Source organism: Cibotium barometz, chromosome 5 (assembly GCF_041138505.1).
Source record: "Cibotium barometz isolate CiBa-2024 chromosome 5, ASM4113850v1, whole genome shotgun sequence".
Lineage (NCBI taxonomy): Eukaryota > Viridiplantae > Streptophyta > Polypodiopsida > Cyatheales > Cibotiaceae > Cibotium > Cibotium barometz.
The window spans coordinates 63,220,726-63,342,621 of record NC_141050.1 but is presented as its reverse complement, the minus strand read 5'-3'; the positions used below and the strand labels follow the sequence as shown (position 1 = coordinate 63,342,621).

The 121,896-nt window shown below is 45.6% G+C and overlaps 1 protein-coding gene and 2 pseudogenes across 6 annotated transcripts; 1 reads left to right on the top strand and 2 right to left on the bottom strand.

The window, feature by feature from the left end:
• Positions 1 to 6,807: 6,807 nt before the first annotated feature.
• On the bottom strand, positions 6,808 to 100,565 carry LOC147638747 (auxin response factor 12-like). 6 transcript variants are annotated; one of them, XM_086798718.1, is made up of 15 exons: positions 100,186 to 100,543; positions 99,938 to 99,974; positions 59,835 to 59,944; positions 59,594 to 59,692; positions 11,257 to 11,313; positions 10,995 to 11,147; positions 10,727 to 10,811; positions 10,494 to 10,584; positions 10,166 to 10,330; positions 9,875 to 10,073; positions 9,613 to 9,742; positions 8,203 to 9,492; positions 7,857 to 8,089; positions 7,238 to 7,428; positions 6,808 to 7,126 (listed from the first exon to the last, which is right to left on the bottom strand). In XM_086798718.1, exons 5-15 carry the CDS (start codon positions 11,278 to 11,280, stop codon positions 6,973 to 6,975), a joined length of 2,715 nt encoding a protein of 904 aa, XP_086654844.1. In that variant the 5' UTR covers positions 11,281 to 11,313; positions 59,594 to 59,692; positions 59,835 to 59,944; positions 99,938 to 99,974; positions 100,186 to 100,543; the 3' UTR covers positions 6,808 to 6,972. The 6 variants fall into 6 exon arrangements, with proteins under 6 accessions (XP_086654844.1, XP_086654841.1, XP_086654839.1 ...); XM_086798715.1 differs by lacking the exon at positions 99,938 to 99,974 and having other exon boundaries at positions 9,604 to 9,742; positions 11,257 to 11,326; positions 100,186 to 100,565; XM_086798713.1 differs by lacking the exon at positions 99,938 to 99,974 and having other exon boundaries at positions 9,604 to 9,742; positions 100,186 to 100,561.
• On the top strand, positions 15,723 to 16,853 carry LOC147638749 (uncharacterized; annotated as a pseudogene).
• Positions 42,755 to 53,099, bottom strand: LOC147638748 (uncharacterized; annotated as a pseudogene).
• Positions 100,566 to 121,896: the final 21,331 nt, after the last annotated feature.

Below are 121,896 nucleotides of genomic sequence, written 5' to 3'. Positions count from 1 at the left end.
CATTTCCGCTAAGGTATTACTTTTAGCTATAGGTTTTGTAGTGGTGGTGGTGCTATGACCGCTGGCTACTGTTGGCATAACAGACTTAGAATCTGAAGCTCTAACTCTCCTTATCATTAGGTTATCCTCCTCAAGTTGGATGGCATTAGCTATGACATCCTCCCAAGTGGTGACACCTCTAATGACCAAACCATTATGGATATCTTCATGTTTAAGCTGGTGGATAAATCGATCAAGCATTTGATTATTGGAGAAGTGCTCATGTAGAGCACAATGAGAGTTCAAATGCTTGAGACGACTATAAAATCTCTTAATAACGCATCTTCTTCTCTCTCAGCTTTGTGTAACTATGAAGCCACACTCCACAAAGTTCCCTTATGCACAAAGTGATTTAGGAATAACTGCCGTTAAATCTCGGTAAAGTTTAGACATTCAACTCTCAAGGTCAGATACCAATCACCAGCCTTGCCATCCGGTGTAAGGCTAAAGGCGTTGGTCTTTGCAAGCTCATCCCTCTCATCCGAGACCTCACACACTTGATCAAAGAACTCAATATATCTTCTAGGATCACCCTCTCCATTGAACTTATGTGTGAGCTTCACGATTTGTGCAAGTCTATTGGATCAGTTGGGAGGGCTGCTGTGCTAATGGCAGTAGTGGTACAACAAGGGCAACATGTGGTACGAAGGGCACTGCCTACAAGCATAATGGCATGAATACTAGAGAAGTAACATGAGTCCAATACGTGGGGGATCATACATTAATTTCCATAGGTACCGATGATATATGAGCCAAGGGCGCCGTTCGTCTAGTCATTTGTGAGGATGTTTCCCTTGCTCAAGGTTGCATTGCCAAAATAGAGGAAGACGCAAGGAATTGAGCATTTTGGGTGAAGGTTCCTCCTTCTATGACCCTAGCAGATGATATGTACGAGTTAACTAGGCCTTGAGCCATTGTTGTAGGGACTGCTGCAACCATGATTGCCATAGTTGTGACCGAGAGCATGAAACTAACAGGCAATGTTGCATGGTTGGTCACAAGTGGTGCCGTTATGAGTGGTGTAATACTCCATACCACAGTTTGGAATTGTGCTAATAGCATCTTGAGTGTGGAATCTAGTGTAAACTTGAGGAACAATAGTAGTAGTAGTCGGCGGGGCTTGGTCCATCGTGTAGCCAGGCATCACCACATATGTGGGATCAGTAGGGCTTATTGATGGCGTGTCCATCTCACTTAAGGTAGGGCCTCGCACATTGCTTGTCCCAATTTGTGTCACATGAAGTCCATGGGCACTGTGATTCCCTATCTAAGCCTCTCTTACTCTACAATAGCATGAATACATTCCACGACCATCCAATGTCGCTCTTCCTCGTCTGTGTGTAAGTCAGCTTGCTTAATTTCTAACAACATAAATAAGGCCCGTAGCTAGGTCTGTCAAGGTTTCTTGGGTCGCATCGAATTCCCAGCTCCTCTCGGTTTGTAGTAATGTGTTTGAGAAGATTACACTTAGATCCACCTTGGATATGAATTCGTGTAGTCTGGCACTCTCTAGGCTATCACTCACCTAGGCAATTGGTGAAGCTTGGGTGGCTTGCCCAATTGGTGTGGTTTGGGTTGCTAATCGTTGTTAGGCTTAGCGAAGGTCACTTCCTCTTTTGCCCTAGCAGCTTGGATTAGGGCTTGTACTTCTTGCATCTCCTCTTTAGTCTTGCCATCTGGCAGTAAGGTTTGGGCGAGGTTTTGTTCTATAAGCATCGGGTTGGCGATTAAGATTTCTCCCATGTGGACAGGGATTTCCACATGCATGGGTCTCGTGTGTAAGGCGACACTAGGTCTAACCCCAACTCCTTCACGACAGAGGTTTTAGTCGAAGTCGAACCCATGAAGTAATTAGTCATGCGGCCTATCAAGCTAGTGGTGGTAGGTCTAGCATTTATTGTTTGAGTGGGGCTTTCTCTCCCATGGTCCGGTATTCCTTCCATCGATTCCAGAATGGAAGAAGTGTCGCTGCTTGTTGAGAGTCTCAGGCCATGTACCGCATTGAATCTCGTTCGTGAAGAGGGTCATAAGACGAAGGTGGGTTGATAAGAGCCTAATTGGGTCGACATGGTTTCCTCTAGATTTATCTCTAAAATAAGCCTAGATCACAACTGCATGTCATTGCAGGCTCTTTTAGACTAGGGGGTAGTTTTAGAAAGTTTGGTTTTTTAAAATTAATTTTATAACATTTTTTGGGTGGTGTTAGAGAAACTTATCTAAAATGGATTTGAGATACTTTTGAGCACTTTGGGAAGGGTTGTGCATGAACTTTTTTTCAGGCCAAAGCCAGAGGGTTTTCTAGGTCTGAGAAATTAAAATTTTTTTGGGTCTTATCTAGGTTATGCCAAAATGATCGTAACGGCCTAAAGCCTATATAATAGGCAAGTTTGTGTATGCACTTTTCAAAAAAAAAAACTTGTTCCCTTTTTGTCCTTTTACCTTTTACCTTTTCTTTTCTCTTTTTTAAACTTTTTATTTTTTACTTTTATGCTTTAAGATTTTCGGTTTGTGGTTTATAGTTTTTGGTTTCACCATAATTATGCGAAAAGGGGTGGTCTGTGTTTTTGGATTTTTCCAAGATTCCCTTTGACTTGGGATCTAACGCTTGCATGTATTAGATGCGGCCAACCAAAAGACTTTCAAATTATAGCCTAAATTAAAGGTAGATTAAGATAATTTAATTTGCATAATTAGCACTACTGCATAAATGTAAAAAACCTACAAAACACTAGAATTAATCTTGTTTACAAATCCTATCCCAAATCGTTGTTTCTAACCCAATTTCTTCGTGTAAGGAATCAAAACTGGGGAAAAACCTATGTTTGGAAACCAATTTTAAGCTCTATTTCATCTAATTCATTCAATTTAAAGCCCAATTTACTATTTTTATGTACGAAATTAAAAAATAGAAAATAAAAAATGTAAAAATTGATCAAAAACATGAATTGTAGAAATCAAAGGACATAGTTTTAGGGCAACATAAAAACTGAACACAATTTCTAAGATAACAAAAGAATGCAACGAAAGTAAGAATATGCAGTAAAATTAAAGTTATTTTGAGACTTTCTATCTACTCTTTTCTTACAAAAACCAAAATATGTCATTGTAACCATTCACAAGCTTTTGAAATGCATTGTTGCTATGCGGCGGGGCTATTTTCCTAATAGTGGTGCCACTTATGGGAAGCCCTGGTGGTACTATGGAAAGAATGCAAGGAATAACCCAATGTCGTGGGGCTTTGTCCAACCACACTAAGGAGCACAAATAGCTCAATCAAGAAACCAGTTTATTGTGGCCTAGCACACAAATGCATAGTCGAGGTGTGTCACTTATCTCATAAAAGCTAGTTGCCTAGGATTCTCGTAGGAGGCAATGTTACTATGTAGCCACACCTGAAAGTTCCACTTTGTTGCACCCCAATGGAAGCTCGACCCTCCTCACCACTCAATCTTACACACTCAGTCTCTCACACACATGTAAGCAAGCACCTATAAGAGCTCAAACAAGTAAAGAAGAGCACTCTATCCTTATGCATAAAAGAAAGAGTGGTGTGTAATAGAAGAGTAGAGAAGAAAAGCAAGTAAGTAATAGGAGAGTAGAGAAGAAGAGCACTCTATCATTATGCATAAAAGAATGAGTGGTGAGAGCTACATTTTGCCTTTTATGTGTGGCTGCTAGGATTTATATCCTTGGGCGATCAAAGTTAAAAATTAGGTCCTAAGGTTTATTCGGCCACTCTAGCTTGTGCAAACACCTAATCCACAAATAGTACTATTCCCCCAAGGTCCCATGGTATGCCTTTAATAGAGAAGCGGCGATCACACACACCAAATAATACACTATAAATGCATTCCAATCAAATCCGATGTTTCCAGTGACTTTGGCCAAAATTATTCAAGATGGTCATGTATATAGTTCCACGTGTCCAAGTTCACGTTTGCAACCTCATGTATGTAGGTTCACATGTCCAAGTTCACGTCTCTAGACTCATATCAATAAACTCATACCTTTTTTGTATGACCTCAGCTCACATACTTCTCTTCTATGAAATGAGCCTACATGGGACATAGAATTCTACAAGTGGACCTATGATAGGGTTGGTGTACAATATTGAGAAATGACCCTACATTGGACACACAATTCTAGGAATTGGACCTATGATAGGGTTGGTATGCAATATAAACTCGACTTACGTACTTCCCTTTTATGAAATGAGTCTATATGGGACACATAATTCTAGAAACTAGAACTATGATAGAGTTTGTGTGCAATATTGGATAATAAGTATACTTAATTCTCCAATAATTGTAAAAGATGTGATTTTTTCCTTGAAATTTGTATCCACTACAGATTATATGATAAGGAAATCTCCCAAAGGATAGGGTAGGTGTGTTCGTAGTATGAGTCTTTATGGTAGTAATAATTAGTCTGTATAATATTAGGTATACCTACCTCTATGCTCACATGTCTAAGCTCACGTCTCAGGGTTCATGTGTCAAGGCTCAAGTCTTTTTATGTGGACTATGGGTTCACATTCCATGTCCGAGAGAGCTTGTTTGGCCTAGTTTTTAATCATTTTGGAGATTTTTTGGACTTGACGGGTTGCGATTAATGATACTAATAGTAATTAATAGTTGTGATGTAACTAATTAAGTATTTTTTGATGGTATACTTCTAATCTACCAATTCCAACAACGCATGAATATTTTTAAAAAATATATAAAATGCATGAACAAAAGTTGACTATCCAACTCTAATTCAATCTAATAGAGCTCAACGCTCATATTTTTGAAGTGGATTGCACTCCTAATCACAATTACTAAGCTAATTCTTAGATCAAAGCAATAAAATCTAAGCCGTTGGACATCAATTTCATGTAAATCACAAAAGAACTAGGATTTTGTCTTACCAATAGATAAAAATAGAATGTCCTAATGTAAAATAAATCAAAAGCAAGCAACAAACACATCCAAGGCTCCAAAATCGTATGTTTTTCGGAGTATGGCCTCTTTATGAACACCGGGCAATATTGGGTGATCTGAATAGCATGGAATGGATGAAAATAGAGCCAAGCCCTAGGCTAGGTAACGACGACAAATGTGTTCAAGTCAAAAGTTTATCTTAGCCTTGTCGAAGTATGTGTCGTTGGATCTTGTCTTCGAGCCATAAATGTAACTTTACATTGTGGATCCACTAGCTCGTTTGTCACATCCTCACTCCATTGTCACACTAGAATGCTCCTTGTCAAAGCAATGAAGGGAGAGCTTTCAATGCCTAGATGGAGGTAAGAAGAGATCTGTCTTTGCGATGGTTCTCTCACACAAAATGTGGGAGAAGGAGAAACTATTGCAAGAAAAAAAAAACTACAATCAAATCTATCTAGTATGCATCCATTGACTAAGTGAGATTACTTAGCATGCCAATAAGCAAGACGAGGAAAGGAGAGCCTACGAGGAAACTATTGCAAAGGAATGATCGTCTCTTGCTTATCGTAAAAAATGACTTACATACAAATGACTAGTTTTCATTATAGACTAGCCAAACTTAAAAGTAGTCTGACCTCTACTATTAGTCTTAAACAACTATGTACATAAAGTCCGTAGACTTTTCCTATTTGATAATAAATGCATAGTAAGACTGCTTTACATGTTTCAATACCGTCCTACAAAAATTAAACGTCAGTTCACAAGAGTAAGATGGTGAAGCGTCTTACGATAAGTCGAATGGACAAAACTATGCTAACCAATGGAGTGGTTAACATATATGTATGTCTCTCTCTCTATATATATAAATATAAATATATGTGTGTTTATTGTACATGATATTAAGTTGGAGCAAATTATGATTAGAGAGTGTATGTGTAAATGTTGCATAGAAAAATATAATCCTGTAAGGTGCCCCTTTAATATCTTACTTCCAAGGTGGGTTTACAAAAGATGACAAGAGTGGTGTTTGTAGTGGATACAATAGAAAATCTTCTATAGAAAAATGTACACACATATTATTAGTGCGGCATACTTCTAGAAAATCCTTAAGCTTTGTAAGATTTTATTTCGCGTTTATGTTCTTTTGCTATAGCTTACATTTGTTCTTTTGTAGCGAAACATATTTGGGGGCAATGCATGGGACACCCTTCTGGGGCCGAGACCTTGGGGAGGATAATAAGAGGACACAGAGAGACTGCCAACTGATGATATTTTTCTATGCATGATTCGGAGTAAGCCATATCATTCTTGCAAAGTTTGACGTAGCACGATGCAATTCTTAAGGCAATGACAGAGCTCACAATAAGCGTCTAATAACACAGAGCACAGATATGATGAAGTCAGGATTACACAGTGGTTCCTTTTACATGGATTGCCTACCACCGTCCCATTACACGTGGGGATGCACCTTGTTAGCTTGGGACATTACCTGGCTACTCTGCTTAGACCTTCTCTGACTACAGATTTGCACCACATGGCTAGACCCACTGCAACTTCCCACAAAGCTCCTGTCTTACTAGGATTCTTTTTGGGTTTTGCTGATAATGGCTTCTGTTAGTGGAGACCGGAAGAGCTAAGGCCATTGGGATGGAGCACGCACGGGATTTGTTGACTTTGCTCCACTCTAGACCGAGGTCGAGACAAAGGAACACTACCTCTTCAGATGACCAATGTAATACAAGATTCGAGGGAGGTTTTGTTGCCTCTCAAATATGGTTCATGATAAAACTTCATGGATGCACTGTTACAGCTCTGGTCTCATGGAACATTACAAAACCATGAATTGTAGTACAACAGAAGTCAAATTGCAAGGAGCAACTTGTCTGTCTAAATGCTATTCAGGTTGAAGATGTACAATCTATGAATACACATCCAGCTCACCCCACATCCTTCTGGACCCAGTTCTTGGTTGAGTGGGTGAAAACTGGATTCATTTCAAATGTCTTCATCATTGATCCTTCCAAATGTAGCAATCTTCAGAGCTGCTTCTTGTCTGCTGCGGTATAGGAAGAGACGCCAGTTGCACTAGGCCTTCCTCGTTCAGTTGAACCACCTGTGCAGCTGAGAGGATTTTGATTGCCCGAACACAGCTTACAAACTCACTGCCCATGCAAACATCATATAGCTAGTTAAGAGAAAAACGTCTTTCCTTTTCACACTCTTCTTCAAGTCTTAGGTATAGTCATCAGACAGCACTTAGTTAGGTGGCTTACTCCCAAGGATCATCCCCGATGAGAAGAATATCGCCATCGTTATCGACAAAGACCAATTGCCAACATGACCTTGACGGATCCTCTAGCTGCCCTTCTAGGTTGAACATGCAAGCAAGTTCCTGTCGTAACTCATCGTAGCCTTTCAATCTGGAAAGATCGATGGATCTTCCAACAGATCCCGCTTTATAGACCTGCAAGATCTCATTATTATTGAAACACTGAAAGATGAAGGTAAGCATGTGAAAGAACCCAATATAACAGAAAGTCAAGCAAAAACGTGTGCATCAATGTGTCTGTACATGCTTCCGCACAAAAAAAAAAAAAAAAACCAGAAGGCACAGCAATAGCTCTTAACAGACCCCTCAATTTACGCTCTTTTGGTTAAGCTATGGAAAGTTCAAATGCTTCATAGTTGGGTTATTGAAAACCAGGGAGGCATAAAGGGATGCATGTCAGTAGTTATTTTGAAAGACTTCCAAGGTGTTCACCCCAATGCTTATGGCTTCTTATATTGAAAACAGTGTAAATGCTCTTGAAACAAAAGGACCCTTCACATAAACATGTTTCATGTGACTTCCTATATATAATCCACAAGTAACTATTGCTGGTTGCTTGGTACCTTGGTATATGTTCGAAAGTGTGTAGGCATCTGCGGCCAGCTGCTATTCCGTTGCAACAGAGCCTCATCTAATCCTCCATTTGCCATTGTCCCAGGTGTTGTACCAACATCAGCTGCTGCAGATAAAAAATTTCCAGATGGTGACAAGAATGATCCCAACGCGTTTTCCTTGATTGCCTGGCACTGCATCACCTTGTTCACATTGCCAAAAGAGCTGGTGGTAGGTGGCACAACTGATGCATTAAAAGCAGAGCAAGAAGATAAGTACAAGTGTTTGTCTACACACCCTCAACCTGAGAAGAGTTCTTAAAAACACCAAGACACAAGGACAAGAGCCTGTGCTGACCTGAAGATTCGGGAGGAATTGAGAATAAGCACGAAGTGACTGTTGATGATGTATCAGATTGTCCTACTTGTATGTTTGATAGCATTGGTGATTCACACTGGTTGATTTCCCTTGTGAAAGGAAGCCAGCTTCCAGTGCTTTGGGTATCTAGTGGTGCCAAGCTGGATAGCCCAGGCAATGCTTCTTGTGCCTGCTGCTGTTGCTGCTGCCACACTATACTTAACTGTTGATGTTGATGTTGATGCTGTTGCTGATGCTGATGCTGATGCTGTTGCTGTTGCTGTTGCTGTTGCTGTTGCTGTTGTGCTTGCCCCATGACAACTTGATTTGATCGAGTCAGGCTGGGAATTTGCCTATTGTCATCCACAGTTAAAGATCCTGAGTGAAATCTTCCAAGAGGGCCCTGCGTTGAAAATGAATTTATAATTCCTGATGTAGACCCAAAGGCAGATTCAGATTTGAAAACAGAAGTACTCGGCCTTATCACAGGCACGTTGAGATATTCTTGAGGCTGACTGAATGAGAGTTGCGGAACTTGTGCGGGCACATTGGACATCTTCACAGCTTGTTCATGAGTTTGTGACTGCACTTGTAAAAATGGCTGCATTAGCAGCTGATATGGAGGATGAGTGGGATGAAGATGCTGAGCAGATGTACGGGGCTGCAGGTGTGGTGTTGTCAACATCACAGGAGGTACTGTTGTTGGGGTTGTTTGTGGCAATTGTGATGCTGATTGTGATTGTGAATGTGAATATGACCGAGATTGTGACTGGGGGTGTGACTGTATTTGTGTTGCCACTTGTGTTAGTGGTTGTTCTTGCATTTGTGGTTTTGTTGGTATAATTGTTGGTGTCTGTTTGTGTGTCTGTGTTTCTGTTTCTGTTCCTGTTCCTGTTGATGTTTGTGTTTGAGGCGGTCCTAGTGATGGCCGATGCTCCTGCTGATTGTTTTGAAAGACATGTTCATGCATGCTAGGTTGTGGCCACATGATGTAGTGTTGCTGCTTTTCTAATTGCTGTAGGGGATGTTGCCCCCACTGTTCCAGTGATTTGAACTGCACCTGCAGTGGCTCCTGTTGCAGCACCTTGGATGCATCTTCTACATGCCTGAAATCCTGGAGAGCGGCATCTCCTACAGCATTGTATATATCTGATTGTGCTGCTTGCTGCAATTGTGATGTGTCTCTACCTAGACTTTGAAAAGTAGTGCTTGTCAGGTCCCTCCAGCCATTCTCTCCGTGAAGCCATGTCAAGCACCTCTTCATGCTTTCCTCCCTTTCGCTGTCATCTCCTAAGGTGTCAATAGAAGATACGCAGTGTGTTATATGGGTGCTTGACAGTAGCTTTGCCCTTATATTCCAACCTTCACATTAAAAGAGCAGCTTTGATATTGTTAACTCACCAAACAGACCTGTGTGTTGTGTGCGTTTAGGTCTTAGAGAAAATGGAGGACACATCAGAAATGGTGTGGACACAGGTTCAATCTCCCAAATGGACACTCGGCGAGGCCTTTCTCCGGCACTCGATTCATCCCAGCCTACCTGCTCATGTTCAGCCCCGGTAATTTCTTCAATTAATTCCTTCAAGAAGGCAAACCAACAGTAAAGCTTAAGAGTTTGGCAGTACTACTTCCCTGAATAGTCCCAACGTTACAGAACCCTTCCTATGCATACCTCAAGATTGCGCCACTTGGAACCTGGCCAATGATCAGGATCAAGATCTCCAAGTCCAGTTACAGTACCCATATACCTTCGTAAGGTTGTGTCTTCAGTTTCAAAGACCATTCTAAAACGCATCCCTACTGAAACTTGAGTGCAAGACATAGCTTTCTTGTATTTTGCCAAAGGAACTACAAACTCTGATGGGCTTGTCCTGTTTTTGAAAAATCCACACAATGGCATTCAGATGACAGCACAAAAAGCAAACCCCCCAAAAATCAAGCTTTGAAAATATATGGTTTAAACCTTGGATTGTAGAACACTTGGAAGCAACTGCTGGTGGCGGCAGCGTGTGCAGCGGCTGCCAGCACTCCAATGTGCATGCTGTCACTTGAGAGTACAGAGGATGGCATGGCGGTTTGCTGCCTGTTGGCCCGCCGAATACCTAGCAGCAGTTGCCCTTTCTCGTCTCTGTAAAACAGTTCATAACAAGGGTGTACACAAGGGATTGGTGCCTGAGGAAGGATCAAAAAGCCTTCTATCAGCGAGAAGTCAAAATCTTGATGAAGTGCTCAGGTACAGCCCCATTGCCTGAGCTTTTATGTACCTTCTAATTCAGGATAGACCATATCACCTGATAAATAGCACCGAATCACCTGCTACCAGACGTTTGGCACTCACAAACACACTCCACCCTGTTGTAAGAAGATGCCTCTTCGGTTGACCTGCCAAGTTAGGGTCATTGTTTTCAAGATCAAGGTCTTCGCGGGAACAGCTTACATGCACCTTCTTTCTAAAACATTGGTGACAATGCAATGTTACTGAATCACAATCATAGTTGAGATGCTAGCAGATAAAACCTTAAACCTCGAAATATGTGCCGAAAAGTCCATATATGGTCATGTAAATCCTTAGCACTAAGTTCTTGTGTTGGTGGCTGCTTTGTGAAGTCCTGGATGTGGCCATTTACACATTCAAAGAGCTGCAATCTAAGGGGGCACACTTCACCACATATGTTACATTATAAAAGACAATACTAGTTGTTGAATGTGACTATCAATTGATGTGCAAGGCAATGGTAAAAGTGCATTCAAGAGGTCTAAGTCCCAATTTTTGAGATGGTTTAAGTGCATACAAGAGGAGGAAAGACTTTCTCTGCTGCTCGCCTTGGAACAGAGAAACCTCCATGAGTGCTCGTGTCGCTTGCAGTCAAAATCTTACAAAAGAAATCTGTTGGTTGCCGGTTTGGTGTGCTGACATCAGGGGGCAGAAACAGATCTTTTTCTTGCTGCAAAGAAGTTCAGTTGAAGTGAGTCTAATTAGAATTACAACCATCTTGCTTCATCAATGCATGGCAAAATTTATGATCTTGGTCCAACCGACAGACTTCCACTCACTTTGTTTAAAGGGTGTAATGTCATTTGTGCAAAGACCTCATCAGTCTCGAGATCTGCCTGGAAAAAAACACTGCAGAATCACAATCTAAAAGATACGTGAAATGTCTCCCTGATAACTTCCACCTTGATAGTAGGAAAAAGGTGAGAGAGCAGCGATGACAAGCTAAAGAACTATATATTGAATCAGCAAACATCATTTCCAGTGTACAATATCATGCATATGTTACGTAGATGATGATGCTGCTGCTGCCCTATCTCTCTCTCTTGCTCTCGCCTACAAATCCTTGGGGTTCCATCAAACATGATTTGGGGCATTATTGCTTTATATGAGTCAGTGATTGGGAGGATGAGATGTCACGACCTTGTGTTTTTCTCTTGACAGTATGTAGGTGTGCACGGGGACAAGGTGGACAGTGTGAATGGCACCAGTTTGGGGCAAAGTGATTAAAGTCCTTTCTCATAACCCATGGGGACAAAGGGTGTTTTAGGGGACAAAGGTTTAAAAGCCTTTAAAAATAAAAGAACCCCTTTTAGGGGATAATAGTGGCCCTTATGCTATTATTGGGGCCTATGCTTCTTTTGGAGGGAGTCGAGCTGCAGCTTGAGGCGTGTGTGCTTTTTGGCGACAGGGGGCTGCAAGCGCAAGGTGGGACTGCTCTCTCTCGCTCCCACGCAGGGAAGGCTGGCGCGTGTATACAATAGTGGATGGTTTATTATATTATCAGGACCGTATTTGTGTACCTCATGATACTCATGTTCGAAGAGTATTGCTGAAAGAACATCACGAGGTCACTTATGATGCACACCCAGGCATCAACAAGACATATCGTCTTTTGACAGGTACATACTATTGGCCTCAAATGAAGTAAGATGTTATTAAGTTTGTTACAGCATGTCTCTCGTGCCAACGTATGAAAGCTAGCAGACAAGTTCCAGTTGGTCTTCTTCAACCACTTCCAGTTCGCAATGAACACTGGGAAAGTATTAGTTTGGATTTTATCACTTCATTGCCACGTTCTTCTAAAGGCAATACATAGATTCTTGTGGTGGTTGACAGATTTTCTAAAATGGCACATTTCATTCCGTGCAAGAAAGCAGCCCAAGCTTCGAATATTGCAGTATTGTTCATACAGTATATCTTCAAACTTCATGGATTGCCAAAATCTATAGTTTCTGATCGAGATCCAAAGTTTACAAGACATTTTTGGACTTCGATATTCAAGTCTCTTGGTATAAATTTACTCTTTAGCTCTGCTTATCATCCACAGACAGATGGACAAACAGAACGAGTTAATCACATTATGTAAGAGATGCTGCGTCATTATGTTCAGTCTCGATTAGCCTCATGGGAAGAATATTTACCTTTGGTGGAATTTGCTTATAATAATTCTTATCATTCAACTATTGCAATGACACCTTTTCAAGCAGCTTATGGCCATACTCTCCTTGTTCCTGCCAACTTTGTTCTTCAACATAAAGTGGCTTTAGCAGACCAACTCATTCAGGAAATGCAAGATATTTTATTACAGATTAAGGATAAGATGGTCAGCGTCCAAGAGCAATATCAACGCACAGCTAATAAGCGTCGTCGTCACATTGAATTTCGAGAAGGAGACTTGGTATTATTATATATTGCCCCTCACCGATACAAGACAGTGACATCAGTCTGCCCAAAGCTTCGCCCAAGATATTATGGACCCTTTCGTATTATTAAGAAGAACTCATCTCTCAATTATAAGTTAGAGTTACCGCGCCTTCTTGGGGTCGAATTCATCCAACTTTTCATATTTCTTGGCTCAATAAGTTTGTGGACGGTGATTCTCCAGTTTTACATGTTTTAGATTATGTTCTAGAAATCGAAGATGAACACATACTCTTAATTCCAGAGACAATTCTTGATGTCAGACAGAAAGAAACACGACATAAGCTTACTATAGAATTTTTAGTTAAATGGAGAGATCTTGATGACTCTAATTCTACTTAGCAAAGTGATGAAGACTTACAGGAATATCCAGAACTTCTTCGGGAATTCTTTCAAAGACAACCATCTCTTCTTAGCCGGAGTCTTATTTTAAGTGGGAGAGAATATTGTGACTAACTCTCTTAATCTCTCCTTAATTACTCCTTAATCCCTTATTAATTGAAAGGACACATGTGAAGAGTCACTCTTACACATGGGTCACTATCAAAGAACATGTCTATTGTAACTAACTCTCTTAATCTCTCCTTAATTACTCCTTAATCCCTTATTAACTGAAAGGATACATGTGAAGAGTCACCCTTACACATGGGTCACTATCAAAGGACATGCTTATTCATTAAAAGACACACCCCTAAGTCCAAAGGACAAAACCATTGATTCAAGAGCCACACCCCTTCCCAAGGATGTGCCTCTTCATTTGTACCCTTTCGGCCTCTATTTAAGAAAGGCCCCTGTCTCAATGCAAACAACTCAATCTTTTCCTGCAATATTTGTCTTATGTTCATTAATGAAGTCTTAATCATGTTAATAAAGCTATAAAAGCTTTACACGCCCAGTCTCCCCGCATCTCGTCCTAAGGACCATCATATCGATTTAGTCCCTGAATCAAAACCTCCTAGCAGGTTCCCCTATCGTCTTTCCCCAAGAGATTGTGGATACGTGGTACATAAGTGGCAGGTGTCACCAGGTGGTGAACTTTTGCAGCTGCTTTCCTTGTATTTACCTAAGTAAATACATGTATTTTCTTTTTCTTTTTGTTCTTTAGTTGCTATTGATTTCTACTCTCAGATATCTCTTGGATCAAGCTTTGACATTGCATGACCAGAGAAGGTGGACCATTGGGACTTCGTGCGACTGATGGTTTACTTGAGCCTTGGGACCCTGAAATCCCAGAAGATTGGGCACTGAAGACTTGACGAACAGTGGACCAGGACAGTGTACTTGGCCACTGAGAATGGTGCAGGACAGTGTGCCTGGCCATAAATGTAGATACACATTTGTGAATGTCCATGAAATGAAAAGTCACTGTATCATGACCACATTACGTTTTCTGATGTGGTCACGAACGAGAATGTTGGTCAGATGACCTAAAGGAATGCTTTGGGCATATCTCCTAAATTTTAGGGGAAACTGCTGTTTTTGGCCAGTTGTCCCGATCTGGAATCTGTTCACGTCATTACGTCAAGATTGATGAGAGGAATAATAAGTGCTGAAGAAGTGATGTCAAATTGTGAACGAGCCGAGGTATTTTTAGCTGAGAAGGTTCGATGCGGGAAAACAAGGCATGAGCGCCAAGTGTCAAATTTTGACGAAATTTCATTCTACAGAGAAGCTGGTGCCCAATTTCCACAAAAAGGGAGTTGTGCTCTCATTTTTCAGCTATGGTGGATCACAGGTTGGCCAAGGAATGCAAGCTTTTCCCCTGTTTTATGTAGAGTGGTGCTTTGTCTTGCATAATCACTCTCTTTCTCCCTCTTTTATGATATGGTTATGCCTGCAGAAAGGCTATTTCATTTGACATGTACAGCCTATGTGGTCAGATGCTCGGTTGCTGAGGCAAGAGCCTCAACTGAACAGGGACAGGTGTAGCTAACTCCTACACCCAAGTAGGAACAGAAGAGGATCATAACCTCTTCAAGCAGGTGTCCGATTCAGCCCTGTTTAGGGGCTGTTTTTGGACTGTTTTGCAAGGGACTTGACGCCAAGATTTAGGGCAACTGTGCCCAAATTCTAGAGGATGGTACCGAAAGTGAACAGGAGCTGGAACAGGACCCAAACCAGTGCTGTGTAATTGACTGTTTTGGGCTTATTTGAGTGGTAGAAGGCCAAGGAAGAGGACCATGGACTTGGGATTTTGTTCAGGGAAGGTTTATGTACCGAAATGCTGCTGAAATTTCCTTAGAACAGGGGTTTCTTGGCTGTGAATTGCTCTTGTAACTACAGATACCATACCCTTGTAACTTCCCTTGAATTAATTGATAAATAAATACCGAAAGGGGCGCCGGACTTCGGGCCAAATCTGGTGTTGAGCGAGGGAGCGAGGATTCTGTTTGTGTGTGTCATAAAGACCAAGTATTTAATTGAAAGAATTACTGCGTTATGTGTCCATAACCCGGTTTCATGGTTCCATTGCCGGGATAGGGTCCTCTTTTCTGCAAGAGCCCGGACACGGATTGCATTGGGTGAACAAGACACACACACACAGAGGTACAGCTGATTACAGGTGAGAAAGATTACGAGATCTTTCTTTGGATACAGGATTCCTTTGAGGGCTCAGTAGACAGCATGGCAGATAAGGGAAAAGGAAAGCTCCCGGCAGAAGAGAGTTCCTCTTCTACCCGCCGACACCGTAGAGAGATGACAGGTGCCAGGGTGTCAGCATCTGAGCGGACACAGCCATTGTCACAGCCAGCCATGTCAGTAGAAGAACAGGAACAAGAGGATTTATTTCATGCGCAGCTCCTGAGCATGGTTGGTACCTTTGAACAGCTGGTGAAGAATCCCAGGATGAAGAGAGATTTGCATTCAAGGACGGGGATTCCCAGGCTGAATCATCTCCGCATGCAGTTGAGAGGGCACAGGAACAAGTGCCAAGGATGCCACAGCATGTTGAGCAGACACTAGCAGTGGCAGCTGATCCAGTGCAGTATGTTACACAGGCACAGGATCAGGCAGTTAATGGTCAGGGCAGTAATGCACAAATGGTTCTGCCGACCATTCCTCCTTTGGTTGCTGCCCAACCTGGTTATTTTGGTGGTGGCTCTATTTTCCAGGCCATGGCTAGACCACCCACAGCTTTGCCAGGTTTGATGCCAAGAGGGTCACCAGGACTGATGCCTACAGAATCTATGAACCCTCTTTATGACATCATAGGTGTGTATCCTGGACTTCAGACACATTTCAGCCCAGTTTTGATGCCTGCAGCACCTGTTAGTGTGGCTGAATTTTCTCAGCCAAATCGACAAAGGGCAACAAGGACTGGTGAAGAGAAAGTGCAGAAGGATTTACCATTCTTACAGCCGCCAGTCTATAATTACTTGACCCCCAAGAGCAGTAAGCAAAAGGATTACAAAGAAGGTGGTCAAGCAGTGAAGTTTGAGACTTTCAGTGGGATGCAGGACAAATTGAAAGCGCTGACTTTCATTCAGCAGTTTGATGTAGCATTCACTGGAGGCAACTTCACAGAGTCTTCTAAGGTGCAGAAGGCTGCTACTTTCTTGAAAGCTAACGCATTGCAATGGTGGACCTCACTGTTGATGCAAGGACAGGCACCTGCTACATGGGTCCAATTCAAGCAGCAGTTCTCTTTTGCATGGCTGACAAACACTTTTGAAGTGGATGTGATGACAGCATGGCACAAACTGGATGCAGCTAATTGTACAAATCTGGAAGAGTACAATAAGAAGTTTTGGGATGCACTCTTGCCAGTAACTTCTTACAGGACAGTGCCATTGTCAGAGCAAATAGAGAAGTACTGCTGTGGTTTGCCCAAAGAGATCAGGGATTACTGTATTAAGACCAATGTTTCCAACATGACTCAACTAATTGAGAATGCAAACATGGCTAATGCACTGCTTCAGGGAGGTTCAGGTTGTTTCAAGAGCACAGTGAAGAAGGAACCTCAAGGCAAAGGACAGAAGAGGCCACTGTATGGCAAGTCATTTGAAGAGAGAAAGGCATTGATGCAAGCTGGGAAATGTTTCATCTATGAACAGAAAGGGCATATGGCTGCAAAATGTCCACAACAGCCAGCAAAAGATGCGGAGGATAAAGAAGGGCCACCCAAGAAGAAGACAATGCCGAGTGCAGGATTGGTACCTGACATGGTTGGTGACCAGCCATGTGATGATGCGACAGAATTGTGCAGAGCATGGGGTAAAATCAGAGATGCTACAGTGCTGATTTTCTTCGACCCTGGTGCTCGAGCTAACTTTATTTCACCGGCATTGGCAGCCAAGTTGGGAATTCGTACTGAAGAGATGGGACCAGTTGGACAGGCTGATTTGGCATGCCCTGGGCATTCAGTTCCTGTCACTCCTATACTTCACAAACTTCGCATGCATATACAGAGTTATGTGGATACAGAGGAGTTTCATATCATGCCCTTGGAAGGATGTGATGTCCTCTTGGGAATTCCATGGTCTCATCGGAAACATGCAGTGTTGGATGCTTTCAACAGGAAAATCACAATTGTACATAGGGACAAGACTCATGTTCTGGATGTGAAGCTGAAAAGAGAGTCTGTCCCAGTTATTTCTGCTTCTGCCATAACTTCAGTAATGAAAAATCATCTTTCTCCGTACTTGGTTTTTGCAAAGCAAGTGAATGAAGTTGAAACTGATTTGTCTGCACTAGACGAAGGTAGAAAAGCTTTCCTGTTAGACACTACAGTGACATGATCTGCTTTTTGAACCTAAATTTTGAATGACCTGTACACTTGTATCATATGTTTGGCAATGTACAGTTTTGACATTTGTTGTCAATAAATGAATGAATGGACTTTCAGTGCTTTGAAGTTGTATCTGTTACACTTCAATGAATGATTATATGTGTTGTGACACTAATAGTGCGGGGACACGTGCTATCGCCCTGTGTTGCATCCGGAAACATGTATATTGAAAGGCTCGACTTGCGATGGCACTAATGGTAGTGGGGAATTCCTATCATCGCCCCGTGTCATCCGTTAGCAAGTGATACATGCGATGGCATTAATAACATGGGGAATCTTGTTATCATCCTATGTCATCCGTTAGCATGTGTGGTATGCAATCGAGGTCGCTTGCTTCTTTCAAGAGAGAGGTATGTCACCAGGTGGTGAACTTTTGCAGCTGCTTTCCTTGTCTTTACCTAAGTAAATACATATATTTTCTCTTTCTTTTTGTTCTTTAGTTGCTGTTGATTTCTACCCTCAGATATCTCTTGGATCAAGCTTCGACATTGCATGACCAGAGAAGGTGGACCATTGGGACTTCGTGCGACTGATGGTTTACTTGAGCCTTGGGGCCCTAAAATCCCAGAAGATTGGGCACTGAAGACTTGACGAACAATGGACCAGGACAGTGTACTTGGCCACTGAGAATGGTGCAGGACAGTGTGCCTGGCCATAAATGTAGATACACATTTGTGAATGTCCATGAAATGAAAAGTCACTGTATCATGACCACATTACGTTTTCTGATGTGGTCACGAAAGAGAATGTTGGTCAGATGACCTGAAGGAATGCTTTGGGCATATCTCCTAAATTTTAGGGGAAACTGCTGTTTTTGGCCAGTTGTCCCGATCTGGAATCTGTTCGCGTCATTACATCGAGATTGATGAGAGGAATAATAAGTGTTGAAGAAGTGATGTCAAATTGTGAACAAGCCGAGGTATTTTTAGCTGAGAAGGTTCGATGCGGGAAAACAAGGCATGAGCGCCAAGTGTCAAATTTTGATGAAATTTCCTTCTACAGAGAAGCTGGTGCCCAATTTCCACAAAAAGGGAGTTGTGCTCTCATTTTTCAGCTATGGTGGATCACAGGTTGGCCAAGGAATGCAAGCTTTTCCCTTGTTTTATGTAGAGTGGTGCTTTGTCTTGCATAATCACTCTCTTTATCCCTCTTTTATGATATGGTTATGCCTGCAGAAAGGCTATTTCATTTGACATGTACAGCCTATGTGGTCAGATGCTCGGTTGCTGAGGCAAGAGCCTCAACTGAACAGGGACAGGTGTAGCTAACTGCTACACTCAAGCAGGAACAGAAGAGGGTCATAACCTCTTCAAGCAGGTGTCCGATTCAGCCCTGTTTAGGGGCTGTTTTTGGACTGTTTTGCAAGGGACTTGACGCCAGGATTTAGGGCAACTGTGCCCAAATGTTAGAGGATGGTACCGAAAGTGAACAGGAGCTGGAAGAGGACCCAAACCAGTGCTGTGCAGAAAATTACAGTCCGCTGTAATTGACTGTTTTGGGCTTATTTGAGTGGTAGAAGGCCAAGGAAGAGGACCATGGACTTGGGATTTTGTTCAGGGAAGGTTTATGTACCGAAATGCTGCCGAAATTTCCTTAGAACAGGGGTTTCTTGGCTGTGAATTGCTCTTGTAACTACAGATACCATACCCTTGTAACTTCCCTTGAATTAATTGATAAATAAATACCAAAAGGGACGCCAAACTTCGGGGCCAATCTGGTGTTGAGCGAGGGAGCGAGGATTCTGTTTGTGTGTGTGTCATAAAGTCCAGGTATTTAATTGAAAGAATTACTGCGTTATGTGTCCATAACCCGGTTTCAGCAAGTCCACTTTCAGTTTCATCCATATGGTATTGACAAAAAGATTCAGTTAGCAACAGGTTTCCTCTCAAGCAAGGCTTTGCTCAGGTGGAAAGAACTCAAAACCTAAACCAACAACCTGGGTGCAGTTTGGAAAAGTCTTCAAGAAAGAGTTCCTCAAGAAGGAGGATGACTACGACATAGTTGCCTAGTTTGCCAATTTGACCATGACCTCGCAAAACCTCACTTATGAGGTCTACCTCTTGAAATTTAGAGACTTGCAGATAAAAGCTACGAAGATGGATTCTACTACTCTATTGGGTTTCTTCGTAGTAGGATTACGCGACTCGTACAGTTTACAGGTCAAGAATAACAAGTGCAAAACTTTGGACGAGGCCATTCACTCTCCGCGTATTTATGATGATACAATGGTCTCTTCCAAAACCAAGCTCGTAACCGAGCCGGGGAACAAGCACAAAAGGAAGTTCTCCGTCCCAATGACTAGCACAACGGAAGGAAAGTCTTCGGACCAACCATCCAAGAATTCTAACTCGACTCCAGCGAACAAAAACCATCTCCTCAACGCTTTGAAGCTCAAGGAGGAGGGACGTTGCTTCATCTGCGAAGAAAAAGAACACATGCGTAACGAGTGCCCAAAAAAGAAGGGTGCTAAGACAAATGCGAGACCCGAGACGAAGACAACCAACCTGTTGTCTTTGACAAGTACTTCAGTCAATGTGCTTTCTCGCCCTAGTTCATATTCTGATTGTCTGTTCAACTCTAAGGTTTTTGGCTTGCATGATCTTCCATAGAATCCACATTCTTCTAGATCCCAGAAGCTCACACGACTTTGTCAATTACAAACTTGTGCAAAAATTGGGTCTGGACATGACACCTAGCGATCATACCTACCTACGGGTTGGCAAGTGTGGAATTGAAATGTGGAGAAGCTACCAATCCGGATTCAGGACTACACAGATATTCTGGAGTGCTATGTTATGCACCTAGAGCATGTAGACTTGCTATTAGGGATTGACTGGTTTAAGACCTTTACAGTCCAGATAGATTGGTCTAGTCATTCTTTTTCTTTTGAACATAGGAACACCCAGTTTTGCATTCAAGGCGATTGTATACATCCCTCTCAAGGACCTCTTGTAAATACAGTTGATTTTGGAAATATAATGTATTCTTCTTTGTATACTGCTTTCACTGTGTCTTGATTCCACTTTCTTCATTTCTCGTACCTACTATGGATGTTAATGAATTAAGTGTGTTTGAAAGCAAAGAATCAAAGAAGTTACTTAACTCGTTTCAAGATGTATTTCCTAAGAAGCTGCCATCCGGTTTACCACCCGAAAGAACAGTTGATCATCATATTGATCTAGTCCCTAGTGCTCAACGTGTTAGCATTCCACCATATAGGATGAGCCAGGCTGAGGAAGATGAGTTGACTAAACAACTCACATAATATTTGAGGATGGGCCAGATCCGTTCAGGTAAATAACCTTGGGATGCGCTTGTGTTACTTACAAGAAAGAAGGATAACACCTGGCGAATGTGTGTAGAGTACAAGAGACTGAACAAAGTGACAATCAAGAACTGCTATCCTCTCCCTAGATTAGATCACCTGATTGACCGTTTAGTGGGACCGAAGTATTTCACCAAGATAGATTTACGTACTAGCTACCACCAGATTCATGAAAGACACGTCGAAAGAACCGCCTTTCGGACTAGGTATGGCCATTATGAGTTTCTCATATTACCTTTTGGATTGACCAATCCTCCAGCCACTTTCCAGCAAATGATGAACGATCTTTTTTGTGAACATTTAGGGAAGTTTGTGGTGGTGTTCATGGACGATATTTTAGTATACAGTCGCACTCTTGAGAATCATGTTAGACACCTCACGATTGTCTTGATTATTTTAAGACAAAATCGACTAAATGCTAAATTTAGTAAATGAGAGTTTTTTATGACAGAAATCATTTACTTGGGACACAAGATCACACAAGACGGGTTGAGCATTGATTATGACCGAGTGCAGAAGGTTTTGGCTTGGCCGATACCGCAGACGGTGGGACAACTTCGTTCTTTTCTGGGTTTGTTGTTTTTCTTTGAAAATTTGTGCAGGAATACTCTCAGCTCACACTACTGATGAGACTGACTTGTTGAAAATTGTTGAAAGGTCGTGGACGTAAGTCCAATAAGCCTATCCCTTGGAATAATGATTTGGATATGGCGACAAAGTCAAGGAAGCACCTATCTTAGCACTACCCGATCCTAGTCAGCCTTATGTTCTTGAGACTGATGCGAGTGACTATGCGATCGGGACTGCTCTATTCCAAGATGGTAGACCTGTCGCTTTCGAGAGTAGAAAGCTGGATGACACTCAATCTCGTAGGCCAACCCTTGAGAAGGAGCTTTACGTTGTTATCTACACTCTCAAGGTTTGGCGGCAATATTTATATGGCTCCAAGTTTGTGGTATTGACTGATCATTAGTCAATCAAATATGTATGATGCGGATGATTTGAGAGGACAAAAAGCTAGATGGACAAAGTTAATGCAAGATTTTGATTTTGAAATATATTATCGCAAGGGATCCATGAATAGTGTAGCAGATGCGCTTAGTCAGATAAGAGAGGTGAATACTTTGTCGTTCATTCAGATTTCCACTTATTTCAGTCATTGAGAGGGCTTTACAAGACTGATAGTTATTTTGGTCCATATTGGCAGAGGACCCAAGACGGGAGCTCATTAATTGACCAAGACTCGGTGACTCAGCACCCTACAATTCAAGCTGTGGGGACCAGTGGATGATTCCGAATGGCTTACTGTTCCGTAATGACAAAATTTGTGTACCGCAGGTCCTGGACGTTAGGTCCAAGATTCTTAAGGAGTGTCACGACGCCCCTTCTGCTAGACATCCCAGGGTACACAGGACATTAGCTTTAGTGAGGCACACTTTCTATTGGCCAAAGATGAAAGGGTATGTAGAAGATTATGTCCTCAAGTGTCAAATTTGTCAAGCGAATAAAGCTGAACTCTTTAGACAGGCTGGGATGTTGCATCCTTTGCAAATCCCAAGTAATAAGTGGAAAAGTATTTCCATGGATTTTATTACCAGACTGCCAAGAACGCGTCAAGGCCACGATTCTATTTGGGTTGTGGTAGACCGCCTCACAAAGATGGCTAGATTTTTACCTATACGGAAGTTTGTTACAGCTACACAATTAGCAAGACAATTTATCGGGTAATTGTTTAGATTGTACGGTTTACCGCAAGACATAGTCAATGATAGGGACTCTAAGTTTACAAGTGACTTTTGGAGACTTGTTTTTTAGAAGTTGGAAATAACTTTGAATCTGAGTTCCTCATATCATTCTCAATATGATGGCCAGACTGAAAGGGTGAATCAAACTTTGGAGGCATAGTAGCAAGGGAACGCCTTTTCCACTCCTTGGGAACTTTGGAACACGTTCCCCCAAGGCTGAGATGCCTAAACTGGATGGAACGTGCATGGGGGAACGATTTGGCATGGGAACGGCCAGGGAAACGTGGGGGAACGTGGGGGAACGGTTACATGGAACGTATGGCTGCCGTTCCCCATTTGGGAAACGTTTTTTATGTTTGGCTAAGAAAAACAAAAAGAGAAAAAGTGTACTTGCTATCGCGAGCCGCCTGTGGATATCCTTGAAAGACGTACACTATTGTCACCTGCCCGTGAAACCGGCCTCTGATAGAAAACCAGAGTGCGGTAGATTAGCAATCACCTGTCCACTTGTAGTCTAGATGTGAAAAGAACACAGATTGGAGCTAGAGTGCCCAAATCTGAAAACACAGCGACACCTGTTGGCCCCAAAGCTTGGCGCCCCTCGCGGTATTTCTTTATTCAATTATAATAAAATGAATGGCTGAGTACAACACAAAGATCAGCCAAGAGTTTACACCTGTAAGTCCAATCTGACGGCCCACAAATCCTTCTCAGCACAGAGGATCTATGCACACAGATCTGTGTCTTCAAACAACACACTGTGCCTCCCTCTGATCAGCCAAGATCACTAAGCAGGCCAGCCATGGGCATACATCTGGCATAACTCAAGTGCATGATACATCTTCTCAGCTCAAACATACATGTGCTGTCCAAACTGTCTCAACCCTTGTCAATCTGCCATACCCCTCCTCTCACAAGGGGCCAGATAACACATATCTGCAACACACATCAAGCAGTAGAAAGAGAGATAGATGAACAGAAACAGAGCTTACCAAGTTCAGCTCGTGAAACAGCACTGGAGGAAGCAACAGCACCAATTTGTACTTGCAGGCACTTGTATCCACAACCCTGCTTCACACATGTGCTTGTTCTTGCCTGTATCCTCCTCCTGATGTTCACTCTTATGCTGTCCTTGAAAATACAGATCTGAAAATCAGCACTGTATCCGTCTGTACCACCTCGGGATACGTGCCAGGAGTTGTTCTTGCACAAACAGTCGGCTGTCCTGATTCTGGTCGCCTGAATTTGAGTAACCAGGCCTGTCCAGCACCTGTCCAGCACCTGTCTGCACCCCTGCAGCAACTGTACTTGCTGTACCTTGCTGCCCGTACACTGTACGGCAGCCGAACAGTATGGTACTTGCTGAAAAACTGACTGTACAGCCTGTACAGGTCCTCTGCGCAGCCAGTCCAGCAGTGAAGAAGTTCCACAGCCCTGCGCTCCTCTGTCCACAGCAAAACCAGCAGTCGTACAGCACTGTACGGCTGCTGTACGGCCTGTTACAGCTCACAGCCCACAGAAAACAGCAACAAAACTAGTCTTCAGCAGCCGCCTGGAGCTTCTATGCTTTTCCACGCTTGAATTCTCTCTTTTGCTCCACGACTCCCAAAAAGGGAAGAGAGAGAGAGAGAGAAGAGAGAGAAAATTCCAAAAGTGGAGTGACTCTCCCCCAAATTAATCCCTAGGGCCCCAAACTTTAATAAGTTCCTAGGGCCACTAAGGCCTAGGGGCAAACTTTAATAAACATTAAAGTTTAATGTTTCTAGTTCCCCCCTTCACACCTAGGGATGTCCACACATCATAAACTCTGTCCAGGCACCCCCCATGTGAATCATAAAATATTCTGACTCTGCAACCACCATGCCCACACTTGTACTGTTCCATTTTCACAGGGCCATGACATACCCCCCTCTTGAAAAATGGCAAGCGTCCTCGATTGCATTCTGGTGATGCATCAAAATATCCAAAGTGAAATATACAATATGGCAAGATCAGCGTCCCAATCTCTCTAAGCCATACACATGTATCATCATTCACTGCAAACCAATGGCATAGTAATAGTCCAACTTGTATACCACTGTGAACCATACATATCCACAAAAATCTCATGTGACTAGTACACATATATCATAGAAGTCCCATAAACAGATGTACTGTCAACCTCAGTACCTTCGGGTGAGATAAAATCTGCACCAAGCGACCTCTAGATGTCATCTGAGCCTATCTGTATCAAGGGAGTGGAGGTGCTACCCCCCTCTTGAGCATCAGGTAATGCTCCAGACCCATGCTCTGCTGAACCTGAATGAGCCACAATAAGAGTCGGCTCTAACTCAAAGGCATCGAGATAAAGCTGCAAAACCTGAGGTGAATCTGTTAAGTCACCTTCCTCCATCCACTTCGCATCCATCGGTGAATAGTTCTTGAACTTCACAAGATAGCGACGGGAAACTTTACCTCGTACCTTCCTTTCTTTATGTGCCATTATCTGCTCTGGAATCAGAACCTCATCAAGTTCCTCAACTTCCGGCTGAGCCTCATCTGATACATCCTCAGGCACATCCCCACGGAAAGGTCTAAGAAGACTCACGTGAAAAGCATTGTGAATCCTCCAGTGATCTGGTAACTTCAATCGATAGGTTACCTCACCAATCTTTTCCAAAACCTGAAAAGGCCCATAATATCGCATGCTCAATTTAGGGAATAAGCGCTCTTTACCCTTCATCTTCTTGAGTCTAGCCTTTTCAAAGCGCAAAAGAACCCAATCACCCAATGCAAACTGTAAATCACGTCTGTGACGGTCTGCGGCTTTCTTTTGCTTTTGCTGAGTTTTCCGGAGGGCCAACTTAACTCTCCGATAAGCTTCATCCAAGCTCTCCACATACTGATCAGCCTCAAAGATCTTATCCTTTGTATGCAAAATGGGTGGAACCTTCTTCCCTCCTTCTACAATCTCAAAAGGCGCCTTGCTTGTCGAGCTATGTACAGTGTTGTTATATGCAAACTCCACCAAAGGAAGATACTTTTCCCATCGTTGCTTGTGCTCTGACACATAACACTTGAGAAGATCCAACACTGTAGAGTTAGCCTCTTCTGACTGACCATCTGTCTGTGGATGAAATGACGATGAAAACTTGAGAGTTGTACCCATGTTGTCAAACAACCCTCTCCAAAACAAACTCGTCATCCGAGGGTCACGGTCACTAATGATAGACGTAGGCAAGCCATGATACTTGAAGATGTTCGCCATGAACAACTTAACCATATGATCCACTTTAATTGTCTTCCTCACGGGAATGAAATGTGCCTGCTTACTGAACCTGCATATGATCTGGAATAGGTAAAGGCTGTAATAACCCTGGTGTCTTCTGACGGTCAAACTTTACCTTCTGACATATGATGCATTGCCTCACAAAGGCATCAACATCTCTTCTCAAGGTTGGCCAATAAAAGAAAGTCTCCACTGCTTTTACCGTGGCGTCAATACCTCTATGACCCGCATACGGTGGAGCATGACTTTCAATCATAACCTTGAGTCGCAATGGCCTGGTAACACACAGTCTGCCATGTATCAATAAAAACCCATCTCTGAGAGTGTAATGCTCATGCCGCTGACCCTCAGACATCTGATCATACAACCGTTCAAAATCCTCATCATGGGCATACTGCTCTTTCATTTCATCAAGCTCATGATGATAAGCAAGTGAAACTGCAGAGACCTGTGGCTTGCGTGACAAAGCATCTGCCACTACATTCTTTTTGCCTTCCACATGCACAATCTGAAAGTGAAACATTGACAAAAAGTTTGCCCAACGCATATGCTTCTCTGAAAGCTTAGTCTGCGTGAGGAAATAACGCAAGGTCTGATGATCTGTATGTACAGTGAAATCAGCCCCAAGCAAGTAGTGTTTCCAAGTAGAAAGAGCGTGAATTACAGCCAACATCTCTTTCTCATACACCTGTAAATGCTTCTCAACATCTTGCAAAACTCTACTCTCATAGGCTATAACATGGCCCTCTTGCATGAGAACTGCACCAATGCTACTTCCACATGCATCACACTGGACAACAAAAGCCTTTCGGAGGTCCGGTAACACCAATACTGGGTCCGAAGTAAGCTTTTCTTTGAGCTTTTTGAATGCTGTAATTTCTCGATCAACCCATCTAAACGGAGTTGCTTTCTTCGTCAAAGCATGAAGAGGCGAAGCAATTTCAGCAAAGTGCCGTATGTAACGCCTGTAATAGGAACACAATCCTAGAAAGCTGCGTACATCATGCACGGTCCTCAAAGCTGGCCAGTTAAGTATTGCTTCCACCTTTGCTGGATCCATACGGACTCCATGACCAGACACAATATGCCCCAAGAAATGTATCTCCTGCAAAAAGAACTCACTCTTCTTGCCATTAACCACCAACCTATGGTTTCTGAGTTCTGCAAACACAATGGCCAAATGCCTTCTATGCTCTTCCTCAGTTCGTGAATGCACAATAATATCATCAAAGAATGTGCCCACAAACTCTCTATGAGGCCTGGAAATCCTGTCCATCATTCTGTTAAATGTGACAGGCGCATTTGTCAAACCAAAGGGCATAACCAAGAACTCATACAACCCAAATGTGGTTCGGAATGCTGTCTTATGCACATCCTCGGGTCTAATGCATATCTGATGATACCCGCTTTTCAAGTCAATACGACTAAAAACTGTGGAGCCCTGTAAGCGATCCAAGATGTCATCGATCCTCGGTATGGGGAATCGATTCTTGATGGTATTCTTATTCAGCGCCCTGTAATCTATACACATGCGCCAAGAACCATCCTTCTTCTGCACTAAGAGCACAGGTGAGCAAAAGGGTGATGAGCTAGGCTGAATCAACCCCTTATTTAGAAGCTCCTGCACCTGACTCATAATCTCTTCCTGTTGGGCTGCACTAACACGATACGGCGGTCTATTCGGTGGAGTACTACTAGGAATCAGATCTATGGCATGATCTTCTGGCCTCTCAGGAGGTAATTCTCCTGGCAATGACTTGGAAAAACAGTCTTGAAACCCACTTAAGAAATCAGCCCTGTCCTTATCTAACATTGACAAATTAGACTTAGACTCATCATCCTGTGCATCCTTTACATAAATCAAGTACGCGGAAAGATGCTTTTTCATTACTGATGAAATCGCCGAAGCGGATACAATAGGAACAGATTCCCCTTTGAGTTTTACATCCAATACATGCTCTTTCCCTCTATGAGTCAAAGTAATTTTCCTATTGTAAGTATCCACCACCGCATGTACCCTGTGGCACCATGGCATCCCCAACAAAACATCACAGCCATCCAAAGGCATGATGAAGAACTCTTCGCTGTCCACATAACCCTGTAAATGAAGCCGAAGCTTCCCAATGATAGGAGTAACGGGTTCTGCATACCCTGGACAAGCCATATTAGCCTCATGTAACGGCCCCATCTCCTCTGCGCGAATCCCCAATCGGCCAGCCAAATCTGGTGAAATGAAGTTGGCTCTAGCACCTGTGTCAAAGAAGATCAAAGCATTCTGATCTCTCACTTTGCCCCATGCCCTGCACAACTCTGTAGCTTCACCACCTAGCTGCTCCCCCACAAGATCAGGAACTAAGCCTGCAGAAGGCTTTGGTTTCTTTGGCTTGGGCTCTCCTTTATTGTCAGGGTCCTTTTTGGACGTTCTTTTGGGACAATTGAATGACATATGCCCCTCTTCAGTACAGTAAAAACACTTTTGAGCATCTCTCAAAGCCTGTCTTTCCTCAGAAGTCCTCTTGGGCATTGGCAACTTCTTATACTTTATCTCTGAAGACCCTTTAGTATCACGAGAAGCATGCCCAAATTTTTCAGCTTTCTTGCCCAATTTCTTACTGCCTTTAAACCCAGATGAACCACCTGTGAGTAACGCATTAGCTGTCATAGCATTTTCAATCATCTGTGACATGTTCGTTACTCGTCTTTATACAATAATCTCGTACCTCCTTGGGCAGCCCACAACAATACTTCTCTACCTGCTCAGATAATGGCACGGCACGGTAAGAAGTCACTGGGAGTAGAGCTTCCCAAAACTTCTTGTTATAATCCTCCGAACTATCACACTTTGAAGCATCCAGCTTGTGCCATGCGGTCATAACATCCACCTCAAATGTAGATGTGAGCCATATGGAAGAGAAAACCTGTTTGAATTGAACCCATGTGGTGGGTGCTATGCCCTGCAAAAGAAGAGTAGACCACCACTGCAAAGCATTGCCCTTGAGAAAAGTGGCAGCTTTCCTCACCTTACAGGACTCTGTGTAATTCCCACCAGAAAAAGCAGCATCAAACTGCTGTAAAAAGGTAAGTGCCTTCAATTTATCCTTGGCCCCACTGAAAGTGTCAAACTTCACTGCAGCTCCCCCTTCCTTGTAATCCTTCGCCTTTCCCATAGGCGTTAGATTATCATATGGAAGTGGTTTCGTAAGATTGCTGCCCCCAACATTCATACCCATCATTGGGTCAACATTTCCCATTCCCATGCCAGGCATACCATACATTCCAGCCATGTTTCCATACATTCCATTATGCATACCTGGCTGCATGCCACCAAACATATTGCCTTGCATCCCAGGTTGCATGCCTGCAAACATATTTCCAGCCATACCGGACTGCATACCACCATACATATTCCCTTGCATGCCAGGCTGAAAATTGGCTCCAAAAGGCCCATACATACCCATGCCTTCCTGAGGATAACCCCCAGTCATGGATTGAAACACCGACCCACCACCAAAATAACCTGGATGCATGTTCTGCTGAGGAATAGGTGGCTGTCCATAGAAGGAACTCTGAGAGTTTGCACCATAAGCGTGCTGCATATTCGGAAACTGGCCAAAAGATGGTTCCTGTGGGATGGCACCACTATGACCCTGAGGAAGATTCTTCGAACGAACCTTCTTCTTCTTTTTCTGGGGCTCTGTGCGGGGCTCTGTGCGAGATCTCAAAAATTCAGCAAATCTCTCGCTCTGTGTGAGCTGCATAAAAGTATCCATAACACTAGCCAAGCGATCTTTGAACCGAGCATCATCATCCTCTTTACCATGCACATCTTTTGGCTGTGTTACATCCTCATAAGGCTCAACATCTGCAGCCTGTTCTCTTGCAAAAATATCCTCAGATACATCTCTTTCAGGAGAAGTCTCTTGCTCTTCTTCTTCATGATAGAAGTACTCATCCTCTGTATCAGACATGTTTGCTGAATTTTCAGCGATGGCTTTCTTCAAAGCAACCACGAGCTCACCCCCTTCAGAAAGTTGATGATTGGTCCCGGCAACGGAACCTTGAAACCGGCCTCTGATAGAAAACCAGAGTGCGGTAGATTAGCAATCACCTGTCCACTTGTAGTCTAGATGTGAAAAGAACACAGATTGGAGCTAGAGTGCCCAAATCTGAAAACACAGCGACACCTGTTGGTCCCAAAGCTTGGCGCCCCTTGCGGTATTTCTTTATTCAATTATAATAAAATGAATGGCTGAGTACAACACAAAGATCAGCCAAGAGTTTACACCTGTAAGTCCAATCTGACGGCCCACAAATCCTTCTCAGCACAGAGGATCTATGCACACAGATCTGTGTCTTCAAACAACACAATGTGCCTCCCTCTGATCAGCCAAGATCACTAAGCAGGCCAGCCATGGGCATACATCTGGCATAACTCAAGTGCATGATACATCTTCTCAGCTCAAACATACATGTGCTGTCCAAACTCTGTCTCAACCCTTGTCAATCTGCCATACCCCTCCTCTCACAAGGGGCCAGATAACACATATCTGCAACACACATCAAGCAGTAGAAAGAGAGATAGATGAACAGAAACAGAGCTTACCAAGTTCAGCTCGTGAAACAGCACTGGAGGAAGCAACAGCACCAATTTGTACTTGCAGGCACTTGTATCCACAACCCTGCTTCACACATGTGCTTGTTCTTGCCTGTATCCTCCTCCTGATGTTCACTCTTATGCTGTCCTTGAAAATACAGATCTGAAAATCAGCACTGTACCCGTCTGTACCACCTCGGGATACGTGCCAGGAGTTGTTCTTGCACAAACAGTCGGCTGTCCTGATTCTGGTCGCCTGAATTTGAGTAACCAGGCCTGTCCAGCACCTGTCCAGCACCTGTCTGCACCCCTGCAGCAACTGTACTTGCTGTACCTTGCTGCCCGTACACTGTACGGCAGCCGAACAGTATGGTACTTGCTGAAAAACTGACTGTACAGCTTGTACAGGTCCTCTGCGCAGCCAGTCCAGCAGTGCAGAAGTTCCACAGCCCTGCGCTCCTCTGTCCACAGCAAAACCAGCAGTCGTACAGCACTGTACGGCTGCTGTACGGCCTGTTACAGCTCACAGCCCACAGAAAACAGCAACAAAACTAGTCTTCAGCAGCCGCCTGGAGCTTCTATGCTTTTCCACGCTTGAATTCTCTCTTTTGCTCCACGACTCCCAAAAAGGGAAGAGAGAGAGAGAGAAGAGAGAGAAAACTCCAAAAGTGGAGTGACTCTCCCCCAAATTAATCCCTAGGGCCCCAAACTTTAATAAGTTCCTAGGGCCACTAAGGCCTAGGGGCAAACTTTAATAAACATTAAAGTTTAATGTTTCTAGTTCCCCCCTTCACACCTAGGGATGTCCACACATCATAAACTCTGTCCGGGCACCCCCCATGTGAATCATAAAATATTCTGACTCTGCAACCACCATGCCCACACTTGTACTGTTCCATTTTCACAGGGCCATGAGAGCCCGCATACTTCCTAGGCCCGGGCGTGCGTGTTGACAGCTCTGAGTCATGAGTGGACTCCTCTCTCAAGTCTCTTTAGACTTCGACTCCAACTTTCCAAGGCAGGGCAGCAAGGCTACTTACCTTACTTTTCCCTCTCTCTCTCTCTCTCTCTCGTTTCCCCTTACTGTTCCCCCTTGTTCCCGTTCCCCCTGTGGCCCGTTCCCATTCCCCCGATGGGGCTTTCGTCCCGTTCTGTTGCTACTATGTTTGGAGGACATGCTTTGTGTATATGTCTCCAAAAGACAGGGTTGATGGGCGGATTATCTTCCTATGTTAGAATTTGCATACAAAAGTACTAAGCATACAGGTACAAGTTTTAGCCCTTTTATGCTTATGTACGGATTTCAACCTAGATCACCCGCTGTTGTGAGATTTTAAGGACTTTAGCATGATGCAACACACACTTTTTTGCAAGACATGCAAGAAATGTTACAAGTTGCAAAGGAATCTATTAGAAGCACTCAAGACAGAGACATATTTTATTCTAATAGACATCAGTCACCGAGAGAGTTCTCTGAAGGAACGATGGTGTATTTGCGAGTTCCGAAAGATTCCGAGACTTTACGGACAGGTCAATCTCCGAAATTATCTCCTAGATATTGCGGACTATTTCGGGTTAAACGCGGCATTGGTTCAGTTGCATATGAATTGGACTTGCCTTCTCATGTGAAAGTTTATCCCGTATTTCATGTCAGTAGACATGGGTGGAACAGACCAGTTACTTACCCCTCAAGAAATCATAGATATCGAAGATATGACATTTGTGCCACACGAACTGGAAAAGATTCTTGGATTTCGTGAAAGACGATTGCGGCATACGCTACTCACAGAATACAAGAGCAAGTGGAAGCATCATGTGGAGGAAGACACTACGTATGTCATCTGCACAAAGTCAATCTACCGTGTGTAGCACGCACACAAGACTGGCCTCGAGGCTTGGAGTAGCTTGGAGGTAGGTGGGCTGACTGGTGAGCTCAGAGGGATGGACTGACGGGGTGCCTAAGTGTGGAGGCCCGGTTACCGGCCAAGAGCCTATAAAAGGGTGGCCAAGGTCAATCAGTTAGTCAGAGTCTCGCGAGTCCATGCAAGAGTTCTGCGGTCAGGAGCCTAAATCTAGTGCAGACGTGCACCTACATCATGCAGCCGAGGCCGGCAACAGTCTCGAGGCCCGCGAGGGTAGCTCCGTGGCGGTATGAGACGTCAGAGGGTAGAGATTGGTCGGTGCGTCTTGCTAGTTAGCTCAGCTCGTGGCTCGGTTGGGACAGGTAGGTCTTGTGGATTTTACCCACGGCTGTCATGGTTGGGTGGTGAGTCAGGCCTGCACCCCCTTCACGATTTATGGCTTTGTTTTGCAAGTTTCGGGTCTTGTTTCAGGATTGCTCTATGAGGAGACCCTTTGGTTTTTGACAACAGGTGATAATGTTGTCACGCATGATCAGGAGTAAGCCATCTGTACCACATGACATTCTACATGCAAAGTTTGGGGTGGCCCACTAGTTACAGATGCCCTTTTTCTGACTGTGACTTATATTCAGTATGTATACACGCTTGACAGAGATCGCCTCCCATGACTAGCACTAGAGTCCTCTATGCAATTGCTCTATGAGAGGGAGAGGGAGCAATTGAGACGAGTTGGACTACCCTCCTCAGTGACACAACCACCACTATTACCGACACATGCATGGTACTCTGAGGTAGTCGAGTGGTTTCATGCACATGGCATACAGATGGACCGTCTTGCTCTTTTTCAGTAAAGCTTGGATTCCCCTAGCTTGATCTTTCACGACAGAAGATCAACCGGATCATCCGGTTAGATCCACTCGGGCTACACATACACCAGACATGGGTGTCTCCGTCAAAGATTGGTAAGAGGGATGTACTGTTGAGGCAGCATGCTGAGAGAGAGCCCCAACTCCAACAGGAAACCTCACAAAGAGCCATCACAAATTTCTTTGTGGTAAACACATCCACATTGGAATCCACTGTCCACAACAGTTCCTCTACTATGACATGAGAGCCCACCACCTGTACCCACACTCTAGCTCCATGCCCCAGAGGAGTTCTTAGCAAGAGAGCTCGACCCATTCTACAAGCCAAACGTCCCCGGCCAGAGCATCACGACCCTCCACCACACACAGACACATTGGTGAGGTTCTCCGTCGACATGACACGCTCCCATCACAGAGGCCTAACACTCACTCCACCATCAGATCGGTTCTGGCCGAGGCGGGTATCGTCATTAGCTGATCACAACATATCTCACTCTACACAGGATCATTTGTTGATCACATGTACTGTCAAATGTTTTCATTTTACTTTTTCTTTCAATTTTCCATGGCTCAGTATATCCATGGTACCATTGTATTACTTTTGTTCTCATAGACCCTTGGGCTCTTCCGTAGACGTTAATACCTCTCTCTCTCTCTGTCTCCTTGAGGCGGGCAGATCATATGGCAGGAGGATTTATTGTTGCTTTGTGGATTTCCGCAAAGCTTTTGACATAGTACCGAGAGCCAGACTGATGCGCAGACTACAAGAGATGGGAGTGCCCACAAAGCTGATTTGAGGAATCATGGCTTAGTTGTGGGGCAGGTACGTACTACTCAAGGTATATCTGAGATGGTTCACTCCACTATTGGGGTGAAACAGGGCTGCCCCCTTTCTCCCACCTTATTTGGGATGTATGTGGATGAGGTTTGGGACTATGTAGAGCGGGAGGGTGACAGAGGAGCACAGCTAGCAAGGACATGGATTCCGCTGTTATTGTATGCTGATGATATTGTGTTGATCTCAGATTCTCAAAAGGGGATGCAGTGTCATTTGGATGCATTGCACACGTTTGCACAGGACAGTGGATTGTCTTTTAACCTTGGTAAAACCAAGGTGATGGTGTTTAACACCACAGCACAGTGGGTTAGGAGGTCAGCACCCACCTTTACATATGGTCAGGAGAAAGTGGAGTATACAGATGCATATACTTACCTTGGTGTGGTTTTTAGTGGCCCACTATTTTCCTTGAGGAGAGCAGCAGAGACCAGATTGACCAGAGCTTATGCAGCATTGGGGAGACTAGAGAGGATGTGTTCGCGGGTTCAGTTTCAGGAACCTCGAACAAAGCTCTGGCTCTTTGACACTTCGGTCACTTCAGCCATGCTGTATGGAGTGGAGATATGGGGACCCTCCGTGGATCACCACAGCAGAGCTGGTAGCACTGTGGAGATGTATGGAGAGGCCCTTGGTTTCTATGATATCCCGGATGATTAGGGCCAAGGCCTCCGTACCACATGATATTATCCATGCAGAGATGGCTGCCCCCCCATTGGTAGTAGAGGCACTCACTCGATCAGTCTCCTTTACACATAGCACTTGGGCTCTCCCTAGAGACAGATATACTCGCTTAGCCCTGGAGTCTTCACGACAGTTGGCATCACAGGGAGACGAATCATGTTGGTATGCACAGATGACAGCTTGGTTCCAACTGCATGGCTTTAGTATGGACAGGCTACCTTCATTTCAATACTCCCTGGATGCACCCTCCCTCTCTCTCACACGGGCAGAGATTACCAGACTTATCAGGCAGGACTTGACTCAGCTGGACACTAGGAGGCCATGGATACAGCCGACACACGAGCTTGGTATGAAGATGACTTTCTATAGAGATCATCTTCTCCAGCTCACGGAGGATGGGTTTGTGATTAGACCCAGCTACATGGATACTCATCTTTCTCATGGGGTACAGTGTGCTATTGGTCAGATGCGCACATCCTCACACCAGCTAGAGATTGAGACTGGCAAATTCAGAGGAGTACCAGCTGAGGCCAGGATTTGTCAGTTGTGCCAGATGGAGCCATAGACAAAAGTTACATTACATATGTCACTGTCCAGTATATTATGAGATACGAGGCCGTTTTCACTGCCTGTTCAGAGAGGGTTTCGGACCACTTTCCAGAGTCATGAGATACCAGGATCAGAGATGCCTCGGATTATACTTGCTCGAGCAGCGTAGACATAGAGAGGGTCTCTTGAGAGGGAGGGGATCAGAGAGGGAGAGACACCTACAGAGGCAAATTACAGACTTCTTTCGACCAGAGATTGAGCAGTCAGGCCAACAGGCATTGCAGCTAGCCCCAGAGTATAGCCGCACCAGAGGTACACTAATTGATCGGGCTATAGAGCTGCGGCGGTCCAGGCGCCCCAAGATGAGAGGCCCATCTCGACACGGGCGGAGACTACAACAGAGGATCAGGACCATACTAGCACGGCATGGGAGACGTCCAGTCAGAGTACTCACCATGGAGGACATTGAGGATATCCGCCATCGACCGATGAGAGACATCTTTGGATAGTGATGTATATGATGCTTACCTTTGTTGCTGGAGTTTTCCTCCCAGATGTTATCCATTAAGAGCTCCTAGCACCTTACTTTTCCTCATAGTTGTTGTTTCAGTTTCAGTTAGTTGTTTAGTTGTTTTAGCTTTTCTTACACAGACATTGTATCAGATCCACCAATTGTTGTAACCTTTTTGGTCTCATAGGTCATTTTGGCCTTTTGAAGACGTTAATATATATTTTTATTTCTCACTCTCTCTCTCTCTCTGCCTGCCCGCCAGTTCGCCATCTCACCAGTTCGCATCTCTGCCCGCCATCTCACCAGTTCGCCTTAGGTCTGGCTTCCCTTTGCCCACCGACCCTTGCTCAGGCCCCCAAGGCAGCAACATAACTCTCTCTCTCTCTCTCTCCTCCCTGCCTGTGGGAAGGACTGCAGAGTGATTTGGAGGAATGGCCCCGAGTCTCCAAGAGAAACTCGAGGCCCTCGAGATGGCAATGAAGGCACTAATCAAGGAGAACAAGAAGACATCCGATTCCAACCTCAATGAGGTGGAAAACAAACTACACAGGCACATCATAGCTCTCAAAGCACGGGTCACGAACCTCGAACAAGAGAACACGGCACTCAAGGAGGAGGTGAGTGCATTGAAAGTGGAAATGGTAGCCATCAAGAATGCTGAGAAGAAAGAAGGGGAGATCAATGACAACACTCTCACGGCCATCAAAGAAGAGATCTCCAAGGAGATCACAAAGGACATGGAGGGAAAGCTCGAAGCCAAGCAATCAGGATGGGTCGAGGTGGTGAAGAAGAACATCCGTAAAGAAGTGAGGGAGGAGACTCAAAGGGAAGAAAACCAAATCATTCACACAACCATTGAGGAGGAGAAGATGAGGCATGCCCGCCGCCTCAACATTCGAGTCACAGGTATAGCCGAGACACCCGACTCCACTCCCGAGAAGATGGACAGCTTCTATGCATGAAGCTCGGCTACAAGGAAGAGCACCCTCTCCCCTTCACCAAAGCATGGAGAGCCGGGAAAGACTCAACACGCAAGCGAGCCCTCATCCTACAGTTTGCAGGAGAGACAGAGAGGGTCACCTTCATGAGGAAGAGGGTCATACTACGGGGTTTAGAGGGAGCTCCCATTTTCTTGGATGATGACCTCACGAGGATGCAGCTTGAGCATAGGAGAACTTGCATGCCACGAGTCTTACACGCGAGGAGAGAAGGCAAGAAGGCCTTCTATCGAGATGGTCGGGTCATCATTGATGGCCGGCCCATGGATTAGCGGTTTGGGGCCTATGGGACACAAACCAGGCCACTGACAGAGATACACATAGCAGTGTGGAACTGTAATGGTTCACTATGGGTGCAGCCTGGACGACTGGAGCATGTTATGGTGGGGAGAGACATCATACTTTTGACAGAGACACATCAGAGCCCAGAGAGAGGGCTACCTCGAGTAGAGGGATTCCAGTGGGAGTCAGCATACAGGAGGACCACACGCCAGGGTACCTCGAGAGGGTCGGGGGGAGTAGCAGTCCTATTCAGACGGGAGCTACAGGGGAGACTGAGAGTGGTAGCACAGGATCCAGAGGCCAGATACATGTGGATCAGCTTACAGCTCTCACAGGACAGGGTTATATACATAGCTCTATGTTACTTTTCTCCATCAGGATCCTACTATGTCATTACAGAGGACATGCCACAGGAGGAGGAGACAGGAGCCTCGCCATACACTTGTCTGTCAGAGGAGATTATGCATTATTCTACACTAGGGGAAGTATTTCTTACGGGCGACTTCAATGCCCACACACAGAGCAGACAGTGTGAGGTGTATGACTATGATGACATGGAGATCCTCCACCCTGTGGATCCAGAGGAGATAGGGGCTAGTCGGGCATCAGAGGACACTGGACCAGACAGAGGACATTATGGGGACCACTTACTAGAGTTGGGAGCCAGGCATCGTCTCGTTATTTATAACGGGATGCTACAGTGGCCGGGATCAGGAGGGCTGACATGCTTCCCACATGGGGGTCATACACGGACCGGAGGCACGGTGGTAGACTACATTATGGGGTCTTTGGAGGCATCACAGCTTGTCACCTCATTCTCCATTCCACCTCGTCCTATTGGGGCAGATCATACATACTTGGCATTTTCACTAGCCGGATCACCAGTATCACCAGCCCCCCACATACCGACGCCACACACTACCATCTACTTCACACATGACATGGCAGACATATACACTGGCAGAGTAGAGGATGGGCTCCTACTCATGGATCCCCTGGCATCTATGGATACCATTACAGCCCAGCTCGCATCACTCCTACACACGGCTGCATTACAGAGCTTCCCACATCGTGTACACTCAGGAGAGCCTGCGAGACCTGGGACTATGCCCCAGAACAGATGGTATGATGACGAGTGCAGAGCCCTATACTCGCGGCTCCGCATACAGAGAGCCTTGGGGGCCATCACAGAGCAGGAGTCGAGGAGAGAGATGAGGAGACTTACTCGCCGCAAAAGGCGGGCCTTCGCAGAGACACAGGAGCTAGAGATCTTTCATTTCTTCATGAGCAGAGATAGCCCTGTCTCATGGCGGCACTTCAGAGAGCCCCGTACCCCGACACCTATTGCAGACCCACAGACATGGCACACATATGCAGAGGGTCTATACCATGCCCCACAGCAGCCACCTATACCTCAGCCACAGGAGCCTCGACCTACCACAGCTAGCTTCTTTACCCACTCGATGGTACAGGAAGCTATCCGCCGCCTACAGCATGGACGGGCCGCCGACCATATGGGCCTGCAGGGTGAGCATCTCATATATGCAGTAGATTCTTTAGCTCCTTTTCTTGCACACCTGTTTAACAGGGCACTAGCAGAGGGTTTGCCTGCGGAGTGGACGATGCACACCATTGTGCCGATTCACAAAACAGGGGATATGCTCGATCCGAGCAACTACAGGACGGTTATGGTAGGCCACATGCTGGCCAAACTCTATGGTGCAGTGCTGGAGCAAGAGCTTAGCTTATATGCTGAGCGAGCAGGTTTACGCTCATCAGGGCAGGCAGGCTTCAGGAGAGCTTTCTCTACCACTGACCATGTATTCACTTTGAGATGTATGATTGATCAGGCCAGAGTGAGGAAGAGAAAGCTCTATTGCTGCTTTGTGGATTTCCGCAAGGCATTTGACACAGTACCACGAGAGAGGCTCTTTCAGCGCCTGCAGTCTCTTGGCATACCAGCAGATATGACATGGGGCATCTATGCATTATATGAGCAGGTTTTTGGGCGAGTCAGATGTCCAGGAGGTATGTCCGAGACTATTGCTAGCACCATTGGTGTGAAGCAAGGATGCCCACTTTCCCCCACGCTATTTGGGTTATACATTGATGAGGTGGCTGACTTCATTACACGGGGAGGCGGAGATGGAGTTGATTTAGCAGGTACCTCAGTACATATTATGCTCTATGCTGATGATATTGTATTAGTGTCTGAGTCCCCAGGTGGTCTACAGCAGCATCTACATGCACTCGATGATTTCTGCACACAGAGGGGTCTTACTGTGAACCTTGGGAAAACCAAGGTTATGGTCTTTCATACATCGAGACAGGGCAGGAGTCAGCTGACATTCAGTCTCGCAGGATGCCCGGTGGAGGTGGTGACATCATACGTGTACCTAGGGGTTACCTTCTCTGCAGCAGCCACACGCTTTACCATGGGTTCAGCAGCCAGAGCTAGATTGACACGGGGATATGCAGCATTGGCTATGCTAGAGAGACAGTGCCACCAGGCGCATTTTCAGGAGCCCCGGACGAAGGGGTGGCTATTTGACACATTAGTCACACCGGCATTGATGTATGGAGCAGCAGTATGGGCGCCAGGCCTTGCTACCCATTGGTGGACACAGATAGAGAGACCACAGGCCCTCATGATGGCACGCATGATACGCAGCAAACCGTCAGTACCTCATGACATTATCCGAGCAGAGTTTGCTGCGCCTCCTATGATGGTAGAGGCCATATTTCAGACTATATGCCTGCTAGACAGATTCAGAGAGATGCCACAGGACAGATTATCATACAGAGCTTTTCAGGCATCTAGACAGTTGGCTGAGGCAGGAGACAGAGGATCATGGTATGCACAGGTCACGCATTGGTTCTCACAGCATGGCCTAGACATGGATCATCTACCACCATTCCAGTATGACAGGGATGCACCACATATCCGTCTCTCTCATAGTGAGAGGAACAGAGTATTGAGACAGGATCTATGGCAGCTCTATACACGAGAGACATGGATATCGCCTGCACAGCCTCTTCTACCGAAGATGCTATACTACAGAGATCACTTCATGAGTATCACTGATGATGGATTCATAGAGAGGCCTAGATACATGGAGGGCTTTTTACCACACGGCTCCCGAGTGGCTATTGGTCAGCTCAGAGTTTCATCACACCGATTGGAGATTGAGACTGGTAGAGCAGCACGGATCCCCCGAGAGGAGAGGGTATGCAGATTGTGCAGAGAGGAGGTGGAGAGTGAGGAGCATTATGTATGCAGATGCAGAGCATATACAGCCATCAGAGAGAGATATCCCATTTTATTCAGAGAGCCACATTCCCTACGCCAGATCTTTGAGGCAGCAGACCAGCGCATACTGGGGAGATACATTCTAGACATACAGCGCCACAGAGAGACATTATTACAGGCTCAGACAGCTCCAGAGGGGGGGCGACAGACACAGATTACTACATTTTTTCAGAGATCCACACCCCTCCCAGCCCCTACACGGCAGGGAATTACTCTCCAGAGAGCCGAGACACTTAGAGCCCACAGGAGACAGAGGACACCTGGCTTTCGGACACCACGCCTATACCAGAGAGAGATGACAGAGATCAGAGCTCAGTTTCACAGAGAGGGTGCGGAGCGACTGGCTCGCTTCAGAGCACACCCAGGCATGTTCTTCAGGGAGCTGTGGACACCCCCTTCACTGATGTATACCATTTTATATCCCCAGTATGGTACAGGATGGAGCTAGCTAGGTTGCATATCATGATTGTATACTCCATGCATATAGCTTTGCATTCTCCTAGTAGTAGAGCTCCATCCCCTGCACACCCAGATTCAGCTTTTTTATTCAGTACTTTTTCATTTTGTTGGGATGACAGAGGATACCCCACACAGGTACTCCGATTTGTCTCATAGGCCGAGTTCGGTCTCTTGGAAGACGTTAATAAAATCTTTCTTTCTTTCTTTCTCTCATTCTTGTATACCCTACGCATATAGGTTGCATGCTGAGCCTCTAGCAGTAGTGCTCCATCCATCACACCCCCCCACTAGCTCAGTACTTTCATAGTTTATTTCATGTTCATTTTGTCCTTTTTTTCGTGGACATCCAGAAGACATTGACAGTTGTACATTGATTTGTCTCATAGGTCGAGTTCAGCCTCTAGTAGACGTTAATACAACTTTCTTTCTTTCTTCCTTTCTTTCTCTCTCCCTTTTTCATAATAGAAGATCTATTGCCAAAATTACTTTACAAATGGCCACATGGCCGCCATGTGATATTCTAGCATTCCCTCACTAATTACTCCGCACCACAGGTGTAGCTCAGAATACCCTCATCCAATATATAGCCATGTCATTCTTCACCAAATGAGCTAACCGCAAGGAAGAGACTTGCCACAATAGTAGCCCTTTTATACGATCTATGTGAGCTATAATACCAACTTTTGCATCAAATATGAAGGCATTCCTAGTTAACCAGATATGCCACAAACCTATCCACCTGAAAAAATGAAAGAAAATTGAATGTTATGGGTTATCTGGCCCATTAGGAAGCTTGCCAAAAAGAAGGTGTTCAACAGAGTCCATTATGGCCTATCTATCAACAGAGTCCATACGTGAGAAGGAAAATCCCACACCTTCTTTGCCACTGGACATGAAATGAAAAGATGCGGACATGTTTCCAAGCATGTAGTACAAAACACACAATTACCAAAAGCAATCCGCCGCTTCTGCAACAACTGGTCCCCCAATGGTAGGCCTCCAACTAGCATGCGCCATAGCAACACCTTACCTTGATATGGAATCTTAGACCGCCAACCCTGCAAGATTAGTTCCTTCCACCAGGCCCTACTCATCCTGATGTTCCATACCCTATTAACCTTCTCAGTGATCCAGCCCTTATCTTCCACCATCATATGGTACACTCCATAGTCACAAGGGACGGAAGGGACGAGTGCTTGGAACGGAGGGACGCCGAAACGGGACGGACCGGTGTCGGGAGGCTGGAAAAAGGAGAAATGCCTCTACAGCTACCTACCCAGCAGCCTTGGAAGATACAACAAACTCAAGGGGCACCACCAGCACGATGCTGGAAACAGAAATCTCTCACTCTTCACCACCCACCCACGCCAGACAGACAACACAAAACAAAACCTATATTTCAATAGAAATCCTCATCTTTACATAGCTGGACATCTAAAATGTCCTCAGAACCGTCCTCATCCAATATCCATTCACAATCTGCCCATTTCCCCTCTTTTATATAAATTACCACTGACCAATAACCAGAAGAACTATTGGAAAATACAACTTCAAAGAGTGAGGAATCTTCAAAGTACAACTCATCAACATCTGGACCTCATTCTAGGACTAGATACATGACGGTAAAACTGCACTCTAGCAAAATATATATGTATATCCCAGTAATCACCTTTGCCCTGTAGCCTTCTCTTCAGCAGCATCCAGTTATCAAAGACTGCCACACAACCTCAAAAGCGGCAGCTCCTCTCTTTGGCGGCTTCCCTGTCCAGCTGGAACCAATCAGTCACCACAGCAGCCTACCAAAACCAAGGCAACTCCTTCCTCTGAAGCTGCAGTGACAGTCTCCTTCGCTACCAGCTCCTCTTCGCTGCAAACCCACCACTTGTACCAGCCCCTGCCGGCTTCACAGCAACCTAATTCTCTGTCACCAGCACAACAGCCAGCCCGTAACACAACACCAAGGCGGCTCCTCTGCACGCCTTCGCCCGCTCAACACCAAGAAAAAAAACGGCCACCTTCCCTAAAGCTTACCAGCCCGTCCTCTCTTGACGCCAGTACCTGCAGCAGCTTCCACGTTGCTGCTCTTCACAAGGGAGGCCCCCGGCTCCACTCTGCCCAGCGCCCAGCCAGCTCTACCTGCGCATGGTACTCACACGCCTTGCGACCTCAACTCCTCGCGCCAGCCCACACGTCGGCGTTGCCAAGGCCACCGCACTCACCAGCTAGCTTCTATGCCTGCAGTACAACTCATCAGCTGACAAAGGAAGTTCCCAGCTCTAGGTGACGGCCACACCACCTCTGCAGCTCTCTCTTACCAACTCGGCGTTGGCTCTGTCCACTCACAAGAGCGCTTCCGGCTCTCTACAAGGTCACCTCAGCAGCTCTGCACCGGCTTGAGTTCCCTTCGCCTTCGCTGCTGATTGACCCCCAAGGTGACCTCCACTGCATATGTGCTTTCGGCTGCACCAGAGCTGCTCTGCGCCAGCCTTCCACCTGTGTTTCTGAGGCCACCAAAAAGGCGTCCTTCTTCTCTTCTACTCGGCGCACCCACTTCCCCGTCTTCTCACATCTTCTGGAGCTCCTCGCTGGCGGCTACTTGGCAATCAAACAAGCAACCATGTGGCCTTTCACATTGGCGGCCACGTGGATCATTATTTATTATTTTTTGTAAGGCCTAGAAAATGGCCATATCACTCTTTCGCTTTCCATTTCACACCAAATGCCCAAGGCAACACTAATCCTTTCTTTCCTAATTGCCCATGTCTCTACATACTCTTCAAATACAGCTTCGAGTGCCCATGGATACTTGGACACGCGTACACATATCAAGGCGGCCGAACAGCTAATATCATCTCCAGCCGACCACATTCCAGACAAGCCTATGATTGCTCAAGAATTGCACATGCAACCGAGGGATGCAACATGTGCATACTTGGCTCGTACCGAGGATGCCTATGCAGAAAAGGCAACCATCCCACATGTCTTGGAATCCTCACAGGTGCCCGAACAAGAACTTATGTCTAAGAGGATGAATCTCCATGCTATGAGAGAGGAACAATCAGTGACTTCACGCCATGCAAGAATACCTTATGTAGCCCATGAAGAATACAATGTTTATTCCCCTCCTACTCTCTATAGATGACATTGTGCTCATATCAGTTTCAATCAAGGGACTTCAGAGATACCTAGATGCTCTACAGGTTTTCTATACACAGCGAGATCTCACTGTTAACCTTGGTAAAACCAACATCATGGTTTCCAACACCTCCCGCCGCTACACATCCACTGGGACGAGACCCATGATGGACATCTAGACCATTAGAGATTGCCTAGTGACTTTCTGGGCAGAACCCGTGGGATTTGTATGATGTTGCATGTACTCCAAGGGCAGCGTAAGATTTGTGCACTCTAGCGTAAGATTTGTGCACTCTGGTTATGTACATAGTATGTACTCCATGGAGGGTAAGGTTTATGGAAGTACCTTTTGGGCAAGTTGGCCATTCAAGGCCTTTAGCTAGGGGGTGAACACTAGAAGACCTTCCTCTGCGCTCAGATATTGGCCCGCACCCCATCTCTTTGTGGACCTTGGACCCTAGTGTGAGGTGGGATTTAATGGAGGCCCATGCTCGAGGCCTCGAGGATTGTTTTGCCGCCAATTTGATAAGAGCTTGGGGACACCTCAAGCTAGCCCTAGTTGCTAATGATGAGGAGAGACTCTACCAACTGTTGATTTGGTACCCCTCTTTAGGATGCCAATGGCCACCCTTGGGCACTCACTCTCACATTGTGGTGGGGGCCCCTCAGCACAAGACCCGCTCAATCTTTGGGAGAGTCGGCCACTTTCAAGAGGCTCTCCCCGAAGGCACAAGACACACGCCTCACAACGGATGCCTCTTCCCTGACATCCGGGGCCAAGAATACTCGCCATCCACTCAGCCATCCTCCCCAATTGGCAAACACCTTTACAAGAACCCCCCCCCCCCCCCCCACGGGCGGCGGCGCCGCGGGCCAGCTAGGGACACTTGTTAGAAAGTGGATCAAAGTGAGCACTTCAACTATTTTGTGGCTCTCCGCTTGTCATTATAGCCTTCTTTTGCCATTTTAACAGACCCAAATCTATAAGTTGGAGTCCTCTCTCTTCGAGGCTCTACTGCCATAGTTGTCAGGTACGATACCGTACGGTTCGTACAATACAATACCTTACGGAAAAATATAGTATGATATTAAAAAAATTCTTATCGTACGATAAAATACGGTGTTTCAAAAAAATACTTATAAACTTAGGTATTCCAATTTCGAGATATGGAGTATTTTTAAAAGGAGGGAAGCATCATAGTACAGAGAAAGCTCAAACAACCATAAACAAGAAAAAACAAGACCATTACTCCCAGGGTTGTTTCTCGTACCACTACGAACCTATTCGCACCGTACGGTTCGTATGGTAAGGTACCGTAGAATATCGTACGATTTCGTACGGTATGAATTTTTTTTTAACCCCTCCCCACCTTGAGAAAAAAATTCCAAATGCTCAAAAAAAATAGGAATCGTACTCGACGAAGATCCCAAATGCCCGCAATACTTCGCAACTTTCGTGTCCACTCAGTATTCCATATGGGGTTGTTGAGAGACCTAAAAAATCTGGCAAGGTGGACTGGTAGTGTACACTTGATTGGTAGGATGAGAGAATCTTGCTACATCACTTGGAGATCCCTGGTATAAGTAGGCTAGATAGTCATATCCTCAAGTTATGTATGAGGGAGAAGATTTGGACAGGGCCATTTTGATCTACAAAGGAGTCCCTAAACCTATCACCCTAGATGCACTGCCCGTGTTTGTGCAAGGACGGTTCCTTAGTCATAAACGCTACACTGGGAGACCTTTGGTATCGCATTACCCATGCAGGCTCTTTTTTGGAGACAATTGGGAGATCCAACTGGGAGAGACACATCTCCATGTTCTTGTTCCTCAAGCACTGTAGACTCCTCCCTCCCCAACCTTCCCTCACATTCAAGCTTGAAGCCCATAGTTTGTTAAGTGTTTTTTAAAAAACCATATTTTATCGTACGGTATTCCAAAATTTCATATCGTACCAAAAATTCCTCTACGGTATTGTATCGTACAGTATCGTATTTTCGTATTGTGACAACTATGATTACTCCCAAAAAAAAATTTAAAAAGGGAAAAAAACATTGAAAAAAAAAGGTTTATTTTCTTCTAAAAATTTTGTACGAGTCCGTACGATATAGCATCATACACCGTAAAGAAACAACTATGTCTACTGCTGCAAACTAGCCTCTATGATGTTAGCAAGCTCTTTATTCTTGGTGGTTCTCTACTCGAAGGTTATGACTCTCTACCACCGTTAGAGGCTGCCCTAATGTTGGCTGCATACTGAAGCCACTTTTCTTGCTGTACTAGCCCATGTACTTGCTATACTTACTGAATGGAGGGCTGTACCTACTGTTTTAGATTTTGTACCTATTGTACCAGCCCATGTTATTGCTGTACCGACTGAATGGAGAGTTGTACCTCTTTGTACCAGCTCTATTGCATGAAGACCCATGGTTTTTGGGGAAGAATCAGTACCCACACGGAGGTATATGGACTATATTGTTGACTTGGCATTTCTACAGCTTGTGTACCAGCTGAATTTTCTGGTTGCCTCATTTTTGGGCTGTGTTATGGCATTTGTACATGGATAATTTGGCATCTCCCGAGTGGAGAGTAAGTTGTACATGATACTTTCTCCTTGGGTAATAAAATACGGGGGGGGGGGGGGGGGGGGGGGGGGTTTGTCCGGCCCCTATACAGTGTCAGGTGTGCACATCTCTCTTTTATAGTTTTGTGGATTAAGTGGCATATGTTTAAGGCTGTGGCCCATTTCAGTGCTTAATTGCATTAATGGTCAAAGTGTTTTGCGAAACCTCTGCGCACCGCGCCTAGGAAGTTACAGCAGATATCTTCAACGGGTCAAGATTATTGGCTTTCACGACCACCACTAGGACATTGACCCTTTTCCAACCAAAGTGGCCCACATCAGATCTTGGTAACTTTGGCTCTGGGAAAGCCGACCTCTGACACACATCCAACGGGACCCAGGCAAGTAGGAGTGGCAAGACCCCTTCAACCCGGAGAGCTTGACCACCCCCTTTTTTTATTACATGGCAAGTATGGGTCCAAGATCCAAATGCATGAGGTCGATGGTACTCTGGACACTAGGCCTCCCAAGGCATTTCCTAGGAGATTTTTGGAAGCGCCTATGACACAACTATCCACCAAGGAAGATCACACTCTTCTTCTAGCAATTAGCCCACCGCCACAACCTCGCCGTTGAAACTTGGTTGGCCATCGGAGAACAACCAACAAAATGTGTACATTGTAGCCATCCCACGATGGCACAGCAGTACTGCCTCCCAAAGCGTAACATGTTTGGCATATTGGAGAATGCTCAGGCGGAAGCATAAACAAGACAAGAGAGAGAGTAGAGAGAGCTTGTGGACAAGATCACCTTTTATATTAGCTTGAAGCTTTACAATGGCAATTGGCCAGCAATAGAATGTTGAACTTGTGCAAGGGATTGGATGAAAAAGTGAGAAATGGGGGAACTCCTTATATAGTGCATGAATGACCTGGCCGACTACACTAAAGCAGGCCGACCAGCTCACAACCTACTACACAGGGAGAAAATATATAAAATACCAAATAAATGGTACAACCCAAATACACTGAGATACATAAATTCTAACACCCCCTCTGCAGCTCATAGTGTGCAAGAGTCGGAAGAAGATAAGTCGATGAAGATGCAACCATGGACCCTCCAGCACCGCGAATACTGGAATCACCTGAGAGAGAGCATCCACCAACCGGTTTCCTCGAAACAAAATGCTGCCACGAACAACAAGGAACTTTGCTTGGTCACGAATTCTCACACAAGTGTGCAGTGAACTCCAAGAATAGATGATGAGCTGCTGCGTCCATAATCCCCAAAAGTCGGATATCCTCAATGTCCTCCATGGTGAGTACTCTGACTGGACATCTCCCATGCCGTGCTAGTATGGTCCTGATCCTCTGTTGTAGTCTCCGCCGGTGTCGAGATGGGCCTCTCATCTTGGGGCGCCTGGACCGCCTCTCTATAGCCTGGAGAGAGAGAGAGAGAAAGAGAGAAAGAAAGAAAGATTTTATTAACGTCTTCCAAAAGACCGAACTCGGCCTATGAGACAAATCAGTGTACCTGTGTGGGGTATCCTCTGTCATCCCAACAAAATGAAAGAGTACTGAACTAAAAAGCTGAATCTGGGTGTGCAATAAGTACAATGAGTGGGGGAGGTGATGGAGCTCTACTACTAGGAGAATGCAAAGCTATATGCATGGAGTATACAATCATGATATGCAACCTAGCTAGCTCCATCCTGTACCATACTGGGGATATAGAATGGTATACATCAATGAAGGGGGTGTCCACAGCTCCTTGAAGAACATACCTGGGTCTGCTCTGAAGCGAGCCAGTCGCTCCGCACTCTCTCTGTGAAACTGAGCTCTGATCTCTGTCATCTCTCTCTGGTATAGGCGTGGTGTCCGAAAGCCAGGTGTCCTCTGTCTCCTGCGAGCTCTGAGTGTCTCTGCTCTCTGGAGAGTAATTCCCTGCTGTGTAGGGGCTGGGAGTGGGGTGGATCTCTGAAAAAATGTAGTAATCTGTGTCTGTCGTCCTCCCTCTGGAGCTGTCTGAGCTTGTAATGATGTCTCTCTGTGACGCTGTATGTCTAGAATGAATCTCCCCAGTATGCGCTAGTTTGCTGCCTCAAAGATCTGGCGTAGGGAATGTGGCTCTCTGAATAAAATGGGATATCTCTCTCTAATGGTTGTATATGCTCTGCATCTGCATACATAATGCTCCTCACTCTCCACCTTCTCTCTGCACAATCTGCATACCCTCTCCTCTCGGGGGATCCATGCTGCTCTGCCAGTCTCGATCTCCAATCGATGTGATGAGACTCTAAGCTGACCAATAGCTACTCGGGAGTCGTGTGGTAAAAAGCCCTCCACGTATCTAGGCCTCTCTATAAATCCATCATTAGTGATACTCATGGAGTGATCTCTGTAGTATAGCATCTTCGGTGGAAGAGGCTGTGTAGGTGATATCCATGTCTCTCGTGTATAGAGCTGCCATAGGTCCTTTCTCAATACTCTGTTCCTCTCACTATGAGAGAGACGGATATGTGGTGCATCCCTGTCATACTGGAATGGTGGTAGATGATCCATGTCTAGGCCATGCTGTGAGAACCAATGTGTGACCTGTGCATACCACGATTCTCTGTCTCCTGCCTCAGCCAGCTGTCTAGATGCCTCAAAAGCTCTATATGACAATCTGTCCTATGGCATCTCTCTGAATCTGTCTAGCAGGCATAGAGAGAAAGAAAGAAAGAAAGATATATTAACGTCTGCAAAAGGCCAAAATTGGCCTATGAGACAAGCAAGTAGTACAATGATGTTTCTCCAGTCATCAAGAGGAAAATGTGGAGTGAGACTAAAATGTACAAGTATGACAACACGACCATAGGGGACTCAATGGTGGTGTACAAACGAGAGGGTGTGGATGGAGTACTAGGGCTACTAATGCATCTCTATATGCTGAAGGGGTGATACAAGTATGATATGTTATCTACTCCTAACTCCATCCAGTCCCATAGTCTGGGTACAATATGTCATACATCCGATCTGAGGATGCCGTAAATGTCTGGAACATGCGTCCTGGATCAGAGAGAAAATGTGCCAGCTGCTCCTCGACCTCCTGCTGGTGTCGAGACCGGATGGCCGCGATCTCTCTGTGGTGTAGCCGTGGTGTCTGGTAGCCGGCTAGTCTGGGTCATCGCCTAGCTCGAATCTCCTCCGCTCACTGAGATATCACTCCCAATGTATGTGGCTGGGCTGCTGGTGCCAATCTCTGGAAGAAGTCAGTCAACTGGGACTGTCTTCCTCCGCTATGATGTGCGGGTGTCTGAAGTAAGATCTCCCTGTGTCTCTGTAGTGTTAGTAGTAGTCTGCCTAGCTGTCTCTGGTCCGATCTCTCCCAGATCTGTCTAAGTGATGTGGTTCCTCTAAAAACCTCAGGATAGCATGCCCTGATCTCCTGCAAAGCACCACACTAGCAAACAAAATGCTCCTCTGTCTCTACCCCCGTCTGGCATAATCTGCAAATGCGCTCTACTCGAGGGATGCGTGCTACTCTCCTAGTCTCGATCTCTAGTTGGTGTGATGAGACCCTTAGTCGCCCAATGGCTACTCTGGCTCCATGTGATAAGTGGACCTCCAAGTATCGTGGTCGCTGGATGAAGCCGTCTGTGGAGGTGCTCAAGAAGTGGTCTCTGTAGTAGAGCATCTTCGTCGGGAGTGCTTGACAGGGAGATAGCCAAGTCTCCTGTATGTGGCCCTGCCAAATGTCATGTCTCATGACTCTGTTCCTCTCTGTCTGAGAGAGGCGTCTGTGTGGTACAGCTAGGTCATACTATAAGGGTGGTAATTTGTCAATATCAATCCTTTGTGATGATATCCACTGTACCACCTGGGAGTACCATGACCAGGTATGTCCCTCCTCAGCAAGCTGTCTGGATGCCTCAAAAGCAGCCCGAGATACCCGATATAGTCTGGAACATGGCCTCTACTAACATAGGTGGTACAGCAAACTCCGCTCGAAGGATATCATGTGGTACTGAAGGTTTGCTGCGGATCATCCGTGAGAGCATCAAAATCTAAGGGCGCTCTATCTGTGTCCATGAGGATGTAGCCAAACCTGGTGCCCATACTGTTGCTGCATACATCAATGCTGGAGTAACTAGTGTATCAAATAGCCACCCCTTAGTACGGGGCTCCTGGAAGTGTGCCTGGTGACATTGGCGTTCCAAAATTGCTAATGCTGCGTACCCGCGTGTCACTCTGTCTCTGGCTGCCTATGCCATAGAGAATCTCCCTGATGAGCTAGTAAATGTGACCCCAAGGTATACATATGAGCCCACCACCTCTACTTGTCCCCAGGCTAGTGTAAGGATAGTCTAGCATCTGACTGCTACTGATGTATGAAAGACCATAACCTTGGTTTTCCCAAGGTTCACTGTGAGTCCTCGCTCCGCACAGAAAGTATCCAGAGCCTGTAGATGCCTTTGTAGCCCTGTCCGAGTATCCGACACAAGAATGATATCATCAGCATATAATAGAATGTGTACAGTCGTACCTAAGATGTCAATCCGAGAGCCTCCTCCATGTATGATGTAGTCTGCTACCTCGTCGATGTATAAGCCAAAGAGTGTCGGGGAGAGATGGCAGCCCTGCTTCACACCAATGGTGCTGGCAATCATATCTGATAGCCCCCCTGGGCATCTAACTCGTCCAAACACTTGCTCATATAATCTGTAAATCCCCCACATCATGTCGGGGGGTATGCCCAGTGTCTGTAAGCGGTGGAAGAGGTGCTCTCTCGGGACTGTGTCGAAGGCTTTGCGGAAGTCCACAAAACAGCAATAGAGTCTCTGTCTCCGTGCCCGAGTTTGGTCAATCAGGCATCTCAGGGTGAAAATGTGATCAATAGTAGAGAAGGCTCGCCGAAAACCTGCCTGACCAAGGGCACGAAGCCCCTCCCTCTCAGCGTGTGTGCTCAATTCTGCCTTCAGGATAGCCCCATAGAGTTTGGCCAAGGTATGACCAATCATGATAGTCCTGTAATTACCGGGGTCCAACATATCCCCAGCTTTGTGGATCGGTACAATAGTGTGCATCGTCCACTCAGCCGGGAAACCTTCTACCAGAGCCCTGTTAAAGAGGTAAGCAATAAAAGGAGAGAGTGTGTCAGTTGCATAAATGAAATGCTCACCCTGTAAGCCGGTGTGATCCTCAGCTCTCCCATGTTGGAATCTATGTATAGCTCGAGATACCATATCGGTAGTAAAGAAAACCGATGAGGTCGGTGGAGTCTCGGTGGGGCGAGGGATGAGTGGCTGGTGCGGAACATCATAAAGCCCTTCTGCATAACTCTGCCAGCGTTGAGGATCAGTAATCGGGGTGGGGGGGCGTGGCTCTCTGAGTCGTCGCCGCCAAGCAATGGCTGCATCTTTGCTCATGAGCATATGGTAGATGTCCCAGTATTGAGCCTCCTCATATGTGCGTCGCTTACGGCATGTAAGAGACCGCATCTATCTACTGGCCTGCTGCTGTGTTATTTCCCCTTTTGCTATCTTGGCTCGGAGATGTCGATGAAGCTCTCTGCACTCATTATCATACCATCTATTCTGGGGCATGTCTCCGGATCTAGGTGGCTTCCCTGTATGGAGATGGTGTGGAAAGCTGTGGCTAGCTGCTGTGTGCAGTATGTGTGAAAGCTGGGCCGTCAGTACATCGATGGGTTCTATAGGGTCCATACCAAAGAGGCCATCATGTACTTTTGAATCATAAACGTCTGCAAGCTCCCGGGTAAAAGTGGAAGATGGTACGAGATGCCTGAGTGGTCGGGGGTGGCAGATCAAGAGAGCTCCTAAGAGAAAAAACCAAATAAGTATGGTCCGCACCAATGGGGCATGTAGGGATAGTGAAAGAGTCTATCAGGTCTGTGCTCTCCCGCGAGCCCAATATGTAGTCCACAGTGCTGCTGCCTCCTGATGATGGGAAACATGTGAGTCTTCCCGATTCTGGCCATTGTGACATCCCGTTATAAATAACGAGATGGTGTCTAGCTCCCAGGTCCAGAAGGTGTTGCCCATAACCTGTACTGTCTGGCCCACTGTCCTCTGACATCCTCGTGGTCCCTGCATCTACATCGTCTAGTGCCTGTAGGATGAGGGGATCTGTGAAGTCGAATGATTCACACTGTCGATTCTGTGTGCGTGCATTGAAGTCCCCCATCAGGAGAACCTCCCCCATGGTCAAATAGTGTAGGATATCTGCAGATAGAGTGGCGTATGGACTCACTAGGAAGGGCCCCTCTCTCCTCTCCTCCTCCAATCTGGTCCTCCATGTGACCTGTGTTGAATCTCGACCCCTTCGGCGGGAAGTAGCATATTGCCAAGTAAACTGTTCTCACCTTTGAGAGCTGTAGGCTAACCCACATGTAGCGTGCCTCTGGGTCTCTCAACACCACCATGATACGCTAGTGTAGTGCTCATCTGAATATTGTAGCGATCCCACCTGAGCCTCTAGAAGTGCCCTGTCGCATCCCTTGTCTATACACTGGTACCCTGCTACCCGTGGTAGGCCTCTCTCTGGACTTTCATGTGTCTCTGTCAGAAACATGATGTCCCGGTTCTCCATAACCTCCTCTAGTCTGCCTGGATGTGTCCATAGAGCCCCATTGCAGTTCCAAACTGCTGCATATATCTCCTTGTGCTTCTTGATAATTTCCCGTGTCCCATAGGCCATATGGCGCTATGCCACCATCTTGCCCTCTATGTATACATGGCCGTCTCTGTAATGTGCCTTTTTCCCTTCAGCACGTGCTGCTTTAATTTGTGGGATGCATGATTTCCTATGTTGTCTCTGCATCCAAGTTAGGTCATCATCAAAGTAGATGGGGTCCCCTGGTAGGTTTCTCAGAATAACTCTCTGTCTCATGAAGGTTTGCCTGCTCACTTCGTCTGCGAACTATAGCACTAAGGCTTTACTTTGGGTGGGGTCCTTGGGTGGGACTGTCCTCCATATCTTGGTGAATGGAAGTGGTGCATCCTCCGCATGGCCTAATTTTATGCATAAGTTTCGGCCGTCCGCCTCAGGGGTGCACCCCTCTGTCTCTGGAATACCTGTCACGCGTATGTTCAGGCGACGGATTCTCCTCATCTTCTCTTCATCTAGTGTGGATTGGACCATGTGCGTGTCCTCTTGTACTTCTTTCTTAATGTTTTTTTTGACCACTTCCACCTATCCTTCTCTTACTGCTTCCATCTTGCCCTCCAGGGTTTTGGTAATCGTCTGGGTGAGCTCCTCCTTCATGGCTTCTTTGTCTGCCTCGAGGATTTCCCCTTCTTCTGGGCGTTCACGTAGTGAAGCTACTTCGCCTTTAAGTTGGCAATCTCCTCCTGCATTGTTTCCTTTTCTTTCTTCCATGTTTCTGCCTCGGTCTCCAGCTTAGCAATGCGATCAAGGAGGCTCTTCTGGACAGTGTTGAGGTTGTTGTCCGTGGTTTTCTTCAAATCCTTCAATATCTTTTCGAGCTTTTCCATACGTGCCTCCATGATGTTTCTTCTGTCATTAATCCTTGTGGGCTATGACTGTTACTTCAGCAGACCAGGGTTGGTCTCAACATGGTGCTGACCTTCAGGAGAGAGAGAGAGAGAGATGGAGGGGACAAAGGGCGGGGTGCAGGCGGGCAAGAGGGCGCACAGGTGGGAGGGAGGGGAGGGAGAGATGCACAGGAGAGAGAGAGAGAGACGGGGGGAGGGCAGAGAGAGAGCTAAGGGCAGGCAACGTGAGGGGGGAGGCGCAGGTAGGCAACAGGAGGGGGGCGAAGGGCAAGCAGCGCAAGAGAGCGCAGGCAGGCAGGCAGGCAGGCAGGCGAGGCAAGAGTGCTTGGCGGGTGGGTGGGTGGGTGGGTGGGTGGGAGGGGACGGGCGGAGAGTAGGCAAGGGCAAGGGAGGGGCTGGGCGAGAGTGGAGGGTGGGCGAGAGGGGAGTGCGAGGAGGCGAGGGCGAGGGCGAGGGCGAGGGGCGGAAGGGTGGGCGAGGGGCGAGGGCGAGGAGGGTGGGCGAGGTGGGTGGGCGAGAGGGGAGGGCGAGGGCGAAGGGGTGGGCGAGAAACAAGCAACAGCACGAACAACGAACAGTGAACCAGCGAACCAGCCTGAGAGAGAGAGAGAGAGAGAGAGAGAGAGAGAGAGTGAAATGAAATGATTTTTTTTTATTTTTTTTTCGGGGGGAGAGATCCTACTAATAGTTAACATTACAACTCGCTCAACGTCCTAGCCACGCTGGTGCGTGAGCTACAAGATCATCTACGCGGCCCTCTGAAGAGAGCGACGAGCACACTCGACCACAGAGAGCGGAGGGGCTACACTGGAGTCCTCCTGGGAAAGGCGGCCAGAACACAATCGACGCCGAAAGGGAAGCTTATGGAGAGCGCGGATGAGAGGTGCCGCCGAGGGGTCCAAGCAGGGTTTGAACCCAAGACCTTTCGGTCCTAGGCAAACACTTTACCACTTGGACTATCACCTCTTTGGCAATGAAATGATATATTAACGTCTTCAAAAGGCCAAAATGACCTATGAGACCAAAAAGGTTACAACAATTGGTGGATCTGATACAATGTCTGTGTAAGCAAAGCTAAAAACAACTAAACAACTAACTGAAACTGAAACAACTATGAGGAAAAGTACGGTACTAGGAGCTCCTAATGGATAACATCTAGGAGGAAAACTCCAGCAACAAAGGTAAGCATCATACACATCACTATCCAAAGATGTCTCTCATCAGTCGATGGCGGATATCCTCAATGTCCTCCATGGTGAGTACTCTGGCCGGACGTCTCCCATGCCGTGCTAGTATGGTCCTGATCCTCTGTTGTAGTCTCCGCCGGTGTCGAGACGGGCCTCTCATCTTGGGGCGCCTGGACCGCCCCAACTCTAGAGCCCGATCAATGAGTGTACCTCTGGTGCGGCTGTACTCTGAGGCTAGCTGCAATGCCTGCTGACCTGACTGCTCAATCTCTTGTCGAAAGAAGTCTGTAATCTGCCTCTGTAGGTCTCCCTCCCTCTCTGATCCCCTCCCTCTCAGGAGACCCTCTCTATGTCTACGCAGCTCCAACAAGTAAAATCCGAGGCATCTCTGATCCTGGTATCTCATGACTCTAGAAAGTGGTCCAAAGCCCTCTCTGAACAGGCAGTGAAAACGGCCTCGTATCTCATAATATACTCGACAGTGACATATGCAATGTAACTCTGTCTCTGGCTCCATCTGGCACAGCTGACAAATCCTGGCCTCAGCTGGTACTCCTCTGAATCTGCCAGTCTCAATCTCTAGCTAGTGTGAGGATGTGCGCATCTGACCAATAGCACACCGTACCCCATGAGAAAGATGAGTATCCATGTAGCTGGGTCTAATCACAAACCCATCCTCCGTGAGCTGGAGAAGATGATCTCTATAGAAAGCCATCTTCGTACCAAGCTCGTATGTCGGCTGTATCCATGTCCTCCTAGTGTCCAGCTGAGTCAAGTCTTGCCTGATAAGTCTGGTAATCTCTGCCCGTGTGAGAGAGAGGGAGGGTGCATCCAGGGAGTACTGAAATGGAGGTAGCCTGTCCATACTAAAGCCATGCAGTTGGAACCAAGCTGTCATCTGTGCATACCAACATGATCCGTCTCCCTGTGATGCCAACTGTCGTGAAGACTCCAGGGCTAAGCGAGCATATCTGTCTCTACGGAGAGCCCAAGTGCTATGTATAAAGGAGACTAATCGAGTGAGTGCCTCTACTACCAATGGGGGGGCAGCCATCTCTGCACGGATAATATCATGTGGTACGGAGGCCTTGGCCCTAATCATCCGGGAAATCATAGAAACCAAGGACCTCTCCATACGTCTCCATCCATCAGTGCTACCAGCTCGGCTGTGGTGATCCACTGAGGGTCCCCATATCTCCACTCCATAAAGCATGGCTGAAGTGACCAAAGTGTCAAAGAGCCAGAGTTTTGTTCGAGGTTCCTGAAACTGAACCTGCGAACACATCCTCTCTAGTCTCCCCAATGCTGCATAAGCTCGGGTCAATCTGGTCTCCGCTGCTCTCCTCAAGGAAAATAGTGGGCCACTAAAAACCACACCAAGGTAAGTATATGCATCTGTATACTCCACTGTCTCCTGACCATATGTAAAGGTGGGCATTGACCTCCTAACCCACTGTGCTGTGGTGTTAAACACCATCACCTTGGTTTTACCAAGGTTAACAGACAATCCACTGTCCTCTGCAAACATGTGCAATGCATCCAAATGACGCTGCATCCCCTCTGGAGAATCTGAGATCAGCACAATATCATCAGCATACAATAACAACGGAATCCATGTCCCTGCTAGCTGTGCTAGAGAGAGAGAGAGAGAGAGAGAGAGAGAAATGAAATGAAGTAGAGAGGTCTACTGTTTCGGCTCATCAGTGGATATTTGGGATTTTTCCTCAAGTCATTACTTCGGACAGTCACCTTGTGATATTCCATTTCCTTAGATGGACAGGACTTTGGCATTTTTGGACTACACGGAATGGGTTCATCTTTGATTCCTTGTCTGGAATACATGGGCACATTCTACGTATCCGCGGTTTGCTGCTTTGGCAGTTTTCTTCTCTTCTCTCAGCTCAGCTACTGGATGCAGATGTTATTTCGTTATGGTCTACGGCGGCTCGGCTGGCTCATCTTTGATGCTTTTATCTAGGATGCTTATTTGGCTGGGAGGCTTTCTTATTAGTGTACAGGTTTGCATGGTCATGATCCTTTAGAGGATCTTTTGTGGGGGTTTTTTTGGGGCCATAGGTTCTGTCTGAGCCATGTGGCTGATGTACATTTTTACATATAATATAAAACACCATTTCACGCAAAAAAAAATGAAATGAAAATGAAAATGAAATGAAATGATATATTAACGTCCTCAAAAGGCCAAAATGACCTATGAGACCAAAAAGGTTACAACAATTGGTGGATCTGATACAATGTCTGTGTAAGAAAAGCTAAAACAACTAAACAACTAACTGAAACTGAAACAACAACTATGAGGAAAACTAAGGTACTGGGAGCTCCTAATGGATAACATCTGGGAAGGAAAACTCCAGCAGCAAAGGTAAGCATCATATACATCACTATCCAAAGATGTCTCTCATCAGTCGATGGCGGATATCCTCAATGTCCTCCATGGTGAGTACTCTGACTGGACGTCTCCCATGCCGTGCTATTATGGTCCTGATCCTCTGTTGTACTCTCCGCCCGTGTCGAGATGGGCCTCTCATCTTGGGGCGCCTGGACCGTCCCAGCTCTATAGCCCGATCAATCAGTGTACCTCTGGTGCCGCTATACTCTGGGGCTAGCTACAATGCCTGCTGGCCTGACTGCTCAATCTCTGGTCGAAAGAAGTCTGTAATCTGCCTCTGTAGGTGTCTCTCCCTCTCTGATTTCCTCCCTCTCAAGAGACCCTCTCTATGTCTACGCAGCTCCAGCAAGTATAATCCGAGGCATCTCTGATCCTGGTATCTCATGACTCTGGAAAGTGGTCCGAAACCCTCTCTGAACAGGCAGTAGCCATCATTAGGGCAGCCCGTAACGGTGGTAGAGGCTAATGTGCAGCAAGAGAGCCTCCATTAATGAAGAGAGAGGGCTCCAATTTATAGATTTGGGGCTCCCATGAGTGAAAATGGAAAGAGAAGGCTATGATGACAAGTGGAGAGCCACACAAAAGCTAAAGTGACAAGTGTGAGGCCACTTGTCTCACTTTGGTCCACTTTCTTGCCACATGTCCCAATCTAAGAGATGGGTCCTTCCATAGACTTTATCTCTAAAAATATCCCAACATTGGTAGACATTCTGTCATAGGCACTTTGCCAACTCTTGGTATCTGCTCAATTCTAGATGTAATGACACGAACAGAATTTCCATCAGAGTCAGGCCAAAAATAGCAACTCTCCTATATTTTAGGAGTGTGGTCCCTTGTATTCCAAGATAATCCCCCATTCCCAAAGCTTGTACTTTCCAAATACTTAGACGTCCTGGAGTCCACCAGACCCCTTTCATACTAGACCCCTTTCATACTGGGAAATGCCCTGGCTGGTGACACCTCTCCCGCCCACAAGCCTCCTATGGCTGGAAGCACATGGGGGAGAACTGCATGTGTACTAGAGAAGTACACCATCTGGGTCCTCCTAAGCCGGAAGCGCCCTGGGAGCCCTAGAAGTGGTACTAGAATTTGTATCACTATAAAGTGTCGTGTCGTTGCCCTTTCTCTGAGATGAAGCCTTGCCCTTGGTTTTGTCCTTCTTCTTGGACAAACAATCCTTAGACAGACGTCCTGTTTTCCATTGAGGGCACCCCCCCCCAACAGCTGAGTCCATCCGTTCCATTTGAACTGACATCATTCATACCCTCCGTGGCAGAGCGGCTCGGATCGCATGCGTGGACAGCGCGAGGCTTTTTTGTGCACCGAGCGCTAGGGCCCCTTTCTCTCTGATTGGACCGGTGAGATCACTTGGCATTACAAGCTGCCAGTGTGCACCCCCCCCCCCCTCAACCCGTATGAGGTAGGTTCCCTCCAAGAGAGAACCGGCCGCAGAGGGAACCACCCTCCCCTTTTCTCTCTTTCCTCTTATGGGGTTTTGAGCATATACATTTAGCCTTTGGATGCTATTTTAACTAATAGAAGGATCGCTTTCTCGGGAAAAAAAATGTATATACATATGTCTTTTTTTATCTACCTGTCCATCTACACACACATGCACATACATATGAGGAAAAGATCTTTCAGCTAGGTATGCTTTCTCTAGATCCTTCAGTACACATGCACATGTATAAATGAGTGTGCTGAAAGAAATTTCAAAAATAAAGAGACAGCTTCCATACATCTCTTCAATTAACACCTTGCAAAAACAAATTCACAAATCATTGAGCATGAACAACAGGGATCATACATGAAGAGCAACATTATGAAGCTGGCAAACAAGCTGTGAATCAAGGTTTGGGTAGTTTGGGATGTGCCCATCCACGTTCTTTTGGGTTGTAGCTGCCAGCTGAGAAAGACATGAACAGCAACAAAACTTAGCTTAGAAACTTACTCTTAGACATCCATATAGAAAGCTAGACTATTTAGAATCTACTTGCTCTTCTTCAGTCTCTCATCAAATGAACCCTTTCGTGCAAATGGCCACCAACCTGCTCGCTATGACCCTGTGGAAAGTAGACTACAAGACTACCAATGGATGGCAGTGAAACACGCGGTCCGGCACATGCATGCCACAGCTCTGAATCAACGCTCCTTTCCCCTGCTTAAAACAAAATTTGACTGATATTTTATACTGAATTGCTCTCTCGTCTTTGAAAAGGAACCCAGAAAAAACAAAAAGACAAACTCAGAATCCTCACGCACCACTCACACAGGGAAAACATGCTCACAACTACATGAAAAATGGTCTTTGACATTATTTCCATGTTCCATAACCTAGAAAATTGACAAAGGCATGAAGGATCAAATATCATGGTACTTTGCATAGATATGCATTCGTTTATGACATGTTAGTACTGCAAGCATCTAGGCTGTAGCCATAAGCTTCTATTTTGCATCACCATTGGGTGGAAAGGATGGACCATTTTCTAAGGTTCTAGGATCCTGGGACAACGCTTTAGCCTACATAAGAGCCTTACAGTCGATGGCCAGCTGTGCAATGTTAAATGTCACATGCGTTGAGTCCTTACCACTCATTCAGATGCTAGTGTCATACTTGGGCTAGGGTTTGGGTTGAGTAGCAAGATGAGCCTGTGTTGTGAGCCTTAATTTATGATGTAACAAAGAAGACCAGGAGGATGTGAGTGTGAATACACAGTGTGAGGGCAAAAGGACGAAAGGACCAGATGTACGAGAGATCAGGGCAAATCAACACAGCATGAAATATGTGAGTGAGTCTATATATGATGGTGAGTGAGCATATGTACAAGAGCCCTTTGATGATGTGAGGTGACTCTAAGTAGAAAGACCAGTGCAAAAGCAAAGATGATGTCGGAGCTGAAGCACGTTCGGTGACGAAGGCTCACGTCAATGTGAGGCAAAGCACTCCAAGAGGTGGTCGGTGTCAAAGGCTCGAGTCAGTGGATGCAGAGGCACTCCGAGGTGGTAGTGGCAACGGAAGATGAGGTGATGCAGACTCTAGTGACAAGGGTGCTGTTGTACCTGAGGTGGTAGATGAAGAGCAGAGAGGGTTGCCGTCCCAAGTGGTGTAGTGGTGCAAGCTTTGGTGACAAGGGTGCTGCAAGCCCTGAAGGGTGCAGGCTGTGGTGACAAGGGTGATCGGTACCTGAAGGGTGCAAGTCTGGTGACAAGGGTGCTACGTACCTTAAGGGTGGTGATTCACTGGTGAAGAGCACAGAGGGCTGCCGTCCTGAGTGGTGCAAGCTCTGGTGACAAGGGTGCTGCGTACCTGAAGGGTGTCAATGGTGAAGATAAGCAGAGAGTGGGCTGCCATCCCAATGGTGTGATGCAGCAGAGAGTGGGCTGCTGTCCCGATGGTGAGAGCTGAGGAAAAATGCTGAAGTGCTCTATGTAGCAGAGAGGGCAGCTGTCGCATAAGCTGTGGTAAAACGCTGATGATGTGCTGATGTAAGTGCTGATGTAAACACTGATGTAACGCTGATGTAAGCGCTGATGATATGAATGTAGCAGAGAGGGCTGTTGTCCCACGGTGTGGCCTATAGCAGAGAGTGGACTGCTGTCCCAAGATGAGGCCAGATGATAAAACACTGAGGTGTTGTCCTGTCAGGCGATGATGATGAAGCAATGTGGTGTAGAGCCCGGCAGAAGCAGCGGTAGCAGTAGATGGTACCGGATATGGTCAAGAAGTGGTCACCATGGTGAATGATGAGGCAAAGCTATATATACTGTGTGGGATTGCTGGTTTGCCAGCCTAAAGGCTGTCGACCAGCAGAAAAGACACAAAAATACCCAAATAAAACCAATAAATTCCCTTTCTAGGGCTGGACAAAAAGCTATTTTCACACAACCCCTCTCATGCCAAAAAGGGAACCATGAGAGAAGACGAGAGAAGATGATGGATGCCAAGGTCCCACACTGACACACTGGCAAAAAGGAATGTATCCCCCTCTGGAAACAAAATCTGATAAAGTCAAAGAGGGTGATCGTGATGGCAAAGGTGGTGAAGGTGAGGTGATGTAGTTGGGTTGATCTGTTAGAAGTCATCTCCTGTCTATTTTTATACACCAAGGCCTTTGTTGTGGGTTTGCCCGCCCTTATGAGGTGTTTCTCATTTTTCCCCACTCTCCGTATTTTTCCCCATTTTTTCCCTATTTTTCTGTGGCATCGGAGGCAGTCTAGTAGTGGCAGGAGAACCCTGAACTTGGCCGACTGCATCTGTGGAGATTCTGGAAGTGGCCGACTGCACTGCATGAGTCGTGGGACTTTTCTAATGCTGGCCGACCCACTTTGCTGCTGGCCAACTATGATTATTCAGTCGTGGAGGTTTCTTGTGTCCAGTCGGCTGCCCTACAGCAGGCCGACTGCTGATGGGGGAGGAATATAAATAGGCCCCTAGCCCCCATACCATTTTGTATCATACTCCGGGATCTTCTTGTGTATATAGAGCAGAGTTACACGCCTCTATCTCTCTCTCTCTTGTGCTGTGATTTTCTGCATGCGTTTTGCTCTCGTGTTCCCAGATCTGGTCATCATCTCTGCTGCGTATTCTGACATGGTATCAGAGCCTAGGCTCTAGATAGTTCTCGGGATTTGTGTGAGCAAGAGGAGGACTGTTGTGTTGCTGATTGGTAGACCGTACAGGACTGTTCGGGAAGAGGAGAAGCAAGAGGACGGCGGGCTGATTTGCTGGACAGCCACCTGCAAGTATTAGTTCTTCTTTGTTCCCACCCACCTACCCTTTTCAGAGTACATCGCCGCAATGGCAGATCTGTTTGAGATGGCCGAGAGACATGTAAAGATCCCGACACTCCCCACGTTCCCGGTTTGGACGGGAACAACTACGGCATATGGAAGGTTATGATGGAATCTGTTCTAGAGTCTTACGACCTCGCCGATTTCGTCGTTGTTGGTGTTCCACGGCCGGAGGTAGAGGAAGGGGAGTTACCGTCGATCCGAAAGGACCGGGAGGCTCAGACACAGATGTGGGATCGTGTCAACGCCAGGGTCTGTTCGTTTATCTTTCTCAACTGCACACCGCAGGTAATCAATCATGTAAAGCATATGACGCTGGCCAGAGGTATATGGCAACATTTGGCCTCTCTTTACAACAGCGTATCGCCCATGAAGAGGATTTCCTTGGAAGTACAGATGTGGGTTATGAACCCTGCAAAGTCGTCGACGATGCGGGAGCATATTAACAAGCTGCAGGCTCTTCAACAGGAAGTTCTTCTGGCTGGGAAGGAGATATCGTCAGAGGACATGGCCATAACGTTGCTGTCGCACTTGCTCTCTCCGTACTCAGCATTTTACTCGTCTTTGATTACCAGTGGCAGGCTCAGCACCATCACGTGGGAGGAGCTTGTGCCCATGGTCCTGGACCAGGAGGAACGATTCACGAACCCTTCTCAGAGTGGAGGTTCGGAGGCCTTAACTGGCCAACGGTCGAAAGGCCGTAACACGGGCAAAGGGAAGGCTTCGTCGAAGAAGTCTTCTGAGAAGAAGTCCGTTTACTGACCGCGAGAAACTAAAGGCAAAGAGGACCTATAATGATTGTGGCGAGAAAGGCCACTATTGGAGGTAGTGTCCTAAGCGGAAGACCGAGAAGGGTGAAGATTCCTCAACAGCAATCATGAAGACTCCGGCTTTTGTGCACCTAGAGGTGGTGGACACCGATGTTTCATTTTCTTCACGCAGGGAGGAGATTGGAGGACTCTCCGCAACGGATACTCGGGAGTGGATTCTAGATAGTGGTGCTTCCAGGCACACGACTCCTTCCCGCTCTGGTTTACAGGATCTCTGCAAGTATTTTGGTCACATTCTTACTGGGATACATCCACTATCCCAGTTCACAGTGAGGGCAGGATGGAGATAGTTCCCGATGGCAGAGGGGGGAAGCATTCCTCCCAGGTGTTGTATGTTCCGGCACTTGGTTTTCATTTGTTGTCAGTGCATCAGGTTTGCAAGACTGGCGTACGGGTGGAGTTTGATGAGCATTTTGTTGCTCTCTGGGCCAAAGCAACAGGCCAGGTAGTTTGGGAAGGCGGAGCGAAGAATGGAGTTTACAAGCTTTCAGCACTCTCTCTCCCAGGTCCTCAGTTTTGTGATGAGTGGCAGTCTGTTAATGGCCACTTAAGTGTGGATACGCTGCAGGTGCAGGCTTTTCGAGACCAGATGGTGGATAGCTTGCCAGTAGATGGCAGCAGTTGGCAGGAACTCTCCAGTACTGATGTTGGTAGTTCTTGTGTTCGTTAGTCAGAGGAAACTGAACAGGTAACTTATGCTCTGATGTCTCGTAGTATTCGAGACAAAGAACCTCCTGTAGATGAGGATGTTCTTTCCATGGGGACCTTTCGGAAAGCCACGCAGGTGGCAGTTGATTACTTGCAGAAGGAGGTGGTTTCTCCAGGCTTTGTGGTTCCGGATTCAGAGGGGGTGGTTGACAGGTTTCAGAAGGCCTTGCGTGGTCTTCATCAGGTTTCTAGGACTTGTTTTTGCACCGTAACAGGTATTGATCCTTGTGAGCAGTGTGTTGCCTCTTTGACTCAGAAGCAGAATGGTTCATTAATCTGGTTGATGGACACGAGATTGGATGGGAGCTTCCTGTTGAGCTCATGGTTGCAGATGACTGTTTGGGAGGCAGGATTGCGTTTTCTGTGGTTTCTGCAGCATGCGAAGGATCATGGACTCTTGTACACAGGAGGGGGATTGTTGGATGGAGTTCGACTCCAGAGATCTGGACACGAGGAGATCTACTTCAGTCCCAGGAGCAGTTTTACGATGCAGTAAGAGGCAGTCATCTTTTGCCTTGTCGCGGACTGAGGCAGAGTACCAGGCTGCTTGTGATGCTGCTTGTGAGGTGGTGAGGATGCAGAGGTTGCATTGCAGGATTGGGCTTCCATTGGAGGAACCCATGGTCATCCAAAGGCACTTTGTTCGTGAACAGATCGTTGCTGATGACATCTTGCTAGAGTTCTGTTCGATGGAGGACAGAACGGTGGACCTCTTCACGAAGTCACTATCTTAGGATTTGCTCAGGCGGCACCCCAGCTCCCTGTGGTTGGTTTCACAGCCAGGAGCTGAGAGGGAGTGTTAGAAGTTATCTCCTGTCTATTTTTATACACCAGGGCCTTTGTTGTGGGTTTGCCCGCCCTTATGAGGTGTTTTCTAATTTTTCCCCACTCTCCGTATTTTTCCCCATTTTTTCCCTATTTTTCTGTGGCATGGGAGGCAGTCTAGTAGTGGCAGGACCCTGAACCTGGCCGACTACATCTGTGGAGATTCTGGAAGTGGCCGACTGCACTGCATGAGTCGTGGGACTTTTCTGATGCTGGTCGACTGTGATTATTCAGTCGTGGAGGTTTCTTGTGTCCAGTCGGCTGCCCTACAGCAGGCCGACTGCTGATGGGGGGGCATATAAATAGGCCCCCAACCCCCATACCATTTTGTATCATACTCCGGGATCTTCTTGTGTATATAGAGCAGAGTTACACGCCTCTATCTCTCTCTCTCTTGTGCTGTGATTTTTTGCATGCGTTTTGCTCTTGTGTTCCCAGATCTGGTCATCATCTCCGCTGCGTATTCTGACATGATCGTCTCCCAAAGAAAGATCTTGAACAGGACTCTCCACTGAGTAAGAAGTCCCATTCCCTATATGGTCCAAATTAGAGTTTGGAGAATCAACTTCTGGTGAGAAAAATTGGTCCTCCGAGAGTGCACCATGCTGTATGCTCTCGAGGTCTTCAATCCGTTCGCTCATGATAGATTTGATACCATGTGAGGGAAAAAGAACGAAAGGACCAAATGTGCGAGAGATCAGAGCAAATCAACACAGCATGAAATATGTGAGTGAGTCTATATATAATGGTGAATGAACATATGTACAAGAGCCCTCTGATGTGAGGTAACTCTGATTAGAAAAACCAGTGCAAAAGCAAAGATGATGTCGGAGTTGAAGCACAGTCGGTGACCAAGGCTCGCGTCGATGTGAGGCAAAGCACTCCAAGAGGTGGTTGGTGTCGAAGACTCACATCGGTGGATGCAGAGGCACTCTGAGGTGGTAGTGGCAACAAAAGATGATGTGATGCAGACTTTGGTGACAAGGGTGCTGCTGTACCTGAGGTGGTCGATGAAGAGCAGAGGGGGCTGCCGTCCCGAGTGGTGTAGTGGTGCAAGCTCTGGTGACAAGGGTGCTGCAAGCCCTGAAGGGTGTAGGCGCTGGTGACAAGGGTGCTGTACCTGAAGGGTGCAGGCTCTGATGTCAAGGGTGCTACGTACCTAAAGGGTGGTGAAGAGCACAGAGGGCTGCCATTCCGAGTGGTGCAAGCTCTAGTGACAAGGGTGCTGCGTACCTGAAGGGTGGCGATGGTGAAGATAAGCAGAGAGTGGGCTGCCGTCCCAATGGTGAAATGTAGCAAAGAGTGGGTTGCTGTCCCGATGGTGAGAGCTGAGGAAAAACGCTGAAGTGCTCTATGTAGCAGAGAGGGCTGCTGTCCCACAAGCTGTGGTAAAACGCTGATGATATGCTGATGATGTGCTGATGTAAGCACTGCTGTAAGCTCTAATGATATGAATGTAGCAGAGAGGGCTGTTGTCCCACGGTGTGGCCTGTAGCAAAGAGTGGACTGCTGTCCCGAGATGTGGCCAGATGATAAAACGCTCAGGTGTTGTCCTGTCAGGCGATGATGATGAAGCAATGTGGTGTAGAGCCCAGCAGAAGCAGCAGTAGCAACAGATGGTACCGGATATGGTCAAGAAGTGGTACACCATGGGGAATGAGGCAAAGCTATATATACTGCGTGGGACTGCTGGTCTGCTAGCCTAAAGGCTGTCGGCCAGCAAAAAAGACACAAAAATACCCAAATAAAACCAATAAATTCCCTTTCTAAGGCTGGATAAAAAGCTATTTTCACACCCCCCCTCTCAGGCCAAAAAGGGAACCATGGAGAATACAAGAGAAGATGATGGATGCCAAGGTCCCACACTGACACACTGGCAGAAGGAATGTATCCCCCTCTAGAAACAAAATCTGATAAAGTCAGAGAGGGCGATCATAATGGCAAAAGTGGTGAAGGTGAGGTGATGTAGATGGGTTGATCGTCTTCCAAAGAAAGATCTTGAACGGGACTCTCCACTGAGTAAGAAGTCCCATTCCCTATGTGGTCCAAATTAGAGTTTGGAGAATAAACTTCTGGTGAGAAAAATTGGTCCTCCGGGAGTGCAGGTAAACGATCTATGCTGTGTGCTCTCGAGGTCTTCAATCCCTTTGCTCACGATAGCTCTGATACCATGTAAGGGAAAATGGACGAAAGGACCAAATGTACGAGAGATCAGAGCAAATCAACACAGCATGAAATATGTGAGTGAGTCTATATATAATGGTGAATGAACATATGTACAAGAGCCCTCTGATGTGAGGTGACTCTGAGTAGAAAGACCAATGCAAAAGCAAAGATGATGTCGGAGCTGAAGCACGGTTGGTGACGAAGGCTTGCGTCAATGTGAGGCAAAGCACTCCGAGAGGTGGTCGGCATCGAAGGCTCACGTCAGTGGATGCAGAGGCACTCCGAGGTGGTAGTGGCAACGGAAGATGAGGTGATGCAGACTCTGGTGGCAAGGGTGCTGCTATACCTGAGGTGGTAGATGAAGAGCAGAGAGGGTTGCCGTCCAGAGTGGTGTTGTGGTGCAAGCTCTGGTGACAAGGGTGCTTCAAGACCTGAACGGTGCAGGCTCTGGTGACAAGGGTGTTGCGTACCTGAAGGGTGGTGACGAGCAAAGAGGACTGCCGTCCTGAGTGGTGCAAGCTCTGGTGACAAGGGTGTTGCGTACCTGAAGGGTGTAGATGGTGAAGATAAGCAAAGAGTGGGCTGCCGTCCCGATGGTGTGATGTAGCAGAGAGTGGGCTGCTGTCCCGATGGTGAGAGCTGAGGAAAAACGCTGAAGTGCTCTATGTAGCAAAGAGGGCTGCTGTCCCATAAGCTGTGGTAAAACGCTGATGATATGCTGATGTAAGCGCTGATGATGTGCTGATGTAAGCGCTGATGATATGAATGTAGCAGCTGTCCCACGGTGTGTCCTGTAGCAGAGAGTGGGCTGCTATCCCGAGATGGGGCCAGATAAAACGTTGAGGTGCTGTCCTGTCAGGCGATGATGATGAAGCAATGTGTAGAGCCCGGCAGAAGCAGCAGCAGCAGATGGTACCAGATATGGTCAAGAGGTGGTACACTATGGTGAATGATGAGGCAAAGATATGGACTGTTTATAGGCCAGCCTAAAGGCTGTCGGCCAACAGAAAAGACACAAAAATACCCAAATAAAACCAATAAAGACCCAGTACATTCCCTTTTTAGGGCTGGACAAAAGCTGATTTCACACAACATGGCATAATAGCATGCATTGACGTATGAAAGTATGAGGAGGGAACTTTCTGCTCTCGCTTTTTTCTGTTGCTGCTTCCTTTAGTACTCTTTCTTCAAATTTTGGTGGATGTAGAATGATTGTAGGTAACACTGCTTACCTCGTCCATGAATTCTTCCCATTTGTAGTTCATATTCGTGGTCTCTCAGTTGTGTGCTCTACCTATTTCAATCAAGTGACCACATCACCCGGATCCAGTTGATCCACTTTTGAATAGGACTCAAATTAATTAATCCATGAAATCACCTCATGGGAGTGGCTTTACTAGAAAAGCTCATGAATGGTCTTGGAGCGGACTAGTCTGTGAAAATGGAGTTGCATGTCACATGTGGAAGCTCTAGGAGAAATCTTTTAGCCCTAAACACCATCCTGGAACATGCTGATGCAAAACGCATATAGAAGAGAGAGAAGAGAGAGAGAGATAGCTGAGTATTCACTATATTCTAATGTACAGAAGGTAGTACAAATCTTCCTTGAAAAGGAAGAGAATACCTAATCCTACATCCTATTCTGTGACTCAGTCCTGGCTGGACTGAATGAGTCTCGACAATGAGCAAAGTCGCCTTTTATAGGCCTTGGGAAGTCTTAGTGGACTGGCTGACTCCTGGTCGGCCAAGACCTGGACAAAGTATTAATAAAATATTGCAGCCGACAGTCCCTTTCCTCTTTTGTGTGCTGTGGCCGACAACATCCCTTGTGCAACACCAATCAACCTCTTGCCAAAACAGCTACATCTGCTCCAAAATCAGGTTCAAGCTTGGTTCTTTATCTGTTGCCTCCTCAGGATTAGCCTTGGGATTAGCCAGTGCATGTCTTGCACATGACATCCTGTAACATGCAGCGAAAGTATTTGTATTGGAGGAGCCTGTCACACAAATGCTCACACGGTCTTCTGTATCCTGAGTTTCGTGAGTTTAGCAATCCACTTTAATACTTCAAACTTTAGAGAGATATGAGAGAGAGAGATGAGAATTGTACACCGTATGGGGTCCCGAATTATCCACTGAAGGGCCCCCTATCCCATTACCGAGATAGTATTTGCTTTATTATCTCTAAAGAGACTGACGGTGTGACTGACGATAAGCCAAACGCAAGACCTCTGAAGACCAAGTGTTGGGCTGAACTATGCACTGCTGTAGAAGCACCAAAGATGTCCAATCTCAAGCCTATGCACTCTTCCCAATGGAATGAAGGAGGGATGCAAAGCTAGGGCTGAGAGAGGGGTTGTTTGGGACTGTTCTAGACTGAGTACGAATGCTGTAAATGAATATGAATGCTGCATTTTACATTCACCAAGTGACTGGAGCAAAACGATGAATGCTGAAAACTGTATGGATGTAGAAAACGCAAGGCTGAATGCTGGCTAAATGCTGAAACTGCTGCATTTTGCTGATGTAGGGGCTGAATGCTCATGCATTGATGCGCCTAGGGCTGTAGGAGGAAAACGCTGAGAGAATAGAGCTGAAACTGCAATCGCTTATGCTTCTAATGCTGAGGATGACAAGCGCTTGAATGCTCCTTTGCTGAATATGATGAATGAATGGAAGAATAACATGTTGATCTATTTATATGGACCAAAGGAGCCTGTCGGCTGGCTACAGAGCTGGTCGACTACTCATGTCCACAATAAATGCATAAATGATGTATAAAATGCTGTAAATGATGAAAAATTTACCAAAAAATTCCTAGTAAATATCCTGATAAATACTAGATGATATTTGGGGTTTCTGCAATGGTCTAGATGTTATGAATGAATGATGTGCAATATGCAAAATTTCTACTGCAAAACCTAAGGTTTCTACCGACTGTACATGCATGAATGCGTCTCTTCAAGTGGGTTAAGGGACTTGGACTGAGTGACTGACTTGCTATGGCTGAGAATGACCTACGTAGCTCGTGCCTAACTTATCCTCGAGCGACTGAGGATTACAATGGGGTCACGGCGTACGACAAATATCATCCTGAATGGAACTAATATTGTATAATGTTGCACTGATGATGATGAGCTAGTTTGTCACCATGCACTACAATGCAGAGTGCATGTGACACATCCCCCTCTGCTAAACTTGATGACGGGGTTCCAATCTATATTCTTGGATGACTGTCATCATCCCATTGTCTATTCCTGGAGTCCCCCTGTCATCCTTCCCTTCCTGGCAACCTTTTCACTAAAAACCTTGCCCGGTCTCCAAATCCACTCCAACTCTGATGAAGATCTATGCATATGTTCCATCATGTCCCCCTTCCATTCTTGCCCTATCCCTGAATACTATCTCTGGTCTTCTTTCCTGAGTATTGAGTCTGGCACTCTCACTCCACCCCTTGGAGAATCATCCTCCCTTGGAACCGTTGCCCGAAAGCCTTTCTTGGTGTGCTCCAAGTGGCACCCGACTCACAGGACTGCCATTCCCTTGGGTTTTGTGGAACACCACCAACCAACCTCCTGGGAATTCTTCCATGTCTTGTGTTCCTCTCCTTGGGCCTCGTACCTATGCACTTTCCTGTACATTGGACTTGCACACCTTCCTCTGGGACTGAATCAGTGTTTAGCCTTGCTGAGCTTGATGCTCTGATACCAATGTCACATGCGGAAGCTTTGGGAGTGTTCTTTTAGCCCTAAACACCAGCTTGGAACATGCTGATGCAAAACGCATATAGAAGAGAGAGAAAGAGATAGAGCTGAGTATTCAGTATATTCTAATGTACAAAACGTAGTACAAATCTTGCAGCCCTTGGCTGCCTTGAAAACGTAGAGAATACCTAATCCTACATCCTATTTTGTGACTCAGTCCTGGCTGGACTAAATGAGTCTCAACAATGAGCAAAGTCACCTTTTTATAAGCCTTGGGAAGTCCTAGTGGACTGGCTAACTGCTGGTCGGCTAGGTCCTAGACAAAGTATTCCTAAAATACTGCAGCCGACAGTCCCTTTCCTCTTTCGTGCACTGGCCAACAGCATCCCTTGTCCAACACCAGTCAAGCCCTTCCCAAAACAGCTACATCTGCTCCAAAATCAAGTTCAGGTCTGGTTCTTTATCTGTTGCCTCCTCAGGATTAGCCCTGGGATTAGCCATGTCTTGCACATGACATTGCAGGTATCCCCTTCGGTTGACAATGCATGGCGAGAGGGAAAGGATACAAGGAGGAAACAACCCCTCATACTATGATACCCAGATCAGGCATCACGGTAGTCACATTTCTCAAAAAAACAGGTGGCTCTCTGAGACACCGGATATTTAGCTAGGAGACGTTCTTGCACCCCTGCAGGTGGAGCATCACGAGATGGGGATGGCCCAGGTGATGGAAGCCAAGAAAGACGGTAAATGGGCAATCTATCGTGATGACAGGGTCATCATCACATTCAAGCGCCTCACATGACAGCACGGGGTCTATGAGACCATAGACGCATTGAAGATGACTGTATGGAACTGCAACAAAACTCTATGGTCAAACACAAGAGGCTTCACAGAGACTTGTACAAACACAGAAATTCTTTTTTACTCGGAAACCCATCAAAGCCCTGAGAGAGGGTTATCCAAGGTGTAGGGTTATTCATGTGAATCGGCCTTCAGAGGACAGACCCCCACCATTGAAGGGGTGCATGGTTCCAGAGGCATGGCCTGCTTGTTTTGGCCTCACCTGAGGCAAATGCTCACAGTAGTAAGATGAGATGAGGAGGTCCGCTTTGTGCATGCAGTTAGCAAGACCTCGCTTGTGAGTGATGCTGCATATTGTAGTATGCTACTTCCCACCGAAGCATAGTAACAAAAAAACCTATTTCTAGCTTTCGAAACCTCTCCAATACGGCAGTTTCGCCCAAATTTCAAGTTTAGTTCTCTCCCTCCCCGATTTTTCTGGGATTTTTTTACTTTTGTTTTTCTTCCATATCCTCCTCATCACCTTCCTTCCATCTTCTTCTACTATCTTCCTCGTTCCCTTTTCCATCTTCTGCTACTTCTTTCACCTCTACTCCTTCCCTTATTCTCTTCTTCTCTCCTCTTTATCTTTCTTTCCCTTCTTCTCTCCTCTTTTTCTCCCTTGCTCTTCTTCCCCTTTTCTCTTCTTCTCCTCTCTTCTTTTCTCTTTTTCTTCATACACTATCCTTCCATGTCTTAAATCTTTCCCAATTTCTACCTTCTCATTTGCATGCAATGTGACAAAGAGGGGAGTCCCAATATGCGCCATTATTTGCAAGCATTGCAGAGTTCTCCCAACAAGGAGAAGTCCTCAAGTTGGGTGTCACAACCGCGCACATGAATACAGAAACTATTTGCCAAAGCACAACATACGTCAGTATTCATCACATCATAAACATGTTCCAATACATCTGTCTCAAATACCAAGAATATATGCATCCTGTAAACACAAAAGACAACCATGCACATGATACATCACTAGGGGCTGAAGTTGGGCCAGCCCACCCCCTGAGGTATCTTTATTACCAACAGAGTATAATACAGAATAGAAAAACAAACCCTTGGTCACCAACCCAGGCAAAGCAATCAACCACCGCTCTCTCAATTACCTGGGGACACCTGTCAAGCCCTCCTGAGCGCTAGTACATGATCATACACTTTAGCTTAATACTGTTCACACAGCTGTTCATCGCACAACCAGCTATGTTTCATGGTCTCTGGTCACCTGCAGGTTCCACCAGATCATAAATATAACCACCATGCTTAGTGTTGAATGATGCCCTCTCTATCTCCAAGGCTGAAAACAGTCTGTGTCCAGACAGTCCCAAATCAGCACATAAACAAGTCCGCCAGTTGTGGGAGTCTCTGTGTGTTAGTTGACCAGCCCTGAGATGCCCTGTGCGCAAGTAGACTCTCCCATGGAGCACTGTATGCAAGTCCACTGGCTATCTAGGGCCCTGTATGCAAGTCGACCAGCAGATAGGGAGAAGAAAGAGAGTCGAACAAGCCTGTAGAGGCCTGCTAAGCACTCAGCCAGCCCATATATGCCTGTAGTGCACTCCAGCTAGCCTTGTTTGCATGTAGAACCAGTCGCCCTTCTCTCTGGCAGCCCACGTGTGAAGTTGCCCACCCTTCAAGTCATCTTCATTCTATTAGCTGGACCAACCAAAAAAGAATTCCCAAGTCCATCTTAGCAATTTGTGGGCTGCTTCTCCACTTTTCCAAGTGTCCACACTGCTATTAAATGGCCTCAGTACATTAAAATAGTCCACCCTAATGTGGAATCTTATAAGTTTGTCCCCAAGATTTTAATGAGTTTGAACATGTAACCATAAACTTTAGCAAACAAAGCAATAATATTTAAATAAAGTTAAGTGTGCACGCTTACTACCTGCAAAACACATAATGATACGTATCACGCATATCTGAGTGATCTTGATAATAGGCCACGGTAATGGCAAGCACTTGAGGCCTTCAGGAAAGCACATCAGCTACTACATTCTTCTTTCTGGGAGTATGTAAAATCTGAAAATGAACATAGAGAGGAAATTTGCCCATCTCATATGCTTTTTAGACAACTTAGTTTGCGTACGAAAATAACGTAGACTTTGATGATCTATCTTAACGGTAAATTCAACCCCGAACAAATAATATTTCCACACCGTGAGAGCATGGATCACTACTAAAAGATCTTACTCATAAACCTACAAGTGGAGTTTCACATGTTGCAACCAAGTGGCTTTCATATGCTACAGCATGTCCTTCCTAGTTTAACACTACACCAATACAATCTCCACATGCATCGCATTCAACCGAGAACGATTTATGCAAATATGACGCAATCAAAAAATGGTTTGCTTTAAACCATGAAAAGCCTTCTTTTGTACATCTCCCCACTAAAGTACAGCCTTTTTCTTGGCCAAATTGTGCAATGGCAAAACAATTTCAGCAAAGTGCTTAATAAAACGATAGTAATATCTTGAGAGCTTTGAGCACGGGGGCTGCTAGGTCCCTTGGGGATTGGGTTACATTCAGATAGCTCCCCCCAGTGCCTCAGAGAGGAGCCTGACTGGGAATCTGGGGCAAGGAACAGACTCAACCTCGACATCGACTCTGCCATTCCTCTGGAGTGGCTAACCCCGATCCTTGACCCTATTCCCCCACAATGGTCGGGAGTGTTCACCAGGAAGGATATTCTCTTGGCAATTCATGGTGCATATGAGTGCTCCACCTTGCTCACCTTTTCAATTGGACCTCATGGCAAATTATTGAGATCAGAACCCCCTTGGAGGACTTCAAGGGATGCACGCTAGAGAGGGTAAGGGTAATCGAATTCTATGCACATGAGTGGCACATTGACCCACCCCCAGCCAAGGTGGCCAGGGAGAGACTCTGACGTCTTTGGATTTGGGAGAGCCGGACCATCACATGCCTCCGGTGGGACCCGGGGAAGTGGACTTGGTGTGATCCTACAGATAGCGAGGACACTCTCGGTACCCCACTTTTTGCATATACTGCATTGCTTGGCCGTAGGATTCAGATGCCCGAGGTCGAGTGCACTCTAGCAGCACCAGGGCCTCTCATTCCCCTCTCTGAGATTTCTAGAAGAGGCTCTAGGATAGTTTTCGACCTCGGAAAATCACTCTCTTTTTGGGGCTACTCAGTACTAGCACATAGGAGTTTGGCGATTGGCACGTGGTTGGCCATTGGAGGTAGACCAACAGCATGTCCATCCCCAGGAGTCTCAACGACGTCTTTGGGATTGCCCAAAGGCTCACCAAGTTTGGTAGCGGATTCTCCACATCTTCACTATGGACAAGGCCCCTTCCCATACTATTACATGGAGCACTATCGCTTGGGCCACTGAAGCCGAGGTTGTCGTGGATTATGAGGAGGAAGGCTTTCAGGTCTCCCACCTTCGCATTTCGATAGTGTCAACCCTAGCCCCATCTACTAGTGTCACTCGACTCCTGGTTCGAGTCAAAGATGGGAGATTTTCTGTAGCAACATTGCCGCATGGCACATCCAGGGAGCTCAATGCAACGAAGCCATCGAAGGCACCCACACCCCGCTTGCAGAGTCCATCAAGAGCATCTGGCTCGGCATCATTCATACCCTCTACGACTAGTGGGGGAAGCTTCAGGGTACAAGATAGCCTTCTCCTCATAGAGCGGCCAGCCGGAGGAGAAGTGAATCCTTCTCCCTTTTTAGTTCTTTGGTCCTTTCTCCTCCGTACATGGAGGTGAGTTTGTATCTAGCCTTTTCGTTAACTAATAGAAGGATCTTGTTTCCAAAAAAAAAAACGGTAATATGAGCACAATCCCAGAAAACTTCAAACTTCATGTACCGTTCGCAACTCCGGCCAATCCTTAATTGTTTGCAACTTGGCTGGATCCATCCGTAACCCTTTCTTGGATACAATGTGACCAAGATAGTGGATTTCTGATAAGAAGAATTCAATCTTTTTAGCCAAGTCCTCTCGGTGTCGTGCCCCATCTTTAGAAAACACAATGATATCATCAAAAAAGTACTTCTAAATTGTCTGTGTTTTTTGGAAATCATGTCAATCACACGATTAAATGTGATCGGTGCATTGGCAAGTCCAAACGGCACTACCAAAAACTCATAAAGTCCAAATTGTGTATGAAAGGCAATTTTATGTACATCTTGTGGTGCCACACATATCTATTGGTATCCGCTCTTGAGATCAATTTGGCTAAAGCAAGCTGCATCTTCCAGCTTGTTCAGAATGTCGTCAATGCATGGAATTGGAAACTTTGTTAAGGGCACGATAATCCACGCACATTATGTGTACCATCTTTCTTTTGCACCAATAACACACGTGAACAATAGAGAGAAGAGCTGGGTTGTATCAACCCTTTCTCAAGCAAGTCATTTACTTGCACCATAATCTCTCCTTGCTGACTAGCACTCACCCTATACGGAGGCCGATGAGGCAATGTGCTACCGAGTATCACATCAATACGATGACGCTCAGGTGGTAACTCACCAGGCAACGCATCTCAAAAACAATCATTGTAGCAATGTGAACTCTACACGCTCTCGAGTTAGTTGGTCACCATTCACTCTTTCATGCTCAACACTCTCTCTTACAAAAACCAAGTAAGAATAAGCTGATTTCTTTATTACTTTATTGACTTGTACATGACTGACAATAGGTATGGTACTTCCTAGAGTACAAGCATCAATAACAATTTCTCTACCTCTATGCATAAAACTGATCTTCTTGGCTTTGTATGATTTCTTTGGCTCCATGCAAGCATGCCAAGGCATTCATAAACATCACAGCCTGTGAGAGGAGCAACCATAAAACTCTCATGATCGAGATACCCCTATATGTGAATGCGGAGCTTGCCAATAATTGGCGTTACATTAACTCCTTTACTCTCAAAAGCTGCGTTTGCATCCATTTGCATGCCAAAGTCTAATACATCCAACCCTATGGCAGCAACCACCTGCACAGAAATGAAATTGTCCGTGGATGCATCATCAAAGAGAAATAATGCAAGTTGATCTTTCAACTGTCCCCATGCTTTACATAGGAGTCTCTCAGTAGAATTGTGTCTTGTGTTTCCCTGTACATCCGGCACGGCATTTACATGAGGCTTTTATGTACCACTACCTGCATTCTTTGGGTTTTGTGGGCACTTGGGATATATGTGATCTTTACTACCACATCCAAAACATTTTCCATCACCTATGTCATCAATCCTTCGCTGTTTTGAATAGCCCATGGTCATTACGTTCGCCCCCCCAAGCTTCTTAGATGAGCCTTCCTTTGCATCCTGGGCATCTTTCTGATCACTTTTTACGAGTTGTGATTCCAATACACCTAAAGACTCTCTTGAATGATAGGATGCAAACCGGACTCAAACTTTCTTTTCTTCTCTTCATCAGAAAGTGTCATGAAAGGGGTAACTTTTAGCAGTATCTTCCAATATTTGGCAATGTAAGTCTACACCGATTCCCCATCTTCCTGTTAGAAGTCATCTCCTGTCTATATTTATACACCACGGCCTTTGTTGTGGGTGTGCCCGCCCTTATGAGGTGTTTTATCATTTTTCCTCACTCCCCGCATTTTTCCTCTATTTTTTCCATTTTTTTTGTGGCTTGGGAGGCAGCCCTGAGGTGGCAGGAGGACCCAGTAGCTGGCCGACTGATGGCACTGGTCCACGACTCCATTTCTGAGATGGCCGACTGCTGACACCTGGCCGATTGGTTGTTTTTGCTGGTCGTGGAGATTCAGGACCAGTCGGCTGCCTGTAGCACAGGCCGACTGGCATATGGAGCCATATAAATAGGCCCCCAGCCCCCATTCCATTTTGTATCATACTCCGGGATCTTCTTGTGTATATAGAGCAGAGTTACACGCCTCTATCTCTCTCTCTCTCTCTCTTGTGCTGTATTTTTTTGCATGCGTTTTGCTCGTGTTCCCAGATCTGGTCATCATCTCTGCTGCGTATTCTGACATGGTATCAGAGCCTAGGCTCTAGATAGTTCTTGGGATTTGTGTGAGCAAGAGGGGGACTGTTGTGTTGCTCATTGGTGGACTGTTTGGGACTGTTCGGGAAGAGGAGAAGCAAGAGGACGGCGGGCTGATTTGCTGGACAGCCACTTGCAGGTATTAGTTCTTCTTTGTTCCCACCCATCCACCCTTTTCAGAGTACATCCCCGCAATGGCAGATCTGTTTGAGATGGCCGAGAGGCATGTGAAGATCCCAACACTCCCCATGTTCCTTGTGGACCGTCAGTTGGACGGGAGCAACTACGGCATATGGAAGGTTATGATGGAATTTGTTCTGGAGTCTTACGACCTCGCTGATTTCGTCGTTGTTGGTGTTCCACGGCCGGAAGTAGAGGAAGGGGAGTTACCATTGATCCGAAAGGACCGGGAGGCTCAGACACAGATGTGGGATCGTGTCAACGCCAGGGTCCGTTCGTTTATTTTCCTCAACTGCACACCACAGGTAATCAATCATGTAAAGCATATGACGCTTGCCAGAGGTATATGGCAACATTTGGCCTCTCTTTACAACAGGGTATCGCCCATGAAGAGGATTTCCTTGGAAGGCGGAGTGGAGAATGGAGTTTACAAGCTTTCAGCACTCTCTCTCCCAGGTCCTCAGGTTTGTGATGAATGGAGTTTACAAGCTTTCAGCACTCTCTCTCCTAGGTCCTCAGGTTTGTGATGAGTGGCAGTCTGGTAATGGCCACTTAAGTGTGGATAGCTGCAGGTGCAGGCTTTCCGGGACCAGATGGTGGATAGCTTGCCAGTAGATGGCAGCAGTTGGCAAGAACTCTCCAGTACTGCTGCTGGTAGTTCTTGTGTTCATTAGTCAGAGGAAACTGAACAGGTAACTTATGCTCTGATGTCTCGTAGTGTTCGGGACAAAGAACCTCCTGTAGATGAGGATGTTCTTTCCACGGGGACCTTTCGGAAAGCCAAGCAGGTGGCAGTTGATTACTTGCAGAAGGAGGTGCATACTCCAGGCTTTGTGGTTCCGGATTTAGAGGGGGTGGTTGACAGGTTTCAGAAGGCCTGGCATGGTCTTCACCAAGTTTCCAAGACTTGTTTTTGCACCGTAACAGGTGTTGATCCTTGTGAGCAGTGTGATGCCTCTTTGACTGAGAAGCAGAATGGTTCATTGATCTGGTTGATGGACACCAGATTGGACGGGAGCTTCCTGATGAGGAAGTTGAGCTCATGGTTGCGGATGACTCTTTGGGAGGTAGGATTGTGTTTCCTGTGGTTTCTGCGGCATGCGAAGGATCATGGACTCTTGTACACAGGAGGGGGGTTGTTAAATGGAGTCCGACTCCACGTTTGGAGTGACTCAATTTGGGGAGGAGATCCGGACACGAGGAGATCTGCTTCAGGCCCAGGAGCAGTTTTACGAAGCAGTAAGAGGCAGTCATCTTTTGCCTTGTCACGGACAGAGGTAGAGTACCGGGTTGTTTGTGATGCTGCTTGTAAGGTGGTGAGGATGCAGAGGTTGCATTGCAGGTTTGGGCTTCCACTGGAGGAACCCATGGTCATCCAGAGGCACTTTGTTCGTGAACAGATCGTTGCTGATGACATCTTGCTAGAGTTATGTTCGACGGAGGACAGTACGGTGGACCTCTTCACGAAGTCACTATCTTAGGATTTGCTCAGGCGGCACCCCAGCTCCCTGTGGTTGGTTTCACAGCCAGGAGCTGAGAGGGGGTGTTAGAAATCATCTCCTGTCTATTTTTATACACCACGGCCTTTGTTGTAGGTGTGCCCGCCCTTATGAGGTATTTTATCATTTTTCCTCACTCCCCGCATTTTTCCCCTATTTTTCCCATTTTTTCTATGGCTTGGGAGGCAGCCCTGAGGTGGCAAGAGGACCCAGTAGCTAGCTGACTGATGGCACTGGTCCACGACTCCATTTCTGAGATGGCCGACTGCTAACACCTGGCCGACTGGCTGTTTTTGCTGGTCGTGGAGATTCAAGACCAATCGACTGCCTGTAGCACAGGCCGACTGGCATATGGGGCCATATAAATAGGCCCCCAGCCCCCATTCCATTTTGTATCATACTCCGGGATCTTCTTGTGTATATAGAGCAGAGTTACACGCCTCTATCTCTCTCTCTCTTGTGCTGTATTTTTCTGCGCGTTTTGCTCGTGTTCCCAGATCTGGTCATCATCTCCGCTGCGTATTCTGACACTTCCTACTTCAACCAATCCCATTGTTTACGTACATTTTTAGCAAAGTTTGGCGGTAGGAATTGAGCATAAAACTGATTCTTAAATTCAGCCCATGTGCGAGCAGCACTATGATCCAACAGTTTGGCCATCCACCAATCATTAGCTATGTCTTTTAGATGCATACCCACATGCCTGAGTTTAGACTTTTCTGAGAAGTCTTCATTGGCAGAAGGCAATCTCAAATTGCCGAATAAAGGCAAGAGCTTTGGTAGTTTCCATCTTCACAAAGAATACCCTTATCTCCTGACTTGAACTCTCGGCAAGGTTGCATCAATACATGCGTACCTTATTATAAGGTACGTTTTAGTGTATAGTACCATACTGTACGGATCCGTATGTGGCCAAAAATCTCTCTCTCTCTCTCTCTCTCTCTCTCTCTCTCTCTCTCTCTCTCTCTCTCTCTCTCTCTCTCTCTCTCTCTCTCCCCCCCCCCCCTCCGCGCCCCCCCCCCCCACACGCGCACACGACTAATTTTTGGTCCAAGATCCTCCCATAGTTACCGATTTTTCACCGCCCGTAGGTGCCTGCCTGTAGCCGCTTATTTATCCACCCATAGGCGATGCTGCTGAGGAAGCACCAAGGGGGGTTTTGAACCCAAACCTCTTGGTCCTAGACGAACACCTTCGCCACTTAAGCTATCACCTCATTGGCAAGTACGTGGCAGTCTTTAAAAACATTTTGGGCCAAAAAAAGCCTAGGCCGGCCGCCATCGTCGATTTTAGTGGATTTATGCAAAGTGCGAACATAGCCATTCCTCTAATTGATACAGACATTGCAGCCAGAGATGATGATGATGTGGTGCCAGCCGCTGCGATCACCGCCATTGCAGAGCTAGAGCTGAGAGTATGATAGCGAAGGAAACATGTTGACAGATGGAGCTCTCATTTTGGTAAATGTGTTGTTGAATTTTCAGAAATAAATTGTTTTTTCATGCATTTTTCTATATATATATATATATATACCTAGATGAATCCAAGAACATGCCCAAATTCACCTTTTAGAAACGTAGTCAACTTACAAGACTATATAACTATCAACTCCATTATGCATAGTAGGACTAGATACTACGACATCCCCACTAACGTCATCAGTGCCCAATAGTGGGTGTAGAACTCTATATCAAGATATGCTCTCACACACGCACTCCATACACACACACACACACACATAAGAGCATATATTCACACAAAGCCCTTCAACTGAGTTTCTGTCAACCTCTGGAGATGCAAGCCAGACTCAGCCATAATGAAGCCTAGCACTAAGGGAAGTAGCAAATAGAAAGAATTAGTACAGCAAATAAGTAGTTGAGAGGGCAAATGCACAGCTAAAGATAGAAAGAATTAGCACAATATCAACTAGCCACAACTCGGACAAAAACTTCACAATGTGAAATCTGCATGTCTACTAATACGGTTCAATTATATACCTAGATGAATCCAAGAACTATATCTCAACCCGTACCTGAATGCGTACCTTACCATACTGTACCTTTCCACCTGGACTCTCGGGCTCTCTTCTTTGGATGAGATCTGCCACACACATCAGTTTTAGAGTTAGGGGATTCATCCCTAACCCTCCTTCCACGATCCCAAGCTGTACTCATAGATCAATTAGAATCAATATGATGGGAACGCTCTCCGTGTGAAATAGTATGGCGAGAATGAGATGTAGCCTCACTTGAATCTGCATGTGCTTTCAGGCGGGAAGCCCTCCTTCCACTAAAGTCTCCCGATGCATCCTTTCTTCCTTTCAAATAGGAAATAGCCAATTCACGAAGTTCTTTGTATCCCATCTCTGCTGCCATAGCCTCAAAGGCTGCATCATCTGCTGAAATTTTCTTCTTTGTCTTCAAAACCTTCTGCACATCAAGATCTTTTCTCAAAGACCACCATTCTGTTCTCTCATCATGATAGCGTCTAACTTGATGCCTAAGGGCCTCCAGCTCAGACCTTACATCATTGGGATCTGTATGAGCAGTACCAACAGACCCTTTTGCATGTGCCCTCTCCTGCTCAAGAACAAGTAATTCCACGGAGACCTTGCCTAAGGGCCTCCAGCTCAGACCTTACATCATTGGGATCTGTATGAGCAGTACCAACAGACCCTTTTGCATGTGCCCTCTCCTGCTCAAGAACAAGTAATTCCACGGACAAGCAAAGAACAAGTAATTCCACGGAGATTGTGCTGTTAGAGATTGATTTGGCCGAGATGGGCCTACACAGAGGCAATCAAGATACAAGGGAGGCAACATCATTTGGTAGACACTCCTTGGAGATGAGGGCTATGCATTGTGTGAAAACAGCATTTTTCCCAACCCTAAAAAGGGGATTTTACTCGGCTTTATTGGTTTATTTGGGATTTTTTGTGTCTTTGCTGCTGGCCGACCAGCAGTCCCACAAACTATATATAGCATTGCCTCATCACTTCACCAGTGTACCACTTCTTGACCATATCAGGTACCATCTGCTTTTGCTGTGCTGCCCATACCTGCTTTATCATCATCGCTTATCAGCCCCAGCACATCAGCATTTTACATCTGGCTACACTTTGGGACAGCAGCCCTCTCTGCCACATAGATCACATCAGCGTTACATATCTGCTCATGGGACAGCAGCCCTCTCTGCTTTAGTAGAGCATATCAGCATTTTATCTTCAGCTCATGGGACAGCAGCAATCTCTACTACATAGAGCACTTCAGCGTTTTTCCTCAGCTCACACCATCGGGACAGCAGCCCACTCTCTGCTATAGTACATGACATCATCGTTTAATCATCAGTACTCTCTGGGACAGCAGCCCACTCTCTGCTACATCACACCGTCGGGACGGCAGCCCACTCTCTGCTTATCTTCACCATCGACAACACTCGGGACGACAGCCCTCTCTACTCTTCACCACCCCTCAGGTACGCAGCACTCCTATCACCAGAGCCTGCACCCTTCAGGTATGCAGCACCCTTGTCAGCAAAGCCTGCACCCTTCAGGTCTTGCAGCACCCTTGTCACCAGAGCATTGCCTCATCACTTCACCAGGGCTTTATTGGTTTTATTTGGGATTTTTTGTTTCTTTGCTGCTGGCCAAGCAGCAATCCCACATACTATATATAGCATTGCCTCATCACTACACTAGTGTACCACTTCTTGACCATATCAGGTACCATCTGCTGTTGTTGTGCCGCCGGCGCATACACCATACCTGCTTTATCATCATCGCTTGTCAGCCCTAGCCAGTGTTGCAATGAAACGCGTTTCATTCCATCTGAATGAAACGAAACGTTTCATTGGAATGAAACACGTTTCTTTCATGCTGCCTGGGAAAACCTACGTTTTTCAACGTTTTCTATCCAGAGAACATGTTTTTCGAAAAAATGTCTACAGGAGATTGGGAAATTGATTGAAGGAGCTCTTGCCTTGCACAAATCAGCTCCTCCCGCACTTCCGTGCCCGCCAACTCTCAGGTTGGTTGTGCTGATTTGTGCTTTTTTTCTTCCATTTTGTAAAAAACACACAGATTTTGAAATTTGGGGGTTTTCATGCCAGGGTGCCAATCCAACCCTGCTCTTGTCAAGATGCCTCACACTAAGGATGCCATGTGGGCCCATGTCACTCCCGTATCTAAATATGGTGGTTCAGGCACACAAAAGTGGAAATGCGATTTTTGCGAGGTTTGCTCAGGAGGGTCCATAATCCATGTTAAGGCCCATTTCACAGGTTTAATCGGGGAAGGCATTGGTGCATGCAAACTTGTGCCTGCAAACATCAAAGCCAAGCTACAAGAATGGAAAAGACAGCAACTGGCAGGACGCGGTTGTGGGCCTGTGCTTGAGGATATTAGGGTTAGTGAGGATACATGTGAGGCATCAAAGAGAACACGATTGGGTTCAGAGGAAGATGCACAAAGCCAAGCACGATTTGGGGGTGCTGGTAGTTCCACTCCCACGGCAACACGAACCCCTTTGCCCGCAGCACCCAAAGCCTCTCTAAAGAGAGCAAGCATTCAAGCAAGAGTAGGCAATTCAAGATGCAACTAGGGAACTCACTAGGCTTTTCATCCAATGTGCTTTGTCTTTTCACATTGTGCGCACACCACAATGGAAAAAGGCCATGAGGGCAATCAACCGCATTGGATGCGAGTGGGAGGGACCCTCCTATGAGACCTTGCGCACTAAGAGCTCAGAAGAGAGCAATAAGCAGTGGAGGTGGAGATGGAGCCATTAAAAGCCACTTGGAGCAAGTATGGTTGCACATTGTTATGTGACGGGTGGTCAGGTATACGCAAGAGGAATGTGTACAATATTTTGGTGTCCTCTTGCAAAGGCACTATGTTTTTGCGTGCCATTGATGCATCTATGCCTGGAACAGTGGTGACAGGAGCATTTATATGGTCACACCTCCACGAGGCTATCATGGAGATAGGCCTACAAAACATAGTGCAAGTGCTCACTGATAATGGTAGCAACTGTGTCTCTAAGGGACAGATGCTAGATGATGAGTTCCTGCAGATTGTATGGACTCCATGTGCATCCCATAGCCTAGACTTGCTCATTGAAGATCTTGCCAAGATTAGGTGGATTGCTGACATCTTTGACACTGCGCGTAACTTGGTGAAGTTTGTTACCAAGAGGCCCAAGGTCTTGCCAATGTTTCGTGCCAATAGTGACCTTGAGCTTTTGAAGCCCTCACAAACCAAGTTTGCATATATGTTCATTGTGGTTGAGAGGGTAGTGAGAGTCCGAGACAGGGACTCATGCGCACAGTGGTTAGTAGAGAGTGGATGAGCTGGGAGGACCATGAGCACCCGAAGGCAGTTGCTTTTGCACGCAGAGTGATGCAAGAAGATTGGTGGAAGGCGGCAGAGGCTTTATTGAGAGCTCTTCAACCATTCTATAGTGTTCTTCGCATCACTGACATGGAGGGCAACACTCTTGGACTCTTGTACGAGTTCATGGACCGGATTGGCGAGGCTCTTAACCGATGCACTCTCTTGACAGATGAGAGGTGCTGAACTTCCAAGTTCCAACTAGTTGCCTTCTTGTTGTAACTTGTAAGTTGTATCATACTATGATCTATCGTAGCTTGTAGGAGTGAGCTAATAGCTTTGATCATTCATGGCTAATTTTCAGGGTTGAGGACATTCGACGGGTTTGGAATGACCTATGGGATTGGTTCCATAGACCAATCCACGCGGTTGTCCACATATTGCACCCTCTCGCGTAGTGAGGCCCAGTATATTAATGAGGAGTTGGAAGATGGATGGCAAGAGTACATTCAGAAGAAATGGACAGGAGGAGACGTGGAGCTCATGAGACGCTTGGAGGATGAGCGGCTAGTGTATCGGAATGCCAGCCACACATTTGGTAGACAGACTGCATGCATGTGAGAGAGACAACTTCAACCAGTCTCATGGTGGGAGAAGTATGGGATCAGTAGCCCTCACTTGTTGGTGAGTACAACTCTAAAAGACAAGTCTGTTATTTACATAATACATTGATCAATGATTATTATACTTAGACTTTAGTACCCTATACTTACAAAGTTTCTGTATTTTAATGGCAGAAACGCCTCGCCATTCGAGTCCTCTCACAAGATTGCAGTTCGGGTCCTGCTGAGAGAAACTGGAGCACATGGGCCCTCTTCCATACAAAGTAGAGGAAGAGGTTGTCTACTGCTCAGTTGGAGCGGTTGGTGTATTGCCATTGCAATCTCCACCTAATTGAGCAGTCGGGTAATCCGATAGAGCCTCATCACGTCAATGTCGACATTGAGAAGATGAAAGATGTCCCAAAGATTCCTCACGAGGAGCGTGACATATATGCCATGTTGTATGAGGAGTTGATGGCACCTGCTCATGGCACACGAGCATCCACAGTAGCATTATTACGAGGTGCTAGTACTAGTGCAGCAACTGAGACAGTGCGAGAGGTAAGCCAGCATCATCCTCTTCTGAGAGTGACATTGAGTCTACCGAGGAGAGTACTGATGAGGACATCGAGGATGTTGAGGATTGAGTGCCCAGTTGGCAATGCCCACACTCCATATTGAGGACTCTAGTCTTTGGGGCTATCAAGCTCCTCTGGTTTACTATTTTTCATCATTCATGCATGATTGCATCTTTCAGGCTTCAGCATGCTTTACTTTGTGTATTTCAAACTTCAGTTTACTTTTGTCACGTGCATCCCACACTTAGATGCCACGTAGACATATCTGTACAGAAGGTGCAGGACCTGGGATGGTAAACTGGTCCCATGTGAGCCTAGTCCGGGACGAGTCAGCCAGGGATCCATCCCAGTCGTTCGAGGTCAGGTGTGCATTGTCCTGCACAGGAGTCCAAGGTCAGGTGTGCACTGTCCTGCACATGAAACAATGCCAGTCCGCGCTATGAGTCTCCCTTTGGAATGATGTCAATGATTCTGTATATCTGGTATGGTATTGGATGCCAGATCATTGTGTAGATAGTTAGGGTTTGCTCTTAGAAAAAGGGGTCAGCCCATAGGGCTACCCCAAGTCTTTGTGTGGGCATGGGGATAGTGTGAAACCACCCCCATGAGGGCCAGGAAGGCCCTGGCTGAACCCACCAGCCATGGCGGGGCTGTAGGACAGCTCTAGGGGCATGCCAGGGGCAGCCGACTGCACATCAAGTATTCTGATGGCTGTAGAGCAAGTATGGGACAGCCCATACAGGCTGCCCAACCCCCAAATTGCCTGCGAAACAGTGCCCAGCCCTCTGTTTTCAGGCGCCTAGTTCCAGCCCTCAAGGGAAGAAAAGCACAGATTTTACTTGAATTAATTCAGCATTTAATGCTGAATATCCAGTCGTGGGACAAAATAATGCTGGCCGCCTAGATATAATGCTGGCCGACTGCTTATTAGAAGTAGTATAAATAGGAGAGCCATAAACCATTTGTGTTATCTCATATTTCACCAAGTGCTCAAGCAAACAAGGGCCTAGACAGCCAAGGAGTTGCTAACGCAAAGGGGTGAAGGACTGCAGGTCAAGGGCTGGGATTTCTCAGCCAAGAAAGGTCAAGATTTCTGTATTTTCTTTGCAGATTTACATCATTCTAATAAAGCAAACACCATTCGTGGTGGGGGCCCTACAGAGGGTATTTGGGACCCAATACTGTGTCCTCTCCTTTCTCTCTCTCTCTGTCTCTATTTTCTGCGCATCTTCATTCAGTTTGTGCATTAATTCCGTCGCGAAAAGTGTGCTGATTTCTGAGCATTGAAGTTATAGATCTTCTCCGAAGCTTCTGCATGTTACAGTGGTATCAGAGCCTACTTCAAGTGCAAAGATTCAGCAAAGAAACCAGAATTTTTTCTCGCTCGTGTGGTTGGTTTTCAGACGCCGGTGGACTACCCCTTTCGGAGTGACTCCTGTCCTCCCTCAAAGGAGGGTTGGTTTTTCAGCCTCCGGACGTCTCCCACACACGTAGTGGATGGTCAGATTGCGCTCCGGAAAGGAAGTGCATTTTCCTGCTATGGCGAGCTTCGACGACGAGAGAGACCAAGAACCTTGGGACCAGAGGGCACCAGGCTTGAGTGTTACAGATATGTTCCAGCAGATGATGCGAGCAATCGCAGACCAGACAACCAAGTTGGAAAAGCAGATGGCGCAGATCTCGGCTCTAGAAGAGCGTGCCCGTTCTCCAGCGTCGCATTTTCCATCTCCTCCTCCCTCTCCTTCCGTATCCCAGATTCCACATCCTGGACACAAGGACCCTCTCGCGAGGTCACGACCGCAGCCGAGCTCTTTGCTTGAGTTGCAGCTGCGTGCATTGGAGATCCGACAACGAGAAGACGAAGCCATGTGACGCGTGGAACACAAGCATTACCTCAAAGCTTTGGACGCCAGATTGACACCGGCGGCGCCCTCGAATCATTTTCCCGAGAAAATGAACTTCAATAAGTATAATGGTAAACTCGATCCCACAACTCTTTATTCATGGTTGCATCAGTTTGAAGCTTACTTTGCCGCAGTTAGAAAGACAGATACTGACAGTGATCTTAGCCAGTTGGTACTTGGAAGGTGAGGCCATTCCTTGGTGGACTCAGTGGGCTCATGCCCACACCAGATTAGGTATAGCAGCTTATGTGTGGGACAAGTTTGTTCGCGACCTTAAGCAGCAGTTTCTACCGCCCCACTACCTTGAGCGACTCGAAGACGAGTTCAGGGGAGCGCATCAGAACGCGCAACCAATCCTTCAGTTTGCCAATAGAATTTCGATTCTATGTTTGCAATTAGGCTTATCTGATTCGGACAAGAAAGGAAAGTTTTTGTATGGCCTTGACACGCAAATCCAATGGGAGGTGCGTATATTTAGGCCAACCACCTTTGAAGACGCACTCTCGCTTGCGCAGAGTGCAGAAATGAAGCATAATGGTGGCAATCCCAAGACCTCCCAGCCGCCCTCTCCCAAAGCTACCGCTTCGGGGAGCAAAGGCCAGAACCAGACGTGGTCTTCCCCAGGACAGAGCCTGGGAGCCTCTGGCTCCAAGAACTCGAACAATGCGTCTACGCTTGCTCCAGACCAGAAAGCGGAGGAAGGCAAGACAGGTGGCAAGTTGAGTGCTGAGGAGCTTTCTCAATACAAGAAGGAGGGTAGATGTTTCTTGTGTCATACAAAAGGACATACTTCTCGGGAGTGTCCTAAGAAGCCTCCAAAGCCCGCCGCCGCTACCTCCATAGCTTCCGTGGTGAGCTCAGCTCTCCCACACAACCCCAGTGGCTGCCCCTAGTTCTTCAAATCCCAGTGCTTCAGTTAGAGCAATTATAAGCTGAGAGCTCCAAGATAAGCAGAAGGGCACCCATGGCCAGGAGTATGAGCGCAACGAATTGCTCAAGTCCTTTGGCTACATAGGTGGCCAGAGAGTCGTCTTGTTTGACAGCGGCAACACGGAGGATGTGGTCACGGAACAGGCCGCTAGGTGTGCCCTTTTCGACCTGACTTCGGTGGACAAACAAGTTGAGGGTTTTAGCACAGGCATGACAACGAGCGTCAAGTATGAAGCAAGTATGAAGCTCTAGGTGCTAAGTTAGTTATTCAGGGCATAGAATTTGTGCATGATTTTATTATTGCTCCTCTTGTAGGAGCAGACATAATTTTGGGCATTCAGTGGTTTCACAAGTTTCTTCCTGATGTCAAGTGGGACAAGCACACGTTCCAGATCAATCGGAATGTGTCAAACGCCCCAGTGACCATTAAGTGTGAGCCAGGAATTCCGAACTTGCAGGCTAAGCCAGCAGTCAGGAAAGGCGCACATTGTGCGATGATATACGTCCAGGCAGCCCAAACAGTGGCCAGTGCTTCTCAGAAGTACTCGGCTCTCCATGAAAAGTTCCAGAAAATTTTTCTTCAGGACAGCCTCCCTCCCCAGCTCCCCCCGTCCAGACCGGAGGACCACAAGTGACCTCCACCCAGGCTCGGAACCCCCGAGCAAGTTTCCGTATCGCCTTTCCAAGGCAATGGAATCGGAGTTGGACCGCCAACTCCAAGAATTGTTGCAATCTGGCTTCGTCCGCCCAAGTGTGTCGCCATTTGTAGCACCGATCTTATTTGTCAAGAAGAAAGATGGGTCTTCCCGTTTGTGTGTCGATTATCGTGCACTCAAAAAGCCGACTATCAAGAGTAGATTCCCGATGCCTCGAATAGATTATATTCTCGAGAGATTGAATGGAGCAAAGGTGTTCTCGATACTTGATTTAAAGAGTGGGTACCACCAGGTGAGGATTGTGGAGGGGGACATCCCCAAGACAACCTTCCGTACGGAACGGGCCCACTATGAATTTGTGGTCATGCCATTTGGCTTGACGAACGCTCCAGCTACATTTAACCGCATGATGATACATGTTTTCCGGGATTTGATTGGAAAGTGTGTGTTCATATTTCTGGACGACATACTGGTATTTTCAGCTACGGTTGAGCAGCATGACATTGATGTGGAGAAAGTCCTTAAGTTGCTGGAAAGCAATGAGCTCTACGTCAATGAAAAGAAGTCGGAATTTTATCTGTCCCAAGTGCATTACTTGGGATACATAATTAGTGCCGAAGGCATTCGACTTGATCCGGCTAAAGTGGCCGAGATTGTCAATTAGGAAATACCTCAAACAGCCTATGACATCCTTTGTGGATATATGCCAGGCATACTCCACCCACATAGACAAGTCTTCTGACCTCTCAGCAGATCTCACCAATCTGCTAAAGGGAGTGAAGACAAGAAGGCAACGGATTCGAATGACTCCACGAGCTTTGGAGACATTCAAGAACCTCAAGGTGGCTTTATCAGAAGCGCCTTGTTTAGCACTTGCCTCGTGGGACGAGCCATTTCAGGTGATCACCAATGCGAGTAACATCGCAATTGGAGGTGTGTTACAACAGAATGGTCATCCAGTAGCTTACATGTCTCGTAAGTTACTACCCGCAGAGAAAAATTACTCAGTGTACGATCGTGAACTCCTAGTAGTTATACAGGCCTTGAAACATTGGAAACATTTTTTGTACAGCCGTGGCTCTAAGGTTCGCACTGACCATAAAGCATTACGCTAGATTCAAACAATGCCAAGTGCACAGTGGAGTGACCGACAACACCGTTGGAGCCAAATATTCCAGCAATTCGGTGGTATGATTGAGTACCTTCCAGGAAAGGCCAATCCAGTGGCCGATGCTTTGAGCAAGAAGGGACAAGTGACTTCGATTCAGACCACTAGACTCGATCTTGTTGGTACAAGACTAGATGACATGAAGCACACATACGCGGATTGCGAGGAATTCGGTACATAGTGGGAACAGGCATTGGATGCCACAGGACCATGCCACTTTCTGGTTGGCTTTTCTACAAAGGCCGATTATGTGTCATGAAGTCATTCAGGGCAGCTCTTCTCCATCATGCCCATGATGCCAATACTGGTGGTCATAGGGGCATGAATTCGACTCTGGAGAAATTGGAACGGCAATATTATTGGCCAAAGATGAGGCGGGATGTGTTTACATATGTACAACACTGTGATATTTGTCAAAAGGTGAAAGCTCCTCGTGGAAAGAAGTTAGGGTTGTTACAGCCCTTGCCAATTCCTAAGGGCCCTTTCCAAGATATTTCACGAATCTACCTCCCAGTCCGAGTAAGCGTAATATGCAGTGCTTAACTATTGTTAATAGATTTAGCAAATTTGTTATGCTTATTCCTTGCAGGGCCAATGTGTCTGCCGAGAATGTTGCCCAGTTATTCATTCGGCATTGGTACCCGATTGGCGGGATTCCTAGGACCATAGTGTCAGACCGCGATGCCAAGTTTACCAGTCATTTTTGGAGGGCATTGTTTGATAACTTTGGTACTAAGTTGAATTTTTCCAGTGCATTCCACCCACAGACGGACGACCAAACAGAGACATACAACCAGTTGGCCTTTGATGTGCTGAAGTGTTATGTCCACGATCAGCAAGGTAAGTGGGAATCTTATTTGCCTTTAGTTCAAGCTGTTCTTCAGCTATTGGCAGGACTCCATATGAGGCAGCGTTTGGAAGACCTTTCCAGTCATTGTTGACCAGGACCTCGTCTAGGTTCTAACAGAGAGAGGGGGTACGTGTTGCACTACTTACCTAACTAGGGGGAGTCTAGAAGGGGTGCACATGCGGGGAGGAAGAGGACGTGGCAAGGCAAGTAAGTGTAAGGAGGCATGCCCAATAGGGGGCATGGTGGGGCGTCATCTGGGGTATTGGGTGGGGTTCGATCCCATGGTGGATGTATGCGTGCATATTTTGGCAAGAAATTAGCTCGAGTGTTTGGGGCGGCCCACCACGCATGCACTCGGGGCCATTATCTATCGCATCAGACCACCACCATGCTTTTTTAGTTAAATTGTTTGGGGTTGGCTCGCTATCACACATGTGTACCTAAAGCGAACAGAGTGACGGAGTCTTACCAAGACATTTTAGAGTCAGTAAAAGACAGGTTGGCTAAAGCGCAAGAGGCCTACACTCGACAAGCCAATAAAGACCGAAGGGATATGAAGTTTTCAGAAGGGGATTGGGTTTATCTTCGGATTATGAAACAAAGGTTGAAGCAGGTGGGCAAGCGATGCCCAAAGTTGTCTTTCAAGAGCTTCGGACCTTTTCCCATCGAGAAAGCTACCTCCGAGTTGGACTATGCATGATGTATTTCACGTCACTTGGTTAAAGCCATATGCAGGTCCAATCCCTTCAGAAAATAAAGACAAGGCGGATCTAGATATTGTTGATGAAGTAGAACGAAGTTTTAGGACCGAGGGACCCATGAAGTGGTATGGCTTGACAAAGTTTTTTTCGAAGACTATCCGGAGTTATTAACGGATTATTTGGAGGCTATGCAGCTTCCGTCAAGTTAAGCAGAAGGGGATGTCACGTGCATCCCATACTTGGATGCCACATAGACATATCTATACAGAAGCTGCAGGACCTCGGATGGTAAACTGGTCCCATGTGAGCCCAGTCTAGGACGAGTCAGCCAGGGATCCATCCCAGTCGTCCGAGGTCAGGTGTGCATTGTCCTGCACAGGAGTCCAAGGTTAAGTGTGCACTGTCCTGCACATGAAACAATGCCAGTCCGCGCTGTGAGTCTCCCTCTGGAATGATGTCAATGATTCTGTGTATCTGGTATGGTACTGGATGCCAGATCATTGTGTAGATAGTTAGGGTTTTCTCTTAGAAAAAGGGGTCAGCCCATAGGGCTACCCCAAGTCTTTGTGTGGGCATGGGGATAGTGTGAAACCACCCCCATGAGGGCCAAGAAGGCCCTGGCTGAACCCACCAGCCATGGAGGGGCTGTAGGACAGCTCTAGGGGCATGCCAGGGGCAGCCGACTACACATCAAGTATTCTGATGGCTGTAGGGCAAGTATGGGACAGCCCATACAGGCTGCCCAGCCCCCAAATTGCGTGTGAAACAATGCCCAGCCCTTTGTTTTCAGGTGCCTAGTGTCTAGCCCTCAAGGGAAGAAAAGCGCAGATTTTACTTGAATTAATTCAGCATTTAATGCTGAATATCCAGTCGTGGGACAAAATATAGCTGGCCGCCTAGATATAATGCTGGCCGACTGCTTATTAGAAGTAGTATAAATAGGAGAGCCATAAACCATTTGTGTTATCTCATATTTCACCAAGTGCTCAAGCAAACTAGGGCCTATATAACCAAGGAGTTGCTAACGCGAAGGGGTGAAGGACTGCAGGTCAAGGGCTGGGATTTCTCAGCAAGAAAGTTCAAGATTTCTGTATTTTCTTTTCAGATTTACATCATTCTAATAAAGCAAATACACCATTCGTGGTGGGGGCCCTACAGAGGGTATTTGGGACCCAGTACTTGTCAGAATATGCAGCGGAGATGATGACCAAATCTGGGAACACAAGAGCAAAAACAAAAACGCAGGCAGAAAAACAGCACAAGAGAGAGAGAGATGTAGGCGTGTAACTCTGCTCTATATACACAAGAAGATCCCGAGATATGATACAAATGAGGTATGGGGGCTGAGGACCTATATATACCCCCCTAGAGGGCAGTCGGCCAGCATAAGGAAAAGCCCACGACTGATAAAAAGGTCCACGACTGCATAAGTGCAGTCGGCCAGCAATCTGGTGCCCAAAACTGATCAAAACCAGTCGGCCAGCAGCAAGAGTGCCCACGACTGATAAACATCCAGTCGGCCAACACTGTACTGCTCTTGGCACCCTCTGGCAGCCCTCCCAAGCCTCAGAAAAATGGGAAAAAATAGGGGAAAATACGGAGAGTGGGGAAAAATGGGAAAACACCTCATAAGGGCGGGCACACCCACAACAAAGGCCCTGGTGTATAAAACTAGACAGGAGATGACTTCTAACACCCCCCTCTCAGCTCCTGGCTGTGTGACCAACCACTGGGAGCTGGGGTGCCGCCTGAGCAAGTCCTGAGAGAGCGACTTCGTGAAGAGGTCCACCGTACTGTCCTCCGTCGAACAGAACTCCAGCAAGATGTCATCAGCAACGATCTGTTCACGAACAAAGTGCCTCTCGATGACCATGGGTTCCTCCTGTGGAAGCCCAAACCTGCCATGCAACCTCCTCCTGCTCCATAAAACTGCTCCTGGGCCATAAGTAGATCTCCTCGTGTCCGGATCTCCTCCCCAAACCGAGTCACTCCAACCGTGGAGTCGGACTCCATCCAACAATCCCCCTCCTGTGTACAAGAGTCCATGATCCTTCGCATGCTGCAGAAACCACACGAAACGCAATCCTGCCTCACAAAGAGACATCTGCAACCATGAGCTCAACCGCCTCATCAGGAAGCTCCCGTCCAATCTGGTGTCCATCAACCAAATCAATAAACCATACAGCTTCTGAGTCACAGAGACATCACATTGCTCACAAGGATCAACACCTGTTACGGTGCACAAGCAAGTCCTGGAAACCTGATGAAACCTGTCAACCACCCCCTCTGAATCCGGAACCACAAAGCCTGGAGAACCCACCTCCTTCTGCAAGTAAGCACCTGCCACCTGTCAGGCTTTCCGAAAGGTCCCTGTGGAAAGAACATCCTTAACTACTGGAAGTTCTATGTCCCGAACACGACGAGACATCAAAGCATAAGTGACCTGTTCAGCTTCCTCTGACTCACGAACACAAGAACTACCAACATCAGTACTGGAAAGTTCCTGCCAACTGCTGCCATCTACTGGTACGCTATCCACCATCTGGTCCCGGAAAGCCTGTACCTGCAGCGTATCCACACTTGAGTAGCTATTACCAGACTGCCACTCATCACAATCCTAAGGACCTGGGAGAGAGAGTGCTGAAAGCCTGTAAACTCCATTCTCCACTCCACCTTCCCAAACCACTTGGCCTGTTGCTTTGTCCCGGAGAGCAACAAAATGCTCATCAAACTCCACCCGTACGCCAGTCTTGCAAACCTGACGCACTGACAACAAATGAAAACCAAGTGCCGGAACATACAACACCTGGGAGGAACGCTTCCCCCCTTTGCCATCGGGAACTATCTCCATCCTGCCCTCACTGTGAACTGGGATAGTGGACGTATCCCCAGTAAGAATATGACCAGAAAGTCTGCAGAGATCCTGTAAACCGGAACGGGAAGGAGTCATGTGCCTGGAAGCACCACTATCGAGAATCCACTCCCGAGTATCCGTTGCGGAGAGTCCTCCAATCTCCTCCATGCCTGAAGAAAATGAAGCATCAGTGTCCATCACCTCCAGGTGCACAAAAGCCGGAGTCTTCATGATTGCTTGCTGAGGAGTCTTCACCCTTCTCGGTCTTCCGCTTGGGACACTACCTCCAGTAGTGGCCTTTCTCGCCACAATCATTACAGGTCCTCTCTGCCTTCAGTTTCTCGCGGTCAACGTCGGACTTCTTCTCAGAAGACTTCTCCGATAAAGCCTTCCCTTTGCTCGAGTTACGGCCTTTCGACCGTTGGCCAGTAAAGGCCTCCGAACCTCCACCCTGAGGAGGGTTCGTGAATCGTTCCTCCTGGTCCAGGACCATGGGCACAAGCTCCTCCCACGTGATGGTGCTGAGCCTGCCACTGGTAATCAACGACGAGTAAAATGCTGAGTACGAAGAGGGCAAATGTGACAGCAACGCGATGGCCATGTCCTCTGACGATATCTCCTTCCCAACCTGAAGAACCTCCTGCTGAAGAGCCTGCAGCTTGTTAATATGCTCCCGCATAATCGACGACCTTGCAGGGCTCATAACCCGCATCTGTACTTCCAAGGAAATCCTCTTCATGGGCGATACCCTGTTGTAAAGTGAGGCCAAATGCTGTCATATACCTCTAGCCAGCATCATATGCTTTACATGATTGATTACATGTGGTGTGCAGTTGAGGAAAATAAACGAACGGACCCTGGCGTTGACACGATCCCACATCTGTGTCTGGGCCTCCCGGTCCTTTCGGGTTGACGGTAACTCCCCTTCCTCTACTTTCGGCCGTGGAACACCAACAACGACGAACTCTGCGAGGTCGTAAGACTCCAGAACAGATTCCATCATCACCTTCCATATGTCGTAGTTGCTCCCGTCCAACTGACGGTTCACCGGGAACGTGGGGAGTGTCGGGATCTTCACATGTCTCTCGGCCATCTCTAACAGATCTGCCATAGCGGGGATGTACTCTGAAAAGGGTGGGTGGGTGGGAACAAAGAAGAACTGATACCTGCAAGTGGCTGTCCAGCAAATCAGCCCGCCTTCCTCTTGCTTCTCCTCTTCCCGAACAGTCCAAAACAGTCCACCAATCAGCCACAAAACAGCCCCCTCTTGCTCACACAAATCCCAAGACCTATCTAGAGCCTAGGGCTCTGATACCATGTCAGAATATGCAGCGGAGATGATGACCAAATCTGGGAACACGAGCAAAAACAAAAACGCAGGCAGAAAAACAGCACAAGAGAGAGAGAGATGTAGGCATGTAACTCTGCTCTATATACACAAGAAGATCCCGAGATATGATACAAATGAGGTATGGGGGCTGAGGACCTATATATACCCCCCTAGAGGGCAGTCGGCCAGCATAAGGAAAAGCCCACGACTGATAAAAAGGTCCACGACTGCATAAGTGCAGTCGGCCAGCAATCTGGTGCCCAAAACTGATCAAAACAAGTCGGCCAGCAGCAAGAGTGCCCACGACTGATAAACATCCAGTCGGCCAGCACTGTACTACTCTTGGCACCCTCTGGCAGCCCTCCCAAGCCTCAGAAAAATGGAAAAAAATAGGGGAAAAATACGGAGAGTGGGGAAAAATGGGAAAACACCTCATAAGGGCGGGCACACCCACAACAAAGGCCCTGGTGTATAAAACTAGACAGGAGATGACTTCTAACAGTACTGTGTCCTCTCCTCTCTCCCTCTCTCTCTCTATTTTCTGCACATCTTCATTCAGTTTGTGTGTTAATTTCGTCGCAAAAAGTGTGCTGATTTCTGAGCATTGAAGTTACCGATCTTCTCCGAAGCTTCCGCATGTTACAACTTTTTTTGTATTAGCTCAAGATTCAAACTTTTTGTGATCACTTTGAGTGCCATTATTGATGACGAAATCCAGATCTTGATTCTTGATGTTGCCAATTTATTTATGCCAGTTGGTCAATGACTTAGTTGGGTGCCCACTGTAACTGGGTCACCCAGATTCTTTAGTTTTAGCTTGTAAACATGTTTCAATGTGTAAATGATGCATGTTTAATATTGTTTTGCAAGAAAGGCAACATATTTTTAACATATTATAGACTTGTATATAAATGTTGAGGCCTATACCGCCCCTTTTGTATGAAACGTTTTATCATCAGTACTCTCTAGGACAACATCGTTTTATCATTAGTACTCTCTGGGACAACAGCCCACTCTCTGCTACATCAATGGCAGCCCACTCTTTGCTTATCTTCACCATCGACACCACACGGGACGGCAACCCTCTCTGCTCTTCACCACCCCTCAAGTACGCAGCACACCTGTCACCAAAGCCTGCACCCTTCAGGTATGCAGCACCCTTCAGGTCTTGCACCTCCAGTGTCACCAGAGCTTGCACCGCTACACCAATCGCGACGGCAGCCCTCTCTGCTCTTCATCTACCACCTCACGTACCGCAACACCCTTGTCACCAGAGCCTACATCACCTCATCTTCGACTGCCACTACCACCTCGGAGTGCCTCTACATCCACCAACGCGAGCCTTCGACACCGACCACCTCTCGGAGTGCTTTGCCTCACATCAACGCGAGCCTTCATCACTGACTGTGCTTCAGCTCCAACATCATCTCTGCTTCTGCACTGGTCTTTCTACTCAAAGTCACCTCACATCAGAGGGTTCTTATACATATGTTCACTCACCATTATATATGGACTCATTCACCTATTTCATGCTGTGTTTTGCTCTCATCTCTCGTACATTTGGTCCTTTCGTCCTTTTGCCCTCACATGCATGAGCTGGTTATATATAATGAGATGTCCAAATGGCCATAGTCTGACGGCATTACATGTTTCCCACATCCCGACGTCCGTAGTAGAGTGGATTTCTTCATGGAGTATCCTACTCTCATACCGCATCCTACACAAAACCACCCCACCCCCCCCAATACGAGCCGACCACATATACCGCTCCTTCATGATTTCATGCCCCACCTTAGGCCCCTGCCACCAGCTTCACCCGCATCCATTTCCATCATAATCTTGACCACATCTATGAGGACCATCTTTCCTGCCACACATAAGCCCTTGACTTATCCCTCCCTATCTCCACCATCACATCCCATTTCTTCTCCATCATCCATGACTCCTCCTACACCAACAAGTTTGCCATTGGGTTCCCAGCCCCAAAATGGATGGTATGATGAAGAGTGCAAGCTCCACCTCTTACATGAGAGAGAACACAGGCAAATTTCAGCACGTGAGATGCAACACATCTTCTGTAGACTCGCTCATCGAAAGAAGCATGCATTTCTCGCCAGACAAGAGCAAGAGTTACACCAGCTCTTTTTGAGCAAGGACAACTCACGAGCTGGGGCATTCTCGAGGGCAAAAGAACCCCCACACCTATCACAGAACTTAGCCTCTAGGAAGCCTATGCGCGATAGCCGTATGATGTGTTGGACCACAAATGTCACACATTCCTCGGCCCACATCATCTTGCCTCTTTCTCTTTGATGCTCTCAATGTTACTAGGGCTCTTAAAAAGTTGCATAGTGGGAGGGTAAAAGTTCATGAGGATCTACACACGAAACACTTTGCCCACGGGCACCATGTACTGGCTCCCATTCTTGTAAGTCTTTCACAAAGCACTTTGTGAAGGCTTCCCCCCCCCCCCACCCACAATGCAGGAGACACCATGGTTCACTGGACCTATTTTTACTATGAGGCCGGCTGCCAGGCCCACTTGATGAGAGAATATGCTCAAACTCCATTCCAAGAACCAAGTACCAAGAGTTGGCTTTTTGATCCTTTAGTGAGACCTGCAACATAGAGATGCTTGGGTATGTTCCGCCATGATAGAGAGGCTTTCCGAACAGCCATAAGAGGTAACTAGTCACGACGACGCCGTTGGAAACAGGTAGATCTTGGACGATGCACCAGATCTCATCACGGAACTGCCTTTGTGTCATGTGCAAGACATGTCCATGCTCATTCCAAGAGCTGATCTCTGATAGGCAGCATATCAGACTGATTAGGGTTTAGATCAGCACCCAAGAATCCAAGGCGTCAACAAGAGTTCTGTCGGCTGCGGTTCAAGACCACACGTGTGGGGACAGCAGCATTTAATGATGTTATTGCAGGTCGGTAGCTGGCCGACAGTAGTGGAACTGCCCGACTAGTTGATGGGCTGGCCGACTAGTGTTTTTGGGGCTATATAAGCAACCATGGATGCGAATGTGGATGTAGATGTATGAATATGAATGTGGATGTGTGGATGTGGATGTGGATGTGGACCAAGTATCTGCTAGTAGGCCCAGCCCCCATTACCCAATCTTTCCAACCATTCTCCCCAACATTCAGCCCTTTCTTAGTAGCAGATTTAGAGTCCAACTGCAGCAGAAAAACCACCAATGTGCAGAATACTCCTGGATTTTCAGCATTGAAGCCACTTACAATGAGCACTGCGCTGACTAAGATGGGTGGTCAGGTTAAGATCCAATGTCTTTGCACATACTTTCTCTCCCTTCAAGATCACATCGTATTAATGGACAAAGGTTGTGGACTTGGGTCAGGGAGTGTGTAAAACAGCCATTGTTGTGAACATGCAACCTTAGCTTTTGGAATGTACAAGCATGATCAGAAAGATTCTAGAGAGCTGCCGATGTACACAGGCTGCCAACACATTCTCATTGCTCAAAATGCTTGAATGTCTGCTGCTCGGACAATTCCCTGTACAATCGGTTCTAACTCCTTTCACTCCCTAGGCCCATGACAAAAGACAAGGCTCATGGGTCAGCTTCTCTAAATCTTCAAAACTTCCAAGATACACACCACGATGTTCCAGAGGACATGTCTGCATTCTATCAAAACTTAGCATCCACGGTAGTGATGTTGATGAACCCACCTTGAGCATCAGCTCTTGCACAGGCTAGAGTTCTTTCCTGATAAAGATGACATGCAAAAATCATGGAAGTTACGCCTATTAGTTCGCATTTCTGACCTACTGAAACCAAACTTCAAACGTGATATGAAAACAACAATGAAGCATTTCTGACTACGTTCGGAATCCTCTTGAGCCCAGGATGAGGACTTCAAATGCAAACACAAAGCGAGTGTGCTAACAATCAGAGCCAGAACCATGCAAGAGTTTACCTTCCATGTAAACCGTCAATGTTCTGCACTACGCGAAGAAATTGAGCAGATCCGGCAACTTGTCTCTGTCCTAACAAAGACCTGACACAATGAGCTGGCTTAAGCCCTAGATTGCCTGTGTTATTCTCTCAGAAAAGTTAAGTATTTGGGCTGAGCGACTGTAGATGTGGGCTGGCTATGTTGAGGCTCAGCTACAGAAGGAGAAAAGACGACAGGAACAGGGTAGGGTATTGATGGGTAGAAGAGCTTGAGTTTCAAATGCAACCAGAGCTTTCGAGTCAGTAGTGAAGATGAAGTCTACTAAACCAGCTTATCTTACTAATCACACTGCTAAACTGGCTTTGATGAACTCACAAGTAACTAACGGGCGACAGGAAGACATAGACACTCAGCTTCGCTGACGAGATAATAGGGAGCCAGCTTACAGGCCCGACCGGTCGGAGCCTGGCCCACCGGCAGTGGGTCGGTCCGACCCGGCACGTTCGGGTTGCAACTTACTTCAAAATCTGTAAAACTCCTCCTTTCAAAATTAAAAGTTCAAAGGAGCAAGATTTTGGATATTTTCTACTTTCCTTACGTGCTCAAACGTGGCTCTCCCTACGGCACCTTTTCGATAAACAATTGCTCGGCGACAATACCCTTTACAGACCGCGGTCATGTCCATGGAAAAGACGTCTTGCCCACGAAAAAGGCGTCTTGCTATAGCCCGGAACTAGAATGGTGGTTGTTGGGCTCCAGTCAACAAACACATCAACGTTGAGGGTGCATGGGCATGGTCACAGTCTGTAAAGAAATGTCAGACGAGCGGGTGATTGTGGCGATATGATTGGTTGGGCAAAACTTTTTCGTGGGCTTCCACCCAAGTGTGTAGTTGTAAGAAGACAGCAAGAGAAGAGTTTGCCCTACTTGCAAACATATATAGTGGACTTGCAATATTCTCATTTTCACATAAATTTTGAAAGTTTTGCAAAATTTTAAGCATTTTAATTGACCTCTAGCTCAAAAATTTACAGAAACCTGCAAATTTTCGAAGTTATAAGTTTCATGTTTTGTTGAAAAGAAAAAAAAAAGTTAACTCTAGGACTCTACCACCTAACAATAGCCTTGAGCCTAGTTTCGATGGTCTTTTTTGTGCAAAAGCAGCTACCCTTCTCTTGAAATTGTTCCAAGAAGGTGCATCCTCTTTTGTGTGAATTGCAAAACACTACAGCTTATTCTGTGTGAGCTCCAAGGTGCTGCAACACTAGCGCTAAAAGGCTGCCTCTCATAAATTGTGAAGCCAATCAAAGCACTTGTGCTGGATAGTTCAAGCACCACTCTAAGGGGCTTACAAGAACAATGCCACTTTTGCAAGTTTGGTGTCCAAGAATACCATGCCAAAAGCAAAAGAGTGCAGGGTATAGAAAGGCAAGGTTGCTCCCCAAGAAGTAGCCTCTAGTCATGTCTTACCACATGTGATACCTTTTACTCCAAGTCCTCTTGAATAAATGACACTCCTCATTTTTGAGCCATGCATCGAAGAAAGCCATGCAAAACAATGAACAATTCCTCTTTGGCCTTAATGAATGAAGCTAAGTGCATTAGCATCCATCGCCTAATTGTCCACGATATTAATTGGAGTGCTTTTGGTAACATTGCTCGAACGTACTAAGGTACTACTCTCTAGCTAGCTCATATTATTAAAGGGGCTATCTTCAAAGAGTACTACACTCTAGCTAGCTCATGTTATTAAAAGGGCTATCTTCGAGGAGATAGCCAAAAGAGACTCCATCACTTGATTCTAACCCAAGTCCCAAAATTTTTTGACAAAGCAGAATGGCTATTGGGCTAAGTCAAGGTAATTTTGAAAATAGGAATATCAAGACGAATCATTGTCATGATTGTCCAAAACTTGTCATTATGCGAAAGGTAGAGGGACCTAATATGTATTATGGAGAGTGAAAAAAATCTTTGATTCATTTTATCATTTTCATCAAATATATGTGCATTTTTGTTGTTTATGCAAACACTTTGGTTATTTTAAATTTTTTATGAGGTTAAAAAGCCATAGGTCCCATTTTTATGAGGTTAAAAAGCCATAGGTCCCATTTTTGGCATTTCAACTCCCAAATCATGTGCATCAAAATCAATGTTGATTGCACTTTCTAGCCAATAAGAAGATGCCAGCTATTTCATTATGAATACTTTAGAGCTTCATTGTCCTTTAATGGAGATGGGGGGGCATTTTCAATAATTGGCCCATGTACTTAATGATTTACAATTTTACATTCATGATGGAACCACTATTGACCAAAAAGGTGTTTTTACAACAAATATAGATACCCTCTACATCTATGATTTCAAGTTTTTGATGTAAATCAAAAATTAAAAAATTATTTCCACATAATAAAAGTTAAAAATCCATCAATTGAAAAATCGATCCTTCAAAAAACATTTGAGCATGCAAAATTTAAACGTTTGAGAGGAAGAGAAAAGAAACTTGTAATACTCATCTCACACATTGATAAATCCTCGCTTATAACCACGTCGTTTTATTTTTATACTTGGCATGTGGATACTAGGTGAGTGGCCAACAACCACACTCACCTAGTGGTTATTGGCCTTATACTTATTATGTGACTCAAGCGAAGGTGCCGGGTTCAAAGCTCATTCATTGTAGCAATCATTACTGTCACTTGTAAGGGTGATGAGGCCATAGAAGGGGCGGGAATGAAAATGTCTATGAGTATAAAAATTAGAAATTAATATCTAAAATATATATAGTTTTGTATGTAAATTTTACCTTCTACGAATCTAATAAGTGTGGGCACATGCACACATTGCAACATAAGAATTGGTCTCCACACTTTGTGATTTCAATAATATCATAGCTTGCACTTTTGTAATCGAGAGAAAACAACTTAATCACATAATCTGATTTTTGCCTTCTTGTTTGCGTAATCCACTACCATTCAAAAGCTTTTATGACTTCAAGGTATCTTTACAAGGTTTCTATCAATTCACTCACCTTTCCAATGCAAAAATTATATTCTGCTCACACACATGATGTAGCATGTTTTTGTATTATTGTGTTTCATGATTGTTTCCATCATGTGAAAATCTTATAAACCATAATCGCATTCATCCAAATTAACAAATGCCATATTAAAGTTATGAGTGACCATGTTTAGTCATGGGGCAATGAGGATTCCTAGTCATGAAGCTCCATGTTTAAAAACAATCTTCCTAATTCACCTACAACCACCTTTCTTATATACAATTTCCAACATGAAAAAAGTATGCTAGTGCTAGTCAACAATATTTCAAAATGAAAATATTTTTCCCTCATTTAAAGGGAGTTGCACTGGTCGAATGTAAGAATGGTTAAAAAGTCCTCTCTTTTGAAAAACATGACCATGTAATTTGGACGCACGCTACATAAAAAGTTTTTGGCATGATCTTTACATTATTTTGTAAAAAAAAAGTTTTTGGCATGATCTTTACATTATTTTGTAAAGAAAAATAATATTTTAAGTTAAAAGACAAGTTGTTACATAAAAGTTATCTTTAAGACACATGGCTTCAAGACCACAATGTCACTAGTCTTGACTTGGAGAAAAGTTTCTTTACCAAATCGAAGGACAAAAACAAAGGGAGAACTTTTAAATGCACCTTCTGTAAGAAGCTAGGATCATAGTGAGGACAGATGCTTCAAGCATCTGGCTAAAGAGCAAGAAAAGAACCATGCCAACTTAGTTGCTGAGGTGGAAGAGGAAGATAAAGAAATTGAAGACACCCCGAGCAAGTCGGAAACCTCTACTATAGCATCAAAAAAATCTTTCACTACTTTTTCTAATCTTTCTCTCCTATAGGAAGATTATGACTAGGCTTTTTAAGCTTGCCTCCATGTTTATGTGTCTATATGTGAGTCAAGGTTTCTGTACCCAAGATGTCCTCCAAAATCTCATAAATAAACTTGTGACTGAAGGCCCCACTCCCACATTAATCGTTGTTTTTAGTAAGGGTGGTGTGTTTTTAGTTGAACTGATAGAGAATGCAGGGGAGAGGGAAAGCTTGAGTTCCTTGCAAATAAACACACACACACACACACACACAAGAGATAGAGAATGTGGGGGAGAGAGAGAGCTTGAGTTCCTTGCAAGCAAACACACACACACACAAGAGAGGAAAAGACATAAGAGAGAGATGGATGGTTGAATTTTCTTCTATCTTCTTCTCTTCTCTACAACGATATATCTAAAAAGATACGAGTACATACTATAAGGAAAAGTACTCTCCTACAATAACATACAAATCTCGATCCATAGTGTGAGCTCAACTATATGAGCTGGTGCTATAACTATGTTGTAAGTCTAATACACACAGCCTATCATCCACTGGGCGACATATCAACCATAATCTCACCAACCATGCCAGTGGCATAAGTGCAGAAGCTATCACACCGAAGCGGGGCATCAAGGTCCGTAGAACTAGTTGAGCTCTATATCTCAACATTCCCCCTCGAGCTTAACTCCACACAATGTACTCCAAGTAAGCTCCTAAACCTATGGAGCTTCTCTGTGTTGAGATATCGAGCTCGTCTAGTGAGGCAGTGGACACTGATGACCCGCCTGGGAGATAGGCCCCACACTTACACCACTGGCATGGTTGGTGAGATCTTGGGTGATATGCGGCCAGTGGGATGACAGGCTATGTGACAGCCATTCGAGACTGGCATAGTTATAGCGCCAGCTCATTTTAGTCGGGTTTACACTATAGAGAACCTGTGTATGTATTTGGTTGAGTACCTTTCATATTATGAGTACTCTTATTGTGTATATGGTGTGTTGAGTGTTGTGTGAAGAAGAAGAAGATTTTCAGCCTCTCACCTTGTGTGTTCTCTATTAGGGTTTTGTGAGTGTGTGTGTGTGCTTGCAAGAGCTCAAGCTCTCTTCCCCCTTGCATCTTTTCATGGTATCAGAGCCTGGTTCATGCTAAGGGCTGAGCTGCAAGCAAGAGAACCACAGGAAGCGGTACGAGGGTAAGAGCTTCAACTACTCTTCCCTATTTGTCTTGGTGACTACACCCTTGTCGGGTGTAGTCACCCTTGTCTTGGTTCATGCTAAGGGCTGAGCAAGAGAACCACATGAAGCGGTACGAGGGTAAGAGCTTCAACTACTCTTCCCTATTTGTCTTGGTGACTACACCCTTGTCGGGTGCTCTACGGGAAGCACCGGCAACGATCTCTGATTGAGGAGCTTTCTTCGCAGGAGTAAAGCTATAGGGCAACAATGCTGTCCTATCGGTGTCCTATCGGACAACATTTTCCGGGCCGAAAACGCGTTTTGGATGCGTCTGGACCTCCGTTTTTCAGAAAGCAGGCGATTTTGAGCACTGCGAGTAAGTTATCGATTCTCTGCAGAACTTTGTTTTAAGAACTGCAGGAAGACAGATTGACTGTGCAGACACTGTGGGTGCTGCAAAGAGGTCTACAGTTGCCATTGGGTGTATGTATGCACATTGAGGTCACTGGTTGTAACATTTGAGAGTACTACAATACCGCTGCAGGAAATACAGCAGTTTGTGCAGGACAAACCAAAGTGCTGTTTCTGGTAAAATTGTGTGTTTGGCAAGATGTCAAATGATGGGATAACCCAGATTGTGGCTGAGAAGCTAGATAAGAATAACTTCCATGCTTGGAGGTTCAGGTTGACGAATTTCTTGATGGTGGGAAAGGGCTGTTGGGACTACATAGAAGGTGAGCATGAAGAGGCACCGGAGATAACGGACATAAATCCTACTGCTCCAGATGTGAAAGAGTTTAAAGACTGGAACCAAGGAGCCAGGAAAGTCATGTATTGGCTCTCCTTTATTAGTATGTAGGACACCATGATTGGGCACATTTAGGATGCCGAATCTCCCAAGGAGGCGTGGGACACCTTGGTAAAGCTTTATGAAACAAATACCAAGGCACGTAAGATACAGTTGAAGAATGAACTTCATACTGTGGAGAAAAAGAGCATGTCTGTGAATGACTATGCGTTGAAGATAAAGGGTATTGTGGAATCCCTTGCATCTATTGGTGCGTCAATAGATGATGATGATAAGGTGGAGGTCTGTCTACGTGGTCTCGGGCCACAATACAAGGCGTTCAAGACGTCTATTCAGACTCGGGAAAACATTCCCAACTTTACAAATTTGGTGTCTATGCTGATTATCGAAGAGAAGAGCTTGGGTGAAGACCAACAGTCTTCACAAAGCAAAAGCAGTTCAAAGCAACACGCCTTCTACACGAGTTCAGGAAGAGGACGAGGTAGAGGAGGCCGTGGGCGCGGTTAAGGAGGTGGCCGAACAGGTAATCATAATTATGGACAGCAGCAGCAACAACAACAGTCCTAGAATACACAACAACAACAACAACAACAACATGCAGGTGGAAGAGGCAAATTCAGAGGCAGGGGGAGTCAAAGAGGCCGTGGAAATTGGCAAAGGCAGTATAATGATGCACGTGAATGCTATTATTGTGTAAGCCTGGACATGTGTAGGCAGAATGTTATAAGAAGCAGGCTGACATGCAAAATGGGAAAGTGCAGCAAAACAACTATGCATCCTCAAGCAGAAATAATGAGGATAATGAAAGGTTGTTTGTTATGCAGCATGTCGTGAATGCCATGTCTGAAAATGTTGATGCAGCACAAAAAGATAATGTATGGTATGGATTCAGGTGCTTCGAACCACATGACAAGTCATGGGGAGTGGTTCAACGAGATGAAAAACTCGGAAAGACCAGGTTTTGTGGAAACAGGGGATGACACTGCTCATCCAATTGCCCATGTTGGAGATGTGCCATTGTCTATGTAGGATGGCAAAGTGAAGTATCTTGCAGATGTACTTCATGTACCGAACATAACAAAGAATCTAGTTTCAGTTGGCCAGATGATTGAGCAGGGTTTGCAGGCTCGGTTTAACCCTGATGGTTGTTATGTTGAAGACTTTAAAGACAAGTGCAGGTTGGTTGCAAAAGGCAACAGAGTGGGCAGAATGTTTACATTGAATGTAGACATGCCTGAAATGAGTGCTGCGATGTTTGCAAACGGTTCAGGAATTGTTGCAGACACAAACATTTGGCATAAAAGAATTGGACATGTGAATGTGCAGAGATTGAAGTCTATGCAAACTAAAGGAATTGTGACAGGGCTGCCAAAATTTAAAGTGGAAGGTATGCAGAAAATATGTGAAGCATGCCAATTTGGGAAGCAAACAAAGCATGTGTTTCCATGTAACAGATATGTGAGCAGAAATGCACTAGATATTGTGCATTCAGATGTATGGGGTCCTACGAAGACCATATCTATGGGAGGCTGCAGGTATTATGTGACTTTCATTGATGACCACACAAGGAAAGTGTGGGTATATTTCATGAAGGAGAAGAGTGAGGTGTTCACTCACTTTCAGAATTTCACAGTTTTGGTTGAAAAACAAACATGGAAATATGTAAAGTGCCTAAGGTCAGATGGAGGGGGAGAGTATTTCTCCAATGAGTTCTCTGAATTTTTGAAGAAGAATGGTATTCGGAGACAGTTTACATGCAGATACACTCCGCAGCAAAATGGAGTTGCTGAGTGGAAAAAACAGGCACATTGCTGAGATTGCGCGAGCATTGATGGAAGAGAAGAATATGCTGCATAGCTATTGGGGCTGAGGCTTTTTCTACAGCAGTATACATCATGAACAGGACTCCAACTACAGCCATACATCATGAACAGGACTCCAACTACAGCCATACATGATGTAACTCCAGAGGAGAGGTTTACTGGCAGAAAACCTGATTTGTCTCATCTGAAAGTCTTTGGATGCATTGCATATGTGCATGTGCCAGATGAGCTGAGAAATAAGCTGGATCCAAAAGCTGAAAAATGTGTGTTTATTGGATACTCCCTTAAGCAAAAGGGATACAGGTGTTATAACCCTGCTACACGTGAGTTGAGGGTAAGCAGGGATGTTGTCTTTGATGAGATGAGCAGCTGGTATGCTGCTGTAAAAGAAGCTGTTGGGGCTGATGTGAGTGGAAGTGTGGTTGCACAGAATGCAGGTCAGCAATCACAGTCTTTGAGTGGACCAGGAGAGTCCTCATCTAGTGGGTCTGTTGATAGACCATGGAGTGGCAGGCTGCGTCATAATACCAGTCCTGCAAATGTGATTAGTACATCACGTAAAGGAAAAGAGAAAGTGGTTGAGCCCCTTGGTATGCCTGACATTTCTGCAGGGCATTCTCATGTGTTGATGGAGAGTCTAGTGGCTCAGATATGAGCCTTGATGAGGAGCTTGGGATCCCAGCTGTGAGAACACCTGGTGTAAAGAAGGCTATGGAAGCCATGAATGAAAAGCTGCGAAGATCTGGGAGAGTGAAAAATCCTGTGCAGAGATTTACCTATGATGGTTATGTGGCACATCACTATGCATATATGGCAAAGGTTGTGCAGGTTGTTGAGCCCACATGCATTGATGAGGCTGTTGGAAATGTGTGTTGGGAGAAAGCTATGGATGAGGAGATGGATGCACTATATGGAAATGAGACTTGGGATTTAGTGCAATTGCCTGAAGGCAAGAAAGCCATTGGATGCAAGTGGGTGTACAAAGTAAAACATAACAGTGATGGAAGCATAAACAGGTACAAGGCTAGATTGGTAGCCAAAGGATATGCGCAGACATATGGCATTGATTATGAGGAAACTTTCAGCCCAGTTTTGCCAAGATGGCAACAGTGAGAATTGTGATAGCAGTGGCTGCGTCAAAGCAATGGTCTTTACATCAGATGGATGTAAAGAATGCATTCTTGCATGGGGATTTGCAAGAAGAGGTGTATATGTTGCAGCCACTGGTTATGAGGATGTGGGTCACCCCGAGCATGTTTGCAGGTTGAAGAAAGCCTTGTATGGCTTAAAACAAGCACCAAGAGCATGGTCTGACAAGATTTCTGAATATCTTGTCACTATTGGCTTTCATGTAGCCAATGCAGATTTCTCGCTGTATGTGAGACATGGTGATAGAGGGGTTGTGTTTGTTGTCATCTATGTAGATGACTTGATCATTACGGGGGACCATGATGCAGAGATCTTTGATGTAAAGATCTTGCTTAGACAGAAGTTTGAGATGAAGGATCTGGGGGAGCTCAGATATTTCTTAGGCATTGAGGTGATTAGGTCACCACATGGTATTGGATTACTACAGAGACAGTATGGCTTGGACATGTTGTCCAAGTATGGTATGACAGGCTGTAAGCCTATTTCCGTGCCATTGGATCAGAATGGCAAGTTGAGTGCAGATTCAGGAGAGATCTTGGAGGATCCTACTATGTATAGGAGCATAGTAGGAAGTTTGATCTACATGACGATCACCAGACCAGATTTGAGCTATGCTGTTGGGTTGGTGAGTCAGTTTATGCAGGTTCCACGGAAACCGCATTTGGATGCAGTGAGACGCATACTGAGGTATGTGAGGTCTACTTTGCATTGTGGACTATTCTATGAGACTGGGACAGAGATATGTGTACATGGGTACACAGATGCTGATTGGGCTGGTAGTATCTCAGATAGAAGATCTACCAGTGGATTCATGTTTTCTTTGGGGAGTGCTGCTGTGACTTGGAGCAGCAAGAAGCAGCCTACGGTTGCTCTATCCAGTACTATAGAGGCCAAGTACAGAGGAGCTGCTATGGCAGTGGATTCATGTTTTCTTTGGGGAGTGCTGCTGTGACTTGGAGCAGCAAGAAGCAGCCTACGGTTGCTCTATCCAGTACTATAGAGGCCAAGTACAGAGGAGCTGCTATGGCAGCATGTGAGGTAGCTTGGTTGAGAAAGCTACTTGCAGATTTGGGTCTATCAGTGGATAGTTGTCATTTTCTGTGACAACATTAGCAGTATACAGTTGGCCAGGAACCCAGTCTTTCATGCTCGCACGAAGCATATAGAGGTCCACTACCATTTCATCAGAGAGAAGGTCTTGGCAGGAGACCTTGACCTTGTTTATTTCAGCACAGAGGATCAGGTAGCTGACATCTTCACCAAAGCATTGGGTACAGAGAAGCTCCGCAGATTCAGGGCTTCGCTTGGTGTACATGAGATGGAGTTGAGCTCGAGGGGGAGTGTTGAGATATCGAGCTCGTCTAGTGAGGCGGTGGACACTGATGACCCGCCTGGGGGATAGGCCCCACACTTACACCACTGGCATGGTTGGTGAGATCTTGGGTGATATGCGGCCAATGGAATGACAGGCTGTGTGATAGCCATTCTAGAGACTAGCATAGTTATAGCGCCAGCTCATTTTAGTTGGGTTCACACTATAGAGAACCTGTGTATGTATCTGGTTGAGTACCTTTCATATTATGAGTACTCTTATTGTGTATATGGTGTGTTGAGTGTTGTGTGAAGAAGAAGATTTTCAGCCTCTCACCTTGTGTGTTCTCTATTAGGGTTTTGTGAGTGTGTGTGTGTGCTTGCAAGAGCTCAAGCTCTCTTCCCCCTTGCATCTTTTCACTCTGTGCCTAATGCCTTCGTGAAGATGTCAATGATAACTGCCCTATCCACAAGCTCACCCATATCACCAAGTAGCTTTTAAAACCAAGCTACAGTCAAATTTGCAGCAATGTGATGAGCTATGGTGTATCAAATACAAGAATAAACATGATTAGCAAGGAATTAGAAGATGATTAAGATGAGATTAGTGCACAATTAACTAATAGCTTAATGTAGACATGGATACTCAAAAACCAACAATTTCTCATTAGGCCAATGCCTCAATTTATAGGTTTTACATCCACAAGATTCCAAGCATCTAATCCCACCGATTTCTCCTTGATTTGTGCCACCTCCCTTACATTTGGGGGCACCTTTTCACTGCTACCCACTTAATTATAGACTTCCTTTTACAATCTCTTGCTACTATAAGGGCTTGTTCCCACACACACACATTCACTTGCATATTTCAACACCTCCTCGCTCAAGTGAATAATTCTAGCACACCTGGACCCTATACCAAGTTTCCCTCTTACTTGGTAGCCTGCGAGACCAGTGCCTTAAGTCCCTAACTCATACTCCTTGACACTCTCTCTCTATGTGTCCAGGGTTACTACAAGCGCCCGTGACCTTGACTAAAGTGCTCGCACATACATCTACCACATGGCCTACATCATCGATGGCTCAGAGGTGGTTTTACTCTATTGGGGCAGGTCACATTGGGTTGTGGGGTTTCTCTCTCTTTCTCTCTCGGAAAAGATGTCCTGACTCCTCTTCCTTAGGAGTCTCCATGAAGTTTGTCAATGTTAATTCTTCTTCATTTGGTTTGCTGTAGTAGTCTCTAGCCATGTGTCTTGGCTTCCCACAATTGTAGCAAGTGAAGGTCCTTCCTCCTCCCCTGCCTCTTTCTCGTCCCCGTCCTCGTCCTCGTGCGAGGCCTCCTCGGGTGTAGAATACTTTCTCATTTCTGTTCTTCCACTCATTCTCCCCATTTTCCTCTGGACATTCATCTCTTTCCTCAACTAGCCCCCACATATTTTTCCTCATGAGCAAATACATGGTCTTTGTTTGCCATGTATGGAACTGCTCCCCGTTATATTTAGCTATTTCTTGTGTAGTGCTCATGATGATGTGAAGGGGGTCTTACCTCTTGATCCAATTCAAGATTCAAGGGCAGTGTCTTTTACAACTCCAATCTGGTGTTAAATGATGATTACAACAGATTTACAACCATGAATACACCAAAAATTGCATAAAGCCAAGGTTAACTGATTTGTACTGAATGGTTGGGATATCAAACCATCTCCGAATTGCAATCTAAAGTGATAGAGATCTGTATCAGATACCCAATGGTAAATCTGAACCATCAATTGCATTAAAATATAATGATTAGTATCAATTAATCACTAATTAGTGAAATAATCTCTTGTTTTGTGTGCAAAAAATAGAGTGTACGGGGAGGCCAGATCTGGTGCCTTAGGGTTCAAATCAGCTCAAATCCTTTCAAGGGAATCAATAGCAGTTAGTCTAGTAGAGAATCAAGCCCAAAAATAAAATATTTGACCAAACATTGAATGCTTAATCACACTGTTTTACCAAAGTCACTTGCAGATTTGATGCAGAGCTTGATTTCACTTCTCCTTGAAGAATTTCTAAAATCTGAGATGATAGGCTTGTAGAGCACCCTTGAAAATCCGTAGGGCTAGAAGGAATTAGCTTGATTCACTTTTAATGAGTGTAGATCTGAGATTTTCTCCAAAAAAAGGGCACCGACGAAATCACGAAAATTTGTAGCACAGTTGGGTGTTTTGACATTTTGACGTGATGGGATGAAGTGTGGGGAAGCTAGCTAGCTATGGTTGAAGGCTTTTTGCCTAATTTGATGGTTGGAGGGATATCAAGCCCCTCCACCAGCTAGGGGTGCAGAAAGTTAGTTGAAAAGAGCTAAAAAAATGGATTAACTCCTAATTATGATTAGTAGAGTAATTAGCAAGGTAATTAGACTAAAAAATCAGATGAATCCTAAGCTTGGTTTTGATACCAAGTTAAATTTGCAACAATGTGATGAGCTATGGTGGATCAAATACAAGAATCAACATGATTAGTAAGTAATTAGAAGATGATTGAGATGAGATTAGTGCACAATTAATTAATAGCTTAATGTAGGCATGGATACTCAAAAACCAACAATTTCTCATTAGGCCAATGTCTCAATTTATAGGATTTATATCCACAAGATGCTAAGCATCTAATCCCACTGATTTCTCGTTAATTTATGCCACCTCCCCTACATCTGGGGACACCTTTTCCTAGAATCTTTCCACACCCCTATATTCACTCATGCTACCCTTGATTCTTCCACCAGGAGATTCTTCTCACCTTTTCACTGCTACCCACTTAAGTATAGACTCCCTTTTATAGTCTCTTGCTAAGAGCTTATTCTCGCACACACCCATTCACTTGCATATTTCAACAGCTACCTCACAAGCTGCCATAATAGCACCCCTGTACTTTGCCTCTGTACTTGACAAAGCAATTGTTGGCTATTTCTTATTGCTTCAACTCATAGCAACACTCCCAAACAAAAACCTAAAGCCACTGGTAGACCTTCTGTCTGTTGAGATATCGAGCTCGTTTAGTGAGGCGGTGGACACTGATGACCCGCTTGGGGGATAGGTCTCAGACCATACAATGCCTTTTTCAATCTGCATACGTGAGTGGGATATCTAGGGTGTACATACCCTTCTGGCTGTGCCATGTACACTTCCTCTTGTAGATCTCCATTTAGAAATGCATTTTTGACATCCATCTGATGCATTTCCCAGCCATTAGCTGCAGCCATAGCAATGACTGCTCTCACTGTGCCCATCTTAGCCACTAGACTAAAGGTTTCATCATAGTCCAAACCTTGGGTTTGTGCATAACCCTTTGCTACCAATCTTGCTTTATGTCTCTCAATAGAACCATCAGATTTGCACTTCACTTTGTAAACCCATTTACATCCAATAACATTTTTGTCTTTTGGTAATGCAACCAAGTCCCATGTATCATTATGGACCAATGCGTCCATCTCAACATCCATTGCTTTCTTCCATACATGCTCTCCACTAGCCTCTGTATAGCATGTAGGTTCCACATGCTTCACCATAGATGTCATATATGCATAGTGCATAGCAAAATCTCGATATGTCAATCTGTCAACTGGATATCTGACTCTCTGGGATCTCCGCAATGCCTGCGGGTCACTCTGTACACCTGTAACTCTAGCATGTGGTGGCACATATCTATCCTGCCTAGCACCAGGTGTGCGTAAAACAGGTATGCCAAGCTCCTCATCCAAACTCTCTGAACTAGATGACTCATAACCTGTGATTCCAATTCCTTCGACCTTCTTCTTTCCTTTGTCCATAGCACTACTCCCAGTGCTCACACTCTCATGCCTCAAATGTCCTGACCATGGACGTACACTGCTACTCTCAGCCTGTGCTGCTGGCCCAGACATAGTAGTAGAACTAGAACTTGCTTGTGGCAAGTTCACAGGCACATCAGCTTCAAGTGACTCAATGACTCCCTCATCTTTTGCTTTGTACCAACTAGCAAGCTCATCAAACACCACATCTCGTGAGATGACCACTTGTCTAGTTTGTGGATTATAACATTTGTATGCCTTTCGATCCTGTGCATATCCAACAAATACACATTTCTCTGCCTTAGGATCCAACTTCCTTCTTCTTTCATCAGGCACATGTACATAAGCTATGCATCCAAAAACTTTGAGATGTCCAATGTCTGGCCTGTAACCTGTAAGCCGCATCTCTGGCATGCTTCCATGAATGGCTGCTGTAGGTGTTTTGTTCAGTATGTCATCCTGCTGAAATCATCTATGAATGTCACATAGTATAAACTACCTTTGATAGATGGGTTTTGTGCAGGACCCCATACATCACTATGTACGATCTCAAGTGGCCTGTTACTCATATTTCCTTCTCTAGGAAACCTCAACCTTGCATGCTTTCCAAACTGACAGGCTTCACAAACATGCATATGTCCATCATATTTGAACCTAGGCAATCCATTGACAATGCCTCTTGTTTGCATGTTCTTTAATGTCTGTATATTGACATGTCCAATCCTCTTATGCCACATATCAATGTCCTGTACCACATTTTTACTTTTGGAGAACATGGCTGATTTTAGCTCAGGAATTCCAGCATCCAGCTTAAACAATCTGCCTTCTTTCTTGCCTTTAGCAATGACTCTACATCCATGTTTAAAATCTTCAACGAAGCATCCATGCTCGTTGAAACGAACCTGTAATCCCTGTTCCACCATTTGACCAACTGAGGCCAAGCTCTTTGTGATCGAAGGCACGTATAACACATTTGATGTAGACTTTGTTTGACCATTGTGTATGACCAATGGTACACTTGCAACATGTGTAATGACATGCTGGGTATCATCACCTGTTTCCACATAGCCTTTCACTTCCATAGGCTTCATATGCTCAAACCATTCACCATGACATGTCATATGGTTTGATACTCCTGAGTCCATATACCATGTGTCATCATTCTCAGCATTTGTCGTCATAGTACCCACAACATGCTTCATGGCAAACAAATGATTTGTAGTGCCATCATTACTGCTTGATGCATAGTTTCCACCATGTTGTGTATAATTTCCACCATAATGACCACCACGTTGTGCTCTACCCCCTCTCAAATCATTCTGTTTGCGGAAACAATCTCTCGCCATATGTCCAAATTTGCCATAATAATGGCATTCCACATCTTGCATAGAATTTTGTTGGCCTTGCCAACGACCTCTACCACGGGGGTTACCTCTGCCTCGCTGAGGTGCATATCCACAACCACCTCGAGCACCATATGAAGGCTGAAAATTCTGTTGTGGAGGCCTGTCCTGCCATCCACGACCATTACCACCACGTCCACGTGATGCGAATCTCCCCCTGTCTCTAAAGCCTCTCTGAGAATAGAAAGCCTGATTTCTGCCATCATCATGGCTAGTAGATGCATCCAGAAATGAATCACTGAACTTGATTTCCTCAACAAGTAAGAGTGAAACCAACTCATCGAAGTCAGGTAAACCTATACTCCTCACTGAGATAGATGTATCAAATGATTTATATTCCTTGCCAAGACCACGCAAGGTAATATCCACCAAATCATCATCAGGCATGGGGGCATTTATTGTGGCCAATGCATCTGCAAACTTCTTGATTTCTTGCACATAATCATGTATACTCCTTTTATTCCTTTTTACATTATGTATCTGCTGTCGCAAACTGAGACTTGCGAGCACTCGTATCTGTATCAAACATCTTCACCAAAGTATCCCATGCATCTTTAGGATTCTCAGCATCCTGTATGTGTATGAGCATAGCATCAGAAATACATATAGACAAATAATGTAGCACTTTGAATAAGCTGACCATTGCTTATGAGCAATAAGCTGCTGCTGTGTAGGTTGTCGAGGTAGCTTAGGCTCTGGCTCAGTACCTGTAATGAGATTCCAAAATCCTTTTCCTTTCAAGAAACTCTTGATCCTGTACTTCCATGCCTGGAAGTTCTTTCTATCCAGCTTTTCACCAACAATCTGAACTGGATATCCGACATGTTTGCTCAATGCATACACCTTCCGCACACTTCAAATCTGTAAATGAGCCTTCCTCAGCTCAACCACACTCCAATGCATGTTCCAGATACTCCAAGGTAGCCAAAAACCTCCAAATTTGATGTAGAAAATCAACCTGTATGCATCCAAGATGAACTGTCTCACGCAGTCCGAGATACCCTGACTTTGATCCGCCTTCCAAGGCTCCAAATCACAATGTAGTGGTGCAATCAAGTATGGGCAACTTTCATTGACACCTAAACAACCTCAATGTTGAATATCAACACCATCTGACATGTGTACATATCAATTTTTGAAAACCCCTTTCTCTGTTTTGGGAAAAATGAGAAAAACCAGTAGGAAAATGGCTCTAATTTCTTCAATATTTGACCAAATTGAGCAACCAGGCATTCATTAGCTTAGCAATAGTGTCCATCAACTCCATGTAAGAGGAATTTGTCCAATTGTATAAGACCAAAGATTAATTGCTTAATTAAAATGACCCTGTTTCTCTGCAACCAGTGGACAGCCTGTTTAATCAGCTCATTCCTAGCTCAATTAGGCATAATTCATCAATCCAATCACATAGCCCTCTTCTCCAAAGTGTAAAGCAACCAATTGCTAAAGCAATTGTGAAATGTATCAAGCACCAAGGTGAAATTTGATCCTCCACTTTGCAAAATAGTCAAAATTTCCTCTGTTTCTGCTGTCCAGCCAGCGCCGCCTGCATTTGAGGGATTCGGAGATGATTATAATGATAATTGGTGAGGTATACAAGTCCCCAACACTCCTAGGTATGTGTGCAATCTATCAATGCTTGGATTTTTGCCAAAAATATGCTCCAAATGCATCAAATCTTCACCTCCTTTTCTCTGTTTTGTGAGAGCTCAAAAAACCAGTAATTTCACTCATTCAAATGCTTCCAAAATGCTCCAAAATCACAGTAGGGCTTGCATAGAAGTTGCCAATACATCTCTCATTGTTAGATACATGTTTGCTTTGCCAGATTTACATGTATTTTCACCATACATCAATGTTGCCAAGCTTTAATGGAAAGCTTCCAAAAACCAGAATTTTTCTTTGCTTTGATTTGCTCTAACTTGCTTTGTTTTTGCATGTATCACCTGCAATCCGCTCAAGGATGTTTAGAAGACCTTACTCGGTAGGCCAAGCTCTCAGATCTGATAGTATTTGGTGTGCTCCAAGCTTCACAGCTCCAATGGCAAGCTTCACAGCTTCCCTTCACAGCTTCTTCTCCCTCTTCTCTTCACTCACTCATAAACCCTAATAAATAGCACAAGGCTCTGATACCATGTTGAAAGAATGGTAGAGGGGGAGGAGACACACACACAGGAGCAAACTCTAATGTATATTGCAAACCCTAACCATAGAGAGAAGCCATCTCCACTCTCACACAAAGCATAATGCACTAATCCATAATCCACACAACACACTATGAGTTGTGTCCACACTCATCTAACCCTAGCTAATGTCCACACACTATGACCAGCTGGACATGCGGTAATTTATGTCTCACACATGTTCCTACCTAATTTGCCAGCACATAGCATAGCTGGCTCACACTGACATCGAGCTTGAATCTCAATAGCCCCTCTCAAGCTCATGATGTACTGTCGATGAAGATGTAGATGAGCTTGGGATATCAGGACTCTCAACAAAACTTTCAGGGTTTATCCCATCTCACAGAATTCCATCTCACGAAACTAACTTTCACAGTTTAACCCATCTCACGAAACTACCATTTCACGTAACTAACTCTCACACAATTCCATCTCACAGGATTCAATCTCATGGGATTACATCTCATGGAATTCCATCTCATGAAACTAACCTTCACGGGTTTACCCCATTTCACGAGATTACCCTTCACGGTTTGCACTTTCACGAATTTGCTCTTCACGGCCTTAACATCTGCACTTTCATGGTTCTTAACCCAATCACACTTACTCCAATATCTTCCTCAATGCATGCGTGGGTATCTTCGACGACCGAGAGCCCGAGCACCGTATGGTCAGCACCCTCTAGGATCCTTAGCAACAGCAGGTCACCTAGCACTTCACTCATAGGCCGCTTCCTTGGTTCCTCATCCACCATACCAGAAGCTCACCATTTAAATCTAACCGAGGCTGGTCAAGACCTCGGCCGACCTTGCTACGCGAGACGTCCTCCGTTGACTCTCCGTCAGCTGTTGCAACTTTATCAGTTAGGTCTCCCCACGACCTCATTCACAAGACGATCAATATGCTTCCCCAGCATTCTTAACATAAAATAGTCATTAAAAAACAAGTCATAAATATAGTTTCTAACGAACTCACATCTTTTCACACCAGTCCACATCATTTCTCGTTATTCCACATTTTTCTAAATCAATTTACTTTACTCAATCCACATCCAATCATATGTATTCTCATCGTACTTCATCCATTCTCATCCAATCCTATCATTTTACATCTCATCATATCTATCCACATCTATCCTCATAAGATCTTATCCATTCTCATCTACACATATCCACATCACATCACATTACATCCATTCACATCTCATCTCATCCATTCACATCTCATCTCATCCATTCACATCTCATCCATCCATTCACATCTATCCGATCCACATCACATCACATCCCATCCATTCACATCACATCACATCCATTCACATCACATCTCATCCATTCACATCTATTCCAATTCACATCACATCCACTCACATCACATCTCATCCATTCACATCTATCTCGATTCACATCACATCACATCCACTCACATCACATCTCATCCATTCACATTTATCCCGCATCACATCACATCACATCTCATCCACTACAACAATTCCTGAACCATTTGCAAACATCGCAGCACTCATTTCAGGCATGTCTACATTCAACGTAAACATTCTGCCCACTCTGTTGCCTTTTGCAACCAACCTGCACTTGTCTTTAAAGTCTTCAACATAACAACCATCAGGGTTAAACCGAACCTGCAAACCCTGCTCAATCATCTGGCCAACTGAAACCAAATTCTTTGTTATGTTTGGAACGTGAAGTACATCTGCAAGGTACTTCACTTTGCCATCCTACATAGCCAATGGCACATCTCCACCAACATGGGCAATTGGATGAGCAGTGTCATCCCCTGTTTCCACAAAACTTGGTCGTTCAAGGTTTTTCATCTCCTTGAACCATTCCCCATGACTTGTCATGTGGTTGGAAGCACCTGAATCCACGCACCATACATCATCTTTTTGTGCTGCTTCAACATTTTCAGACATGGCATTCACGACATGCTGCATAACAAACAACCTTTCATTATCCTCATTGTTTCTGCTTGAGGATGCATTGTTGTTCTGTTGCACTTTTCCATTTTGCATGTCAGCCTGCTTCTTATAACATTCTGCCTGCACATGTCGAGGCTTACCACAATAAAAGCATTCACGTGCATCATTATATTGCCTTTGCCAATTTCCACGGCCTCTTTGACTCCCCCTGCCTCTGAATTTGCCTCTTCCACCTGTGTGTTATTGTTGATGTTGTTATGTATTCTGGGACTGTTGTTGCTGCTATCTCATCCATTCATTCACATCCCATCACATCTCATCCATTCACATCTCATCACATCTCATCCATTCACATCACATCACATCCATTCACTTTCATCGTATCTCCATTCCATCGTACCTCTTGTTTTTGCTTGCTTTTCTATCATAGAAGAATCCCCTAACCAATCAATTGGTTTGTGTGTTGAAAGGAAAGCTCCAAGGATGATTGAAGAGAGAGAGAGAGGCTCCGCTCTCTCCAAAAGTAGAGGATTTTTAGGGATAATAAAAAATAACATTATTTTAGTATAATACTGGCATGGTACAATTTACAGATTTTTTTACAAAGGACTAAGGATCTATTTATAGGTGAGGGAGGCCTCTAACCAAGTCCAACTAGGTTCTAGAATTTTCTAGGTTCAGTTTGGCTGAATTTGGACAAGATTTGGACCTAGTTTGGCTCCCTTTTGATTTGGTTTGATCCAGGAGAGAGGAGAGATAAAAATATCACAATTTTTTTGAGTTAAAAACTCCACCACATGTGTGAAATAGGTTCCTCCTTGAAGTCCCTCCATCTCCTTACCGAGGTGTCAAAAATGTATCATTATACTAAAATATCTCATTTTTTTAGTAATATCTCATAGTTTTTAACTAATAAACCTTGTACTCAGTCAACTCTTTATCTTATGTGGGCATTTACTCATTTCTGGGTATTTTCTTTTATTCATTGGATTTATCTCCTCCCCACACTTGGATTGATCCTATTGGCCTCCCATAGGAACCTTAATTGGACCATAATCCAAAAATTTCTAAAAATCTAGACCCTTAGGCTAAGGTCCTTTATACACATTTTCAGTTAATTCCAATTGTACATTGGAAAGTTCTTTTTGAATTTTTGTTTCAAGGGAAACCATTTTAGACACTAGGAGGATTTTTATATCAAAAAATATCTCAATTTTGGATTACCTCCCTCTAGATATTTTCTCTCTCCAAGCCAAATCAGGGTAAAATAGGATCTTTCTTCTATTTCAGAGAGGGGAATAATTACAAGATCAGAAGGAGAGGTTCTTACTCCTTTACACCTCAAAAACTAGAGGGAGGAATCTTACAACTTGCAAGTAAGGGGGTTAGTTTCAATATACATTGTATGTTCAAAGTACCCCAAACATGGCATGTTCAAGTCTTGTGTAAAGGGAATTCTTTCAGGATGTGCCGTGAGTATTGGTTGACCTAAAAAATCCCATAGCTCGAGGGTCATGAGATTGTATTCTCGTGTTAGATAAAGCTGTGCTTGAGCTGTGGTGATTTCATTTGAAATTTCCAATCCAACCAGAATCCTAGGGATCTTTTCAGTAAGATATGTTGGAAGTTCTAGCTCTTCCAAGGTCTCTTCCTCCTGTAAATAGCAATTGTACATTACTTGCAGGAGTGTTCAAGGTGACTGTTTGCATGGATTCATCTATTGAATACAACGATTCACCTATCCAAGTTCCACCAAGAATGACATCATACTCAAGGGAATCTAGGGTAACATGGAATGTAAATTTTATATTGCCATTTTTTGAGTAGTGTATCTAAGGTACCCTGGAACTTCAATGTTTTGTCCATTGGCTTCTCTTGCAAGACTATTGTCTATAGGGATGAGTTTAGGTTGTCCCAATGACACCCAAGTGTCTAATTTCATGATGTTATGACTAGTTCTAGGGCTAATCAATGTGCGTTTGTGCTTAACATCATTGCCTATAGGGAATGTTGATATTCATGGATCAAGCTCCCTAATGATAATCAACTATCTAATTAGATCCTAATCCTAATCTAATTACAATACTAATCTAAGGTGGATAAAAATGAACAATACTGATAGTGATGTGTGCTAATTAAGTTTAGACTCAATTCAGTTAGGTTACAAGATGGAAACTTGTACTCATAAAAAGACTTGAGATGTTGTGCTTGTATTCCAATGCTTGAAATGTCCTCCTTTTATATGAGGAGAGTACAACACATCTATGATAGCTCATGTGGGATAACT

Coding starts and splice junctions, on each gene's coding strand:
- LOC147638747 (XM_086798713.1), bottom strand. Junction 59,693..59,834: donor CACAGGGTCATAGCGAGCAG/GTTGGTGGCCAT, acceptor TGTCTTTCTCAG/CTGGCAGCTACAACCCAAAA. Junction 10,585..10,726: donor TTTTCGGCACATATTTCGAG/GTTTAAGGTTTT, acceptor CTAACTTGGCAG/GTCAACCGAAGAGGCATCTT.